Source organism: Rosa rugosa, chromosome 5, assembly GCF_958449725.1.
Source record: "Rosa rugosa chromosome 5, drRosRugo1.1, whole genome shotgun sequence".
Lineage (NCBI taxonomy): Eukaryota > Viridiplantae > Streptophyta > Magnoliopsida > Rosales > Rosaceae > Rosa > Rosa rugosa.
Window position 1 is genome coordinate 39,181,121 of NC_084824.1, and position 142,580 is coordinate 39,323,700.

Here is a 142,580-nt window from a genome sequence, read left to right on the forward strand (position 1 = left end):
AAAGCCGAAAATACTTCTGCACAAAGCAAGAATAAATATGGGGAGAGAGGGTCACCTTGACGTAAACCTCTAGTAGGAGAGAGATAACCACAAGGCTTCCCATTGATCAGAAAAGAATAACGAACTGTGCTAACACACTGCAAAATGATACGAACCCATGAGCCATCAAACCCTAATCGCAGTAGAACTGCCTCCAAAAACACCCATTCCATCCGATCATAGGCTTTACTCATATCTAGTTTCAAAGACATAACTCCCTCTGATTGGGCAGAACTCGTATGAATGAAGTGAGATACCTCATTAGCAATGAGAGAATTATCGGTAATCAAGCGTCCAGGAATGAAGGCGCTCTGAAAGGGTGAGATGATCTGTGAAAGAAACTTTTTTAATCTGTTCGCAATCACTTTAGAGCATATTTTGTACAACACATTGCAGAGTGCAATTGGACGTAAATCAGAGACCTGTGTAGGGTTTTTCACTTTGGGAATCAAGCATACATGAGTATAATTAACAGCTCCCACCAATTGACCTGAGTGGAAAAAGTTTTGAACAGCGGTAAACTTATCGACACAGAGAACGCTCCCCTAGGGTTTGCGTTAGCAACTAAGCAATCTTCAATGGAGATCCTTGCTTGGAATTGTAGGGGATTGAACAATGACCTTGCTGTGCAAGCATTGCAAACCCTGATTCACCAGAAGAGGCCTTCGTTCATCTTCTTGAGTGAGACTAAGATTAACGACTGGGATTATATGAATGGGTTGAGGCTGCAGTTAGGGTTTCTCAATTGTGAGGCTGTTTTCAGCGTTGGGCAATCCGGCGGTATCGCTCTGTTCTGGGAGGAAGGGCTGGATGTGCGATTTAGGTCAAAATCCAAGAATCATATCGATGTTGAGGTCCATGCAGTGGACGGCTCAGGGTTGGTTTGGAGGCTAACTGGCTTTTACGGCCATCCGACCACGTCGGAGAGACACCGATCGTGGTCACTGCTTCAGCACCTCAGTGAGGAATCCGCACTACCGTGGGTAGTAGTTGGAGATTTTAACGAGATCCTCCATGGCTATGAGAAGGATGGAGGTGCTGTAAGGCGAGAAGGGCAAATGCAATTGTTCCGGAATGCATTGAGCTCGTCTGATTTGTTTGATTTGGGTTTTTTTGGGGCGCCGTTTACCTGGCAAGGTGGTGGTGTGCGATGCCGGTTGAACCGAGCTGTAGCGTCGCCTTCATGGTTGGACGTGTTCGCGGCGGCGCGTGTCATGCATCTCCCTCCAATACATGGGGACCATGTGCCTCTGTTAATTGGTGTCTTTCAATCCTCTCCTGCAGCTAGTGCTAGAAGGCGCCGACGATTCAAATTTGAGAGTTTCTGGGCGCTTCATAATGACTGTCAGGAGGTTGTTGCTAGAGGATGGGCTGTGTCCTCTCCTGGTAGGCCTATGCTTCAGGCTATGACGAAGATTACCAGTACTAGATTTGAATTAAATGAATGGCAACGTTCTGTCTTTGGAAATCGTCGCAGAGAGATTGAATTGATACGTGGTAGACTCCAATCTCTGCTTGACTTACCACTTACTCAGGAAAACCAGCAGGAGACCTTTGATTTATCTGCCAGGCTTGATGTGCTCCTAGAAGATGAACATGCTTACTGGAAACAACGTTCTAAGATTGTATGGTTGAATGAAGGTGACCGTAACACCAAGTTTTTCCACCGAAAGGCCTCAAACAGGAGAGCGAAGAATAGGTTGCAAGGGCTGTTTGATAGGAATGGTACATGGCAGTCCTCAGAGGAAGGTTTGGAAAGGGTTGTCTTGCACTATTTTTCAGATATGTTTGGTTCTGTTAATATTGATCAGGCTCATATGCATTCCGTGGTTGATTTACTTGAATCTAGAGTGACAGATGAGATGAATATTGAGCTTTGTGCACCGTATGGTGAGCAGGAAATCAAAGTGGCTCTGTTTCAAATGTACCCTACCAAGGCTCCGGGGCCAGATGGGATGCCTCCTCTATTTTTTCAAAAGTACTGGGATACGGTTGGTCCTGAGGTCGTGAGCGCTGTTCAAAACCTTGAAATGTTAAAAAATGATCACAAGATAATGACCCTTATTTGGTAAGTGAATTGTCAAGAATGCCAATTTTGTTATATATAATGTATGTTGTAATACCTCAAAAATTCGTTATTAATTTCTTGGTATTTCCGGCAATTAATAAAGTATTCGTTAGTACGATTTCGTGGTTCAAGGGTGGAGTGGAAGTGTTTCGGATGAATAATTACTCGAAACGTTTTATTTTCGAGGGGTCAAAGTGTTGACTTTTTATTCGTTGGGTTTCTCTGAAAACTTCCTTCATGAAATTTTTAGAGCGCGTCGATACGAGTTCGTGGACATGCGGAAAGCAAAAATCAGAGTTTGTATGAAGAAGTTATGGCCAACGGAAAAATTTTCTATTTTTGGATAAATAGAAAAAATATAAAAAAAACCCTAGTTTCCAAATCGGGAAACCCGAGCTCCCTTTCTCTCTCCCAGCGCCGACCCGACCCAGTTTTAGTTTTCCAGCGATATCTTCTCCGTCCGGCCACCTTTGGCCGCGCCACCAGTCCCATTCGAATCGTCTCTTCCCCCTCTTCATGTCTATGGTGGTTTGGTGGCACGATTTGAGCTTAGAAGGTGCAGCAAGGTGGAGAAGGAGGTGGCAGCATGACCTCCGACCTATCGTGAGTTCTCACGTTTCCGGCCACCTTCGGCGCCGATTGTTGAGGGCTTTTGAAGCTTGTGAGACGTACATGAATCCCTCTAAGCAGCTTGAAGCAATTTGAAGTGTGGAGGTCGAATCGAGGATTTGAAATTCTAGGGTTTCAATTGGCCCCTCTTTCGAGGTAAATTTCGGCTTCTATAGTTAAAATTGGACTTTGTGATAGTTGAAGAAGTTGTTGGGCTTGTTGTTGCGAACATTTTGGCATTGGTTTCATGACCCAAATTCGGGGGTTTGCCGGCGGCCCGTGGAGCCAACCTGCAGTCACTGCTAGCGGCACGTCGCAGTGCGTTCAGCCAGCTTTTGTGCTTCTATTTCCTTTGTTGTGTCCTACTCGTCGATACGAGCATGTGGATATATTATGTGGTCATATTGTAATCATTGGAAAAATGGTAAGTTTAACGTAATTTCAGTTTTCTCGGTTTTCGATCTGTGAGGATCCGACCGTTGGATCGACTTGTAGTTTTGACATATCGATCCTAGAAGTTTTTTGGAGACCTTGGATGGTCTCAGATGAAGTTTCACCTCGATTGGCGTTACTTTTGGGTTTTAGTTCAAATGAGGGATTCAAACTTTAATCGCTTTGTGATTCGTGTACTAAGTTGGAACATTATTTTACTTAGGTGATCGATGAAGAGTGTTTGGTTCTTTATCTCAGCTGTAAGAGAAGACGCAACAGGATTTAGAGGTGAGTAAATCTCACGAGTTTCATTTATGAACGGAGTTACTTTATTATTCAGAATTATTTGTTAAATTGTGAAATCGTTTTTGAAAATAAATATTTGTTTTAAATTATATGAATTTGATCATTTATGGTTCATGGGTAAGTTAAAATGAAGTTCTGTTATAAAAAATAATTTTTCTCGAGTTTTGTGCTTTATGAACTATAGTTGGTATTAGTGACATTCCTGAGTGAATGACTACGTATATATATATATTTACGTGAAATATATTTCTTGATGGTGTTGTATTGTGGTGTGTACAATAATTGTGATTCTATTCATGATATTGTTTTGAGACTTTATTCTTTACTGGGAGCAATATATCGTGATAATTAATGATGATTTATATTTTGTTTTGGAAGTGCTTGGAGTGTGGAAACTATAGTTGAAATGAGTACATGGTATTATCATCTACGAAGTGTGATGAGTAACATTTTTGGGTCTTGAGTGACTCTTTAAAATGATTTGGTCTTTGTACCAAGAGTCTGAGTACCGAGGATCATAGTAGTGATCGAGGATGAGAAATCGTTTGATGGTTTTGTGAAACCTTTTGGGTCTAGTGTGACCGTTGCGAGTAAATTAGTGACATGTGCGGTGAATTAAAAGGAGTCTCAGAGTATTCTTCCTTTACCGTCCAAGGGACTATGTTGTCCCAAAGGGACTATGAAGTAGGGCAAAATGTGTGATGATTATTGTTGTAAAGTGTGTCAGTTGTAACGTCCCGAACCTAAAGTTACCAGTTTACGAGTCTTTCGATGGGTAAACGACAATTACATTTAATTTTTGGCTCCGTTTTGACATTTTAGGGGGCCCTAAAAGTTGACTTTTTGTTCGGATCAAAATTTGAGAAAATGTTCTTCATGAAAGTTGTAGAGTACGTTAAACCGAGTGCGTGCATATGTGGTACGTAAAATCGAGTTCGTGGACACGTAGTTCGTTTTAATCGGAGTTTTTACATGGAAGTTATGATCAAAAATAGAAATTACTATTCTTAGCATGGTTTTTTTTTTAATGTTTTATTGAAGTAACAGCGAGTTTCTTTCCGAATGTATATATATGCTTGGAATCTAAATATGGTATTGTGGGTTGAGTAGAAGTTAAAGTTTTAATCATGTCCAGGATTGTGAACTTTCGGGTAGCCCATATTTAGGGGAGGTTCTGCCAAATTTTCGGTAGGATTTCACTTAATGTGGGCCCCGCAGGCTCGTATCCAGGACTACGGGGTGTTCTTGGGTCGGGTCCTGTCATCAGTAGTGGTAGAGTTAATTGTTTTCATTGTAATCTCCTGAACTAAATTATATGCAGGGATTACGATCTTTTTAAATTGTTCGATTTCAATGTAATCTCCTGAACTAAACTATATGCAGGGATTACTGTGATTTTGGATTGTGTGCTTTTTGGTGATCTCCTGAACTAAACTATATGTAGGGATTACTGTGATTTTGGATTATGTGTTTTTTGGTGATCTCTTGAACTAAACTATATGCAGTGATTAGTATGATTTTGGATTGTGTGCTTTTTGGTGATCTCCTGAACTAAATTATATGCAGGGATTTCTTTATGTTTATATTGCTTGATTTCGTTTGTGAATTCCAGAACTACATTATATGTAGGAGTTACGAATTTAGTTTTGATTATGAAATTGAAGTAGAATGGTTGTTTGCGATTTTAAGATGAGTTGACATGTCTTTGAGGTGACAATTACATCTTCTACGAGAACAGGAAGGGGATTTGAGTGGTTGTGTTGTGAGAATTCTATGTGATTTCACAATGTCACTGTGAGAATAGATATTTGTTTCCAAGAGAAAAAGGTTATGATTTTAAGTGTAAATACTCGGTTGACTTGGGGTTTGATAGTTTGGGATCGTAAGTTGTGATATCATATGTTGGTGATCTTAATCATGAAGTGGGTTATTGCATATGACGTTGATGTAAAATTGTTGATGAGTGTTTTAATTCTTATTTGATGTTACGTTGAGGTATCTAAAGCATGTGCATGCTATTTATGATTTTTGAGTTTACTCATACAATCTTAAAAAGCTTACCGGGTTTGTTGTTGCAACCCGGTACACTGTTAAATAGTGTAGGGGTTTATCCTGCAAGTTAGGGTGAACGTGGTTGAGGCAGAGAGCTTCCTTGCTGTTGCAGTGGTAGGTTTAGTAACCTAATTTTGTTATGCACTTGTTCGTCTTCCGCTGTGTAATGAGTGTAGGACATGAGCTTACTTATTGAATTGCAGTTTAATTTGTAAACTTGGTATATAAGGTAATATGTGACTCTAAAAAATGAGTTGATATTTACATTGATGAGCTTGGTTTGTTTTGTTGCTTAGTTTAAATGAAAATTTTCAGTATTCTTTTGCTTGTTAAGTTATCGTGTTTCGGATTCGAATTTCTTTATTCGAAATTCGGGGCGTGACATATGTACATTAAAATAAGGGTGCGACTATTGCCACCCTATCATTTTCTTTGTTCACCCTACTTGCTCATTACACCCTACATTTTAATTTCAATTATTAAATTTACTAATCTAACCCATTTTTCTTTTCAGATTTATCCTTATATGACATATCCAATTAAAAAAGAATTTTTTTTAACGAAAATATCTCATTCAATATATACCAATAAAAAAAACTAAAATATATTAAAGTTTCCTCATTTAATCTGATTTATTTCTATTTTTTTTATTATTTTTTCTTTTGGTTTCAAGGTTCGCCTTTTTCAATCCATGTAAAAAAATTAGTAAGTTAGCAACTATGAGCAATGAAGAAGAGATTGATTTTTTTTTTTCGTGTTTCAAATTTTTACTTTCGTTGTTCACAAAAGGTATTGCAAAAATTTTGATGAAGCTAACAGTAATGGGTTTGTGAATTGAATAACGAATGAAAAATAAGGGAGACAAAAAGGCAAAAAAATAGTAATAAATTTAAATTTGGGTGGAGAAGATGAAGATTAGCGTTATCCAATGAGAAATTAAGTAGTCTTTGTATTTAATTAATTGGTTATGTTTTTAATTTTCTTTATAAATTTATATTTTAGAAAATTAGTGTATATATTAGTCATTTTGCACTTGGGTATAGTCTTTTAATAAATCAAATGTTTGTAAGGTGAACAAAGAAAATTGTAGGGTTGCAATAGCCGCACCCTTAAAATAAACAACAACTTAATGCATAGGTTTTGGGTAGTTCTAATTAGACCTCTAAATTTGATATTTGGATCTCTATCTTTTTTCAATTATCAATAGACTTTGTCAACTCATATGAAAAGACAAATAAGGACAAAGAGAAAAAAAAAAACAAATACTCTTCTTACCTCCCTCATTAATATAACATTCAATTTTCTTTTGGACAATCTCATTAATATTACATTCAAACTTCTCTTAGAATTTCCTTATATAACTTTATAATTTACCTAAAATAATTAATTTCTATATTTGACCTTATCATTTAGTACAAAAGTAAATCAAAACAATTTGATTTGAATTTTCCTTTAACAAATATTTTGGTGTAGCTATTACAACCATCCAAATTGCAAAAAAAAAAAAAAAACTTATGATACGGATTAAAAGAAAAATCTTTATAATTGTCTAGTTGTTCGGCCTCTCCAAGAATCACTTTCTGGTTCCGTCACTGAAAGTACACAAAAAATGTAAGCAGCTCCCCTCACAAAATTTTTCTTGGTTGAATTGATAAGAGATTAAAAAAAAAGGATTAAATTCAGTGTACCCCCTTAAGGTTTTGGGGTAATTTCATGTTAGTCCCTGTTCTTTCAATTTAATCAGTTTAACCCCCAAGCTTTCCAATTTCAATCAGCCGTGTCCAATTTCTACTAGTCCGTCCAATTTGGACCGTTAAGTCTGACTTTTGAGGGCTAAAATGGTCATTTTAAGACAAAAAAAAAAAGGAATTTTTTTTTTCTGTTTTTTTTTTATTTTAATTTTTTTTTTCCATCTTTTTTTTTTTTAAATAAATTTTGACTTCAACCTATACACCACAAGTTATAATAGGTTTATAAAAACAAAAAGATACTCTAAGTGGTTGAAATCTCTCGCTGATCTACGATATTTATGATATATCTCCGATAAAGAGAAGAATTTTAGGATATATCCCCAATAAAGTGAAGAAATGTCTGTGTAAAATTATTTTTTACAGATATTTACAGATAAAGTGTAAAATCGTGAAGAAATATCTGTGTAAAATCATTTTTTACAGATATTTATAGATAAAGTGTAAAATCGTTTTTTACAGATATTTCTTCACTTTATTGGGGATATCTTCTAAAATTCTTCACTTTATCGGAGATATATCACAAATATCGTAGATCAGCGAGCGGCTTTCAACCACCTAGAGTATCTTTTTGTTCTTATAAACCTATTATAACTTGTGGTGTATAGGTTGAAGACAAAATAAAAAAAAATAAAAAATGAAAAAACAGAAGAAAAAAATTAAAAAAAGAAAAAACAGAAAAAATAAAAATAAAAAAATATAAAAAAGAAAAAACAGAAGAAAAAAAATATTAAAAAAAAAGAAAAATAAAAAAATTCCTTTTTTTTATAGTTTTTTTTTTATCTTGAAATGACCATTTTAGCCCTCAAAAGTCAAACTTAACGTCCAAATTGGATGGAATGGACACGGTTGAGGAGAATTGACAAGCTTGGGGGTTAAACTGATTAAATCTAAAGGACAGAGACTAACATGAAATTACCCCCAAACCTCAGGGGGGTAAACTGAATTTAATCCTAAAAAAAACTACAAATTGTTGAAAATATAGATTTAATTGTTCGTGGGTGTTTTGATATTTAGAAAAGTGAATTAGAGGTTTAATAAGTATGAGAGGGCTAAATATCAAATTTGGAGGTCCAAATAGAACCACTCATAGGTTTTTGATCCATTCAAAAAAAAATATTCATAGGTTTTGGATAAAAAACAAATAAAAAAAAACATTAATGCATAGGTTTAGGTCCTCATTTGAGTGTTTTTTTGGTAATTAATTTGGCAAATGGAGAGTATAAATTAGAGGTTTTTGAATATAAGTCCAATTTCATTTTGTCATAATGGATGCAATCCATAAGTAATTTTATTATCAATTAAGGTCCATTGGCTTTTGTCATTGTATTTTCATACCCATTTTGCCCCTTGAGTTAAATATAGAAACAAATTAATTGCTTTTATGCATTAATTTATTCATTTTTTTTCAATTTGAAATTTTTTTTTTTTGGTTACAACGAGGCCCAAAGGGCCTAAAGCAAAAAGAAACACTAGCCATGGAGGCTAACGTTCGATCTTCTCCTCCTCAATACACCACAAATATCATCCATAAAAGCACTTGAAGCTTGAGGGGGGGGGGGAGAGTATTGAAAATAACAATCCCAGGATCATGAGAGAGGCTGCTCTTAGCCATGGCATCTGCTGTCATATTGCTTTCTATGAAAATATGCTTAATCTTCACATCTTCAAAACCATTAAGTAAAGACTTGCAGCTGTTCAAAATGTTTCCAAGAGGGTGGGAACTTTCACAGCCTTCAACAATGAGTTTGATGAGAATGGCAGAGTTAGATTCATTTTAAATCTTATTAACCTGTAAATCAGTAGCAAGTTTCAAGCCAGAAAGCAAGCCCCAAGCCTCAACAGTAAGGACCTGCCCTTTACCAACATTAATCATAAAACCTGAAAGCCAATCACCATTATGGTCACGTAATACTCCACCAGCACCAATTTGTCATGATAGACCAGCTCTTGTGCCATCCACATTAAGTTTCACATAACCATCATCAGGCATGGTCCAAGAAAACATATTGAAACAATATTGATACCAAGTTAAGTTTAGCTTGAGCATGAGACCACTCAATCGTAGCATTCAGAATGATGTGAGAGGTATTAAAGGGTCTATGAAAACCAACCTCAAAAATATCCTTATTTCGCCATTTCCACATATACCAACAAATGAAGACAAAGATACTACACCACTGAATATTATTAGAGTAAATTACTTTACTTTGGAGATTTGCAGCAAGCCATCCAATCCAATCAAGGTTGAAAGTGTGTTTCACAGCAGTAGGCCAATTGAAAGTTCTCCAAACAGCCATGGCTTTTGGACAATCCCTGAAAAGATGAAGAAGCGTCTCGGGCATGAGTGCACAAGTATGACATTTATCATCACCAGAAAAGTTTCTTTTAACCCTTTGGACATTTGTGAGAATTTTCCCATGAACAACAGACCATAGAAGCACTTGAAGCTTGAGGGGGGGAGGGGGGGGGGGGGAGTATTGAAAATAACAATCCCAGGATCATGAGAGAGGCTGCTCTTAGCCATGGCATCTGCTGTCATATTGCTTTCTATGAAAATATGCTTAATCTTCACATCTTCAAAACCATTAAGTAAAGACTTGCAGCTGTTCAAAATGTTTCCAAGAGGGTGGGAACTTTCACAGCCTTCAACAATGAGTTTGATGAGAATGGCAGAGTTAGATTCATTTTAAATCTTATTAACCTGTAAATCAGTAGCAAGTTTCAAGCCAGAAAGCAAGCCCCAAGCCTCAACAGTAAGGACCTGCCCTTTACCAACATTAATCATAAAACCTGAAAGCCAATCACCATTATGGTCACGTAATACTCCACCAGCACCAATTTGTCATGATAGACCAGCTCTTGTGCCATCCACATTAAGTTTCACATAACCATCATCAGGCATGGTCCAAGAAAACATATTGAAACAATATTGATACCAAGTTAAGTTTAGCTTGAGCATGAGACCACTCAATCGTAGCATTCAGAATGATGTGAGAGGTATTAAAGGGTCTATGAAAACCAACCTCAAAAATATCCTTATTTCGCCATTTCCACATATACCAACAAATGAAGACAAAGATACTACACCACTGAATATTATTAGAGTAAATTACTTTACTTTGGAGATTTGCAGCAAGCCATCCAATCCAATCAAGGTTGAAAGTGTGTTTCACAGCAGTAGGCCAATTGAAAGTTCTCCAAACAGCCATGGCTTTTGGACAATCCCTGAAAAGATGAAGAAGCGTCTCGGGCATGAGTGCACAAGTATGACATTTATCATCACCAGAAAAGTTTCTTTTAACCCTTTGGACATTTGTGAGAATTTTCCCATGAACAACAGACCATAGAAGCACTTGAAGCTTGAGGGGGGGAGGGGGGGGGGGGGGGAGTATTGAAAATAACAATCCCAGGATCATGAGAGAGGCTGCTCTTAGCCATGGCATCTGCTGTCATATTGCTTTCTATGAAAATATGCTTAATCTTCACATCTTCAAAACCATTAAGTAAAGACTTGCAGCTGTTCAAAATGTTTCCAAGAGGGTGGGAACTTTCACAGCCTTCAACAATGAGTTTGATGAGAATGGCAGAGTTAGATTCATTTTAAATCTTATTAACCTGTAAATCAGTAGCAAGTTTCAAGCCAGAAAGCAAGCCCCAAGCCTCAACAGTAAGGACCTGCCCTTTACCAACATTAATCATAAAACCTGAAAGCCAATCACCATTATGGTCACGTAATACTCCACCAGCACCAATTTGTCATGATAGACCAGCTCTTGTGCCATCCACATTAAGTTTCACATAACCATCATCAGGCATGGTCCAAGAAAACATATTGAAACAATATTGATACCAAGTTAAGTTTAGCTTGAGCATGAGACCACTCAATCGTAGCATTCAGAATGATGTGAGAGGTATTAAAGGGTCTATGAAAACCAACCTCAAAAATATCCTTATTTCGCCATTTCCACATATACCAACAAATGAAGACAAAGATACTACACCACTGAATATTATTAGAGTAAATTACTTTACTTTGGAGATTTGCAGCAAGCCATCCAATCCAATCAAGGTTGAAAGTGTGTTTCACAGCAGTAGGCCAATTGAAAGTTCTCCAAACAGCCATGGCTTTTGGACAATCCCTGAAAAGATGAAGAAGCGTCTCGGGCATGAGTGCACAAGTATGACATTTATCATCACCAGAAAAGTTTCTTTTAACCCTTTGGACATTTGTGAGAATTTTCCCATGAACAACAGACCATAGAAGCACTTGAAGCTTGAGGGGGGGAGGGGGGGGGGGAGTATTGAAAATAACAATCCCAGGATCATGAGAGAGGCTGCTCTTAGCCATGGCATCTGCTGTCATATTGCTTTCTATGAAAATATGCTTAATCTTCACATCTTCAAAACCATTAAGTAAAGACTTGCAGCTGTTCAAAATGTTTCCAAGAGGGTGGGAACTTTCACAGCCTTCAACAATGAGTTTGATGAGAATGGCAGAGTTAGATTCATTTTCAATCTTATTAACCTGTAAATCAGTAGCAAGTTTCAAGCCAGAAAGCAAGCCCCAAGCCTCAACAGTAAGGACCTGCCCTTTACCAACATTAATCATAAAACCTGATTACCAATCACCATTATGGTCACGTAATACTCCACCAGCACCAATTTGTCATGATAGACCAGCTCTTGTGCCATCCACATTAAGTTTCACATAACCATCATCAGGCATGGTCCAAGAAAACATATTGAAACAATATTGATACCAAGTTAAGTTTAGCTTGAGCATGAGACCACTCAATCGTAGCATTCAGAATGATGTGAGAGGTATTAAAGGGTCTATGAAAACCAACATCAAAAATATCCTTATTTCGCCATTTCCACAGATACCAACAAATGAAGACAAAGATACTACACCACTGAATATTATTAGAGTAAATTACTTTACTTTGGAGATTTGCAGCAAGCCATCCAATCCAATCAAGGTTGAAAATGTGTTTCACAGCAGTAGGCCAATTGAAAGTTCTCCAAACAGCCATGGATTTTGGACAATCCCTGAAAAGATGAAGAAGCGTCTCGGGCATGAGGGCACAAGTATGACATTTATCATCACCAGAAAAGGTTCTTTTAACCCTTTGGACATTTGTGAGAATTTTCCCATGAACAACAGACCATAGAAAAGTTTTCAGTGGGAGATATTAAGATACCAGATGAAATTCCACTTGAAAAGATTGGACTCAGACATATCAAAAAGGCTATTGTTGGCCGATTTAACAGTAAAGCGACCATTAGAAGTATATCCCCATATTTGAATATCAGGGCCACATCCCTTAAACCTAAGAGGAATGCTTAAGGTCTGTTGAATAAATGTCTCAGGCAAACAAATTTGTAATTTATCAATGTCCCATCCATTGTTGTTCCAAAAGATACTAATAGTATCATCAATGTTAGCTGAATAACTAGGCAAAGCAACATCAATGAGAGGAAACGTACCCAGCTAGTGATCAGTCCAAAACTTTGCAGTCATGCCATCCCCAATTCTCCATATAAGACCTTGCCTTAGAAGAGAGGCTCCATGAGCAATGCTCCTCCACGTGCTTGAGCTCCCAGAAGGAGGAGAATAGTCAATACTAGTAATATTGGCATTCGCTAGGTATTTATACTTATAAATGGAATTCCAGAGACCATTGTCACCTTGAAAAATTCTCCAACTAGCCTTGGCTAACATGGCCTGGTTCATGTCTTCAGATTTTTTAATGCCAAGTCCACCTAGACATTTAGGTACTCAAACAACATCCCAATTTACAAGATGAACACTCTTTCTGTTTTCAATATCACCCCATAAAAAATCTCTGTTTAATTTATCAATGTTATGGCAAAGCTGCAGGGGGAGCTTGGCTGTTTGCATTGCATAAACAGGTATAGAGGAACAGACAGAATTAATTAAGGTTAATCGACCTGCCATGCTAAGAACATTGCTCTTCCAGCTAGCTAGGCGCCCTTGAACTTTATCAAATATACTTGCGTAGGTGTGTTTGTTTACCCTGCAGTGAACAAGAGGCATACCAAGATATTTTCCAAGATCATTTGTTAATGGAGAGCCACAAATAGAGCTGATACTATTAGCCAGATCATGGTCAATGTTAGGAGAATAGTAAATGAGGGATTTCTCAAAGCTGACAGTTTGACCAGATAAAGAGCAAAATAAGTCCAAGCATCTCTTTAGAGTAGTAGCCTGCAGAGTAGAAGGTTCAGCAAAAAGAAGTAAATCATCAGTGAAAAATAAATGAGAGATCTTAGGGCTAGATTGAGAAGCTCTAACAGGCTTCCACATATTCGCATCAATGGCAGAATAAATAAGATGGGACAACTTTTCCATACACAAGACAAAGATATAATGGGATAACGGGTCACCCTGCCTGATTCCTCTCGAAGCACAGAAAGTCCGAGACAATTCACCATTAAAATTAACCTGAAAGCTTGTAGAAGTTACACAATGCATGATCAACTTAGCAATGGAATGGGGTAATTGGGACTCATACAGGACCAGCTCAATAAAAGACCATTTGAGCCTGTCATAAGCCTTCGACAAGTCAATTTTCCAAGCAAAGAAGCCCTTCACACCTTTTGAACCTTTAAACTTATGAAGAACTTCTTGAGCAATCATTACATTATCAGAAATATGTCTGTTAGGGACATAACTAACTTGATTAGGAGAGATCAGAGATTGCATAAAGGGTCTTATCCTGGCAACCAAAACTTTCGAAATAATCTTGTAGACAGTGGTGCATAAGCTAATAGGCCGAAATTGAGTCATATTCTCAGGGCTCACCATTTTAGGCACAAGTGTTATGAGTGTGTGGTTCAGGCCACTAGGGATGATTCCAGTACGAAAAGCAGTATGCACAATATCAAAAATTTCAGGCTTATAAAGGTACCAGTGTTTTTGAAAGAAAATTGCAGGGAAACCATCATGGCCAGGGGCTTTCAAACCTCCAATAGAAAATAAGGCATGAGATTTAGCTTCATCCATGGATATCTCAGCAGCAGTAGAGTTAAGCATCTCAGTTTCAATGCAAGGAAAGAGAAGAGGAATATTAAAACTCGTATCAAGAACCTCATTGCCAGAAAAAAGCTTCTCAAAAAACTGAACAACAATTTCTTTCATCAGAGCAGGATCAGAGACCTAAGTTCCAGTATCATCCATTAATCTCTCAATTTTATTTTTCCTTCTTCGAATAATAGTGGTCAGGTGGAAGAACCTAGTGTTTCTATCACCATCATTTAACCACTTGTCCCTAGATTTTTGTTTCCAAAATAAAGCTTCTTGGTCACGAATCAACTTGTACTCCTTTATTAACTTGGCCTCCAAATCAATGAGAAAATGATTCACAAATCCATCGCAACACTTTTGAATCCCACCAATTCTAGCCAAAAGCTCTTTCTTCTTTCTAAAGATATTACCAAACACATTGGAATTCCAAGTCTTAAGAGCATACGATAACTGAGAGAGTTTAGAGCAAAACTCACCTGGAGCATCTTTCCAAGTCGAGGACATAAATTGATAGAAGTCTTGATGAGAGAGCCACATCGCCTGGAACCGAAAGGGAGAGTTCCTTGGAGTGTTGCATCGAGTAGAGGTAAGTTGTAGGGCTATTGGACAGTGATCAGATTTCATTATAGGGAGATGCTTAATTATTGCTTCAGGGAAGGCAAGCCTCTAATCACAGGTACAAAAACCCCTATCAAGTCTTTCTTTAATGGTATTATTAGTCTATGTGTACTTAGAACCAATGTAGCCCAAATCAATCAGAGAGTTCCTGTTAATCCAGTCACATAAGCCTCCAAATCTACCATGAAAAGGGCCGATGTTTTTATCCTCAGCAGAAACAAGTTCATTAAAATCTCCCATAAAAACAACAGGAAAAGAGTAATTTTGAATGACAGAATCAAGAAGTCCCCAAAGTTGACTTCGTAAAGTATTTCAAGGCCATGATGTTTTCAATTTGAATTTTGAACATAATTCAAAATATAATTAGTATCATAAAATTAGCAAATAGAGATGGGAAATCAACCTAACTAGAAGGTACAAAAAACAGTTCATCAAAACATTCTACATAAAAGATACGTATAACCTAAGTAAGAGATATAAATTTAAGAATTCTTCTATTATAGCTATACCATAAGTAAGAGATACGTAAAAGAAAAAACCCTAAGCGTGTGTTTGATAGGAGCATAAAATGCGACGTTTATAATGTTTAAACCCTATATTTTGCTAAGTTATTTCCTTTATCTTGATCAATTTAACTTAGTTAGTGTTTTACAGGTGTAAATGGAGTCTCAAAGTCCAAAAATGGCTAAGGAAAGCACAAGTGGCGCAGAAATGGAAAGAAATGAAGAAATGGAAGTTCTCCTAGTTTGACTAGGAAAAGGAATCCCAGTTGGAGTAGGAGTCTGAAGCTGACTTGGACTAGGAGTTCTACTTGGACAAGGAAACCCAATTCTACTCAGATAAGGAATACTAGTGTGACAAGGAGTACCTGTTGGATAAGGATTACTCAAGAAGGTTCCGGAAGAGTGTAGAAGCATCTCGGAAAAGGAAGCAGTATTCAACTAGGAAACCTACTTGCATATGGAGTTCTACTCATACTAGGAGAGCCTTGGAACGTTCATGAAGAATCTAGAAGTCTCAAGAAGATCATATGCCGTGCACATGGAAAAGAAAGCAACAAGGAATTCGGATTTCAAAGCAATGTGTAGTTTGGATTTCTAGTTGAGTATGGATTGGAATTGCCGTGAGATTCTTGAAGGTTCTAGGGGGTTCTTGACGTTTCATTCTTCAACAAGGCGTGGAAGACATGTGAGAGGCATGTGATGTGAAGGAAAACCGAGTTGGACTTAAGTTGTGCTTTAAAAGTCAAATCCATTACAGATTCGGAAAACTCCCTGTGCAGATCAGTCAACTTCAACGGAGTGTCATAAATCTCTCAGAGCTCAGAAAATTATGATCTTTATATGGTTGGAAAGCTACAGATGTCTAGTTTTAAGAAATTTTTACAGCTCAGCGATATCTATTTTCTAGAAGAAGTTATGGTCGTTTTAGTGCACTGAGGTCAAGACTGCCGGAAATCTGTTTTGTGCCAAGCAAGTCCAAGATCAACACAACTTTGGAGAAACCAAGTAGAAACGAATTGGGAGTGCCTTGAGACGTTCTCCTATATATACCTAGTGTATTTGACGTCTCAAGGTTGACACATATTCTCCACAATTTCGATTCTCACCGGTTTTGCTCTTGAGTTTCAGGTTTTCGCATCTTGCAAGTTCTAGCCGTGCCATCCTCCATCCTTTGCCGTGATCTTCACCTTGTGTTTCTGTCTTGGATCTGCTTTGGACCTTGGGACGTAGTCAAGGGTTGTTCATACCATCTTCATCATGTTTTCTTCTTGGTTTTGTAACTTGTTAGATAGAAATTCTGTCTTTGTTTTTCTTTGTGTAAAACCGAAACCATGAGTTAACTTTCTGATTTTTGGATGCGATTTGGATGTTCTTTTCTATGTTTGATGTGTTTATGTGTTCTTGATGCATGTTGATTGCCGAAATATGGAATGATGATCTGATTTTGTTTTATGGAAAACTTTTATGTGTTCTTGTTCTTTGGTTCGAAACTTAGGATGATTGCATGTAATTGGAGCTAGTAATTAGGTGAACGCTTGTTGATCCTGATTCATCATAGTAGTAAAGGCTTTGTACAAAGGTCGAGATCAGATTATGCATGTAATGAAAAGATTCGCTTCGAGTACTTGAATTTGCATGTTTATTGACTAAACTTTCACTTGCTCTTAATGATTTGAATGCACGAGATTATGAGTCGCTTCGATTGTGTGATACTTGCATTTGAAATATGTTGATTTGGCTCTTCGTCGGTCAATTGCGTAAAGGGAAGTCATATAAGGGACATTGGGCGCTTGTAACTTTGTTTCTTGGTCGATATCTTTCCATGGTAATTAACAAGATAAAGGGATGCATGAATATGTTGTTCTTGAATTGTTCTTGATGAATTGTTTTCCAAAAATCCTTCTTTTCCCACCTATGTAAATAAAACGTTTTTAATCTTTTATTTGTTTTCTGAAAATTTATGTTTTCAATTTTCAAAACCCCCCAATCTTTACTTTTTCTTGTTTGTGTAAATAAATAAAATTAACTTAGAATTTTAGGTTGCATATAAATCGTAAATAACATGTTAATAATCTGAAAATTATATTTTAATTCCGTGAATAGTGTTTTTGTGAATAGTATTTTAGGATTTGTGTAGTTAGAGTTTAATTAAGATTTGTTGTTGTGTTTGTGTTGTATTTGTATTTCTAATTCATGTTAGTTTAGAATTTGTTTTCTAATTGGATTTGGTTTTCTAGTTTGTGTATGATTTGTATTCTTTGTTGTATATGGATTTCTAATTTGACTATAACTTGTAAGATGTATTCTAGTAGGAGTATGATTACTAATTTAATTCTAACTTGGATTCTTTGTAATTTTCTAATTGTTGTCTATATATACTTGTTATTTTCATTTGTTTTGTAAATTCTTCTCCTTAATTTCGTTTCACATGTAAGTACCCTCAATCCCCGGTTTAGAACGATCCCTGCTTACTCTATACTAACGCTCGACATTTTTAGGGTTAAATTGGCGATTGCTTTTGCACGTATCAGTGTTCTCTCTCTACACGCACCTAAACCCTAAGAGTGATTGTGGCGGCCTCCGGCTGCTTTTTCATGTGATCTCCTCACCTCCATGGCGTCCATTGAGGATGTCACTGCCTCCTTTGCTGCATCCCTTGCTTTAGCCAGCAATGAAGTTATCGATCTGTCTCGTCGAACTGGGGGTGCACAATGCCGCCCTCGACAATCCTACCTACTGGCCAAACCCTTGGCGAAGCAGCCTGTTGTACTCAACGACATCAGGTGATTCTTCAGAAGAATATGGGTGCTCGATAAAGGATTTAAGATCCAAGAGAGAGAGCAGAACCATTTTGTGCTAGCTTTTGACCTACAACGTGATCGAAACAAGGTGTTGCGGGGTGGTCCATGGCACTTTAACCATGCCCCGATAGTGATGAAAGAATATGATGAAATGTCGCCGATTAGTTCGGTGGAGATGAACTCTTTATTCTTCTGGGTGAGGATCTCCAACATCGCACCTGCTTTTGAGGACCCAGAAACGATCCAGACTATTGCTTCTGTAGCGGGAAAGTTCTTGGAGATGGATGACAAACTTTTCGACACTGTGGGTAAGGTTAGGGTTAGGGTTTCTCATTAAGTGTCCAAACCCTTCTTTTTGCAGAAAACGCTCCGCCTTGCTCCTGGGATAGAAGCGGATATATCCTTATTCTTTGAAAACTTGGTAGGTATGTACAATTCTTACCATTTTCTGATGCATGATGGGAATCGGTGTCCGATGAGTGGGGTGAATACTACGCACACTCGAGTCCAAGCCAAGATTGACAAGAGAGTGGAGATCACAGCTCCATCCTTGAGTTTTAATGCAAGTACATTCATGGACGGCACGTTTCGTTTCTAGGGTGTGCAAACACCAGTCCTTCCACCGGTCAATAGGGCTCTATTTAGTCATGACACTCCTGGACGTAAACCTATCATACTGCGGGAGAAGTTGCTTCCCAAAGAACCGAAAAATGCACTGGCCTTAGTCCCAGTCTCTGACCCACTAGACTACACCGAGTCTTCTCCTAATGATAATGCTGGTGTTGAACCTGCAGTGCCGGTTCCCATTGAAGATGACAAAGACACAGGGCAGTCTGATGAGAAGTCGGAAGGTGACACAAATGTTCCTGCCAAAGTGGAGCCAAGAATTGAGAAGAGGGTATGCCCTCCCACCTCTGAGGCCTCTCCCAAAAAGCTAAAGATTTTGCTCCCGGACTTGTTCAAATATGTGGATGTACATGATGCTCCAACAAAGAAGTTGAAAACCCCATGTTTCCTGACTAAATTTTCAGTAAGGTCTCCAGGACTCCTGGAAGCCCCGGGCAGCATTCTAGTGCCAAAGGAGCCGATAGTGGAAGTTAAAAAGGAGCCAAAAAAGAAGAGAAGAAGGCCACTTGGATCAAAAAATAAAAATCCACCCAAATCAAAGAAGATTGCTGCTGCACAAGCAACTTGTTTTGAGTACCTTACTAAGCCTCCTAGCCCTAGTGAGAAGGGCAAAGAGAAATTTTAAGTTATTTTTTTGTTTTGTGACTTAGCCTATTTACTATACTTTGTGTAGTTTATATGCTCACTTGGAATAAGTGAGCATTGATCTGTATTAGTGAGTGGTGCTAGCATATCGCTCGTCTTACTTGCCTATGAGCAGTGACTGATATGTATCCGTGCCGTTCTGGCTTTAGTGAAATGAAAACGCTATTGTCATTGATTAAAATAATAATAATAATAAGTAAGAGATACGTACATAAGTAAGATATATATGATTAAGGATTAATATTTATTGATTACTAAAATCAAGATATGTACCTAAGTAACAGATATAAATTTAAGGATTAAATTTCTTCTATTGTAGGTATAAATAATTGAGATATTATATACGGATTAGATTTCTTCTATTGTACGTATACCATAAGTAAGAGAGACGTACCCAAATAAGAGATATATGTTTACGGATTAATGTTCTTGGATTACTATAATTGAGAGATGTACCTAAGTGAGAGATATAAATTTACTGATTGTAGATATTATATATATATATATATATATATATATATATATATATATATATATATATATATATATATATATATGGTGAGAAAAACTACCTATATATGAGGTATACTGAAATGCTGAATTTTTGAGCTCTTAATACATCTACCACAAAAATTGCGTAATGTTTACCTTAGAATAAGTTTACAATAGTGATTTGTCAACCTACAATATATATATATATATATATATCTGTGTGTGTGTTCGTTTCTATGTTAAAGGTAAGTTAAGAAGGAAATTAAAAAAAAAATGAAGAAGAAGAAGAAAAGCTACTATCCATGGATGGAAGAAAAAGAAGATCCAACACCAAAAGGATCACAATCGTATAAGGCTGACAAGAAAATATCTTGACCATAGAAAGCTTAATGTTAAAGAAGGAGAACAACGTTCATAAAAAACATGACATAAATTATATACAAAAGCCATAACTGTAGAAACTTTGGTGTTGAAGAAGAAAAACATTATCAAAACTATTGGAGCATAACGATAATTTTTTTTTCTCTCTGTGACCTGGCCGTCTGCGACTAGGGTTTGCCTTCTCACTTGAGAGGGATATACTGCATCCATTCTCATGGATATTCTGAGTTGGAATTGTCGAGGTATTGGTAATCCAACGACGGTGAGGGCGTTGAAGGATTTGGTGGCTCAGAATCGGCCTCAAATCGTGTTTTTGATGGAAACTAAGATTAGTGATTTGCGAGAGTTTCATGCACTTCAGCGTGAGTTGGGTTTTGCCCACTCAAAAGAGGTTCTTAGCGTCGGACAGTCGGGAGGTTTAGGATTGTTTTGGACTGAGGAGGTGGATGTGCAAGTACGGACATCGTCTGCTCATCACATAGATATGGAGATTAGGGCTGGTCTGGGGGAGCCTCGTTGGAGACTGACAGGATTTTATGGTAATGCTAGGACTGCTAAACGTGATCAATCCTGGCAACTAATTCGGGATCTATGTGATCTGGATGAACTCCCTTGGGTTATCATAGGTGACTTCAATGAGATTTTGCATAATAGTGAAAAGACTAATGGTCCTTTGCGGCCGGAGCGGCAGATGAGGGGATTCCGGGATGCACTAGGGTATAGTGATCTGGTTGATTTAGGGTTCCAGGGGGCACAGATGACCTAGTGGAATTCGGAGACACAACTCCGGCTTGACAGTGCGGTTGGGACGGCAACTTGGAGTGATATTTTCGGATTTTCTAGGGTTAAGCATCTTGCTCCTAGTGATTCGGATCATACTCCAATTGTTTTGCAAGCTAGCACAGTCCCATTACCCAAGAGGCCAAGGAGACATCGATTCAAGTTTGAATCGTTCTGGTTACAGTATGCGGAGTGTGACCCATTGGTTTTGTCTCACTGGCAGACTGACTTCAGAGGAGTCCCTATGTATACGTTGACGCAAAATATTATGTGTACTAGAAGAGCTCTTGAAGGATGGCAGCAGAGTACCTTCCGACTTCGTCAACAACAAATGTTTGAAATTCGTGGCAGGCTGGAGTTTTTGATGAATGAATCTCTTACCCCGGAGTTTCATGAAGAGGAAAAAGTCTTGATGGTTTCGCTGCAAGAGCTTATCTCACAGGAAGAAGCATTCTGGAAGCAAAGGGCCAAAGTTACTTGGCTACAAGAAGGTGATCGAAACTCTGGTTTTTTTCATAGGAAGGCTGCAATCGAAAGAGAAAGAATGCTTTGTTGGGGTTATTTGACTCAGAGGGAAGATGGAGGGATGATGATGAGGGTATGGAGACGGTCGTTACTTCTTACTTTTCAAAGATGTTTACGGCCACAAATTTGGATGTGGAGGCTGTTGATTTGACCCTTGATGCCATTCAACCTTGTGTGACTAGTGTTATGAATCAGATGCTTTGTGCTCCATACACGGAAGAAGAAGTGCGTGTTGCTCTTTTTCAAATGTATCCTACGAAATCACCTGGGCCCGATGGGATGCCTCCCATTTTCTTTCAGCACTATTGGGAAACCATTGGGGCTGATGTTACTACAGCGGTACAAAGCTTTTTACATACGGGTTCACTTCTTAAACAAATAAATTTTACCCATATTTGCTTGATTCCTAAGGTGAAGCAGCCGGAAACAATGGGAGATTTGAGGCCCATTGCCCTTTGTAATGTCATTTACAAGTTATGCTCAAAGGTAATTGCCAATAGTTTGAAAGTTATCTTGCCTGACATTATTTCAGCTTTCGAGAGTGCATTTGTGCCAGGACGTCTTATCACTAATAACATATTAGTGGCCAACGAAGTCGCCCATTTTGTTCATAATAAAAGGGAAGGCCAAGATGGCTATATGGCTTTAAAATTGGATCTTAGCAAAGCCTATGATCGTATGGAATGGGAGTTTTTGCGTAAGGTTATGGTACGTTTTGGTTTTGATCAATCCTGGATTGAGATTGTCATGCAATGTGTGAGTTCTGTTCGGTATTCTTTTCTTATCCGTGGAAAGCCTAGGGGCTATGTGATTCCATCTAGAGGACTAAGGCAAGGAGACCCTCTCTCTCCTTACTTATTTTTGCTTGGTGCTGAAGGCTTCTCGGCCTTATTACAAAAGAAGCAACAAATGGGGTTATTACCTGGGATAACTATTTGTCGAAATGCTCCTTCTGTCAATCACTTGTTATTTGCGGACGACAGTATGTTATTTGCTCAGGCTACTCCAGACGCTTGTTTCCATATCCAGGAGATTATTAATGTGTATGGTAGGGCTTCGGGTCAAGTGGTAAATTTCCACAAAAGCTCAGTTGCATTTAGCAAGAATGTTAGCGAGGCGGATCAAGAAGTTGTGGTTAACCTTTTAGGGGTTGTGATAGTTGATTCTCATGAGAGATATTTGGGGCTCCCAACTTACGTGGGACGGAAGAAAACAGCTACTCTTGCATATATCAAAGAGAGGCTAGGGGAAAAATTAAAGCATTGGCAAGGTAAGTTACTTAGTGGGGCAGGAAAAGATATTCTGATCCGAGTGGTAGCACAAGCACTTCCTTATTATGCAATGAGTGTGTTTCAACTCACGAAGAACTTTTGTGAAGATCTTGAGCAAATGTGTGCACGTTTTTGGTGGGGAAGTACCACAGATCAAAAGAAAATTCATTGGAAGAAATGGGATGATTTGTGTCATGCAAAAGAAGTTGGTGGGTTGGGGTTCAGAAGTTTATCTGAGTTTAATATGTCAATGCTTTCTAAACAAGCGTGGCGTGTGGTTACTAATCCTGAAACTTTGATTGCATAACTCTATAAGGCTCGATACTTCCCAGATGGTTCTTTTTGGACTGCTACGGAGCATGCATCTCCTTCCTATTCTTGGCGTAGCATTTTTGCTACTCGAAATCTGCTGAGAGATGGATCACTTTGGCAAATTGGGGATGGGGTTAGTGTTTCTGTCTTGAATGATTCCTGGATTCCTTCATTGCCCTCTCATAAACCGCAGGTTGTTACTGCTAACCAGAATGATGTGGTGCGCGTAAGTGATCTTATTGTGGCACCTAACGTGTGGAATGAAGAGACGGTGCGTAGCTCTTTTGTTGTCACTAAGGCAGAAGCTATACTTTCTATTCCCTTGAGTAATCGTTGCCCTAATGATCGACTGACTTGGCATTTGGAAAAGAGAGGTATGTTCAATGTGAAATCTGCATAACGTTCTGCATTTACTAAAACTGCTTCCTCTCTTCATCCGTCTGTAGTGGTTAATCAAAGAGTATGGAAGAAAATATGGCAGGCCAAGATGCCTAGTTCTGCGAAGATGAATGCTTGGAAGATTGGTTATAATATTCTTCCAACTTTGGATAGACTATCTTCATGACATGTTATGTTGGAATCCCATACTTGTGTGCTCTGTAATGTGGAGGATGAAACTATCATTCATCTTTGTCGAAACTGTCCTTATTCTCGCGAGGTATTGGCTACTAACTCTTACTTAGGTGATCGCTGTTTTGGTGTGGAATCTGATAATCTTGATGTACTGAATTGGCTTACCTTTTGTTCGGACAAGCTTTCTAAGACAGCTTTTGCACAGCTCTTATTCTTCATTTGGGGTATACGGAAGGAGAGAAACACTCGTGTTTGGGAGAACAAGAATACTTCTTCAGCTGATGTTGCTCTTTTGTGCTCAACAAGACTTAGTAATTTTGTATTTTACAATACAAAGGTTCAGAGGGTGCATAATATAAGAAGAGTTCACAAATGGAATGCTCCTACACAAGGCTGGCTGAAAGTTAATTTCGATGGGGCTTTTAATGGTAGCAATGGCAAGGCTGCTGTAGGTGTGTTGATCCGTGATGAATTGGGAGGTTGTTTGGGAGCTTTGGGGCAAGCATTCCCTTCTATTCGATCTGCAGAGCATGCATAATTGATGGCTTGCAGGGTGGCAATGGACTATGTTATTAGTCATCATCTTCATCCGGTCATTTTTGAGACGGACTGCTTGCTGTTAAAGCAGCAGCTATGTCAAAGTGATGGGCATAATTTCTCTATACTTGGTCGGATTTATGATGATGTTAGGGAAGTTCTGGGGGCCTTGCCTAATTTGAGGATTGAGTATGCCCGGAGGGAGACCAACAGAGCTTCACATCTTCTGGCAGCTTATGCATCTGCCAATGACTAGAGTTTCTTCTGGCCTATAGCTCCAGGTTTTATACAAGATGTACTTGAGATTGAGATAATTGTTTCCTGAGTTCTTTTTAATCAATAAAGTCTAACCTCCTTCAACTCAAAAAAAAAAAAAAACATTATCAAAAAATTTCTTTAGAAAGACTCCTAACTTATAGAAGACATGTTTTAAATTAGAATAATTTTGGAAATGATTTACATTAAATATGGTATTCAATGTCATATCAATTCCATAATTTTATGTCGGATAATAAGAATAATTTAAGAAAGATATACATCAAATATAATTTTAAATTAATAATCAGATTGCTAATTTTAATCTTATTAATTCTTGACTTTTATGTGCAAAGACATTCAATAAGGGCATATTAGTCATGTAAAAAAGAAAAATTAATGAGGGTTGAGTCAGCAAGATGGAAAATGAAATATATCCAAGGTGGTAGCTGAGTCATTGAACCGCAATTAACAAGAAAATTGATGCAGACTATAATCAATATAGGGTTTAGCTTTTGGACTTTAATCAAATTAACTCTATAAATTATTTACTAGCTTCTAGAGATTATTAATGAATAAAGTGAAAACACCTCAATTTTTTTTAATTAATAGAGTATTAGGCGATATCAGCCCCTCGTTAGCGGTCATTGCGGGAGGCGCCTACCTTCCTCATAAGAGGAGAGGACTGCTACACCCAGGAACTCACCACTCGTCCCTCCATTTAATATTATTAAAAAAGAAACTGAAAATACAAGAAAGGGAGAGGGGGACCATACCAAAACCTCTCCCGAAAAAGAATAATACAATGACCCAAGTTTTGAGATGAATAAAGTCAATTGAAAACAATAAAGGCCTCCCAAAAAGGAAAACCCAAAAGCAACTGATCTTCTCCAGCAAAAAATATAGCAGCAAAACACCTCAATAAAAAATACAAAAAACCGCTCACGCAACTAGATTAAGCTAGAGTGAGTAGAATGAGAGGATGGGCATCTCCAACAGAGTAGTTAAATTGGATGTTTAGCTATATATAACTATTTTTGAAACAAAATTCAACTCCAACAGACTAGCTATAGCTAAGTTAAATTTAACTTTAGCTAAAATGACAAGCTATTTTTAGCTAGAGAATCCTGCATAGCGAAAGCAGAAGTTATATTTCTCTCTTCTCTTTTATCCATCCACATGTCAGTTTACGATTCGATAAAACATAGTATATCATTTAAAAATAGCTATTATTGCTGGAGCAATATTATTAAATCAATAGCTATATTTCATAAATTTAGCTAAATTTAACTAAAAAATTTAGCTCAATTTAACTAAAAAGTAATTTCTACTGTTGGAGATGCTCAAGATAAAGCTAACTATTAAAATAATATATTTGAGCTTTCTGATATATAAAAGTAACTCCACCATTATGATTGATGAATATTTTGCTGCGGTGACCAAAGTAGTTTGGTGGCTCAAGTTGATTTGGAGGCCCAAATCAGGTGGTGGTTTCTGGGTGTTCAAAACAAGTTTGGGCTTCTCTTGGATTAGGGCTTTAGTGTGGACCAAAATGATGGACTTAGGTTCCCTAGGGTTTCGTATTTCAGATCCCGGATGATTGATCAAACGATCAAACTTGCTATGCTTATGTTACGCATAGGTGATACGAGTTTGCATACTATGGAGCTATTAATGAATTTTCTGGAGTACCACAATTGCGTGCGTTGGCAAAGGAATATTCAAACTATTTTATTTTGTGTACAATGGCTTTATATAGGTTTGTAGGCTCTTGAAATATGCTTCAATGTAATAGTGAATGGTACCATAAATCTTATAGGGATTTATGTATGTACCGTTCTGGCTTTTGGAATTTTGTCTCATTTTTCTTGGTGCTCCTAGCATAGGTAGGCTAGTTGCCTTAAATCTCATATCCAATATCAATCAGATATGGATAGATCAAGCTCTTAACAGTTGTTTGGGATGCTTTACAATTTGATTGTATCCATTTATCTTAAATTAATGAAAGCAATAACCTTTATGCATATAGTTCTCTTGTATGTTGATAATTAAACTATGACAGTGACATAGATTGACATGAGCCCATAATGTAATGCATAGGTACCAAGACTCCCGTTGAGAATTAGAGCAATATTGGAGATGAATTATTTCAATGCCTCCTCTTGATCTCACATTCTCATCAAAAGTCAAAACATATTGTCAAATTTGAATTTATTTCTTTCAATTTCCTTCAATAGCCTAAATTTTTGGAGTTGAATAGACACATTGTAATGTAAATGTATTTTTTGTGCCGTTCTCAGAGATGAGTTTGGTGTGTGTTTAGCTGCAATTGCACGGCCCTTTTCCCATGTTAGCTCGGCTTTCCAGATGGAATTGGAGGCTATGAGAGCGGGTCTTCTACTAATTATTCACCAAGGCATGGATGGTGTGGACATTGAGACTGACTGTGCCGCGGTGGTTACAGCACTTCAAGGAAATATGGAAGATCTTTCAGAGGTAGGTTGTATTGTGGAGGATTGCAAAGATTATATGCGTGCAATTCCCTCCTGCAATTTACGATCTATTTACAGGGAAGCAAATGGTGTCGCTCATAGATTGGCGCACCTTGCTAGTGTTGATTATTTAGATGATTACTGGTTAGATGAGACTCCTGTGATTATCCAGGATGTACTCTATGAGGATTCTTGTATTAGTACTCGAGGTATAGGTATTACGTCCCCCTCGTTGTACAATCATCCTTCTACTATTATTAATAATAACGGGCGTGGGGCTGAGCCTCCCAGTTAGGCTGGGTTCCAAACCACTTTTCAAAAAAAAAAAAAAAAAAAAAAGCTTCTACATAATTTTTTTTTGGGGTGTATTTAAAGTTTTTTATCAGGTTAACTGATTAGATTCATGTTATGAAATTCAAGATAGAATAAGAAATCATGAAATATGTGCGTACAACAAACAAGTTCAGTTTCACATATCGTACATGAAGTTTATGTTTGTCATTCCTAATATACCTTCTGTCTGCATGGTCTTCTTGACCCAATTGTATCTTGTTTCCTGATAGTTTTTCTTTCTATTTGTTTGGGCTGCTGCTCTGCTTTCCTAAATTTTATTGCCCCCTTTCGATGAAAAGGTTGATCTTAAAAAAAAAAAAAAAAAGTGAAACTTAATCAAAATATTGTGCAATATTTGTTCCCATAACACATGATAATTTCGTTATATATTTAATTATATATGTAAATTTATAAAAGAATTGAGTCTCCTACAAAATGAATAATTAAAATTTGTATAACTATAGCATATACAGAAAGAATTGATTGATGACTTCGTATGTCTCTCTATGAAGTGCTGCATTCAACTGGGAGGCCCGGAGGAAATCTGTTGACATCTGTGCAGTAATTGTAGATCATGTAGTTTTTCTGCACCCAACTCAGCTTTTCATAACTAGCAGTGTCCAATTCTTGCGAAAGCCAATCTCCATTAGTCGAAGCAGGGGCACTGCTTGAACCGCAAGAAGATGATCCAGAAGCCCAAATGCAAGCTTCAGCATTGAAATTCCTGTAAGAGGCAGTGAACGGAGCTGCATTCCAATCCGTCTTTACGCGTCCTCCCATTGTTGCCCAATCATCAGCATTCCAGAGGCTCGAGTGTATTCTCATTGCTTGGCTCTTTGGGAATGGAACACCATTTGATTCTTGGTTCTTGAACTCTCTAATGGGAGTACCATCAACAGAGAAACTGAAACAGAGGAAAAAGTAAATTGGTCAATATTAGAGAAATGTAGTAACAATTGTGAAATTAATGCCCTTAATTGTAACAAAATTTGGATATTAATTCGTGGGATACTTACACAATGCGCTGTGGATTCCAGAGAATGGAATAGGTGTGGAAATCAGCAGTTGGGTCGAACCAGAGATGGAATTGCTGTTCTCTGTTTCCCTTGCCTTGGCTGAAGACATTTGTGTGAAGAGTGTAAGGGTTGCCACTCAGGTTTCCCAAGAACTCAAAGTCTATCTCATCCCATGTAGACCCTTCTGATTTTAACTGCACAAGTCAAGGAAACATTATAAATCACTCTGACCATATTAATTAGTTCTCTTAAAATCAGTTACATGCAAGATAATTTGAAGCAAACTGAAATAATATAAGATAAAAACATACATAGTAGGCTGTGACTGTGCCGGCAGAGTTTCCGGCGACAAGCTTGAGCTGCATGTCAATCTTGCCGAAGAGGTATTCGTTTTTGGATTCGAAACCAGAGCCAGAGGCTTTGTCGAGTGAGAGAGTAAGAAGTTGGCCGTCGTTGAGTATGTTGGCTCGACCGTCTCCCCATGTAATCTTAAAGTCTTGGTTGAAGTTACCAGCAGAGGCAACCATAACAGAGCTAATTAGCAGAAATGGAACGAACAGAAGCATTGATGTTGAAGAAGCCATGGATATATATTATCTGTAAGTAGTGTTTTGTGTTGCGTGAAGTCTGGAAATGGAACTATGGAAGGATGGTTATATGAATGAGAGAACTTGGGATGGTATTTATAGGATCCGAAGCTAGCTTTTGAGGAAAGAACTCGGGAAGGTTCAGTCAGCTGTACGTTGACAGTGAATATATAGTTAATAAGGAAATAGCTGTAAAGATTATTGCGAGTAATTATCAAACAGGAACGTACAGAGCCACCTTTACTGAAAAGAGCAGTTTAAATTGATCGAGGTTCGTTGAATAGAATAGGCCCATATCACCGTGTTGAAGAACTGGAGGCAGGTCCAGCTAGCACATATTATATGCCAGCTTCGACTGGTTCCTACCAAAGTTGGGTCCTTTTGGATCATGTTTGCGTGCGCACCGCCATAGTAAAGTAGGCAATAATGACGTATAGTAAAACCATATGTATACATTTAAAACAGAAAGATCCAAGTAGCACGCGTTTCTTTCGCAAAACTCCTTTTGTTGAAAATCGAGAAATTAATTATCTAATAACATATATAGATGCTTCATGCTTATCCTGATTCTCACTAGCAACCTAATTAGTTTTTTTTTATATTTTTAATATTTTTATATTGAAACCTAATTTTAGGGTTTTACGTAAACTAATTTGGTATGTACAGAAGAAATTTAGAGGGACAATATATATTCTTTTTTATATTTTTTTCTCTATTTTAATATGCAATAATTGGTTGAGGATTATTAAGAATTACAAATTTATTTTTCAACACAAACATAAAAAAGGCGCTCTCGGGAGCACAGCACCGTCAAACCCTAATATGAAGGTTTTGGCTTGGAATTGCCGTGGGATTAACAATCCGGCGGCTGTTCAATCGTTGAAACGTCTCATTCAACAGCATCAACCCTCAATCATCTTTATCTCTGAAACGAAAGTGGCTGATTGGGATTACATGAACTCGTTAAGGCTACAATTAGGTTTTCTGAATTGTGAAGCGGTTTTCAGCGAAGGTCAATCCGGTGGAGTGGCACTTTTTTGGGCTGATGGATTGGATATTCGTTTCCGGTCGAAGTTGTCGTCCCATGTGGACGTGGAGGTTAGGGCTTCAGACGGTTCCGGAATTGCATGGAGACTGACGGGACTTTATGGGCATCCGGCTACTGCAAACCGGCATCTTACTTGGACGTTACTTCATGACTTGGCTGCTGATTCCTCGCTGCCTTGGGTGGTTATAGGGGATATGAATGAGCTGCTACATGCTTCGGAGAAGGAAGGTGGAGTTGTGCGTAGGGAGGGGCAGATGCAACCTTTTCGGGACGTGTTGAACCATTGCGACCTGGTGGACTTAGGTTTCCATGGTGCTCTGTTTACCTGGCGTGGGCTGGGTATGAGAAGTCGGCTTGATCGTGCGGTGGCCACGCCATCTTGGTCTGACATATTCCCTGCTGCCCGGGTTACTCATCTGCCACCTATACACGGAGATCACGTCCCAATCCTGCTAGAAGCTAATTGGGTTGTAGTGCCGGTAAGGAAGAAGGGTGTTCGTCGTTTCAGATTTGAAAGTTTCTGGATACACCATCAGGAGTGTCAGAATGTGATTACGGAGGGTTGGGTTCTACCGGTTCTTGGGCGGCCTATGTATCAGGTCTCAAAGCGTATCATGCATACTAGATTTGCTTTGAGTAATTGGCAGAGGAGTGTTTTTGGTTGCAGAAGTCGAGAGATCGATCAACTCCGGGCACGTCTACAAGTTCTTTCTGAATCTCCTTTGACCGGGCACGTCTACAATTGCGTGCATTGGCAAAGGAATGTTCAAACTATTTTATTTTGTGTACAACGGCTTTATATAGGTTTGTAGGCTCTTGAAATATTGAGCTTCAATGTAATAGTGAATGGTACCATAAATCTTATAGGGATTTATGTATGTACCGTTCTGGCTTTTGGAATTTTGTCTAATTTTTCTTGGTGCTCCTAGCATAGGTAGGCTAGTTGCCTTAAATCTCATATCCAATATCAATCAGATATGGATAGATCAAGCTCTTAACAGTTGTTTGGGATGCTTTACAATTTGATTGTATCCATTTATCTTAAATTAATGAAAGCAATAACCTTTATGCATATAGTTCTCTTGTATGTTGATAATTAAACTATGACAGTGACATAGATTGACATGAGCCCATAATGTAATGCATAGGTACCAAGACTCCTGTTGAGAATTAGAGCATTGGAGATGAATTATTTCAATGCCTCCTCTTGATCTCACATTCTCATCAAAAGTCAAAACAAATTGTCAAAGTTGAATTTATTTCTTTCAATTTCCTTCAATAGCCTAAATTTTTGGAGTTGAATAGACACATTATTGTAATGTAAATGTATATACACATAAGCTTCTACATAATTTTTTTTTGGGGTGTATTTAAAGTTTTTTATCACGTTAACTGATTAGATTCATGTTATGAAATTCAAGATAGAATAAGAAATCATGAAATATGTGCGTACAACAAACAAGTTCAGTTTCACATATCGTACATGAAGTTTATGTTTGTCATTAATCCTAATATACCTTCTGTCTGCATGGTCTTCTTGACCCAATTGTATCTTGTTTTCTGATAGTTTTTCTTTCTATTTGTTTGGGCTGCTGCTCTGCTTTCCTAAATTTTATTGCCCCCTTTCGATGAAAAGGTTGATCTTAAAAAAAAAAAAAAAAAAATGAAACTTTTTTTGATCAAAGAAGAACTTCATTAATAATGAACTGCTTACAACGAGTTTTAGGCGACATCTCTGAATCAGAAATGGCCTCTAGACTTCACACTGGAACTCTATACTGACTGACTCTAAACTTGCACTACAACTGTATGACAAAGACAAAAGCGCAGGAGCAGTGAATCCTTGACATCTCACCTCTCGTCCAGCCGGTAAGAACTTCTAAAACTAGACAACTCACTTGTGTCGACACTAAACTCACCAACCAGAGTCCTCCTAACCAGCTTTGGATCGACCAAGCCAACACTCATTGTGACCTAAACTCGACAAAAAAATGAAACTTAATCAAAATATTGTGCAATATTTGTTCCCATAACACATGATAATTTCGTTATATATATTTAATTATATATATATGCAAATTTATAAAAGAATTGAGTCTCCTACAAAATGAATAATTAAAATTTGTATAACTATAGCATATACAGAAAGAATTGATTGATGACTTCGTATGTCTCTCTATGAAGTGCTGCATTCAACTGGGAGGCCCTGAGGAAATCTGTTGACATCTGTGCAGTAATTGTAGATCATGTAGTTTTTCTGCACCCAACTCAGCTTTTCATAACTAGCAGTGTCCAATTCTTGCGAAAGCCAATCTCCATTAGTCGAAGCAGGGGCACTGCTTGAACCGCAAGAAGATGATCCAGAAGCCCAAATGCAAGCTTCAGCATTGAAATTCCTGTAAGAGGCAGTGAACGGAGCTGCATTCCAATCCGTCTTTACACGTCCTCCCATTGTTGCCCAATCATCAGCATTCCAGAGGCTCGAGTGTATTCTCATTGCTTGGCTCTTTGGGAATGGAACACCATTTGATTCTTGGTTCTTGAACTCTCTAATGGGAGTACCATCAACAGAGAAACTGAAACAGAGGAAAAAGTAAATTGGTCAATATTAGAGAAATGTAGTAACAATTGTGAAATTAATGCCCTTAATTGTAACAAAATTTGGATATTAATTAATGGGATACTTACACAATGCGCTGTGGATTCCAGAGAATGGAATAGGTGTGGAAATCAGCAGTTGGATCGAACCAGAGATGGAATTGCTGTTCTCTGTTTCCCTTGCCTTGGCTGAAGACATTTGTGTGAAGAGTGTAAGGGTTGCCACTCAGGTTTCCCAAGAACTCAAAGTCTATCTCATCCCATGTAGACCCTTCTGATTTTAACTGCACAAGTCAAGGAAACATTATAAATCACTCTGACCATATTAATTAGTTCTCTTAAAATCAGTTACATGCAAGATAATTTGAAGCAAACTGAAATAATATAAGATAAAAACATACATAGTAAGCTGTGACTGTGCCGGCAGAGTTTCCGGCGACAAGCTTGAGCTGCATGTCAATCTTGCCGAAGAGGTATTCGTTTTTGGATTCGAAACCAGAGCCAGAGGCTTTGTCGAGTGAGAGAGTAAGAAGTTGGCCGTCGTTGAGTATGTTGGCTCGACCGTCTCCCCATGTAATCTTAAAGTCTTGGTTGAAGTTACCAGCAGAGGCAACCATAACAGAGCTAATTAGCATAAATGGAACGAACAGAAGCATTGATGTTGAAGAAGCCATGGATATATATTATCTGTAAGTAGTGTTTTGTGTTGCGTGAAGTCTGGAAATGGAACTATGGAAGGATGGTTAATTATATGAATGAGAGAAGTTGGGATGGTATTTATAGGATCCGAAGCTCGCTTTTGAGGAAAGAACTCGGGAAGGTTCAGTCAGCTGTACGTTGACGGTGAATATATAGTTAATAAGGAAATAGCTGTAAAGATTATTGCGAGTAATTATCAAACAGGAACGTACAGTGCGACCTTTACTGAAAAGAGCAGTTTAAATTGATCGAGGTTCGTTGAATAGAATAGGCCCATATAGAACTGGAGGCAGGTCCAGCTAGCACATATTATATGCCAGCTTCGACTGGTTCCTACTTCCTACCAAGGTTGGGTCCTTTTGAATAATGTTTGCGTGCGCACCGCCATAATAAAGTATGCAATAATGACGTATAGTAAAATGTATACATTTAAAACAGAAATATCCAAGTAGCACGCGTTTCTTTTGCAAACTCCTTTTGCTGAAAATGGAGAAATTAATTATCTAATAACAAATGTAGCATCTTATCCTGATTCTCACTAGCAACCTAATTAGGTTTTTTTTTTTTTGATTCAAACCTAATTAGGGTTTTAGGTAAACTAATTTGGTATGTACTGAAGAAATTTAGAGGGACAATATATATTCTTTTTTATATATCTTTTTCTATTTTAATACGCAATAATTGGTTGAGGATTATTAAGAATTACAAAATTTTTCACTCTAACGATTTTCTTGGTCTATCTAACCAAAACAATTGTCAAAAATATTTTTTAAGGGAGTGAAATTTGCACTCCCCAAATTGCAAACCACACTCCCCCTTACTTTTATAATAATTTTAATTGATGATATGTTTTCTGTTCTCAAAATTGCCCTCGTCTCTCTCTCTCTCTCTCTCTCTCTCTCTTGGGTGAGGATGGTCTGGGCGATGGCCATGCCGACGTTACCAGCACCGATGACGGAGTCTGGCGGTTGGATGAGGAGGGTGGTGCGGCGCCTTGGATGAGTATGCACCACACAGACACACATATGAATGTCTCATTGCTCTTGATTCCTTTAATTCCATCAAACCCAGTTGGCAACGATGAACTTTCTAGTTGGAATCTTGGAGGAGTTTGGTGTTATTTTGTCCATTATGCAGATTGCAGATGCAGATGCAGTCTCTCTCTCTCTCTCTCTTCTCATACAGAATAGGTTGATTTAAATCTGGTATTGATTGTTTTTTTTTTTTTGATTAACAATCTGGTATTGATTGTTCAAACCACCAGTTGATTCACTACCTCCAGCAACTCACCCGATTCGAACCCAAATCCGCCACTACCAAATTGATGAACACCACCAACAAACTTGATAGCCTTTATTCCTTCAAAGAAACCTTTACTCAACAAAAGAAAAAAAAAATAGAATCCATTCTTTTTTCTAATTCAATCTCCACTTTCATCATGAATTTCGATTTTCTCATATCCATCTCAGAGGTGCCCATGAGACTGTACTGTAGATGATTGATTTAGTTGGTCTGATTAGCATCCTCGGTATGTTGGGTTGAGGAATTTTTCACTTCTAATCGAAAGAAGAAATTAGCTTTCTTTGGGAGAGAATAAATTGATTGGCAGTGGAGAAACTCAAACCAGATCTCAACGAGGATATTTCTGGAATATAGGAATTTCATTGATTATAAATATATTATAAAAATAAAAGGGAGTGTGGTTTTCAATTTAGGGAGTGCAAATTTCACTCCTCATTTTTTATTGTCATTCTCATACTATTCTCAACTCAGTAACCATTTTTTTACCTTCAGCCCCTTGGGATCAAGGAATTGTGTTCTGCTTGTTTGAGTTGGTATTTCAATTTGCCTATCCCGTTCTTTTATCACAATACCAAGTTCTTTCTTTGCTAGTCTTACACATGCATGCTGATTTATTTGACTCTTCTTGAATCTCCTTTATTACAACACCAGATTTTTTCCTCGGCTCATTTATGAGTTCTTCAATCACAACATCACTCAAACCAGCTTGATTGAAGACAAAATCAACTTACCGATCTTAGAAATCGTTGGCATCTTCTTTAAAGTCATCATGGAGATCTAGATGATCTAAGTAGATGATGACCAACCTAATTTCAGGTACACAACAACACATGATGATTGCATCCAAATCAGTATTCACTCCCAATACACATCGTGAGGATTAAACGAAGACCCAAACCCTACAATATTCATAACCATCCTCCATCCCACTCTAATCGAAGACTGGAATCAATATTTTTTAAAACCATAAACTCACCATAGTGAGGGATTCGTCACCTCCTTTGTCATATCGCGATTTCCATTCATCCATCGCTGCCGCTTCAATTTCTGATTTCTTTGTCCTCAGTTATGGGTTCGAAGACTTAATCTGGTTTCCAAGTTTGATTGTTCTGGGTTGCTTGATAACTCGACCATTTTGGAGCCTTTTGGGTGTAGAAAAAAAATAGGTTAATTGAAGTTGTGTTGGGGCGTTGTGAAAATGGGGAGAGCCGTCAAATGGGAAAACAATCCTTAGGGTCATAATAGGAATTTTGACCTTCATGTGGGCCCAATCGACCAGTTGGTCGCTGTCAGGTCATCACTTGACTACTAATTTGGATGGCTCAGTTAAAATTGGACACATTTGATTGAAGTTGAGATCACTTGACAATTTGGATGGCTCAGCAAAAACTTGACACATTTGATTGAAATTGAGAGTACATGAGTGTTGCTAATGAAATTGAGAGTACATGAGTGTTGTTGATGAAATTGAAAGGTGAGAGACTAATATGATGTTGAGTTCAAAGTACAGAGTGGTAAACTGAAATTTGTCTAAAAAAAAAAAAACAGCTGTCACCTTTACCACAGAGTAGAAACTTGAAACCCTTACCCTTAACTTAGTACCCCAACTTCTTAATACCCAGTCTAGAATCAAAATTTGCACTCTCTTTCACTGCCAAATTCTGAATTCTTCTCCTTGTTCTCTTTTCAATCCCTGGTCTCAAAAAAAAAAAAAAAATGGAACTATGGAGTATCGATTCCAGATAAGTTTCTCGATGGGAAAGAAAAGATAAAAATAATTAATGTGAAAGACAAAATGGTAGAAGAGATAAAACTTAAGCTGGGTGGGCTTTTAGGCTTCAAACACATCAAGCACTCACTGATGTTTAATAAATTTAAATAAAGTTAATGTCAATACTAACAAACTCTATCAATAACAATTAATAAAAAACTATTTCATGATAAATAGATATAATACAAAACCAAAAAAACTCTCTGGAGAGGATGAGAGAGCGGCTAGGGTTCCCTGAGTGGGCGTTCTGACAATTTTGGGCGGTGAGATTGGATTTCCCAATCTCCTTGTCCAACCTGTTGACGATAGTGATGGCAGAATACTCTTTAGACGTCGCACGGCGGTGTTCCTCTTCGTTCTTCTGGTTGCTCTTGATGGCAGTGGTTGGTTGTGGTCTTCTTGCGGCGGCGGCCCTGTCTATGCTGCGAGCGAGTTTAGAGGTCCAAATGTGGTCCTTGGCGAACCCTTTGATGTTGGGCCTCCAGATCGAGCAGAGAGTTGTAGCGCTGGTGGAGTTATTCTGGGCCGGGGCTTATCGGCTTATCGATTGGATTTCCGAGCGGCGTGGTTGTCCAAGGTGCTACACATGCAGGGAGTTCCCCTGTTCGTCCTGTCGTCCTCTGGATTTGGCTGGACGGAGGTGTAGTATTTCCAAATGCGTGGTGGTTGGTTGCATGATGGGGTGCGGCAGTTTTTTCCGATGGCAGTTACCCATATGGTAGCGGCGCTTCTGGTAAGGCCTATGTTGTTGGCAGAGGAGATGTGAAGGGCGGCAGTCTAACTCGTGGCCGCGGCGGCTGCTCAGTGACTAGGGTGCCTGGACCCTTGGGTGTCCTTAGTAATTGGGTCTGGGCTCACAGTTGGGTGTTGGTGTCCAACAGTGTTAGGGTTTGGATTTTTGGGTTGGGCTAGAAGACCAAGAGCCGTATGGAGGAAGTGGATGAGGGAAGTGTCATTATGCTCATAGCAAATGCACTTTCCTCATCTATTGCTTGAATTATGATGCCAAGAGCGTTCGGTTCACTTGTGCCTATTTGGTGTCCCATGGGTGAATTAGAATTTTTTTGGATGAGCTTCATTGTTTCTTTAAAAAGTTGAATCGTTTAGGTAATGGTTTTTTTGTCAGTTCCACGTGGGTAAATCGTTATGTATGATTTTGCTGATCAATAAAAGAGTTGTCATCTTTCATAAAAATAATAAAATAAAATAAAATTAATAAAGAGAACAAGGTAAAACTATCCTACTAAACTTGGTAAAACAAGGACTAAAATCCAGTCACCCATAGAATTTCTTCATGTGATTAGGCAAGCAAATTTTGTTGCTCATAGATTGGCTAGCCTTGGTTTTGAATCCTCTATTCAGACCGAGTGGTTCACTTTTGCTCCGACTATTATCTCGGATGCCCTATTGTATAATCTAAATCATATTTGATGAATAAAATCATTGTTCATTGTTCAAAAAAAAAAAAAATCCAGGCACCCATGAAATGAGAAATCATCCCTAAAAACAACCTTAGGTAAAGCAAGGACAAAAGAAAACTGGGGAACAAATGTCGACTTTTCTCTCTGCTAGGGTTTTCTCCCTAACCGAGAATCTGATCGAGAATTATGTTGCGATGGTGGAGGAGGGAGCGGCGGCTACTCCTTCATTGTTGGCTGAGGCCTTGACGAGCCTGATGGGGGGCGGAGAGATTATTGAAGTCCCTTTCTTCTATCTGTATGGCCGGCTGTTGCTGGAGAGGCCTGCAAGGCTTCTGGTGGTATCGGCGGCGATCTCCGATGTGAGGAGTTTGAAGGATCTGATCCGTGAAGGGGAGGGGACGACGATCTTTGCTCTTCATGGAGGATTGTGGGTCGATAAGAATCTAGTGGCGTCGGAGTTAGAGCCGGGCATTGCTGGGATCGGACTGGTATTGGTGGCGGCCTTGCCTCTGTGGGCGGCGTTCGTGGGCTCGAGGTTGAGTTCATCGGCGTTGTCAAGGTTGGCGGCGGCGGCTGGAGATGGTGCGTTGATGGCGGCTGAGGGTGGGTCCTGGTTCATGTTGGGTTCGCCGGCGGGGCTGCTGGATGCTGGGCTTAGCAGGGCGATGGTTGGAGCGGCGGCGAGGATTGCAGCAGGTGCTGTGCTGCTGTCTCAGTGTATCTCGACGGGAAACTCTCTTCTGAGAAACCCTAATAGGTCAGAGGATAGTGGGCCTGGGTCTGGGATGGAGTTGGGTCAAGGGTTTGTGGAGATTGGGTCAGATGCAGCTGATGCTGGGATGGAGAGTGGGCTAGAGGGGCCTGCATTTGGGGGGTTCGCCTCTCATGACATTGCTTAGGTGTTTTGGCAAGGGTTTTAAGCCTGTGTGAGTGTGATTAAGTTTCTATGGGCCTTTCTATGACGTTTCTAGTTTCTTGCTTGTACCACAATTGCGTGATTGGCAAGTGAGAGCTAGTTGAATGATTTTTTTCCGTAGGAGGCGAAGCTTTGTCATGCTTGGATAGGCTTGCTTAATTGTGAGCTTCCCAATGATGTTAATTAGTTTGCTTTAGCTTGGATAGGTTTTACCGGATTTTCTTGCTGGAATTCTTATGTAAGTTTTGTAAGCTATGGCCATTTGGCTGTTGGTTATTGAATAACAATCAACTTCTATTCAAAAAAAAAAAAAAACCTTAGGTAAGAATAAATAAATAAAAGGAAAAGAAAAATCAGTTTTAGGATTTCACATAGATTGACATGAGCCTATAATGTAATGCATAGCTGAACACAACAAAGATTTAAAGCATTTGAAATGGGTTGCTTCAATGCCTCCTCTTGATCTTATTGAAACATATTGTACGTCAAAGTTGATTTTATATTTCTAGTTTCCTTCAACAGCTTAATTTTTCAAAGTTGATGTGACACATTGTAATGTAAATGTATTATACACATAAGTTTTCTAAATGTTTTTTTTTTTTGGCGTGTATTTATAGATTGTTATAATGTTAAATGATTAGATGCACAATGTAGAAAAAGAAAACATAAAATATGCATGTGCCAACAACAAACAAGTTCAATTTCACATCTCGTACATGAAGTTTTTGTTTGTCATTCCTAATATACCTCGTCTTCATGGTTTTCTTGATCTAGTTGTATCTTGTTTCCTGATAGATTATTATTATTATTATTTTTGAAGGGGATAGTTTTTCTTTCTATTTGTTTGGGCTGCTGCTCTGCTTTCCTATTAATTATTTTCCACTTTCAATGAAAAATCTTAGTTTCTAGAGAGAGAGGGTCCTCCTTCTCTCTAGAATTTTTCTCAAATCAGCCATCATTTTGAGAGTCTCACCATCACCTCCATTTCCACCACCACCACTACTTTTATCTCCATCTCCACTCCATCCACCCAGCCTTTTTCTTGACCAGATATGCCCTTTTCCTTCAGTTTCCTTCTCTTTCTCTTCCCTCTATTTCCTTCAAGTTCTCCATCTACCCATCACTTGCTGCTGCCATCATGAGCTTTGCCATGACTGGTCGAGCTCTCTCTCACCAACCACATCACCTCTCTACCTCTTCACTCCATCACCACAACCCAAATCCTATCTCACATCAACTCTTCATCAATTTTTTAGCACAGATCTTCCTCCTCCTTTGTTATTGTTTTTGTTTGACAGGTTTGACCAATTTAGCTTTTAGATCGGCTCCATGCTCCACCACATCTAAACAAACTTTCACCCGTTGGTGGATTTTTGTTATCTCAACAGAGGGTGCCTAGATTACCTCGGTAATCACTCCCTATTCGGTTACTCAGTTTCTATTGGGCGTTCTTGAGCCCGGCGTGTGTCACAACCGGTGGAGAAGGCGGTACGATCTGATGCTGTTGGGTTAAAAATTGCACAAAGTGTAAAATGTCACCCAACGTAATTTCACTCGTATTCATTAACAGAACAGAGTTTTAATTATTTCAGGTTCGACCCATTCAAGACAGAATGTGTCTCTTAATTACAATCCCTTGTTACAAGGGAACACCCTTTGATTCCATTTATAAAGAAACCAGTGTGTGGTTGTTTGTTTTTGCAGCTGCACCCGAATTTTGGAATGGGTTGCCTACGTACCCGGGAAGGGATCAAACCACTCGTAGTTCAAGAGTTCCAATGAGTGAATGACCCATTGGAAGGCTTGGATGTTTGGAATAGGAATAGTGTTTAGGATGCGGTTGCATCTAGATTATTTGATTTCAGATTGCCTACATACCCTGGCGGGATCAAACCACATGTAGTTCCAGCATTTGGGATTTAAATGGGTAGATGACCCATTTATTTTTGGATTTGTGTTTGGGGTATTTGTGAGGGTTTAGAGCCCTTGCATTTGCTTTTGGATAATTTGGGAATGATTTGATTTTTCTGGTGTTTGGGGTGAATTTGACTGGTGGAGTCAGGGATTCGGATTAGCTGAATTTGACTGATGGAGTCAGGGATTCGATTTGAATTTGTGGTTGCATCTAGTGGGTCGCTAGATTGCCTACATACCCTGTGAAGGGATCAAACCATTGTAGTTCTGAAATTTTGTGGAATTTGGGATTTTTCTTGGTTTTGTACCAAAAGGATATTTTTAGGTTCCGGAGCATTTTTTTACGAAACCAAAGCCTGGGTATTTGGAAATGGAACCCATAGCGTCATGCTTTGCTGAATTCTTCCAACGAGCCCAAATTTTGAAATGGGCTTCTTTTGTATCCCTGCGAATCATGTCCCTCGCTCCATGAAGCTTTCTTGGCCCCAAATTTAATACAGGGACTTTCAATGTAACGAGTGGACTCCGAGTCTCAATTTTTCTTGTATAGAATTCGGAGGCATGCTTCAAACATCTATTTCGGGCATCAGAAAGACTTTTCAAAGGCCCAGACACCCATCAAACTTTTCAAAGGCCCAATCTTCCCGGAGTCCCAAATGTGATGAGGACACCCAGCTGTAATTTCATTTTATCCTTTTTTCCTTTACTTTCAATTCTCCTTCTTTCCTGTGCGCTCCGTTTTATACCAAACCAGGTAGAACACGAGCTCAACGCTGATCTCCCGCGAGGTCGAATTGGAGATGGATTTGAAGACACAATCTGACTTGAAGGAGTTGAAATTGGAGGCTGGAAGAGAACACATGTGGAAGACGAGACCGTGGCCGGCTTTACAGGAGAAGAAATTTCGACGTCCTGCCGCAATTGGCTTCTGGGAGAATTTTTGTGTAAGACCCTTCTCCCTTTAGCTCTTACTTAGCTCATTCTGAGACTCCTTTAATCTGTGGGTAAGGCCAAATTTACTTCAATCGCCCAATTAAATTGAGAATTGATGAGTTTTGCGATGTGATCAGCTTTGTCTGCATTTTGAATATTTAGATTGCATTCGTTTTCTTCCTCCATGTTCACAAGCTCACTATGAAAGAACCTTGCTCCTATCAATGTCTTCAGCACTTTGTTAATTAAGCTTTTTGTCTTATTCAAAACTTAATTAATCTAATCTTTTGGTCTGCAACACCACCAGAACGTCCACTTCTTTCTTTTTTTATATACATTGCTTTATGCTTTGTCAATTTCTGGAATGGTTTTGATGATATTGGCCACACTTGGGGATTAAAGTTTCATGCCCAGACAAAAGTGCCACCGCCAAGGACTTCTCTCATTTGGCTTATTATATTGGCACCGCTTTGAAGCTTTTTGGAACACAAATACTCCAAAGCTGCTGCACATAATTGAACTTTGAAGTTTGTTTAGTCAATTCCACCGCAAATTCTCATCTCTCTTTCTTCTCTTGACACGCTGCACCCACAAACACATACTTGTCACCTTTTGAGATCAAGGCCTAGTCTACCTCATTTGATCGTCTTGGCCTTTTGCAAGTATAATAACCTGTGCATCAGATTTGTCTTGGAATTGGCTGCCACAAAGTGTGTGTTTAATTTTGACAACCTGAGACTCGCCTTGCAATTCCACTGCACAGCCTTCCTTCTTGCCTGTCATCTTTTGGTGTTAAAAGCCTCAGACTGCCTTTGACTATTTTGGCTTTCTGCAAACATAAAGACTTGTGCACCAAATTTGTTCTTATTGGATGCTTCAAAGCTTGTCTTCAATTTTAACAAATTTGTTTGCTGTGCAGATTCAAGAAGGACCAGGTGATTATAGTCACAGTAATGTCAAAGTCTTGAAGCTTTATTTTAAGGGTGAGCATCTTCTTCCAAGTGCCAGTTCTGGTTTCATCTCGTTGGCAGACATGAATTTTAGAGTCTGCTGCAGAACTGTATTTATTTTGACAGCCTCTCTCCGTCTCCTTCCTCTGAATCATTAGGTCGGGACTGGCTTATTTTTGGCTATAGCACGTGTAGTGTTTAAGTGAAATTGACAGAGTTCCCTTATTTTTATCATCATTTTTAATTTGAACCAAGACCTCTTATGAAAGCATAGCCTGGATGATGATTCGTGTGAGGTCCTCTGCCAGTCTCGGTGTATTAAACTGCTGAAACATGAGGATAATAACGGCACCCTAAGGCACGCCGTGTCAAAGTTCTGAAACAGTATTGGCACCGTGAGGCACCGCCACCGGAGCTTTGAAAGCAGTTTCGGCACCCTAAGGCACGCCGAGTCGAAGTTCTGAAACAGTATTGGCACCGTGAGGCACCGCCACCGGAGCTTCGAAAGTAGTTTCGGCACCCTAAGGCACGCCGAATGAAGCTCTGAAACAGTATTGGCACCGAAAGGCACCGCCACCGGAGCTTTGAAAGTGGTAAAACCATAAAGAGATGCAGACGGATTCTCCACCTTTGATTCCTGTGGAACAGCTGCGGCTCCTTCTCTGTCTCCTTTGCTTTTCTTCTCCTGCTGCCTCTTTTTTTCCTTTCATGTAGTGCTTTTATATTGCACCGATCTTGAGTTTGGTTTGTATAAAACATAGAGTTTTAGAGTTCAACTTGGAGTGAACTATTTGGGGAACTTGTATTCCGTGAAGACTACAACTCTTGTATTTTGTAATTGCTTTGTAATCTAGATTTTGACAAAACAAGAAGTCTGACGTCTTGTAAAAATCCAATAGACCAGCTTAATGACTCTTGTGCTTTTTCCTTTTGCCTAGAGTTTTAAAAGCTATCAACTTTGTCCATCCTTTTTTTCATGAGAGGCTTTTAATTTTATTTAAATAAAGCACTCATATTTTCCTGCGATGGACGGGCCTCGTTGTAATTGGATGTGCGAATTTTTTCCGTTTCAACAGATGCTGCGGCGGCGAATTGACGTCAAGCAACAACTTGATTACTGCGGCAGGAAGACTATGCGGCTGATGAAGATGTGGTGGCTGTTAGAAAGTTTAGGGTTTTCTTTCTTTTACCTTTGGACTTCTGACTTGTAATTTGGCCACACCCATTATGGGTTGTATTTTGTTTATGCTGGGCCTAAGTGCCTCTATTGCTGGGCCTATGTGCCTCTTATTGCTGGGGCCTATGTGCCTCTTGATGCTGGGGTCTTTTGTACCTTTGGTATTTGGATGTACCAGTTGGACCATCTAATACATATTTTTCATTGACGAAAAAATGAAAAATCTTAGTTGATCCCAAAAAAAAAAAAAAATAATAATAATAATAAAAAAAATTGTTGTGCAATATTTGTTCCCATAACACTTGATAATTTGGTCTAGTGGCATAAGTCTCCCCTTTGTAAGTGGGAGGTTGTGAGTTCGACTCACAAAAAGACTAGTTGTTGATGTGATAAAAAAAAAAAAAAAAAAAAACACTTGATAATTTCATTAGACAAAGTCTCGCTATTGAGTACGCGGATATGCTATTCCTAATTCATGCATCAATATTGAACTATATGTGTCAATTTATAAAAGAATTGAGTCTCCTACAAAATGAATAATAAAATTTGTATGACTAGCATATACAAAAGAATTGATTGATGACTTCGTATGTCTCGATCTCTATGAAGTGCTGCATTCAACTGGGAGACCCTGAGGGAATCTGTTGACATCTGTGCAGTAATTGTAGATCATGTAGTTTTTCTGCACCCAACTCAGCTTTTCATAACTAGCAGCGTCCAATTCTTGCGAAAGCCAATCTCCATTAGTCGAAGCAGGGGCACTGCTTGAACCGCAAGAAGATGATCCAGAAGCCCAAATGCAAGCTTCAGCATTGAAATTCCTGTAAGAGGCAGTGAACGGAGCTGCATTCCAATCCGTCTTTACACGTCCTCCCATTGTTGCCCAATCATCAGCATTCCAGAGGCTCGAGTGTATTCTCATTGCTTGGCTCTTTGGGAATGGAACACCATTTGATTCTTGGTTCTTGAACTCTCTAATGGGGGTACCATCAACAGAGAAACTGAAACAGAGGAAAAAGTAAATTGGTCAATATTAGAGAAATGTAGTAACAATTATGAAATTAATGCCCTTAATTGTAACAAAATTTGGATATTAATTAATGGGATACTTACACAATGCGCTGTGGATTCCAGAGAATGGAATAGGTGTGGAAATCAGCAGTTGGGTCGAACCAGAGATGGAATTGCTGTTCTCTGTTTCCCTTGCCTTGGCTGAAGACATTTGTGTGAAGAGTGTAAGGGTTGCCACTCAAGTTTCCCAAGAACTCAAAGTCTATCTCATCCCATGTAGACCCTTCTGATTTTAACTGCACAGGTTAAGGAAACATTATAAATCACTCTGACCATAATAATTAGTTCCCATAAAATCAGTTTCATGCAAGATAATTTGAAGCAAACTGAAACGGATGAAAACGTACATAATAGGCTGTGACGGTGCCGGCAGAGTTTCCGGCGACAAGCTTGAGCTGCATGTCAATCTTGCCGAAGAGGTATTCGTTTTTGGATTCAAACCCGGAGCCAGAGGCTTTGTCGAGGGAGAGAGTAAGAAGTTGGCCGTCGTTGAGTATGTTAGCTCGACCGTCCCCCCATGTAACCTGAAAGTCTTGGTTGAAGTTACCAGCAGAGGCAACCATAACAGAGCTAATTAGCAGAAATGGAACGAACAGAAGCATTGAAGTTGAAGAAGCCATGGATATATCTGTGAATGTTTTGTGTTGGGTCGTCTGGAAATGGAAGGATGGTTATGAATGAGAGAAGTTGGGATGGTATTTATAGGAACCGAAGCTAGCTTTTGAGGAAGAACTCGGGAAGGTTCAGTCAGCTGTTGACAGTGAGTAGTTAATAAGGGAATAGCTGTAAAGATTTTTGCGAGTAATTATCAAACACGAGGTTGAATAGAATAATAGGCCCAAATGACCGTGTTGAAGTACTTGAGGAAGGTCCAGCTAGCACATATTATATGCCAGCTTCGACTGGCGCTTACCAAGGTTGGGTCCTTTTGGATAATGTTGCATGCGCACCGCCAGATTAAAGAAGGCAATAAAGACATATAGTAAAAGCATATATGTATACATTTAAAACAGAAAGATCCAAGTATCACGCGTTTCTTTTGCAGACTTCTGTTGCTGAAAATGGAGAAATTAATTAGGAACTTATCTAATAACATATATAGATGCTTATCCCTAGCAAACTAAGTAGGGTCTTATTAGGTAACCTAATTAGGTACCTACCGAAGAAATTTAGAGGATATATATAGGGTGTTGCTATTCATACACTCATTTTCTCTATTCACACACCTCCTTTATTTTTCTATTACTTTAATTCAATTTATTGTTACAAATTACCCTAACTACACTCCCTTAAAATTCTGATTTTTTTTTTTTTCTATTTAGCAATTCAATCATGAATCAATTATCATATAAATTGCAAAGTTTGTCCTCATACGAGTAGGAGGGCAAAGTTTTACTCCTTTGTTGTCTGGGGTTCCAATATTGCACCTAACTTATTAAAGTTTCTCGTCTCTTAGATTGGCAATAAGCCATTTTCAAACGTAGTCTGCAAATTTAGAAAATTTCTAGGTACAACAAAAACAAAAAACAAAAATAAAAAATAAAAAATAAAAAAATTGGACAATGGTATGAAACTCTTAATATAATGTATTTTAGATAACTATATTGAAAGAACACTCACCTATAAATAAAAGTTCAACATTAGGCTGAAAAAAACACTAGACTTTGGTACATTATTTCCGGTATGTAACAAGTAGATCCTATGCAATAATATCTCACATGTTGCAAAATTACATCCAAAGAAAATACAATAGCACTCCAGTCAAAAGATTGTTGTTACGTAATGGCACTACGAATCTGCAACAAAACATAAACAGAAAGAGCAGAATGTTAGTTAATGCAGAGTTTTATATATAATGGATATCAGTAGTCACATGAACTTTATTGATTACTTCCTCATTACTCAAAACTTAACTTCTTCATGCAAAAATCTAAAGATCATGGTCAAAATAAGAAGGAATCACAAAGAATTTTGAAGTCCTCGTCTGCGGGAAAATAAGGGTTTAGAACTTGGTGATGATTGACCTGTAAAATAGAAAAAAAGAAAAATAATTAGAATTGCAAGGGATGGTAGTTAGGGTAATTTGTAAAAATAAATTGAATTAAAGTAATAGAAAAATAGAAGGGGGTGTGTGAATAGAGAAAATGGGTGTCTGAATAGCACCACCCTATATATATTTTTTAATTGTTTTTGTTTATTTATTTATTTAATACGCAATGTGTGGTCGAGGATTGTTAAGACTTGCAAATTTTATCACTCTTAACTATTTTTTTGCCCCGAAAAAATATCTATTAAAAAAAATTTTCAAAAGCATTTTGATTCACATTCCTTATTATACTTTATACTAAAAGGCAAACCCCAAAACCTTTTTTTTTTTTTGAAAGGATTTGAATTTATTAGATATCAAAAGCCATGATTAAACAGGCCAGAGTCTAACAGAACTTACATAAGAAGAGCCGAAACAAACCGGATGTCCTATCTAAGTCACACCTAAACTCATTAAAGTCTAAATGGTCACTTGCTGAAACAGCAAGCCAACAAACTAAGCAAGAATAATCTCACTTCCTAAGGCAAAATCATTCGTCTAGTCTAATTTGCCAGCACTTAATTGTGGTACACATATTAACTAGAAACATCTTAGGGAAGCATATAGAAATCACTCCCACTTGAGAAGGCTTGAAGTTCAGAATGTCTTGAAATTTTTGATATCTTAAGCAAGCACCTGCTCTTGCCCCTTAGGGTTAGAGCTAGTACTTACCTCAGACTCATCAGCAGCCAACAACCTCGGCATCAGGTTGGTCTTCTTGCTCTTCGTCTTGTCATATTCTCCATCTTTCTTTGCATTCTTCCCTTTTCCTGCTGTCCCATATGGTAGTTTGTTTACACTGCCAATTGGGCGTCCCCTCTTCCTCTTAAGTTGTTCGATAGTTTTGGAAGGTCCCTCTAGTAATCCCATGGTCATTGCATCCAGATTTTTCTTACCAATGGCAAGACTCAGACGGAGTTTTTTAGGAGAAATTGTTACCTCATCATCGTCCAGAATCCTACGTAGTCCGGTGATTGGGTTCTCATTGAGTCTTAGTTCAGGCAGTTCCCGAATCTGTACCTACCTCTTGTGGCGTCGCATATTCATCACCGATTGAGGAAGAAGAGCTTCTGGTATACTCCGTGGCACTTGAGCTTTGAATATTAGGGTTTGGTTATTGATCACCACCCTATTAGAATTAGGGTTCGGTACAGGTTGTTCCCGCATGACAGCCAAAGCCGTGGGTGGTGCTACTGCCCCCACCGGTGTATCATTGTCTTCAACTAGTTCCGGCCCCGAGCAGGGGAGGCCAACATGAGTAACCAATCCACAAGTGCCCCATCGACCGAAAATCTTGTCATACCTAAACTGCACGATGCACTGGACGTCATCTTCTACCCAGAATCGACGACGGAACAACAGCGGTTTCACGTAATCGATCTCAACCCGAATACGCATGACTCGATTCCTGAACGCCGGACGATCGATTTCCTTGAGGTCGCCAATCGTGCTGCTAATGAGGCGCATAATGGTTGGTACAGTACCCGAATTTTTCCTCCTTATAACTTTTAGTACCTAAACTTAGAAAAATATCAAATCAGTACCTGAGGTTCTTTGTCCGACCGAAGATTGGTACCTAGAGCCGTTAACTCCGTTACGGAGATTGCCAGGTGGCAATTTTAAACTTAAAATGACCAATTTACCCTTTACTCTTTTTTTTCTTCTCATTTATTCTTTTTTATATAATAAAAAAAAACAAAAGAAAGTTTTTGTTTTTACATGAATGCAAAAGACGAATGTTCATCGTCACTTCCTCCTTGCTTGTCAGTTCTTCTTTCATATTTTCAATCATCCTTGAGAGGCAGTAGCAACAACAAGGATTGAACCTCTCTATCTTGCCCCACTTCAACTTTAAACCAGTTCTTCCTCTAAGAATCTAGCTTCTTGTTTTTACATGAACCGATTCCCTCTAGTATCCGAGGCTGACAGAGACTGTAACCTTTGGGTTGTTGGACTCATGCTCACGGATTCAGACCCGTCCAATTGCATCTTATCACAAATCACTAAAAAGATTCTCAGATTAATCTAAGCCCTCAAATTCTCAATCCCAAACCACACCCCAAATTAGTTTTCTTGAATTTTCCAGTTCTGATAAAACCCAGATTTCCACAGGAAGCTGAAATGGGTAACCTGGGATCTCTAGGATTCGTTCTTCTCTGTTTCACAGCCCAATTAAATTACACATGCTTTGAATTCGTGGGTAATTGCCGGAGTCACCTAGTCAAAGCTTCTTTCTCTTCTCCAGTGTTGGTTATTTGTACAAACTAACTCCAAAAATTCCAAAAAAAAAAAAGCTCGAGATCTTTGCCGATGGGGAAGAGATTGAGGTTTTGATCGAAAGGGAAGTAATGGACGCGACTGTCGGAGCTGTTGGCGTCAAAGATGACGGCGTAGGAGGTGGAAGCTGGGGTGTGAAGCTGAATGTGAGAGGAGGAGGGGGTGAGGTCAAGCGGAGAAGAGGGAGGGAGAGGAGGAGGAGGAGGCTGCGGTACTTGTAGAGCTTGTCGGAGAGGGAGCTCCGGCTCCCTCTGGCGAGACGTTTGAGCATTTGAGCGAGATCGGAGGGCGGAGAATTGGTCTCAGACTCGAGGAGTTCGGCGGACGAAGGCGATCTGTAACGGATCTGCTTCCCCTCAGGCTCCAGATTTGGGTCTGAAACGAGGGCTGGGATCAATAACCCCAAATCCCAATCCCAATGCAATCACACACCTTGTTGTTCCAATTTTTGGTATGTGTTTGACCAAATGTGCATAAGAAGAAGAAGAAGGCAACAAGAGGGAGCGATGCAATCACACAACTTGTTGTTCCGATTTTTGGTATGTGTTTGACCAAATGTGCATAAAAAGAAGAAGAAGGCGACAGGAGGGAGGGAGGGAGAGAGGGAGAGAGAGAGAGAGAGAGAGAGAAAGAGAGAGAGAGAGAGAGAGAGAGAGAGAGAGAGAGAGAATTAGAGAGAGAAAATAAAATGAAATAAATAAAAATAAAAAAGAGGCATGGAAAAAAAATCAAAATACCCTTCAAAAATTGCCACCTGGCAACCTCCGTAACGAATCTAACGGCTCTAGGTACCAATCTTCGGTCGGGCCCTCAGGTACCGTATTAATATTTTTTTAAGTTCAGGTACCAAAAGTTATAAGGAGGAAAAGTTCGGGTACCGTACGGATCATTTTCCCTTAAAATAATATATTCATTACGTATATATGAGCTTTCTGATATATAAAATAACTGCACTATTATAATTAATGAATATTTTGCGACCCTTCACTAGCAAAATAAAGGGATATATATAAAATAAAGGACCGTGACTCTATTCTACTGTATTGATGCGTAAAGGAGAAAACATGTAGGAAAACATGAACAAGTTTAAAAGTTACAAGAGGCACACATAAAATTTTGAAACAAAGTTCGGCAAAAGCGTGTTTTGTGATAATAATCATTTTGGGGGGTTTTGGATGTGTTTGGTATTGCGATTCTGGACAGCTAACAATATACCACTTTATGTAAGCAGCCAACAACTGTCCACAGCCGAGTTGGCTGAACCTTCCTTCCAAACTTCCCATCACTCGATCTTCCTCCCAGCTAGCTAAAGCATGCCCAATTGCCCATGCATTCTCATCTATATATACCTACCAAGCTCTTCTCTTCTACTTCAACTCATCCATTCTTCACGTTCTTCTCTTCATCAGTTCTTCAACGAATCCTCACTTTAATACATTTAACTACTTCATGGCTTCTTCCACTTCAGTAGTGTTGCTGATTATTCCTCTTCTTGTTAGCTCTTTCATGCATGGTTGCTTCTGCGGGTAACTTCAACCAAGACTTTAAAATTACATGGGGGGACGGTCGAGCCAAGATACTCAACGACGGTCAACTTCTTACTCTCTCGCTCGACAAAGCCTCTGGCTCTGGTTTTGAATCCCAAAACGAATATCTATTCGGCAAGATTGACATGCAGCTCAAGCTTGTCGCCGGAAACTCTGCTGGAACTGTCACAGCCTATTATGTATGTCTTCATTTTGGAATTTATCTGCTATTCTGCTTCATATTCTCTCATATCTAAATTATTGGGAATTCAGGTGAGACTTGCTTATATGGCATGATTCTGTCATTTTGCAGTTGAAATCAGAAGGGTCTACTTGGGATGAGATAGACTTCGAGTTCTTGGGCAACTTGAGTGGCGACCCTTACATTCTTCACACCAATATCTTCAGCCAAGGCAAAGGAAACCGAGAGCAGCAATTTCACCTCTGGTTCGACCCAACTGCTGATTTCCACACCTATTCCATTCTCTGGAATCCACAGCGCATTGTGTAAGCACCCCATGCCATTAATCCGAGTTTTGTTGCACTAGCTAAATTAACATCTTTCTTTATTATTCATTGTCTAATTACTGTCTGTCACGTGTTTCAGTTTTTCAGTTGATGGCACTCCCATTAGAGAGTTCAAGAATCAAGAGTCGAAAGGTGTTCCATTTTTGAAGAGCCAAGCAATGAGAATACACTCGAGCCTTTGGAACGCCGATGATTGGGCAACAAGAGGTGGACTTGTGAAGACAGATTGGAGTGCAACTCCTTTCACTGCCTCTTACAGGAATTTCAATGCTGAAGCTTGCATTTGGTCTTCTGGAGCATCTTCTTGCAGTTCAACTAGTACTCAAAATGGCGATTGGTTATCACAAGAGCTGGACAGTACAAGTCAAGAAAGGATGAAATGGGTGCAGAACAACTACCTGATCTACAATTACTGCGCAGATGTCAAGCGGTTTGCTCAGGGCCTCCCTGTAGAATGCAACACTTCTTAGAGAAACTTAACAACATACATATACCAATTCTTTAATTTGTTACTGTAATGATCAATCAATAAGAATTTTTCTATTTGAAGTATCAAATCTTCTAGTTAAAATTTTTGCTTTTCTAAAGTGTTACTTAATAGTGACCCAATTTTCTTTCTCACATGCAATACATATTGAGGAAAGGTGGGTATAGTCTCATGTTCATCACACATATATACATATTGGCAAAGCAAAACAAGAACAAAAGAAAATAAGCTATTATTATTATTTTTATTTTTGAGAAAATAATTATTATGAGTTGAACCTTATTGGTTGCCAGTTTTTAGTCGGGTCATATTAAACCAATATGTTGAACTAGTAAATGAATGGCGGGGTTCGATGACATTTAGCATATTTGATTGAAGATTGTTTTGGTGTATAACTACTGGTCCTGACTTTTCAACTTTTGTATCTTTAAAATTCAGTATAATTCATATAAGATTTGTAATTTTAACGTCTCTTCGGTAATGTCAAGTTACTCTAGTTATTTGAGTGTATTGCATCCAAGATATCTCTACTTAGGATTTCTAGTTTTGCTAGGTCTCTAGGTAGTAATTCGATTTTGACAGGCCCAATGCAGGTGGGTTACCGTCTATTGTTTATTCTCACCACCTATTGATTGCATTGACACCCCATTTGATTAAAAAAAAAAAGTGTTTGGACTTCTAATTAATTAAGGAGGGGCGTATCTCTTAAACAATGTTAAACTATTAGAACAACTCCAACAGCTTTCCTATAATTTTTGTATAATAGGGAAGTAAAAGTTAAAGCTTTAGCATCTTTTTCTTCTCCAACTCCAACAGATTTCCTATTTTACAGCAATCTCTAAAATCTCCATATTCTTCCTTAAAATTTTAGAGATTGCTGTAAATATAGGGAATTTGATTTTCTCTTTCCTCACTTTCCCTAAAATAGGGATAGTTATAGGGAATATGTGGGAGCAAAAGATGCTCATTTTTCCCTAAAATGGAGAAAAATCAAAATAGGGGAAAGCTGTTGGAGTTGCTCTTACTAAAGAGATTTTAGAGCAACTCCAACAGATTCCCCATATTTGGATTTTTCTCTATTTTGGGCAAAAATGAGCCTCTTTTGCTCCAATAGATTCCCTATAACTATCCCTATTTTAGAGATAATGAGGAAAGAGAAAATCAAATTCCCTAAATTTACAGCAATCTCTAAAATTTAAGAAAGAATTATGGAGATTTTAGAGATTGCTGTAAAATAGAGAATCTGTTGGAGTTGGAGAAGAAAAAAAGGTTAAAGCTTTGACTTTTGCTTCCCTATAATACAGAAATGATAGGGAAGCTGTTGGAGTTGCTCTTAGATCACCAAAACATAATTAATGAGTCACGGCTACTAGGGTTTCTCTAGCCGTCAACCTCTTTGCACTTATCTCCATCTCACATGGAGACCTATTCTGGCACTTCTAATGTCACACAACTCGAGTATGGGTTTTCACATCTCCCCAATTTCTCCGATCTGCTCCAAGAAGTCATGGTGATGTTATCCTATTGCAGCGGTACTTCGATGATTTCAAGCTTGTGGTCCTGCCATCTCGGGTGGCTCCATTTGAGGTTTTATTGTACATCTCAACTCGATGAAAACTGTCACGACTCATATTTGGGATCCAGGTCGAGTGGGGTTGTCTCTTCCTTATCGATCTGCTTCTCCTAAAGATGGGTAGGCCCATTTTCGATCCCCCATTGGCATTTATCTTGGTAGGTTGAAACAATTGGAGTGGGATAATACCAATATGAATAGTTACTAGCGAATGACAATGGTTTGGATGTCAGCGTGTGGAATTGGATTTTTGGATCATCATGTGACAAGGAAAAGGCGGTATGGTGATCTTCAACACTTGCAGGGTCGTGGTCTAGCTAGTGCGGGTTTATTGAGAGCATGGGAAGGCCACCTTGTCCATGACAGCAGCTTGGTGGTGGTGTACGATAGAATTGCGTCTGAAGCTGGTCTTGGTTGGGTGCCTTTAACAGACTGGTTTGCTATTGGGTTTTGGGTCCAATTTGGTCTGTCGGGCCTGTATCACATTTGGGACCCTAGGGGATTGATTCAAGACATTTTGCTTCTATTTGGAGTGACTTATGCTAACAAACTTCATGCTAGCTTCCTAATCAAGAAGATTGACTTTGTGTTTGATGTTGAAGATAAATTAAATTTTATTTTTTAAAGCTTACTTGTCATGTCATGTTTTATTCCCAATTGAAGAGGTTTCTGGAGCACCACAATTGAGTGCATTGGCAAAAGAGACCTCATTGAATTTTGACTTTGTGTTAGACTGCTAATCATAGTAGTGTAGGCTTGCTAAATAACTGAGCTTCATTGTAATAGCGGATGGTAGTGGTCTTTCCTAACCTGCTTGGCTTATAATAAGTAGAGGAAATCATTGTAAGCGCTGTTCTGGCCTTAGGATGAATGATATATCTATCTTTACTCAAAAAAAAGAAAAAAAGAGAGACTTCAGATCCTAGAACTTCATGAGCTCCTTCTCAATACTTTACGACCAAGACCTTGGGGTATATCCCACTATGTAAAAGATTTTGTTTGTAGAATGGTGGTATTTTGATATGGCAGGGGCTCACCCCAACTGAGATTTAGGGCTGCTAATGTCTCATTCCACAATTTAAGCTTGATTTCAACCAATGCCTAATGTTGAGTTTTGACACTGGACTGAAACAAATTGTGTCTAGATTAGCCTTGTCTTTACGTCTTATTTTATTTTATTTTATTTACAATTTGTTTTTATCCCCAGCCCACTCCATCTTGATGTTAGTGAGATTTGAACATGAAACTTATGAGTGCCATGCATAGCATTTGGAGCTAATATAAGATCAAGATTATATAGTGCAAGAAGATGTTCCAGAGAACCGTATACATGCATTGGCAATGAAGTTCTTCTAGGAAGCAATGAAAGGATCTTTTGTCCAATCTATTTTAACTAGATCAACCCTAATAGTCTAGCCATCTGTATTCGTAAGGCCAAAATATATTCTCATGAGCTGGTTCTTTGGGAATGAAACACCAATTGACTATAAGTTCTTGAACTCGCTTATGGGGGTCACATCAGCATAAAATCTATCATGGAGAAAAGTGAATCATGTAGATAAGCCTTAGCTATTAGAATACCATGATCGACACTCTTCTTATAGGCTACAGCTATGGAGATCCGATTCTAAAACATGATTGTTGTACATACATGTACATTTACAAGCATAATTAGCTATAATGAGCTACGCTCATTGTACCGCCAGAGGTACTAATTCCCGCCAAAGGAATAACATGTAGATACACAGCCAGGCGGGCAACAGCTTGAGCCTCGGATCACCCCCAGATCACCGCCGACGCGCCGCCACACGCCGTGCCAAGACAGCATCAGTAGCTCCCAGAGCTGGGGACTGAAGCACATCAGTCCCACATCGAAAACAAAGAGAAGATCAACCTCTTCCTCACCTATAAAAGGTTCTCTCCTCTCTCCTCATTAATTACGCATTTAATACTTACCTACTGATACTTTGTCAACATAAATACATTGACTAACTTAGGCACCGGAGAGTTGAAGACCGCCCAGCGCGTTCTCCCTCTGACGCCCTCTGTATTTTACATGACAGGTAGCGGAAACTTTAAGAACATCACAAGTATCGATCCGCCCATCGGATCAGCGTTAACAAAGGTTTAGCTACCGCTGAACTTTTAGACATTAACAATTGTGATTGTAGAAAGTGGTCGCCTTTGTCGATGCTAGATTGTGTGAGCAATAATTATTCAAGACTTTAACAAAAAGTGCTCCAATTTTTTGTTTATAATTGAAGTAAATTAAGCAAAACATTTCTCCCGCGTCTATCTTTTGGGGGACGAGCCCTATCCTTGTAATTGAAGCACTGTGAAGGTCTTGTCTCCTCTTAGAATAAACCTATTGCCTCCTACAAATACCATAAGAAGCACGTCATAATGTACTCTCACTAGCATGCACTAAAGCCTTGTGCCAAACCAAAACGATAGTTCTCTGAATCGGAGATGGTTTGAGTTCTAGTTCCTTGATTTTACACATGAAATTCTGGTCGTTGGGTTCTCTCTGTTTAGAACCGCCATTGGACCCTCTAACGATTGCTTGATTTGGTCGGATTGTGTTGTTGCTTGCTCTTTTCTTCACAGCGATGTTGCGATTTCTTCTGGTTCTCTTCATTGTGCGCTGGGTTTCTGTTTGGCTGATCAAGATTGTGGGCTTGCCTAGTTTGGGCCCACTATGTTTTTCTATCTTTTATTTGTTTGGGCCTTTTTCTGGGCCTATGTGGTTGTTTTTCCTTCAGTTTGTGTCTATTCCCCCAACAACTCAGTTAGTTGGGTTTGCTGGTTTCTAATTCTAGTTTGTTGTAATGAAATTTGTTCTTCTTCTTTTTGCCAAAAAAGAAAAACTAAGGCGATAGTAAAAAGTCTCGGCTTCATTAAGTGTAGAGAGTGACGTACCTTTGACCTGTTTTTCACTCAACTTGTGGAAGTCTACTAAATCAAGTTTATAGCTAGCATTTGGTTGGACTTCTTTCTCTTTCTCCACACTTCTATTACACTTCCCATCGGGAGTGATATGACATCACACTTGCTCTTCATGTTCTTCATCTTCAAGAGCCTCACTAACCCTCATTTCCTCATCCACTGTCTTAGATTTGTAGCAGTCTTCACAGTACCCAGAAATTGAAATATATGAACGACATGACTATCAGTCATGTGCGCAGCCTCCTTGTTTTTGTACACAGCCTCAGTAACTGACTTATAATGAATGACACCCAAATTTTACAGATTTATACATTAAAGAGTTGTCTGCTGGTTCTAGGTTGTATACAGAAAAGACAATTGAAAAGAGTAACTGACAAGCGACGAACATCGCTCGTGTATATACTATCAGTGGTCAATCATGTTTACATCCTCAGTGGTAGTATGTGCATCTTAATTTAGTGGTTGTGTATTCATCATCAGCAATCATGAATGCAACCTTAGTAACAGTGTTTTCAATCTCATTAGTTGGTTATGTAGTAGAACTCTCATCTTTAGCCTCACCCATCTTCATGACAAAGACTTTGCTATCAGATTTGTTGATCAAATGTTTGGGAAATACAGTCTGGCTTCAGGGATTATTTGAAAATGGTTGGAGTTTGAGGGAAAAGGAAGTGAAGAGAGCAATACAAATGAAGAGAGGAAGAGAGAATTAGCAATCATATATGCATTGTTACTAGTCAATTGACACAACGATCATGTAATCGGGTAGCATGGTAGCCAGTTTCTATGCATTTGAATTCCTGTTCAATCATAGTCAGACAATATTTTCTTTCCTCATCCAACGATACATATTGCATATTTAACATACTAGTGAGTTAATTCATTGGAGACTTTTCCAAGATTTAAAACCAAAAGTTATCTTTGAGAAGTCAAGTTTGACATGTTTCTCTCTTGCAACCTCCTTTTGCTGAAAGATCGTTGATGAATAAAGTGAATAAAACTTTAAGTTTGTGGACGAAAGATCGTTGATGAATAAAGTGAATAGAACTTAACAAAAAACAAACCTTAAGTAGCTATAAGCTTAGAACGTACGTCTTTAACAGACTCTCTATTTTGGCTCCCTAGCTATTTTAGAAAATATGTTTAGCTTTTTATCTATTTTGGCAGCTGCACCAGACTCATAAGCAGCTCTCCATTATAACTTTTAGCTATCTTGCTTCTAAATATAGAGAACGAGATGAAGCTCTCTATAATTTAAACATTCTTTTGAGTTGCTTTATGTAATTTATAAATACATTTAAACTATTTAATTTTTATTTAAAAAATAATAAAAATTCAAAATTAGCTAAAATAAAAGGCATTGGGGGTGGAATCTCTTATTAAAACGGAGAACAGAAACCTTCTCTCAAAACTTTTCCGTCAATAGTGTATGCCCGGTTCGACGGCACGCCCTTGCGGCGGCGTCGTCGGACGGGCTAGAGTGGACCTCGTGTTCGGTGGTTGGTTTTGTAGTCAGCCCAGTCGGAGTGCAGGTTGCAAGGTGCTGGCTTCGCGGTCCAGGTAGCGTGGAGGCCTTGTCGGGGACGGGCAGAGGTGGGTCAGTGGAAATCTAGCCGCGGCGCTCCATCTCAGATCGGAGCCCGGTTGGTGGGAGAGGTGGTCGTCTGTTGGGAAGGAGCGGATGGCGGTGAGATTGGGTTCTGAGATGTGCAGATCAAGTCGGAGATTTCCGATCTGGTGGGTGCTTTTTGGAGACGATCAGTGGAAAGTGATCGGAGGAGGAGGCGCTCCTTGCCGGCTGGATGGGAATGGTGGAGAGAGGAAGGGACTTCCAGCGTTCTGCACGGAGGATGGCAGCGTTGGCGCTGCAGGCGGCGGGCGGCGAGAATGCTGTGCAGATGGTCGTGGTGCTGCACCTGCAGCCTTCATTACTGGATTGGGCTTGATGAATGTTGGGCTTGGGCTTGGACCCTTGACCCATTTTACTTTTATGTTTTCTTTTATTGTTATTTACTTTTAGTAAAATGTGGCTCCATGCCGGCAATAAGTCCCTACTTTTCTTGGGTAGGGCGATGTGGGCTTTGTTCCGGTATGCACACTCAGTGTGCCTTGTCTGGCCCAGCGAGGCTGCTAGCTATTTGGTTGATCAAATGGACGCAGCCTCCTAGTGGCATGATGAAACAGAGTGTCACCGGATTTATTTCTGTGCGGCAACATAGTGGGAAAGCTGTGTTATTTGTTATGATGATGCTTCTCCTTAATAGAGTTATCTTTCCATTATGTCACCGCTTTGTCAAAGAAAATAGAGTAGCCAATGATGCACTCTTTGCTAACTGGTGCATGTTAGAATACATTACATTTTGCAAATTGGGGTTCAGGCTCTATGTCCCCCTCTTGTATTCTATGGTTTCATTAATCAAGGCTTGAGGGCAGCCGCACCGGCCCTCCTTTCAAAAAAAAAAAAAAAAAGAGCATTGATGCAGACGAATTTCGAAAGTGGCCAGCCAAAATAACTTTTTAGCTATTTTGGTTAAGATTTAACTCAAAAATAACTAGCATCATTAAAGATGTTCTATAAAAAAAAGGTGCAACTATTAAAACTTAGGCGATTTAAAGAATTAAAAAATTGTGGCCCACTCACCATGATGCACACAATACCAACTTTTTTAGTGGTGGCAATACATCCATTATTTATGTAAGAGATTTGTGATGATTTCGATATATATACAATTAATTTTTTTTTTAATGCTATATTTACGCACACACACACAAGTAATTACACAACTATAATTTATGCATATAATTTCGACCCCCTACTTGCAAAACAAAGGACCGTGACTCTATGCTAGTGCATATGTATAGGAAAAATCATGTGTAGAAAAACATGAATAAGTTTAAAACTCAGTGCACACATACCCAATTTTGAAACAATGTGTTCTTCAAAAGCGGAGCGTCTTCAACTAGGTGCCTTGGACAGCAGTAGCTTTTTTGATCGATGACGCAATTTTTCATCCAAATGACGTCACCTATATCAAAATTCAATGTTAGAAATAAGGAGAAAGAGAGAGAGAAAAAAAAAATACTTGCGCGTGAAACTGAGTTAAAAAAAAAAAGTTATATCTTTATAACTGGTACCATAGGCAGGGAGGCCCGACAGGTGCTATTTTAGAATTTCCCCTTCAAAAGCGTGTTTGGTAAAAATAATCATTTTGGGGGTTTGGATGTGTTTGGTAGTGCGATTAGGGACAACTAACAATTTACTAATTCCTGTAAGGCAACAACTGTCCAGCCGAGTTGATTGAATCTTCCTTCCCAATTTCCCATCACTCCATCTTCCTCTCAGCTAGCTAAACCATGCATCGATCCTCATCTATAAATACCCACCAAGCTTCTTCCACTTCATATCCATCCATTGTTAACTTCCTTTTCTTCACTTTACTCAAACACACTTCATTTCACCATTCATGGCTTCATCCACTTCACTAATGTTGCTGACTATTGCTCTTCTTATTAGCTCTTTCATGGTTGCCTCTGCCGGTAACTTCAACCAAGACTTTAAGATTACATGGGGGGACGGTCGTGCCAATATACTCAACGACGGTTAACTTCTTACTCTTTCGCTCGACAAAGCCTCTGGCTCTGGTTTTGAATCCCAAAACGAATACCTATTCGGCAAGATTGACATGCAGCTCAAACTTGTTGGCTGAAACTCTGCTGGAACTGTCACTGCCTATTATGTATGTCTTCATTTGGAATTTATCTACATTACTGCTTCATATTCTCTATTTCAATTTATTGGGAAATCGGGTGAGACTTGCTTATATGACATGATTCTGTTAACGCTTGCAATTAAAATCAGAAGGGTCTACATGGGATGGGATAGACTTTGAGTTCTTGGGAAACTTGAGTGGCGACCTTTACATTCTTCACACCAATATCTTCAGCCAAGGCAAAGGAAACCGAGAGCAGCAATTCTACCTCTGGTTCGACCCAACTGCTGATTTCCACACCTATTCCATTCTCTGGAATCCACAGCGCATTGTGTAAGTACCCCATGAATCGGAGTTTAGTTACACTAGCGAAATAATATTCATATACTATACTTCTCCATTATCATTGATTAATTACGTACGTTTTGTCATGTGTTCAGTTTTTCAGTTGATGGCTCTCCCATTAGAGAATTCAAGAATCAAGAGTCGAAAAGTGTTCCATTCCTGAAGAGCCAAGCGATGAGAATACACTCGAGCCTCTGGAACGTCGATGATTGGGCAACGAGAGGTGGACTTGTGAAGACAGATTGGAGTGCAGCTCCTTTCACTGCCTCTTACAGGAATTTTAATGCTGAAGCTTGCATTTGGTCTTCTGGAGCATCTTCTTGCAGTTCAACTAGTACTAATAATGGCGATTGGCTATCACAAGAGCTGGACAATACAAGTCAAGAAAGGATGAGATGGGTGCAGAAGAACTACATGATCTACAATTACTGCGTAGATGTCAAGCGTTTCCCTCAGGGCCTCCCTGTAGAATGCAGCACTTCCTAGAGAGACTGATCGAACTTGTCAATACATACACCAATTCTTTCATTTGTTACTGTAATCATGCAATTATTAACAATTGTTTTATTTTGAGAGTGATCCAATATAATGTTTAGTTTTTTACAACACAAGTTCATCTTACGTACATTGGCAAAGTAAAGCGCGCATGAGCAAAAGAAAAAATGCATACATATATAATCAATGGTCATGTGCAAACAGCATGATCATATGGAATAAGAAAAAGAGAAAAAAAAAATACAAATAAAAAAACTTTGTTGCAAGGAAACTTGTTGACACAATAGTCTACCATGACACCCCACTTATTTAAATTTTTGAACAAGAGAGATACAGCTGGATTTTTTCTTTTTTTTTGGCATGTAATGGAAACATATTTATATGTATACAAACAATAATACATAAACATGTAATGGAACTCCTAAAAAAAAACATGTAATGGAACATCACAGCAGTAGGAGCATGATCAAAGTTTATCTTCTGATTTTTTAGGACACTCTGCATTCTTGAGGAAAGCCTTGGGGAAACCTCTTTGTGTCTCTGCAGTAATTGTAGATCATAAACTTCTCTTGCACCCGTTTCAATTTTTGCTTACTTGCTAAATCCAACTCTTGTGAGAGCCATCCACCAGACGATGGGGATTTTGAAGTGCAAGAAGATGTTCCAGAGGACCATATACAAGCATTGGCATTGAAGTTCCTATAAGAAGCAACGAAAGGAGCTTTGGTCCAGTCTGTTTTAACTAGACCACCCCTTGTAGCCCAGTCATCAGCACTCCAAAGGCTAGAGTGTAATCTCATGGGCTGGTCCTTTGGGAATGGAACACCAATTGACTCCAAGTTCTTGAACTCTCTTATTGGGGCGCCATCAACATAGAATCTATCGTGGGGAGAAGTGAACCATGTCAATAACCTTAGTTTCAGACCAAAAAAGGTCATTGGACCTTAGCTATTAGAATACCATAATGTTAAGGTTCAAATTTGTTCACAAAGCAATGTTATAAATGAGATTCAGAGTCAAGTCAAGATACTGTCACATTATTTAGTAATTAAATATAGATAATTTTAACTAAAGTACTAACTAAAAGTACTGTTATCTATACTATAATAATAAAAGAACAGAGCTAGCTGGCGAGACATAATCGAAAACTTGAAAACTTGTTTTGTTAAACTAAAATAAAATAAGTAGTAGATATTACTGTAGAAAACTTGTTTTGTTAAGAAACCACCCACTTCATTTCAAAAATAAAAAGAAACCACCCACTTTCTCACAAAAAAATAAAAATAACACCCACATACATGGAGTGTGGCCACGTATATGTATAATAAAAGATGACTAGACTATCGGTTACAAAAAAAATATAGTTGGTCTAAATTTATTGACAAACTAACAACAAAATTTCCATGTATAAAGGATTATATTAATTTTGCGCAAAAGTAACTAAATGACCTAAAACATTTGAAAAAAAAAACAAAAAAGAACTAAAACGGAAACATGTTTGCTTATTTACATCAAGGTGATGACATTTTTGTGTTGAAATTATCAAGATGATGAAAATAATGCAAAATCAAATCGAAAAACTTCGAAACACATGCAAGACCAAAATTGCAAAATTAAAAGAAAAATGGACTGAACTTGCAATTTGAACAAAATAAGGAGCCCAAAACACCATTTTCCTTGAATGATTTGAGTGCAGTTTGATGGCTACTTACACAATGCGTTGAGGGTTCCAAAGAATGGAATATGTGTGAAAGTCGGTGGTTGGGTCAAACCAGAGATGGAACTGTTGCTCTCTATCGCCCTTGCCTTGGCTATACACATTGGTGTGGACGGTGTACGGATCACCACTCAAGTTACCCAAGAACTCGAAATCTATCTCATCCCATGCTGACCCTTTTGAAGACAACTACAAGTTCACACACACACACACAAATAGAATATGTTTTAGCTTACTACATGAAGGTTTCTCGCCGATATCTAACATGTCATGATTCCCAAACTATCGACTTAGAACATATTTTTAAATACGGTTTAGAGTTTAGTATGATGAATAGGATGCTAGCCAGTTAACGATCAAAACACAAAAGCATACTATAATTGGAACAAATTAAAACTTACATAATAGGCGGTGACAGTGCCAGCGGAGTTTCCTGGGACAAGCTTGAGTTGCATATCAATCTTACCAAATAGATACTCATTCTTGGACTGGAATCCTGACCCTGAGATTCTGTCGAGGGTAAGTATAAGAAGCTGGTTGTTGTTTAGTATCTTAGCTCGGCCCTCACCCCATGTAATATCAAAATCTTGATTGAAATTATTAGCAGAAGAGATAATAACCATCAAAGAACCAATGATAATAGTGAGCAAAAATACCAGGCAGTATCTGTTAGCCATTGCTGCTGTTTTGTAAAGAAACTTTGGAATTGACACATACGAGTCGGTAAGGAGATGAAGGGAAGGGGTGAATGGGTATTTACACGTGGGCATTGATATATGGATAAACACACAGGTGGCAAAAAAAGGAAAAAAGGGAAAAAAGAAGAAATGGGTTGTCAAAATGCAGTAGCTAGCTAAGCAGGACCAAGCTATATAGGACAAAGTTTTATTCTGAAATACAGGATCTAAGAGCTTACTGATGTCTGCCCAGTTATATCACAATTCATCGTCTTTATTATATCATAATATCAGAAACACCGCCAAAAGGAAAATGTTTAACAATTTGATTTGGGGTGTGGGGAGGCGGGGAGTGTTTGTTTGCCAAAGAATCCCAGTTAATTGGGACATGCAAGGATATGGACTTGGATTGTTAACAGTTGGCACTGCCTTGTGTGTGTTTGATGTCAAGAGGGTTACATAGGTTTCAAAATGTTCAAAAAACAGCGGGATGACTAATTATCAAATGTGAGAGGTATGAATAGAACCATCTTTTTATTAATATTGAAAGTTAAGTTAATCGATTGAAGTTGATCTTCGCAAAAATTCTAGAACAATACATATATTATAATTCGATATCCTAGTACAAGTATTTTGACCCAAAGACTCACATTGAGCAACTGTACAATTTAATTAAAGACAACTAAGCTTGCCTATTCAAAACATTCTCTTAAGTTAATGAAAACTCTTATTATTCTTTAGAATACTAGACTATTTTACTTGCCTAAACATGTATTTGTGGTAGAACAATATAATTCTAAAAAAAAAATATATATATATATAGAGAATAGTTGCTAACGCTCGAAAATTAAATTGATCAAGAATGGCAAAACACATGACCAATTTGAACAATCAAACCAACTAACCCATGATCTTCCCAGGCCCAAAAGTGACCCAAGCTTAGAAGCCGAGGGGTGCAACAAATAGTAGCCAACGCCCAAAGCTCTCATAGATATTACTTTTTACTATTTACTTATAGAGACGATCTTAGGTGACATGCTTCGTGATCATATAATATTTGGATCACCAATAGCATTACAAAGAAGGAAATTTTTCACATTGAATTATAATAAATATTACGGTGCTAGTGCGGCCCATTTAATGGGAGTACTATTTTTCTTTTTCTTTTTCTTTGTTTTATTGTTGCAGAATAAAGTCAACAAACTAATCATTGCCCAGCAAAAAATTGGTTTACCGTCAAAAGGTGAATAAAATTTACTATCAAAACGTACATTTAATTTTTTGAACACTACCAAGCCTGGAGACCTCATGTCTTGGGATAGATTATGTATCCTAAGATAGATGGTGGAATGGGTTTTAAGAATCTCCATTGGTTCAATATTGCAATGCTTGCTAAGCAATGATGAACGATTTAACAAAACCCTAATTCACTTATTGCTAGATTGTAAAAGGCTATTTATTTTCCATATGGTGACTTTAGTACTGCAGAAGCGGGTGCTAGCCCCTCATTTCCTTGGCGTAGCATTTAGGAAGTTAGTGTAGTGTCAGTACTGGAATTAGGATGACAGATAAGCAATGCTAAATCTGTTGATATTTGGCATGATTGTTGGCTTCCGGATTCCTTATGTTAGAATTTGTGGCTTTGATACCACTATAGTAATTTGTTGCGGAAGCTTTTGATAGTAGTGGGCTAGGACATTGTGTTTAGAACAAAATATTTAGGACCTAAAAGTTGGGAGAAGATGTTATTAGAACAATTATGTTAGGAGGATATGATTTGGAGGAGAAGCAATTGTTGTTATAGAGGAGGAAATGATAGCAATACTTTGAAACTTTCAATTGTATTGCTTAACTCGTTTCTTGTTCTTATATTCCTTAATTGCTTGATTACATTACATATTTATATACCTTTATGGATCATTCTAGACCTTGCTAGACTTGTTAGATGCTTCTAGATCTAAATTACACTTGCATGATTAATCTAGAGCCTTATCATTCTAACATGATAGTTCTAGAGACTTCCTACACTTACTTACATGATAAGTGTAGAAACTTCTTGCACTAGCTAACATGATCATTCTAGATTACTCTAACAGCTCTTAGACTTCTCTTGATTGCTCTAGACTTCTCTAGATTGATGTAGATTATCTTAGATGATCAATGTGCATTAATTTTCAATACTCCTTCTTAATGCACTGTACATACATGTACATTTACAAGTGACGAAGTCTCCGCTGAGCGAAACCCCGCCAGCGGAACTTCTCCCTTGTCACCTTCCAAGTGACGAAGTCTCCGCTGAGCGAAACCCCGCCAGCGGAACTTCTCACTTGTCCCCTTCCAAGTGACGAAGTCTCCGCTGAGCGAAACTCCGCCAGCGGAACTTCTCCCTTGTCACCTTCCAAGTGACGAAGTCTCCACTGAGCGAAACCCGCCTGCGGAACTTCTCCCTTGTCACCTTCCAAGTGACGAAGTCTCCGCTAGGCGAAACTCCGCCAGTGGAACTTCTCCCTTGTCATCCTGCAAGCGGGGCATCTTCCGCTACACATCTCTAGCGGAACCCCCTTTCCTCTTGCAAGCTGCATACTTTGTTCAGCGCAATATCGCTCAATAAAATACCGCCAGGCACGTCTGCTGGACGTTGCTTCCTGCTACAGTCAGCGAGGGGATATCCGCCAGCGGCGGATCCCGAGGCCACGCCTCACTCTGACAACGACCGCCACGCTGCGTTACGGTCAAACCGTCCCTACGGGACACGGGGACTTGTCAACAGTCTACGACGGCCCTGATCAGGCACGTTGACCCCCGTCACTTGGGTACTAAAGATTGGGCTCGCTACCCAACACCCTCTGCTCCGTGCAGCTCCCCCTCAACAAACAATTTGCCGACCATCCGGAGGTCTATCTTCGCCGGGGAGTGGGGGACTCCCTGGGGGGCCTAGCAGGGGCCCACCCGAAAGGGTATAAAGCGTTTGCTCAGTAAATCCATGGTTGACAACGCACTGACGCTAATTATGTTGTTGCAAGTCTAGCGGAAGATAACGCTTCAAACCGCTGAACAACTCCCCAACCAAGATTGCCCTCCTTGACTGGGGACTTGGGGGACTTGTACATACATGTACATTTACAAGCATAATTAGCTATAATGGGCTACGCTCATTGTACCGCCAGAGGTACTAATTCCCGCCAAAGGAATAACATACAGATACACCGCCAGGCGAGCTACAGCCTGAGCCTCGAATCACCCCCAGATCACCACCGACGCGCCGCCACGCTCCGTGCCAAGATAGCATCAGAAGCTCCTGAAGCTGGGGACTGAAGCACATCAGTCCCACATCGAAAACAAGGAGAAGATCAGCCTCTTCCTCACCTATAAAAGGTTCTCTCCTCTATCCTCATGAATTACGCATTTAATACTTACCTACTGTTACTTTGTCAACATAAATACATTTACTAATTTAGGCATTGGAGAGTTGAAGACCGCCCGGCGCGGTCTCCCTCTGACGCCCTCTGTATTTTACTTGACAGGTAGCGGAAACTTTGAGAACATCACGGGTATCGATCCGCCTATCGGATCAGCGTTAACAAAAGTTTAGCTACCGCTGAACTTTTAGACATTAACATGCACATTGATAATACTCTGAACAATTTCATAGTAATTCAAATCTCGATCTTGAAAGTGTCTTGGCGAAGATGTACTGGCTCTTACTTTCTTCTTCCACAGATTTTCTTCAACTTTCTTCTTCCATGGCTTTTCTCCGGCTTTCTTCTTCATTGCAGCTTCACAACTTTTAGACTTCGAAGGATTTGAACTTCCTTCTTTATTTGATTGATGTGGTGCAGTCCTTGGCTACTTTTTCTGTAGGCCAATATTTTCCTTCTTAAATTCTACTTTCATGGCCATTTGTTGCCATTGAATTGAATTTTTTTTTTAATTTCTCATCCTTATTTTGAATATTAGCCTTTTTTTCTTATCAAATATTTTTGCAGAAGTCTCCATGAAATAATAAAGCATATCCATTTTTCATCATTTGTCCGACACTTAGGAGATTATGCTCCAAGAGGGGAATTAATAGAACATCATTAATATATTTAGTTCCTAAATTAGTCGGGATGGAAATCATACATTTTCCTTTAGACTTCACCATTTCTCTATTTTCCAATTTTACTTGAGACTTTTGTGAAGTATCAAGATTGGAGAAAATGGATTTGTCTCCTGACATGTAATTGCTGCATCCGCTGTTGACGTACCACTTCTTGTTTTTCTCTTCAATTGTTGAGTGACATGTATAGAAGAGCTTCTCGTCTTGCTCATTTTCTTCTGAAAAGTCTACTAGGTGATTTTTCTTGAGGAAATAGTTTTCCTCAATATGACTGTTTGTTGCAGTTTCGACATTTTGGTTTTCCCCGAAACCAACAGTTTATTTCTCAATGATTATTTTTGCGGCAAATTCCACATGGAGAATAATTTCTTTTCTCCTTTATATTTTTTTTATTGTCCAATATTTGGGTCTATCTCCTCCTCTAGAAAATTCTTCAAACTTCTTATCTTCTTCATATTTCTGAGATCGAATATTTAGTTTAGATCGGAATGAACTTTCTATAGGACTTTCATTCCGACTACTCAATCTTTAATTCCTCATAAGCTTCTAAGGAGCCTATCAATTCTGTCACGAAAAGATTCGATATGTCTTTCGAATGTTCGATGGCAGTTACTATTTTCAGTGAGGCTAATAAGTATTTTTTCTACTACGTACTCTAATCTCACTAATATTTTCACCATAGGCGCTTAATTGATTTACTAGCTATTTCATTTAGAATAGTAATATTTTACGATCTCATAATCTTTCATTTTCAAATTTTCTAAATCGCTTCCTAGTTTGTAATTTGACGGACCGTACCTTTATAGTTCCTTGAAACTCCTCCTTTAGTAGATCCCATGCTTCTTTTGATGTAGTAGCTTCCATGATTCTTAGAAAATTTGTATCGTCCACCTCTTGTTGAATGATAAAAGGAGCACTAGCATCTCTTAGTTTTTCTTTCTTTTCTTGTCTCAAGTGGTTCACCATCGAATTTTCTGGATTTGACAATCTTTTCTCTACTATGTCCCATAGATCTTCAGAGAGGAAGAAGGTCCTTATCTTAATACTCCAAAAGTCATAATTTTTTCCTTTGAAGATGGGAAGAGGAATTGATGTTTGGTTGGAGGTGGAGGTAGACATGGTGGAAGACACTAATCAACGCCCCAAAATTTTATTGAAGCAAGCTCTGATACCACTGTTAGAATTTGTGGCTTTGATACCATTGTTGTAATTTTGTGCAGAAGCTTTTGATAGTAGTGGGCTAGGATAGTGTGTTTAGAACAAAATATTTAGGACCTAGAAGTTGGGAGAAGATGTTATTAGAACAATTATGTTAGGAGGATATGATTTGGAGGAGAAGCAATAGTTGTTATAGAGGAGAAGGGAGTGATAGCAATACTTTGAAACTTTCAATTGCATTGCTTAACTCGCTTCTTGTTCTTACATTCCTTAATTGCTTGATTACATTACATATTTATATACCTTTATGGATCATTCTAGACCTTGCTAGACTAGCTTGTTAGATGCTTCTAGATCTAAATTACACTTGCATGATTAATCTAGAGCCGTACCATTCTTACATGATAATTCTAGAGACTTCCTACACTTACTTACATGATAAGTATAGAAACTTCTTGCACTAGCTAGCATGATCATCATATTCTAGATTATTCTAGCAACTCTTAGACTTCTCTAGACTGATGTAGATTATCTTAGATGATCAATGTATATTAACTTTAAACACTTTCCCAATATGTCATTCTTCTCCTCCACTAAGAGATGCTCCCGGCCAAAACTGATTAAATCGATACCCTAGGTCAGGGAAAAAAGCTCCAAAAAAGTCGTAGCGATTCCGAAACCTAAACCTAGGTTTCGTGAGTGCGGCAGCGTTCCTGGGCTCCGATTTGCAGCAGGGCGCTCCGGCGTCGTTTTCCAGACAAGGAGGACGAGACTTCGATCTCGGGTTAGACGGCGGTCGAGTCCGGTTTTGGTTCTTTCGGGTTGAGTTGTGGTCGACGGCCGTGGTCAGCATCAAGCTTGTGGGGGAGGCTCTTCCTGCATAACCGGTTTTCCACTTAGAGTGAATCGGCGCTGATCTTTGGGCGGCAGGCGTCCGGCTTCGGACGTTGAAGCGGGTCGTCCGGCTTCGGACTTTGAAGCGGGTCGTGTTTTAGCGGCGGTGTCTCTTTAGCCGGCTTAGACCAAAGGCAAGGCGTTTTCCAACTCTCATGATGGGGGAGGGTTGCTGGCGGCCGCCTAAGCGGTGATGGGCGGAGGCTGCCGCTCGGAAAGGTCAACTCCCGGTCAACTTGGGTGTGGGAGACGATGGGTTGGGCAGTGGGCTTTTGGGCCTCTGCCGATCTGGGCTGCTATGCAGTTTGGAGAACTGGGCCTGTGGTTCAGTTCCCTTTTTCTTTTACACTTGGGTTGGGCTCGGGTTTGGACTTTTTGGGAGGTGGCATGTCTTGCTCTTTTACCCCGTACTTGTTCCTACGATGTTGCTATGGCTGGGTTGAGTGTTGCGACGTACACCAAAAGGGTCTTAGGCGTCAAGATGTTCAGACCAGTGGTTCCATCCTAGGATAGTGTAGGGTTAGAGAGTTTTTTTAATTATGTATTTGTTTTCAGCAGTTCCTTTAGGATTTTAGTTTTTTTGGATTTTCTGTTTTGTTTTTTAGTACTCTATGAGCTTGCATTGTAATATGAGGGGTGTTTGTACCCTTCATGCTTGACCGAGCGAGGTTGTCATGATTTCTATCAATGGATTAGTCTTCCGTTGCCCTAAAAAAAAAAAAAAAGATGCTCCCAAAAAAAAAAAAGTTTATGAACTAATTAATTCATGTACAAGAAAGTGGTGCGAAGAAGGTCGATAAATATATATGTGGTTCAATCTGGCTAGTAGAGATTTAATTTTGAGCATACCACTGAGTTGCATGGCTCCAAATGAGAGGGTTTTTTTTTTTCTCTTCTATATATATTTCTTTAATATTGACTATTCTCGCAAGGCACAAATATTTAAATAATAAAAATTATGATCAAATAATAAAAATTTTCAAGATAAATTTATTAGTTTTTATTGGACAGGGGTACTAATAAGTCAAAGGCATCGTTCTATAGACAATCATCAATATGCTTTTGATTGTAGAAGTTAAAGCTCGGTTCCTTTAAAGTTATACAATACATTCGCATAAAAAAAAAATAAAAAAAAGTTATACAATACATTATTCTAAATTTTCTTTGTCTTTTTGTCGTTGGTATTTAGTAAATGCCAAATACTCAATGTAGTAGACAAATATTGTCAATTTCCATCGTAAACTTGCAATCGATGAAATTGACATCCTGACAAAACACCACTTTAGTATGCCTATAGAGCAAGTCTTTACACACATGATAATGGCTCCCAGATTATCCACAATTCTACATACAGTAGGCAGCCACTTGAGTAGTATTTCGTAATGTAAAACTAATCCAAGGCACATTTAGGATAGAAAGGTCGATGATAATAAAATTGCACAATTTTTCATTTTATAGCCTTATAGGTCGCTATATATACATGATGACATTGTCATCGGAACTCTTTAGTTAAAAATTAAAATTTACAGCTTTCATCAAATTATGCGGTAACATGGATAGTAGGCCCACCTTTTGTTGAGTACTTGAGTACAAATCCAATCTCAAGCATTTTTGGCACGAGGGATTACATAGATTAATTATATGATCACATGAAAATTAAAGATGGCAGTAAGTTTGATGAGATTAGTCTTTTCTTGTGTTGGTGCTGTTATTTCATGCAATTCATATACTTGAATTGATTTCACCAAAAAAAAATAAAAAGTCAAACTTTAATTGAAAGATCTATTTTGTAAACTTTTATTTTACTGTTTGTTTTCTTATATGACCGGTGAAATATGGTAAAATTCTGAAATTGAGTCGCTTAACATGGTAGATGACAAGTTGGCTAAGTGTGGTGATGACCCCCCCAAATTTTATTGCAGATCTTGGTTTGAAGTACTCTTATTTTCTGTTTTTTCTATTAATGTATTTGTTAACTATTCAAGTTGTTATGTCTTTCAGGAAAATTCTTTTCTATACACAAACGGTGTAAGTGAATCAACAAATTCAGCAATTCTCAGCCGTTGATATTTATAGACAATTTTTTTTAATAATAAAAATATATACTTGATGTTATTCAACCAGCTATTTCAATTGATGCAAGTGCACGTTGGTGCACTGAATACTCTCTATTTTTCATGGGAGTGGTTTTGGCCTAGCTCCTTTTTTTTTTTTTTTTTTTTGAAGAAAGGGTGGTGCGGCTGCCCTCAAGCCTTGATTAATGAAACTGTCGAATACAAGGGGGGGACATTGAGCCTAAACCCCTGATTACAATACGCACTGAGAGAACATCCTGAAATACTATCATGAGTCTCCACTAAACAACTGTATTCAACTAAGCACCAACTAGCAAAGATCGCTCTACTGGCGACTCTATTTGCTTTGACACAGGTCACACAGCGGTGACACAATGGAAAGATAACTCGATCTGCAACTCGATTACAGCATAGCATAATTTCCATACGCACAGCTTTCCCATCATGTTGCCACTAGAAAATACATCCAGTGACACTAAGTTTCACCCTGCCACTAGGAGGCAGCGACCATTTGACCAAGCAAGGAACTTGTCGCCTACTTAGAGCAGACACGTTACTGCCACTAAGAGGGTGCGACCATTTGCTAATGCAAGGAACTCGCAGCCTACCTAGAGCAGACACGGCACATAGAGTGCATAAACCGGCACGAAGCCCATTCCTTCCTACCAAACTACTGCAGAAACTTATTAGAAACAACAAACATACGATCAAAAAACAACTATTAATTAAACAACTAACAGCAACAGCCCACCAGCAAGGGCCCAAATCCCTGGGCCTGGCCCAACCTCCATTCTCCCCACAGGATTCCAGGGCTGCAGTCATCCAATCCGGCCACCAACTCCGCCTCCAACGAGCTCTAGGCGTCCAACCCCGCCACCAAATCCTCCGCCAACGAACCGACACCATCAACCCTGCATAATCACGCCGCCGCCCATTGATCTCGGCCAACATCTGAGGCCAAACCTCAAGGCGTGACAGATCCCTTTCGGGATCGCCTCTGCCCGGAGATCGAAGCCCCGATCTGCCCAACCCAATAACCTCAGGCAGCAACCCGATCACCGCAGGAGACAGTGACCCCTGATCTCGCCATCGACCAACAACACCCCCATGCCGCTCAACCCCTGTGATCGCCCATGATCGGAGAAAGTCAGACCAGAACAGATCCGCCCAACCCACCCTCCACCTCTCATCCACCTTTCCCGGGCCACGCCGAAGACAGAAACCGCCGCCGGAGTGCCCAGAACCATCACAGACCCGTCCGACGACGACGCCCCGAGGACGCGCCGCCGGACAGAGCATCACTCTCTCTCAAAGACACCAGGCGCGTGAGGCGCGTTCTAAAAGAGAATATTTTCCTTTGGCCTAGCTCCTTTTGTACCTTCTCTTTTATCAATAAAATTTCGAATAAGAGCGAGGATGTAGACATTATTTCGCTTCTATAAAAAAAGAAGAAGTGAAATATGGTAAAATGAGTTTTTAGGAAGGAAGGAAGACTTTAAGAAGGAAGAAGAAGACTATGTTTAGGACAACCAGTAAATCCATGTATACGGCTAAAAAAATTAACAATAAAACCATTAGGAAGCTAAAATCACTCGCACAAACAATAAAGTACTAATAATAAATGTCACAAGTTTGTTTTTTTGGTCTGATTATAAATTAATAGCAATCATATGTTTGTATAGAAATGAGATCCACTAGAGTTAGAGCTTTTGATGCTGATCCTGTCCTCGATCATCACAACAGTTCGTTTTAGGGTTTCAATCATCAGTTCTTGTTGTGGGTGGCTAGAGCTTAATTAAAACTAAAATTTAAAATTTATATTTTTGTTACGCTGCTTTTTCACTATGTTGGATTAACTGTTAGGCATGCAACACCTTGCATATGAAATATTTAATTATATTAAAATGTATAATGTATAGATACAAAATAACTTGAGTAACTGAGTAGTTTACAGCAGAAGCATAGATCAAAGAATTCATCGTACATTCAAGTGATCATTTTACGACTTGCATTCAGTAGGGAGTCCCTGGGGAAATCTCTTAATGTCAGAGCAGTAATTATAGATCATGTAGTTCTTCTGCACCCATCTCAGCCTCTCCTGCTTCGTTGTGTCGAGATCTTCTGTGAGCCATTCATTACCAGGTATTTTAGAACTTGACGATGACGATGACGAGCTGCACGAAGATGTTTTTTTAGTCCTTGACCAAATACAAGCCTTGTCGGCATTGAAGTTCCTGTAGGAAGCAGTGAAAGGAGCTTTGCTCCAATCTGTCTTCACAAGCCCTCCCCTTGTTGCCCAATCATCAGCATTCCAGAGACTAGAGGTTAATCTCATTGGCTGGTTCTTTGGGAATGGAATGCCAATTGATTCCATGTTCTTGAACTCTCTAATGGGAGTTCCATCCACAGAGAAACTGAAACAGAGCAAATACAAAAGTTAATCTATATTCGAGAATCATATGCAGTATGAAGTTTATTTCGTTCATCGAACACAAAATATGAATTAATGGGTTACTTACACAATGCGCTGTGGATTCCAGAGAATGGAATAGGTGTGGAAATCAGCGGTTGGGTCGAACCAGAGATAGAATTGTTGCTCTCTGTTTCCTTTGCCTTGGGTGAACACATTGGTGTGAAGAATGTAAGGGTCACCACTCAGGTTTCCCAAGAACTCAAAGTCTATTTCATCCCATAATGATCCTTCTGAGCGTAACTGCAAATATCACCAGAAATTTTGTCATATAACTCGGTCAGAAAATAAATAAGCAAATCAAAGTGAAGGTCAAATTCAAATTCAAGATGAAAATCATACATAGTAGGCGGTGACAGTTCCAGCAGAGTTTCCAGCAACAAGCTTGAGCTGCATATCGATTTTGCCGAAGAGATATTCATTTTTGGATTCGAAACCAGAGCCAGAGGCTTTGTCGAGCGTGAGAGTAAGAAGTTGGCCATTGTTGAGTATCTTGGCTCGGCCATCTCCCCATGTAATTTGAAAGTCCTGGTTGAAGTTACCCGCAGAGGCAACCATAACAAGAAGAGGTACAGCAAGCAGCATCAGTGAAAGAGCAGATTTGAAAGAAGCCATGCTTGTTTTGGAAGTTGTTGTGGGATTAATGTAAATGGCATGTGGTATATATAGTAGTGGAGGCGGAGATGAATTGACTGGGGAATTGTGAAAAGTAATGAAATATCTGAGTAAGCTGCTTAGCTGTGCACAGGTAGCAACAAACTCATAAATTATAGGCAGGCGAATTGGAATTTGGAGCCCAATATTGTTGCAGGACGCGTTTTTGAATAGAAATAGAAGTGTTTTCCCGGGTAGGTGATGTCCCAATTAATCTTTAGGCCTCCACCAGCTTTTACCAAAACTCTTTCACCAGTTCAAGTTTTAAACCACCCCACCACCAACCTTAGTGAGCCAAAGGCTATCACAAAGAGTGGTCAAATCAAACACGCAAGAACGAACCAGGTACCAAAGAATGTCCCGATCGATATGATTTTCTTTTTCATGATGGTTTCCAGATAGCTGAAGTAAACAACCGCGTGATATGATATCGATCACTCAACTAAAAATGCCTTCAAGGCAAGCCCAAATGCAGAATCTCCTTTTGACTTATCTCCTCAGGTTCTCAAAATTGCCACCTTACCAGACCATTCTCGAATGATTTTTCGCCATTAGTCATTTATATCGTATGTCACCATCAAAATAATGACATTGTATTTGACGAGGCATACTAAATCATTCTAGCATATTTGATTAATTCAATTTTTGAAATTTTCAAACTAGCATTTACTCTAGTACGTTCCAACTAAATGACTAGGTGCTATGTTTAGTTAAGGTGCTATGTTTATGTTTAAATTAGCCAGTTTTGGTGTTGGTCCAAGTGATGAGGGAGGATGAGAAATTATTAGAATTAGAATAGGACACTAATTTAGTAATTTTATTTTTTTTACAAGAAAAAAAAATTTGTTAATCTCAAAGCCAGAATGACACATACAATAAATTTATATACTAGTACTCAAAACCAGTGGCCAAGTAGGGAAGGGAAATCAATACCGTCCTTAGTATAATGTTGCTCACTTATTCGAAGTGAGCATATAAAGGCCAAAAAGTCTCTAATCATCTAAACAAATAAATGAATCATCCGCCGCCAATGCAATTGTGGTACGACTGAAAAATTCTTCGATTACATGATTATACAAAAAATTTTCGTATTTGCAATCTCAAAAGGGTGATTCTAGTTGGACCTCCAAATTTGATATTTGGACCTCCAACTTTTTTTAATTATTAATAGACTTTGTCAAGTCATATGAAAAGCCAAATAAGGACAAAGAGAAAAAAATGAAAAAAAAAAAAATACTCTTCTTACCTCCCCCAAATATAACATTCAATTAAATTATTATTTTTTTCCAGAATTTCCTTATATTGCCTATATAGTTTTATAATTTACCTAAAACAATTAACTAAAAATAATAATTTCTACAGATGGTCCATCATTTAATACAAAAGTAAATTCAAAACAATTTGATTTGGAATTTCCTTAAACTAAATTCATTGAATATTATCGTATAGTTATTACTCGATCTTCCAACCAAAACCCTATTCTTTTAGCATATTCAAAGGGATTCTAGCAACAAATTAAGATCGAGAACCTACCCTCTGATTAATTTTGGTGGATGAGAGACCTACTCATAAGAGAGCAGTATCATGTGATTTTGATTCATTCTTATTCTCGTGGTTGAAGATACAGAAAAAAAGTAGAGTAACAGATTGTTGAATTCATGTTCAAGGGTGTTTTGGTAAAAATAAGGAGGTCTACTTAGTTTTTCAAGTATTCTAAAAAGTAAATTAGAGGTATACTAAGTATGGGAAGTCCAAATAGTAAATTTAGAAGTCCAACTAGAACCACCCATCTCAAAAACTAAGCACATCTAGGTCAAAGGAGAGAGTGCAAAAACACCCACCCTTAGGAAATTTCTTTGATCCACCTCAGTTGAGGCCAAGATGAGACCCAGACCTCACCCCCATCCAAAGAGAAGCGGGCCAAACCCACCAGGCCCAATATTGGCTGAAGGCAACGCCGACCAACATGGAGGATCCGGCGGCCTATATCGCCACCAAACCTTCGCTGCCACTACTAGGAACAAAACTGTCGCTGACACACTGCTACTAGAATGTTGTTGCTGGGATCAATGCCGGTAGATTAATTCACAGAGCTGCCATAGTGCCATTGAGAATGACAGACAAATTGCTGCTCGAACGAGGATTGCTGTTGCATTGGGCTACGCTGCAGGAATCCACACACAAGCTGTTAGGATACCAACCTCAATGAAATTATACCAAATACCAAAACAAAACAAAAAGACTGCCCAAAATATAACGAAATACCAAAACAAAATACCAAACAAAAAAAAAATTACTGCCCACAAGGCACAATATAATGGAGCACCAACCTTCTGGATTCAATTGTATAGCCTAGATCAAAGAAAAATTCCCACGCCTAGATCAAAGAAATTTCCCATGCCCACGACATAGTAAAATACAAAAGGCGCGGAGAAAAACAAAATGAAAAAAATAGAAATTATGATCAAAACTCAGAAACTTTTTTTTTTTTTTAATCGAGATCACACTGCATCATCAAAGACTTTTTAGGCCCAGAGAATAATCCATGAGGGCAGGTCATGTCAAAACCCTTCATTTGTCCTTGCCACTAATAATAAATTGAGATTTAAACTCCAATCAGCGTCGGTGTGATTCAAACCCAAGTGTGTTGGAGGCTCTTACCAACTCGACCATCTGTGGTGGTTGAAACCCAGAAACTTTTATTATTGTCTCTAGATTTTTTGTACTCAAATCATGTGCATTTTATATTAGATTCTAGGTTTTAAAAAAATTGAATCAAGGTTTGAATAATAGGTCATCAATCTCCTAAAATGATAGTGATTTGTTAATTAATATGATCATTTGAATTGAGTGTTTGTATTGAACGAAGAGAGACCTACTTAAGATGGTGACCATTGGAAGACTTTCCCTTTCCCATCTATCTCCTACCAACCCAAGGTTTCCTGTCGTGTAATTGGGTTCGAGCGATTTAGGCATATTTTTTGGTTAATCTACTTAATTGGGACAGCTGTTTGAGTCCAAAAATAATATTTGGAGCAGCCCAAACCCACTTTTGTTCGATCAAAACTTAATCAAAAAAGAATTTCCAAATCAGAAGTGACCCATGGTCCAGGTTCCGCAAGATTTAGTGTTTGTGAGGCAATATTGTCTCCTCGTAAAACTGGGAAAAGGGGTTTCCTTTGCCTTTAATAGGGGTGGGTTCGGTTCCAATCGGTTCGGTTTTGGGCCAAAACTGAAAACCGAACCGAAGTTGGGCTCGGTTCGGTTCGGTTTTGCGTTTTTCAGAAGTTGAAACCGAAAACCGAACCGACCCAAACGGTTCGGTTCAGTTCGGCTCAATTTCGGTTTTTTTTTTTTTTTTTTTTTGAAAAACACATTTTTACCACTTCTATTTCTATCTCTCTGGTATTGCAACTCGAGTAGTTTTTTGTTTCTTCAAATCTATAATAATAATCCATAACAATGAATTTACATGTTTACCAATGGCATTGGAGCCATCCTCTCACAAAAAAGGCCATTGGAGCCTTATTTAATATAAAATAAAAAATAGAAGACCAACTGATTAACCATATACAGAACTGAAATAGCTACCAAAAAGGGAAGGAGCAAATCACTCTTCTACCATGTAACCACAAATTGCACTACTTAAGCTCGTGGATCTTTCACAGGGCGACTTCACTTGATCCTTATGTGTAGCGATACTTATGTGTAGCGATACTGAGCAATATTACTGACAAGGTCAACAAAGTAAAAGATAATTAGATTGAAACCGAGAACGTGAAGAAAAGATAATTACTATTGTTCATGATTCTACATCGTAATACATTTAACAGTATATTTCTGTGCACCTTGAAAAATAATATTGCAAAGAACTATAGTCATTCTCATTTCATTGCAGAAAACCTTTATTCCATAAAAGTTCACGGGTAGTGCAACTTACCATATGCCAAAGCGGCAGCATTATGTTCTCCATACCAAGACCTGCTTGCAGCAATTGATTAATTTGAGCCACAAAAAAATAAAATAATAAAAGATGGAAGGATACAATGTACCATATTTGCAATTTAGACAACATTGCTACCAGAACCAAGCAAATGAAAAGAAAGTTAAGTAACATTTTGCGATCAATGAAGCAATTATGTATACAATTTACACACAGCACTCATCTATCATTCTATCCCATTCCAACAACATTGCTTCCAAAATAAATAAATAAATTACAGAAGAACCCCAAATTAGCAGAGATGTGTTTTGCTTCAGATTCAATAAAGCATAAGCCACAATTTAACATAAACAAATGCAATGCAACTAGATAAGAGAATGATTAATTCTAACCTCGATCGAATTTCATAACTAGAAAAACGAAGAATACAATGACCATGAATAGTTACATATGACCATGAATACAAAATAGCATATATCATTATCCAAGAACCAAACATTTCAAAATATTCAATTGGAAAACTGGACGAATACTTTAGTGAAGTATAACAAAGTAACTTACAGCATGGTAAGCACAAGGCCCTTTCCCTTGACGCTCAAACAAATGTCTCATGATATGTGCAAGCTGAATAAACAAATGCACATACGATGTTGGTGGCACTCCCATCACAGATTTAAAAAAAACATTGGACATATTTTAATAGAACTTATACAGAGTCTCTGCATCCCAAGAACACTGCAGATCTGATAAAAGCATGCAAGACAAGATACTCACTATGTACAGATTAATTTGGAAACATGTGAGGAGGGAATCTAATCCATTATACTGAGATGAATATGCATGATATATAAGGGGAAAAGAAGAAGAAGAAAGGATCGATTACATACCGAGTCAGATCTGAACAGCCTCGGGCCATTTGATGAATCTGGTCAGATCTTTCTTCGGAGGCCAATCTTGAGCTGCTTCAAACGCTTCTCGAACAGTGGGTTCACCACCTTCTCCTATCAAGCCACCACCATAATCAGTAAAAACAATCAACGATAATCATCCAAACGTACGATTTAAAGAACCACAACAAAAGATTTGGAAGGACCAGAGAGTTACCAGCTTCTTCTTAGAAGCTGCAACTGGAAGCTTTCCACCTTTCTTTGGACCTTGAAACGATTAGATTAACAACATGAATTAGGTGAATAGAGAAGTGAGAAGTAAAGATAGTTGAAAAGAAATTTTCACCTCCTCCATCTTTGAGAGCCCTAGATGGCGATCGATGAATCAGACCACCACCTTGGCCGCCGGATTACTGAAACAAGCACCGACTACCTAGTCGATCGACACCGCCATCAAGTCCAGGACCCATCGCGAGGCGGCTAGCAAGAGATGAAGTCAGTCGCTGAAGAGGAGAGTTCGAGAGAGGAAATGAGAAACTGAAGGAATTGAGGCTATTTATATGACGACACATTAGGGTTACTGACTTATAACCAAAAACGACGTCGTTTTGCCTTAGTTCGGTTCGGTTCGGTTGACTTCGGTTTTTGACACCCAGAAACCGAAAACCGAACCGAACCGGTTCGGTTCAGTTCGGTTTTTGACAGTTCGGTGCGGTTTTCTTCGGCTCGGTTTTTTTCGGCTTCGGTTCGGCTTTCGGCTCGGTTTTTTTCGGTTTTCGGTTTCGCGAACCCACCCCTAGCCTTTAAGCAGGAGCACTTGCAAACAAAAAAGATAACATCAACCTTTATGGATCATCCTTGAAAAATTTGTTAGTTAAATCGCTGCCCACCAACTCATTCACGCAAAGTAAGACCGGAAAAAGTATATCCCCAAAAAGTCTCAAAAATACCATTTACTAATAAAAGGGTCATGTTGCAACCAAAATAAAATAAAATAATAATAATAATAATAAAAGGGTCATGCATATAGTGAATGCTATGGAAAACTGAAAATTAGTATAGTAAAATAGGTTGAGGTTCATCTGGTCAAGTAGTTTACTGGTCTTACCATTATCCTTAAAACTGTTGTCTGATTTGAAGTACTGCAATATTTGTGCCATACTATTCTTAATAAGCTAGGATAATTCTATAATTTCATTTGCCTTTAATTGAAATACCAAATTATAGTTCAAAGATAAATTATGCATGTCAACTCTACTAATTGGCCAGTCCTTGTCAAAAAGATGAATCATGTAAGAGAGAATGTTGGTATCTGAAAGGGCATTAATTGTTTGCTTATATTAGCAGCCTCCCATGGTAGGTAACATGTCCAACTCGAAGATCTTCGCAGTGGAATATAATAACAAAGTTGTTCATAAGAAAAAATTAGGAGCATATTTGAAAAAAAAAATTGACAGTTAGATTTGACAATATTTTTTTTTTTTTTTTGAGGGGAAACGAAATCAAGTTTCATTAATATAACGACCTCTCACGGCCAAGCTAGAGGAATTCGAAAATCCCTCATATTACATTTCGATGACCAAATCAGACTGCATATTGCAGATCTACTAAAAAAAGCCTAAAAAAAAAAAAAGCAAATTAAAGACTCCTACACCTTACCAACCCTAAATCAGAGCCACTGACTTGATAAACATTGATGCCTAAGACCTTCATGGTGTACATCTCCACTCATCAACCAGCAAATAGCTATAATCGAGGGCAGATTAGGTAAGGAAATTATTCAAAGCAAAAGAAAGCAAAAAAATGAAGGCTCTGCTACCCCCAAAAACCACCACAAGCCCGATCCAAAAGGAAAGAAGGAGAAAAGGGCCCATAAGGCAACCAGCAGGCCCACAGTCCCAGGCCCAGCCCAAAACCCCAGTTTGAAACTAGGGTTACCACTGAGAAACCCGGAGATGCAGACCGGCCGAGTCCGGCACCTCTACCGAAGCTTGGGCCAAAATTTGATAATATTAAAATAATAGTTTTGAGTAAAATAAGAGGACACGTGGCAACTAAGTGAAAAATGTAAAACGAAAAGATAGATGGGGAAGGTTGCTAGCATTCCTCTTATATATTGCAGTACAATAGGTAATGACAAAGAGAGAATATAGGTAATGACAAAAAGAGAATATAGGTAATGACAAAAAGAGAATATAGGTAATGACAATAGCCAATATGATGTAAATGCAATCAATCATTTGCTTTTATGTTGTAAATGCAATTAATGACTAAAGACATTTAATAATTTATTTTTGACTACCCGATCAAAAATAAAGATTTATAATTTGTATAAGATGCTGATGACGGTAGCTACTTGAGAGAAGCAAAAAAATATTTAGCCTCCTCCCTCTTTTCTGTCCATTCAGCGACACTTTCTTTGCATTGTTAGACAGACTATCCCTTTGAGATGTGGTATCATCAGTTTGATGCAATTGTTGTCAGAGGTGATTTGCAAATAGAGAGGGGGATGTCAGACAAGAAACTGTTGCAAGTGCAGTTTACGATTTGTATGAAGCACTTCGAGATATCTGTGGTGATCAGTGGATCAGCTAGTGCAGATCGTGAATCGTGTGGTGTAAATCAACTTGGCATGGGGTAGTTCAACCTACAAATCATTATTGATCGGCAGCGTGTGTGAATCTAATGGCAAGCATAATAAGGTGGTAGCGTCTTTTCATTTCATAGTTAATTATCGTTTGTGTGAGGTTTTTAGTTGTCTTTAGTTTTTGGATTAATGTTCAGATCTCAAATAAGTTCATACTCTTTCAAGTTAGGGTTATCATCATGGATTTCGGTGGATGTCTGGATTTGGGTAGTTGGTCTAATTTCAATAGAACCCAGTTTTAAGACCGTGCGTTTCATTACCAGCTTGCGTTGATGTGATTGGGAGACCTTGGGATGGCCGACGTGATTGTCTTTATTGTGGTCATATGTCCCAGATATTGTTAAATATTTTGGTCAATTTTGCTCAGTTAGTTGCAATGTTGTCCTCGTCGTTGGACCTAATGACATGTTACTCTATCCTCTTTTGAGTGACGATATTAATTTTAGTTTATTGATGTCTATCGTTGATTATAATCTCTTAGTGGGTGCCTTGATTGTGGTCAATTTATAATTGCAGTTTATTGGAATGAAATTTCTTTCCATAAAAAAAACAAAAGATTTATTCAAATATAGCAAAATTTTTAAGTAATATTTGTTAGCCAAATAACCACCCTCAAGTATAAGTGCCAAGTTATAATGTAGGGGATTATGAGTAGGGGATATTGTACCCAAGGGATTGGAAAACCCACTCTAGCTAGGGAAAACCTAAAGGGTTCTAGATGAATATGCAAATGTACAAATCACAAACAAGGGCTCACAAATGAACCAAAGTTAATGGTAAATATATGCAAGATGGAGTACTGGTTTGATTTTGGCTTTGGAGACGGTTTCAACTCAAATTAACACAAGATAAAAACTTGAAATGTAAACTAGGCTATGCTAAACTAGATGTGATAGAATGGATGGAAGTTAGAGCTTTAGGTTGTTCACCATAGCCTCCCTTGCATTCATTGATGTTCAAACTATAGGTAATGCAATCCCAAATATCCAATTACCCTCTAATTAGTATCCAGATAAGACTATTAAGGCCTAAACTTCTTTGATTTTATCAATTTTCACCCGATAAGTGTGAATGTCACGCCCCTGATTTTTAACACAAATAAAAATCGATATATAACCCCATAATTATACATGCGTGAACGTTCAGCCATCAATACTAAATACCTGGAAACTTTTTCCCTTATACAGCATACATATTGATGCCCTGAACCCACTATATCAATATTGACCCGCCCACAGAGTCATATATTACATAAGCTTACGAATTAAATTGTCAACAACAAGATAAAACGTAATACTCCTCAGAGTTAACTATACAACGGAAGTCCTTATCAACGGTAAAGTCACAAAATGGCTTCCTACCGTAAAGCTGCAAAGGCGCTACCTCAGCTTCAGCCCCGATTATCCTAACCTGCAGGATTAACCCCTACACTGTTTGAATAGTGTACCGGGTTGCCACACAACAAACCCGGTAAGCTTTTGCAAGCCCGTATGAGTAACTCAAAACAACTCACACAAAATCGCGGGATAAAAGCCCGCACAAATCACGAGATAAACTCACACAAATCACGTTTAAATCAATAAACAAATCACGGGATAAACCCATACAAATCACGTTTAAATCAATAAACAAATCACGGGATAAACCCACACAAATCACGTTTAAATCAATAAACAAATCACGTTTCAATCAAGAAACAATGCACGGCGGACAGACTAGAGCTCTAACTGATCGTATCCACTAACCCGGCCAAAGGCGTGAATTCCCGATTTCCCACCCACGACCACATTTCGTGATCCACGACCCTTAACTCGTAAGTCTTTGGATCCACGGTATAAATACCAAAACATTTAAAAGAGTCGCACTGGACCCAAAATGTTACACGAATCTAAAATGAAAGATTCCCCGTAATTGATCCCTATCAATTACTCCCGGTACAAGACCCACATTTAAATAAACCACCCGTGAACTAAAATGTTCCACAATACACAACACTTTTCAAAACAATAGAAATCAACCCTTTCACAATATTGTTTCACGAAAAGTCACACCCAAAACAATAAAATGAACGCACCCATAATTATTGTTTTATCACACAAATCCACCTACACATATATATTTCAGATAAATATATATATACGTAGTCATCCGCTCAGGAATGCCTACTAATACCAACTATAGTTTGTAGTTAACTAAATAACTAACAAAACGATAAGGTAAGCGCGTTCGTAAATGAACATTGTGAGATTACTCACCTCGAATTCCCGCTACGTCTTCAACAAAGAACAAAGCGGCCAATCCGCCAAATAACCGTCCAAATACTTCTTCAAGTACCTAAACACAAACAGTTTCCACTTAGTAACGATTCACATTTGATTTAAGTCCGAAACCCCTGTTTAGAACTAAAATCCCCAAAGTGGCGCCAATCGAGACAAAACCACATCCGAGACCTCCCAAAGTCTCCGGAATACATCCACGATCGATACGTCCCAACCACAAGTCGATCGAACGCTCGGATCCTCACGGATCGAATAAATTCACCGATATGAAACGGTTAAAATCATAACAAATCCATACGAACTCCAAAATTTGCATATTATATATCGAAACGCTGGTATCAACGAGTAGAACATATATAATACTAGAAACAGTCCCTTACATGGCCGGAACACCACCGGAACGCCGCCACAGGCGGTGGCGCACCGCCGCCGGCCAAAACTCATTATTTCACAAAACTCCCAACATCAAAAAGCTTCATCTAAGCATGCTTATGAATTTTCATAACTAGCTCGAAGTCAGAAAACAAGCATAAAGGGTCGAAAACTACCTCACAAGCCGTGAACAGTAATCCCAACTGAGTTGAACCGATTTCCACGTAAACCGATCCAAACAAACACCATAGATCGACTCAGACGACCCCCACGAAGCCAAGGAAGGAAGCTTGAAGCCGTGCCGTCACCGGAGCTGCGTTTTCCGGTCGGGTCCGAAATCAACAAACTGCACTGCCTTGCTGCGCCCCACACACGGTGGATATCGCCGCTAGAGAACACCACAGGGATGACCAGACGGAGGAGGCGAACCTGTCTGGAAAGTTTCGTCACCGGAGACCGCCGCAGTCCGCCGGAAAAGTCGGGTCGGGTTTCCGGGTTCAGGTCGGGTCAGACGGAAATCTTTGTTTCTGAAGGAGTCGACCGAGAGAGAAAAGAGAGAGAAAAGATGGTTTCCGGAAATGGAAATGAGGAAAAATGAAAATATTTTCTGATTTTCTCTATTTATACCAAAATGGAAACTTCTTCCAATGGCCATAACTTTCTCATACGAACTCCGATTTATGCGTACCACCTGTCCACGAACTCGTATCGACGCGCTCTACAACTCTCGTGAAGGCAGTTTTCGGAGAATCTCAACGTATCAAAAGTCAACCTTTACGCCACCCCTAAAGTCATAATTTCCGAATAAAAATTCGTCCGAAACACTTCCGCTCCATCCACGAGCCACGAAACCATCCAATAACCACTAATTAGATTCCGGAAAATTCTCGGAAAATAAATACGAATTTCCGGGGCATTACAGTGAAACTAACTACCCATGAACAAGTTATATTACCGGATAAGTATCTTTTCTTTGCTCCTAGATGCATAAAGGTTTGAGTTTAGATAATCAAGCAAGAAAACCAATCATAGGTCTAGGTGATTTTAACTCACTACCCTCACATACACACCTAGTGTGCTATCATGCTATTAATGTTCAAAGCTAGCTACTCTCTAAACATTGTTCATGTAATGACAAATGAAAGGTATTCAAATTAGCTAGATTCAAATACAAGCATTCACTTCTTGAATTATCATATGAAGATGATCACAGAAATTGCATCAAATAAGATTCAAACATCAATTCATTACAAGTTTGGCTAGGGCTTTCAACCCTGGCCCCAACAATATACTACTCACACATATCTACATAAGCTAGCATCAACATAATGGAAAACATTAAGCTATCAAAGAATAAAGTTTAGAAATGACTAGGGATGATCACAAGTGAAGGACGATGAAGTGGTTGATCATGGAAACTTTGTCATGGAGATGATGTGGTGGATCTTCTTGTGCTCTAGCTTCTTCGTTGAACTCCTTCTTCAAGATTTGAGATGATGATGATGCTTGGTATATATATGTAAGATTCTATGAGTAGGGATGTACTTGGAAAATGAAGTGGTGGAGATGGAGGTTTTGTGAAGGAGATGGTAGTGGATTGTGTAGAGAAAAGAGAGAGAAAAAGATGTCATGGCTAAGTATGAGTGATGCCTTCTTCCTTGAGAGAATGAGTGCTTAAATAGATGGGGAGAGAGGTGTGAAATGGTGTTGAGAAGCAAAAGGGAGCAGTTCAAGCTTTGTAAGAAGCATGAAGGTGGATTATATGAGTGGTAACAGATCCCAAAATTAAGGGAAAATGGCATGGGAGTAATGGTGTAGGTTGGAGTAGGAGATGATGAGTGAAGGGATCGTGATTAAGCCTAAAACATGATAGATATTGAAGTGTTGATGATGATGGACTTTTGGGTAATAGGGAGTGTTTGGTTTTATTGGAACCAAAAGGTTTTGGAATTTGGTTAAGATAGAATGATGGTGAATGGATGTAATGTAATAGATGCTATGGTACTCCTCCTCCTTGCACCTCCATGAATGTGGCCGGAAAATACATGGCACCACCGTGAGTAGTGGTGCGCCGCCTCTTGTGCCGCCAAAAGTGGTGGTGCACGGAAAATTTGCCTGAATTTCACTTTTTTCTCCTCTTGTTAAGATTTTTTACAAAACATGGAATTGGATTAGTCAAAATTAAATTGGACTTTAGAACAAGTACTTTCCATGTTTTAGGGCACAAATATGTATATGAATTATGATCCAACAATATTATTAGAACAAATTTTCAAAAATGTTTTCTAAAATAACTTCGAGCTATATTTTTAAACAAAACAAGAAAATTTTAGGTAATGTTTCTGAACAATTCTTAGGTTCACCCCTAGGGTGAATGAGCATATTCACCCCCGTTGTCGATTAACATATTTTCACTTAATAAATTTATAATCCAACGGTCTATATCTTAAATTATCCTTTAAAGATCATCTCTGTAAAAACTCTATCGAATCGGAAATCGTTTAATTATCTAATTGAATCAAACAAATGGATGGTTCTAACAATACTTACTACTACTATAATGAACCGTCCATGTATTTCATAGTAATGAATAACTAAAAGGTCTTCAATTTGATTGATTTTTTACAGAGCTAATCTTTATATTATGTTATACAACATGAATGGTTGGATTAGAAAATTATAAAGTTATTATGCATTAATCGCAAGAGATAGTGAATTTGCTCATTCACCCTCAAATTCACCCTAGGGGTGAACCTAAGAATTGTTCTTCTAGAAATGCTCTAAACCATCCATAAGTACGTAATATACATGATTTCTCTCCCAAAATCATAAACTTTTCAAATGTTTGAATGTGCTTCAACATTGTTTGAATTCAAATTTGAATTTTGTCAACTATACTCATTGAGTCATTTAGTTATGCATTGTGATGCATGAATTGAGTACATATTGTGAGCTTTAAGCTCTTCGGGTTTTTCATGAAATTGATTTATATTCGACGTAATTCATATCAGGTTTAGAGTTTTCTGGAGAGAGAGAATGGAGAAAAACTTTCCGAAAATAGAAAGTTAGAAAAAAAAAACTTACCGAAAATAGAAAGTTTGGATTTTTTTGAAGTTTTTTGGAATTTATTCTATTTATAGGAAAATTTTCGAAAATAGAAAATCTTCTGCTGATCATAGCTTCTTCATATGATCTCAGAAAAATGCGTGAAGTGTGTCCACGAACTTGTATCGGCGTGCTCTACGATATTCGTGAAGAAAGTTTTCTGAGAAAGTCAATGAATAAAAAGTCAACTCTTGATCCCTCGAAAATAAAACGTTTTTGAGAAAATAAATAACTGCAATACATTTACTTCTCCAACGATTTCTGAAAAGGCATATCAACAAGAATAAACACACAAACCAGCTCCTCGCTAATTTCAATAAAACAATAACAATTCTAAAAATGAATTTTTGGGGTATTGCATTATTACTGCAATGATAGTGAAGGAGCAATTGTCAATGAACATGGTATTTGTAATATTCATGTCCATAGTAAATCAATATCTAGCCATGAGTCTTATATTTTGTCTTTTTTTTTTTAATTCATTTGTTTCCTATATAATAGGCTATGATGATGGTCTTTTTGATGTGGAACCATTGTCATGGTTTCAGTTCCAGAATCCTCATTTGTTTAATAGATATTAATAAGGCGAAGGCTTTGGCGATTCACCATCAAAATTTTATAATGCTAACTACAATTAATGGCTTATCGACTCAATGTTCCTACTAACTTAACTTATCGTAGGTATTATGTCATGTCATCAGTATTTGTGGGAACATGCAATGATTCCAAAATAACTTTTGAAAAAAATAAACTTTTGGTTTAGATTGAGTTTCTTGTTTAAAATTTTAAAAATATAGGACAGTAAATTTTCTACTTTTTATTTTTGTTTTAAGGTTTGTTTGTCGTGGCAATAGATATCCAAAGCCTGTTTACTAGTTCAATAAGCTCCGCATATCTTTCTTTTTTCTTTAGTTTTTTTTTTTTTAATCAAAGAAATAACTCTTATATCAAATGCCCTTAACTGGGCAGGTTACAATCGTAAGCAAGGAGCTCCAGAATGCTCTCTGGAGCCCTGTCAAACCAGACCATATTTGGCCTGTCTTCGTAAGCTATATTGGCTAGTCTATGAGCCACATGATTACATGTTCTAGGAGCAAAAACAATGGATATAGTAGGCATATTCCGTAGACTAACCTTTATGTCATCAATTAAGCCTCCTTCTGCTATGAAAGCATGATTGGAATTAAGTATATCATTTGTTGCCGCTTGACAATCAGTTTCGACTATTACATGTTCTAGCTGAAGGGTTCGTACCAGCTTTAGGCCTTCCTTAAGAGCTAAGAGCTCCACATGTTTGGCTGATGCAGTATTTGACGTCTGCAGCGCGAAGGCTGCCTTGAACTGTCCAGTCGCATCACGAAGGACACCTCCCAGGCCTCCAACTGTACTACTAGGTAGGAAACTTCCATCGACATTTAATTTCCACTTACCATGAGGTGCTGGCTTCCAGGTTTGCTTCGTCCTGGCTTGCTTAGGCTTTGTCTCAAACTGTCTTGCACTTTGAAACTCCTTTAACCAAGTGGTTGAACTCAAAAGGATGTCCGATGCAGTTTGACATGTATCGTTCCACAGCTTATTATTTCTGTTTTTCCATAACGCCCACAACACCATGAGAAGATGCTCAAACCGATCTTGTGGGAGATGTATAGCATGGTCTAGCATCCATTCCTTGAAATTAATAGATGGAAGTAGACTGCGCTCCAAGTTAAGCGGTGCAGCACTCAATATGTTCTTTGCAATCAGACATTGATAGAAGACATGTGCATGGTCTTCGAAGCTACATTGACATAGAAGACAACTTAGCTCCTTGAAAGGGTCCCCTGAAGATGTGGAAACTAGAACATTTTGAAGAACACTAGTTCTAGCCACCCAATATGCAGACTTAACAGAATAGAAGCCTCTCTTTTCTGGCCCCCAACACACGGTGTCCTGCAGCACCCTATGACTTAAGGGAATACATAGAATCAGCGTTGCCACCTCCGGGTGAAAAATGCTCTCAATGAGTGCGGTCATCCATTGCCTTGACCCAGCGTCAATGAGATATGATACCAACCGTTGGGTACATGCCGTAGGCTTTTGAATGAGGTACTGAGGACAGTTAGGCACCCAACGGTCTTGCCATATATTAACCTGTTTGCCATCCCCAATTCTCCAGTGAACACCGGCCTTAAGTGTAGGTCTGCCCTTAATAATACTTCGCCAAGAAAATGAGGGAGAGTCCCCCAACTCAGCCTCCCAAAAGGAACATTGTGGAAAATATTTTGCCTTGTATAATTTAGCAATTAAAGAATCTGGATTTGTGATTAATCTCCATCCCTGCTTTGCAAGCATAGCTAAGTTATAAGCATAAATATTTTTAAAGCCCATACCTCCTTCCTGCTTTGTAAGACAAAGTCTTTCCCAGCTCCTCCAGTGAATCTTCTTCCGATCATCTGTGTCTCCCCAAAAGAAAGAGGCACATAGTTGGTGTATGTCATCACATAATCCCTTAGGCAATATGTAGCAATTCATGGCGTATAGAGGCATAGTTTGTGCCACTGCCTTGATGAGGATTTCCTTGCCGGCCGAACTAAGAATTTTAGTTTTCCAGCTCACTAACTTCTTGGTGAGTCTCTCCTTGATGTATGCAAAGACAACTGTCTTGGATTTTCCAACGCGCATGGGAAGACCTAAGTATCTGTCATGTTCTTTCACACATTTAACTCCCAATAGAGAAGCAAATTCTAGTTGAGTGTCCGGATCAATATTATTACTGAAGACAACACTGCTTTTCTTAAAGTTTACTTTCTGCCCTGATGCTTTCTCATATGTGTCAAGAATCCTCTTGTATTGGGAACATTCCTCCCTAGTAGCCGTCCCAAATAAAATACTGTCATCTGCAAAGAAAAGATGATGAAGTGTAGGAGCTTGTGGACACATGGTAAATCCCTAAATGACATTATTGCTCACTGCTTTGGAAATTAAAGCAGATAATCCCTCACTACAAATGATGAATAGATATCATGATAACGGATCCCCCTGTCTGATACCCCGAGAGGGAACAATTTGTGAAGTAGGTTCTCCATGCACCAAAATCGAGTATTTTGCAGATGTGACACAAGTCATGACCATCTGAATCCATTGCGGAGCAAAACCCAATTTTGTAAGCATAGTTGATAAAAAGGACCATTCCAACCTGTCATAGGTTTTACTGATATCCAACTTTAAAGAAAAGAAACCTGTCTGTTGTTGTCTGAGCTTATGCATAAAATGAGCAGCCTCTGTAGCCACTAGAGTGTTATCTGAAATGAGCCTTCCCGGAACATAAGCACTTTGTAAAGGGGAAATAATCTCCGGGAGTATCTGCTTCAGTCTATTAGCCACCACCTTCGAACAAATTCTGCAAATGACATTGCAGAGTGCAATTGGTCTAAAATGAGCAACCACCTTCGGGTCTTTGATTTTGGGAATTAAACATAGATGTGTAAAATTCGATTCAGGCCACATTTCTCCTTGCTCCAGTAAAGATCTAACTGTAGTACACACATCATGGCTAACAATATTCCAATATTTTTGGAAGAAAAATGGGGACATACCATCAGGACCCGGGTTTTTGGATGGGTGCATCTGGAAAAGGGCTTGTTTAATTTCATCATCAGAGTAGGACTTAGTAAGTTCATCATTCATTGAGGTGGTTACCTTGCTGGAAGTGGCGTTGATAATCTCGTCAAGGGCTACACTATCAGTGCTCTCAGTGGAGAAAACCTCCTTGTAATACTGCCCAAGCAATTGCTGGATTTCCGTAGGAGTAGTCTGCCACTGTCCTAGCTCATCCGTAAGGCCCTTTATGGTATTCTTACTCTTTCTATTGGTAGCACGGCGATGGAAGAACGCCGAATTTTTGTCGTCGTCCTTGAGCCATAAAACCCTAGATCTTTGACGCCAGTATTTTTCTTGCAGGGTAAGCAATCTACTGTAACGAACATGGAGTTGCCTCTGTTCCTCAAACTGCTCAGTAGAGAAAGGCTGTTTCGTAATATCATGCAATTTCTCCTGGATAATGCGCATCTCGACTTTCTGCTTATCAAAATCAGTCCTATGCCAAGCCATTAATCTCCATCCTGCATTCTTGATTTTATGCCCTAATTGCCTTAGTGCATTTCCCGTAGTTGGCCTTGCTCATTCCTAATGAATAATGGAAGAACACTCTTCTCTGCCATACCATGCCTCCTCAAAACGAAACCACCAAACCCATTTATAGTTAGGAAGCCTCGCTGTGTGAGCCCCCGAAAATTTTGTTTAATTTTTAGAATGTAATTTTCGCCAATAAGATTTTTTCACAAGGTCACTCAAGTGAAGGAGTTGAGTTCGAAGATTTCTTTGGTGACAAGATTCTTTAATTTGGGCCATGTGATTTAAGTTTGGGCCAATGTTCTTTTATTTGGGCCTAAATTGTTACTCGAATTTATCGAGACAAATTGTCGAAGTAAATTGGAATAGGATACAATTTGGGTTGTAGCAAATTTGAACATTGAGTCCGTTAGAGAAATCGTTGGTGAAAAACGAATAAAAGTTACGAGCCAGAAAACCCGAAAGCGATCAACAGGGAGTATTACGTAATTTGACGCGAGGGCAAATTTGACATTTCTCACGCGCTAGTATAAATAGGAATAGAAAACCCTAAAATCTCATTCTCTCCCTTTCTCCTCTCTCGGCCGCATCCTCACTCTCTCTCTCTCTCCCGACCTCTCTTTCTCGTCCTCCCATTTCCAGCGCCGGAAAACGCCATCTCCGGCCACCACCTCGCAAAACTGCCACCACCCATCAATGCAGCACCTAGATGCGACCCAAACCCAAGAGAAATCGAAACCATGCATCGACCCCGACCTCTCTCTTCCGCTCTCCTTCTCTCTGCCATCGCCGGGAAATCCAACTTCCGGTCACCATCTCACCACACCGTCACCACCAATCGAACCAGCACCAAAATCTGACCAAAGCCCAACTGTAATCACCACCAAGCATCGCCGTTAACCTCCACATGCAACCACCATAGCTGTCGCCACATTGCCCAGCCAAAACATCCATTTCCGGCCATCATCTCAACTCACCACCGCCACCAACGAGTTCAGGGCAAGCAGTTTATCACCTTCCCAAAGCCTCGTCGCTAACCCAAAGCTGGAGAACTCCGTGCGTGCCTTCGCCGGCGATCTGGGCTTCTGCAAAGCCAGGATTACCACCTCCGGCCACGATTGGGCGAAGCCATCACCTTGAAGAAGCTTAGGGCTGCACAAATTACCTTAACCCCTTAATCCCGGCTTTTGACTCTGACCAGAGCCACCGTACGTGCTACACACGCCGACGGCAGACGTGAGCCACCTAGCGCCGCCGTGAATGCCACCAATTTATCCACTTCCGTCTGGTAAGCTAGCTTTGTCACCCCTTCTTGAATGAAGCCTCCGATTCGATATAGATTGAAAACCCTAATCCTATCGTTGAAATTTGTTTCTATGAGGTTCGTGGAAATCTGGAATCTTAAAGCTTCGGAGGAGAGTTTGTGCAGATGGGTCAATTTTGAATAACATTAATCAAGGTAAGGATTAGGTACAAATTCTCTTTTGAATAAGGATTGGTTGAAGGTTGATATTAATTGCGATGTGCCTGCTAGGGAATTCGAGAAGTTGATGGTGATGGAGTACAATACGTTGAATCGTGACAATCATCAGAAAAAGAAAAGGAAATGGTAAGGGTCTGGTGTAGTGAGCTTATTGTTGTAGTTACTGCAGAATGGAATGAAGTGGGCTGTTACTATTGCTTTGGTTGATTTTAATTTTGGTTGAATTATTTGGTTGGTGGAAAATTGTGAAAAATAGAGATTTGGAGATGGTTTAATTAGTAGGATTTTATTGGTCTAATTTTCAAAGGATTGGAAATTGGTGTTGAAGATTTGGTGTTTGTTGTTGTGTTATTTTGGCCAAAAGAAAAAGAAAAGAAATGGCTTTATTTTTGAAAGAAAATAAAGAAAATGAAGAAAAGAGTAAAAGTTGGATTAAATTGAGGTTTTACTGTGGTAAAGTGGTAAAAAGTGAAGAAGGTGAAAGTAAAGGTAAATTCGGTAAAAAGGAGGTAAAAGGTAAAAGTGAAAGTGTGGAGGTAAAAGTCTTGGTAAAAGTAAAAAGGTGAAAAAGAAGAAGTAATTGGGTAAAAGGGCAAGTAAAACTTTATTTATAATTATTTACTTATTTATTTTTAATAAATAAGAAATAATGGTAAATAAGGGAATACTTGGTCAAAAGTCAGAAGTCAAAGTCAATGGTCAAAAGTCAACTCCGAGAGTTGACCAGGGTTGACCGACCTCGTAAAGTGTGAGGATCGGCTCGACTTTGGTCGCTCGGATTGGCGATAGTTTAGCGGAGCGATAAGGACGTTTTTCCTTTTTAAGAAAGAAGTTAGTTTCCCAAATTGGTAAAGGTTAAAAGAAGTAATTAATGGCCTCATTGAAATAAAAGGGATTTAGTGTGCGCGATTACTTAAAGTTGATCATGACGTTTACCTGGATAATTACTTACAAACTAAGTAATGGTTTAGGAAACACGATCGTTAAGGAAGCTTAAGCGGAAAGCGTCAGAGCGTGGAATACGCCGGCATATCCAGGTAGGGTGAGTTGTCCCTTCCTTGTTAGAGGCTTTTCAGTATATGTGGAATGCTATACTATGATAGTATGTTGCCTGCAAGAACGTTTTTGGTTGTTCATCAGTCGATGCCTCGTGATACATGTGTTTTCAGAACTGATAATTGTTGATTGCTAAAACCGAGGCTAGACTTGCATGTTGAGATACTGTACCCTTTGTATGTTTGTGACCTGAAAGTGAATGGGACCTAGACGCGCTGATTCCTAGGGATCCCACGGTGTCGATAACCGTGAACCTCCGGAGGGGGCTGTGCTCCTATGTTTGTCGGGGAAAGGTAAGTACAGACAGTGAACCAGTCATAGGAGACTCAGAGCCAGGAAATGGACACTTTCGCTACTTGTAGTCACAAGGACTACAGAGTAGTTGGCTGGTTCTCTTACTCAGGACGAACCAGATCGGTCACTGATTTATTTTACTTTAGCCGGCAGGTAAGTATCTCGGAGCTCCAAGTGTGTGAAGCATACTGCATATGTTTTATGAAAGAAAACAAATGTTTGTGGTTGCCACTTTTCTTAAAGCATTTTTCGATAAACGTGCACAATATTATGTAGTAATATTTTCAAGTATATTATTTTTCAAACCTAGCATGGTTGGGTCGGCCCCTACTGGGCATGCGAGGACGAAAGCTCACCCCTACTATAGTGTGCAGGTTTCGAGCATGTGGTCGGGAAGTGTACAGGGGAGGCACATGACCCGGCTTGGCGCATTTCTCTTTAGCTTTATCAAGAGATGGTTTTGGTCCCTTATCGGATTTTGAAGTAACTTACCTATTTACTTCTTATTTAATTGTTTGTTTTCTACTCACTTATTTACAAAACTTTGGGAGACCCGTAACCCTGGGGCGCGTCTCTCATACTTGTATTTACTTAGTGATTTGTTATTTTCCAAATTGGGCTTCTATTATAAGCCCAAATCCTTTAGCCCACTTTGAATTCCGCCTCTAAAAATATGTTGTTAGGTTGCTAGAATGATTTGTCCAAGAAAGTGTTTTGTGAACCAACAGTCCAAACCCAAAAGGCCTTGCGTTTTCGGGTTAATGAGTTATCGGGATGCCATTCGTGACATGTCGGTTTCTCATTGGCTCGGAATCGCGGCGCTGTGGGACCCCCCTCTCGGGTCACTACACGCTGCACTAACCTCTATCAGCAAAGGACTATGGTCCGACTCAGATGGAGGTAAGGTGATTACCCGACTAAAAGGGAATCTGCTCTGCCAATGGGATGTTTGAAATCCCCGATCGAGTCTTTCTTTCGTAAACCTGTTAGACCAAGTAAACCGGGCTCCGACGAAACCCATATCAATAAAACTACAAGCTGACATGGTTCGCTGGAATCTGGCCATAGCTGCAGCAGATCTATGAGGTCCTCCTGACTTATCTGCCTGGGACATAACTTCATTAAAATCCCCTGCCATCAACCATGGTAATGCGCAAGAGTGCGAATAAGAGACCAAGTGCGATCCCTCCCTCCTCGTGCCGCAACTCCATAGATACCTGTAAATCTCCAGAGATCCGTTCCCGGCTTCCCAATCTCTGCATCAATATGATTTGGAGAGTACGTACGTATGTCCACATGTGTATCTTCACTCCAGAATAGAGCAAGCCCCTGGGATTCCTTCTCATGGGGAACACAGAAACCCCCTTTGAAACCAAGTTTGCTGGTGAGCGAGTCGATGAGATTCTTTCTGGCTAAGGTTTCCGACAGGAAAATTAGACTAGGTTTTCTAGCCTGCACCATATCAATGAGTGCACGTTGTGTCTCTGTATTTACTATTCCTCAGCAGTTCCAAACGAGGACACTGCCCTGATGCATTTTGTTGGGAGGAGGTGTCGGAAAAAGATCCGGCTTTGATGATTGCACACAGGTGACGGCGACCTTAGGTTGAACATGTAGGCCGCACATAGCACAAGCAAAACAAGGTGGAATTAAAGCTTCTTTTTTCTTTAGTTGCAGCCGCACAAGACTACACTAATGTTTTAGATTATAAATTATATATTGTCACCAAAGATGGGATAGACATGTGTTCCTGTGATTTTGTTGATCAACTTTCATTTATCTTTTTTATTAGTTTGGAAAATAAGGTCATATACGAATTGGTTTTCCCTTTATCTCTTTGTGCTATGGGTGGTTCTAGCTGGACCTCCAAATTTGATATTTAGATCTCCAACGTTTTTCAATTATTAATAAACTTTATCAAGTCGTATGAAAAGACAAATAAGGATAAAGAGAGCAAAACGAAAAAAAAAAAAAAAAAAACTCTTTTTACCTCCCCAAATATAACATTCAATTAAATTGTTTTTTTTTTCCTGAATTTCCTTATATTACCGTATAGTTTTATAATTTACCTAAAATAATTAAGTAAAAATAATAATTTCTATACATGGTCGATAATTTAATACAAAAATAAATTCAAAACAATCTGATTTGGTATTTCCTGAAACTAAATTCATTGAATAATATGATATAGTTATTACTCGATCTTCCAACCCAAAACCCTTGATATCCTTCTTTTAGCAAATTCAGAGGGATTCCAGTAACATATCGAGATCGATAACCAACCCTCTGATTAATTTCGGTGGAGAAGAGAACAATATCATGTGATTTTGATTCGTTATTATTCTCATGGTTGAAAATAGAGATAAAAAGTAGAGTAACTGACTGTTGTATCTCATGTTCAAGGGTGTTTTGGTAAAAATAAGGAGGTCTACTTAGCTTTTCAAGTATTCTAAAAAGTAAACTAGAGGTATACTAAGTATGAGAGGTCCAAATAACAAATTTGGAGGTCCAACTAGAACACCTATTCACAAATTTGGAGGTCTAAATATCCTTGTCCTATTCACACCTTTGTATTTTTTTTTAATCAAATAGAAACTTCATTTATAGACGAAGATTACAATAAGAATTAGGACTAAATTCTGCTTACTACCTTGTACTTTCAAGGGTTCATCAGTTCAGTCCCTACACTTCTAATTTAATCAAAAAAGTCCTTGCACTCTCCAATTTTATCAAATCGATCCAATCCGTCACCACTCCGTCAATTTTTGGGGAAAATTTCCAAACTACTTATCTGCATGCACAACACTGTGTAGGTGAAAGAGAAGCTCAGAGGAGATTACAAGAAGTACATGAGGCCACTTGTGGGGTTGAACAGGTGGTCAGCTTATACCGGAGGTTGCAACGCAGAGGTTATTACTAGCCAGACATGAAGAAACAAGCAGCAGAGACACAACTTTCATGTCCCAAATGCTCCTCGATCCCGTCATAGCAGGAGGGATTTACATCAGTAATCACTGAAGATTGGAGATCACCATACTTGGTATACCTCATAAGTAAGACACTGCCGAAAGATCGTAAACATGCATACAAGGGCAAGAAGATAGTAAAAAGGTTTTTTGTAGATGGGAGCACGCTGTAGTGAAAGGGATTCAATGGTGAGCCATTAAGATGCCTTGAGACTACTGAATGTTAGCAAGTCCTGCAAGAGTGCACGCTGGAGAGTGTGGAGAGCATCAAGGAAGAAAGAAGCTTTACCGGTAGCTGTTAGACTTAGGATACTACTAGCCTAACATGCATGAAGATGCCCACAACATAGACAAGAAGTGTCACACATGCTAAGCACACAGAAACCTAAGTCACAAGCCACCGAAGTTGTTATAAGACATGAAGACACCTTGGCCATTCCACACTTGGTGGTTGGACTTGGTAAGAACCATTCACCTACCCTCTGGGGGCTTCATTTGGATTCTTACAGCAATTGAGTCCTTCACCAAATGGGTGGAGGCATTTCCACTTCGTAAGGCAACGAGAGCTGCAATTTCAAATATCATAAGGGAAAACATTGTTTGCAGATTCGGCATTCCTTACAAAATTGTGTCTGATAATGGAACACCATTCGCCAATCAAGAAGTAAGCAAAACACTCAAGGGATACGGGATCAAGCACAGGAGATCAACACCTTATTATCCCCAAGGGAATGGCCAAGCTGAAGCTACAAACAAGACGCTCATTCAGATCTTGAGCAAGATGGTACATGAATACAAGGGAGGATGGAGCATTCACCTACCGGATGTCGTGTGGGCTTATCGCACCTTACCTAGGAGTGCCACCGAGTTCTCTCCATATTCCTTGGTTTATGGATCCAAAGCAGTTTTTCCAGTGGAGCTCATGATCCTGACAGCTAGAGTGCTAGCTGTTAACGATCTGGAATGGGATGATGAATCTTGTGCAAAGTGGAGGATGATGGACCTTGAAGCGGCAGATGAGAGAAGAAGACAAGCAGAGGCAAAGACATAAGCATATCGGCAAAGAGTGACCAAAGCTTACAATAGAACAGACAAATAGAGAAGCTTCAAAGAAGGGGATTTAGTTCTTAGAACCGTTGACTAGGTAAGAAGACAGATGCCTAGCCCTTCTAAGTTCACAGCTCAGTGGGAGGGAACATTTGTCATTAAGGAGTCCCACAACAGTGGTTATTACTGACTTGTTCATGCTAACAGCAGTGAACTAACTGACCCCATCAATGGCAAATGGCTCAAGCTGTACTACTGCTAGACGTTAATACATGAAGGTCCCTATCTTTTCATTTAGTTTCCTTTTTAAGAAAATACCTCTATCAATCTCTGTAGTCACTTGCAAAGACACATCTTCTGTTTTAACATTCAGAAGCTTTTGTAAGGTACATCACCATGATGATACCTAAATCTGTACTAAGAAATTTGTAACATGAAATGAAGGGGTGTTTCTGAATATATTCACCATTGCCTTACTCCATTTGCTAAATCATCAGAATAAACCAAGATGCTTTAACTGAAGATTTCGTGAATCTATACAAGAGGGCTAGCGTGAGCAAAAAAAAGGGGGGTCTACGCCAGTTTGAAATCCCAGCAGCAAGATTCAAGGCAATAATACAATTCCGGCAACAAACAAAATACTATTCGAGATTTATCCCCCAGCCTTCCTAAAAAAAAGAAGAAGAAAAGAAAAGAAAAAGCAGCAGGTGAGCAACAAGGATGATACGCACTTGGTTATCACCGCCGCTCATGCCTTCGTCTTCAATGACCTATTAAAGAGAATCAGTTTTAGATTCCTCCAAAAAAAAGAAGGGGGAAAAGTCATTGCAAAAAAAAAAGGGGAAGAAGAAGAAACAACCTGATCGTCACTATCTTGATTAATTACATCCTTAAGAGGAACCTAAGGCATATGATTAGAAACCTCTTTTGAAAAATTAGTATGGTCCTCTTTAGAAGAATCAGTCGGACCCTTTTGAGAATCCTCTATGTGATCGGACTCTGTATCAGGCAACTCAACATAAACTGGAGGACCATGAGGAGAAAGAGAACTCATAGACTTCACACGATTGCTTTGACGAAGAGGGACACTAAAATCTACACCAGCCTTCCTCTTTGTTCCTTTTTTTGCTTCAAAACTTGTAGCACTCGCTTGCTTTACATGAGAAGCACCACTTGTTTTTCACCCCCTTGTTCTTTTGAAGCAATGTACTTGGGGGAATCATCAACTTGACTCCATGACGTGTCGTATGCATGAATTTATCAAAAGCCGCTTTAGGCTTGAAGCGCTAAATACGCTTTTGGGAGTTTTATTCCTTCACATTACCCTTATCACTTGCCTTCTTGCCATGCTTTTTTCCTTCCTTCTTCACACTCTTAGCTTAAAAACCTTTTAAATAGCCGACGATCTTTCTAGTACTATCGTTGTACACCTCAGTATAGGTGAGGTTATGCTTTTAAGCATAAGTCAGTACGGTCTTGGGACTAGCCAACCTACTGCTAGAAATAGGTCTCAACTCTAGCTGAGGGCTCCTAGCTTCCACAAAGAGCCTGAACCTGCATAACACTCCCCTCTAATAGCAACTATAAGCATGGGAAACGTTAGCATTTACAGCATTTCCTAGCGACTGAGATGGGAGGTCCACAATTCTACCAGCAAAATAAAAAGCACATCCAACCTCCACAGGAGAGCGATTCCTAATCTTCGAGTTAAGAGAGCGAGGGGGAGGCGAGGGAACCTCTTGAAGATAACCAAGTTGCCTCATCACTCTATCAGGAGAATAAACAATAGCAAAATGATCCAAGTCCTCCTTATCCTCATTGATGGACGGAATAAAATTTGGGCGAATAGTCAAATAGAGTTCAACACAACCAAGAGCCATAGCGCACTGCTCTTCTCTACCAGAAAATGAAAAGGTCTCAAACTCAAAAGGCTGGAGATACGGCTGCCAAATGAAATTATGACGAGCTCAAAGTGAGTTTTCAAAATTAACCCTGTTGACAATTGTTAGTATATAGCAAGTAGGGATCGTTCTATCCGGTGATTGAGGGTGCTTCTGTCATTTAAACGTCAAGAAAAGAATATTAATTAGAAGTATACAATATTTACGAAAATTACAAACAATTAAAAGGGGGTTTCGAAAATTGTTTATTTACTAAACTAATTAACTAATTACATTGACCAATCAACCAACAATCAAGGATATAATGGACCGCTAAGATGTATGATGAAGTTAACAACCTCTAACACGAATTCAAGATCACAAATCATAATTCACGAATCAAAACACATACTTAAACGAAATCAATCAAGAACAAACCATGAACACATGCATAAGTTTTTTTTACTTTCCTTAGTTAAATTAACTAGATGAACGCACCATAGTTAACCCTATTAACACATGCACTGCTAGTGAGTGATCAATCCAATAACAAACATGTTCAACGCATTAGACACTTAGAAAATTTGATTCATTTAAGAAAAACACACGAGTTAGAACGCTAATCAGGCATGCAATTCTCTTTGTTGATTTACCTAGGTAATTATAGGTTTTCCACTTTAATTAACAAGACCTAGAACGGTCTTGTTAATGAGTGATCAATCCAATAACAAACATGTTCAACGCATTAGACACTTAGAAAATTTGATTCATTTAAGAAAAACAAACGAGTTAGAACGCTAATCAGGCATGCAATTCTCTTTGTTGATTTACCTAGGTAATTATAGGTTTTCCACTTTAATTAACAAGACCTAGAACGGTAGCATCTTATTATGGATTCAATCATGCAATTCGAAACCTAAGTTGGCCATCAAAGAAATCGAAAACATGAAAGATGGGATTGAAGAACAAAATCAAAAAACATTCAAAAACATATAAAGAATTCGAAAACTATAAATCTGAAAATCTTAAAACGAATTCATGCTTCAAAGCTATTGGAAACTAAACATCAAAACATATACTTTAATCTCACAAGAAATCACAACATCCAATAAAACCAAAAATAGAGAACGCTACACAATCTGATTTTTAAAGTACAAAACATCAAAACCGAAAACAAGAGATTAAAGCTCATGGTTACACTTTTAAAGATGCTTCAAGAACGCAAGAAGATCTTCAAAGGTGGTGGACAGCAAGGATGGAGAATGGAGCATGAACTTGTTTCACGGCTTCAAAGTCTTGAATAATTGGAGAGGCTGAAACTTTGAGAGAATAAAGGGAGGAATTTGCGATTTTGATTCAGGGTTTCTTGATGATTTTTCACGGCAAAAATCCCTCCTTTATATAGTGCACGGCCTAGGTTAGGGTTTCCTAGGAATTCTCCTCTTGTGACATCATTCGATCAATGAGAAAATTCCTTGAAATTTGGAGAACAAGTCATCTTCTTTTTGCCGAAAATTCTCAATGTACCTAGCCATGATTCGGTCACCATGCATGTAGAATACAACCAAGAAACCTAAAATGATTTTTATTTTCTTTTCCTTATTGCACACGAAGTAGATTTTCTCTCAAACTCTCTATACCTACATGTACGTTGCAAAGCATAATTAGCTATAATCAGACACACTCATCGTACCGCCAGAGGTACCAACTATCATCAAAGGAGTAACCCACAGATAGGCAGCCAGGCGGGCCACGGCCGGAGCACAAGAGTTCCCCAGGATCACCGCTGACGCGCCGCCACGCACTCTGCCAAGACGGCATCAGAAGCTACTGAAACTGGGAACTGAAGCACATCAGTCCCACATCGAAAACAAGGAGAAGATCAGACCTCTCCTCACCTATAAAAGGTCCTCTCTTCTCCCTTCATTAAATTACGCATTAACTCTCATTTATTACTGTGCTACCTATATATCAACTGACTTAGGCATCGGAGAAGTGAAGACCGCCCAACGCGGTCTCCTTCTGACGCCTTGTCTTTCATTTGGCAGCTAGCAGGAATCACCAAGCATAAAGAGTAGCGGTCCGCCCGCCGGACCCGCGTTAAACGAAGGTTTGGCTACCGCCAGACTTTGAGCATTAACATTGGCGCCGTCTGTGGGAATCCTTGAACAAGAGGTCATCCCATCACAACTACCATGACTAGCGGTAGCGGGGGAAACGCCCATGAGCAGGCAGACCAGTCCGCCATCCCCCAACCATCCAATCCAGCGGTAGGTGTTAACCGCGCACTATTCAACACCCCAACTAACCCTGGCGGTGAGACGGATCCAGGCAGCAGCCGCCCACCAGGCCAGGACCTCGCCGCCATGTACGAGTTGGCACTGGCAGACCTTCACAAGGCAAACAGAGAACGTGAAGAGGAGCGCAGAGAGAAGACCGAGGCCCAAAAGCAGGTGGCTGCGCTGATGTCACGTTTTGATGACCTGAAAAGGACGTTAGAAAGAACCGCCAACCCGGTACAAAGCGAGCATTCGCATAGTACAAGGCGTAGTCATCCCAACGCTGGTGCATTGGGACAGGAACCAGTTGTACAGATGCAGGTCCCGCTGGACCCCCCTGAACTACTGGGGATGGGACCACCGCCCATTCCCCAACTCATGTTGGAGCAGGAAGCAGAGTCGGTACCACGCACCAACCGCTCGGAAATTAGGGCAAGAACTGAGGGTGGTCCGCCTGCGCCAAGGCATAGGCAGACCCAGCGGAGTACATGTACCGGACCCGCTGGCGACGCAACAGCCCAAATTCTGGAGAGAATGCAGCAGTTGGAACAAAGGCTGGTCCGGGCGGAGTCGGGCGCCGCGCCATCAACTCAAAGTCCACTTTTCACGTCCAGACCAGGGCCCTTCACCGCTGCAATCCTACAGGCTATCAGGCCTGCGTACGCAAAAACTCCGAAAATGTCGCATTACAGCGGTACAACCGACCCCTTCGTCCATATGGACACCTTCAAGAAGGTCACCAACAACAAGGGATTTGACGACCCCTCTCTGTGCCACTTGTTCAGCGAAACACTGGACGGGGAGGCAATGAATTGGTTCTTCGAATGTCCGCCAGGATCCATCGACTCATTCAACGCACTGTCACATACCTTCCTCTCCCGGTTCATCTTACTGTCCGCCGGACATCATAACACGAGTCAGCTGTTCAGCGTCAAACAGGGAGAGAATGAGTCACTCAAGGCATTCGTCACAAGGTGGCGAGCGGCGGCATCTCAGTGCCGCGATCGGGACAAATCGATGGCATCGGCGGCCTTCAAGCAAGGACTCCTCAAAGGGCCGTTCCTCTATCACCTCAACTACAATCATCCAAATGCGGCGTATGACCATATCATGAGTGAGGCGGTCATTCACGCCCAGGCGGAATTCATTACATATGGAGAAGTCCCACCGCCACCGGTAACGCCAGCAAAGGCTACACAGCCTACCTCCATTCATGAAACCGTTAATAAGGCACCCGCCGCATCACCAACTGACAAGAAGAGGGAATGGCCACAGGGTCACTACCAGAACAAGCGGCAGAAGGATCAATACCACAAGGGAAACCGCCCAACCCAGGAAGATAACCGCAACAGGCAAACGGAGTCTTCTCAACGGTATGCAGTGTTCACGGTCCTCACAACCTCGTACGAGGAAATATACAATCAGTGCAAGGATCAGATCCCGCCACCTCCTCCAGCAAAATACCCAAAGACGGGCAAACCCAAAAACACCGGCAGATGGTGCAAATACCACGAGGACAGCGGCCACAATACCAACAGCTGCAACGCACTCAAGACGGCAATTGAGACCTTGTACCGTGAAGGCAAGATGGAACAGTTCAAGGTGCGCCAACCGCCACCAGTGATCGCCAACGTAGAGACATTGGGCCGCATCAACACAATCGACGGCTGTGCTCCAATCACGGGCTTGTCTCACAGAGCCAGGAAGCGTTACGCACGCGTTAATCACCCAAAGGAAGTCTGCAATATCCGTTACGAGAGATCCGCCAAGGTCCCAAAGGTTGGTTGGGAACCTATCACATTCTCTGAGGAGGAAGAGCGCGGGGTGCACCTACCCCATGATGACCCCTTCTTGGTCGACGCCATTCTTGGTAGGTTCTCAGTGGGGAGAATATTGGTAGATAGCGGGTCCGCTGTCAACGTCATATTCAGCGGTTGCTACAGCCATCTCAAGCGGAATAACAAGTTGCTCCAGGATCATGAGCCACTGCTCAGCTTCTCTGGTGACGTCACACAGCCGCTTGGTTCTGACTACATGCGGTTGACTATTGGCACTAGTCCGTGTATGGCGGAGGTACATACAGAATTTATAATCGTTGATTGTCTCAGCTCATATAATGCCATCCTCGGACGACCGGCGCTCAACAAGCTTAAGTGCATTATCGCCGGGTACATGCTCCTCCTGAAGTTCCCCACACCTAACGGCACTGGCAGTGCGAGGGGAAGCCAGCAGTTGGCACGCGAGTGTTATTCAACGACTATGGCACGGTCAACACGCCGCCATGATATCCTAACGGTAGGAAACCAGGCATCGCCACCAAATATCTTCGAGGACCCTAGGGATGAGGAGAAGAAGTATGTAAGGAAGGAGCCGGTCAACCCGGACACATCCTTGAAGGTTGTCTGTATCTCGGACGAGCACCCTGAGCGGACGGTCCGTATAGGCGCCCAACTAGATCCAGAAGTAGAGGCAGAACTCATTCAATTCCTACGTCATAACGCCTCCGTCTTTGCATGGTCCTACTCGGACATACCAGGTATCCCCCCTGAGATTATCACTCATAAACTGACCATCAAACCCTCTTTTTATCCCATCAAGCAGAAGCGGAGGGCCTTCGATGAAGAAAAATACCAGGCAATCGGAGAAGAGGTCGCCAAACTCCAGGACATTGGATTCATCCGCCAAGTCATCTATCCCCAGTGGATCTCAAATTTGGTGATGGTCAAAAAGCCCAGCGGCAAGTGGCGGATGTGTGTTGACTTCAAAAACCTCAACAAGGCATGCCCAAAGGATAGTTTCCCGCTACCCCGTATCGATCAGCTGGTCGATTCCACCGCCTGACATGAGCTCCTCAGCATGATGGACGCTTTCTCCGGATACAATCAGATCAAAATGCACCCCAGCGACCAGGAATGCACAACCTTCACCACCGACAAAGGCCTCTACTGCTACAATGTCATGCCTTTCGGTCTGAAGAACGCCGGTGCCACTTACCAGCGGTTGATGAACGCCATGTTCGCGGAGCATCTGGGAAAAATCATCGAGGTCTACGTGGACGACATGCTAGTTAAGAGCATAAAGGCCGGCGGACATGTGGCAAACCTCAGGATCATAGTAACCATTCTCTTGGCCTATGGTATGCGCCTCAACCCGGAAAAATGTTTCTTTGCAGTCACCGCTAGCAAATTCCTGGGATACATTGTCAGCGAGCGGGGCATCGAGGCTAACCCAGACAAGGTCCAGGCCATCCTTGACTTGGCGGACCCAGAGTACAAGGTGCACGTCCAATGTCTCCAGGGCAAGTTAACCGCCCTTTCTCGATTCATCTCTCGACTCACTGACAAGTGTGCCCCATTCTTCAAACTCCTCAAAACAACGCACAAGAAGGTCATCGACTGGAATCCGGAATGTCAGGCGGCGTTCCAGGGCCTGAAGGAATATCTGGCGGCAGTCCCTCTCCCCTCTGTCCCTGTCCAAGGAGAAACCCTATTCATATATCTAGCGGTATCTGCATCAGCGATAAGTTGCGCAATTGTCCGAAGGGAAGGCCAAGATGAGCTCCCGGTTTTCTACGCCGGCAGAGGCATGAACGGAGCGGAGACAAGGTATCCTCCCTTGGAACAACTGGCCCTTGCACTTATCGTTGCCGCCAGGCGCCTCCGCCAGTACTTCCAGGCCCACACGATCCATGTGTTAACAAATCAACCGCTGAGACAAGTAATGCAGAACCCTGAACACTCGGGGCGCCTCAGCAAGTGGGCCATCGAGCTAAGCGAGTTCGACATAGAATACAAACCAAGAACCGCCATGAAGGGCCAGGCAGTGGCGGACTTCATCGCTGAACTCACCGAACGTCAACCTGAACCCGGTGTAGAGATGGTACCTGGAGCGGAGGTGGTAACCGTCGGGGAGGCAGGTCCCCTCCAGTCGGATTGGAACCTACATGTGGACGGATCCGCCAGCACCAAGGCCAGCGGCGCCGGAGTCATCCTAACAGGACCAGGGGGACTGAACGCGGAGTACGCGTTGAAATTCAACTTCAAAGCTTCAAACAATGTGGCGGAGTACGAGGCACTGATCGCCGGCCTACTCCTCGCCATTGACTCAGGGGCTGACAGTGTCAACATATTCAGCGACTCTCAGTTAGTCGTTAACCAGGTCAACGACAGCTTCCAAGCCAAAGACCAGCAGTTGGCGGCATACTTGGGATATGTCAAAACGTTGCTCAAAAAGTTCAACTTTCACACCATCACACAAATTCCCAGGGAAAAGAACGCCAAGGCTGATTCCCTGGCAAGACTGGCAACCGCCCAGCCACATCAAAGTCCAGCTGACACAAAGGTGGAATGCCTTGACAAACCAAGCATCACGAAAACCCTAGCGGAGATCTTCAACATTGAAATCAACCCCAGCTGGATGGACGAGATCACTGCATACAAGCGCAGCGGCACACTACCAGAGGATAAGGTCAAGGCACGCCAAATTCAGCGGAGAGCAACCCGCTACAATATCCAGAATGGCAAGCTTTACCGACAGGGGTTCACTCACCCCAACCTCCGCTGTTTAACCCCGGAGGAAGGAAAGGTCGTGTTGGCAGGAATCCACGGCGGGGAGTGCGGAAACCACTCGGGCGCCAGATCCCTGGCCAATCGTACAATGCGACAGGGCTACTTTTGGCCTACGCTTGGTGAGGACGCCCGGCAGGTGTCAAGATCTTGCCACAAATGCCAGCAGTTCGCCGATCTCCCACATGTGCCGGCGGAACCACTTTCAGTCATCATCGGTCCATGGGTCCACTCTACATGGGGCCTCGACTTGATGGGAAAATTCCCAACCACCAAAGGACAGTTCAAGTACATCATTGTCGCTATCGACTACAACAGCAAGTGGATAGAGGCAGAGCCACTGACGGCCATCACTACCGCCAAAGTCATTCACTTCCTCTGGAAAAACATTTACTGCCGCTATGGTGTCCCACACACAATCATTACAGACAACGGCACACAGTTCAACAATGAGGAACTCATTTCATTCACCGCCAATCTGGGCACCAAGATGAGCTTTGCCTCTGTCGCCCACCCCCAAACCAACGGCCAGGTCGAAGCGGCAAACAAGATAATCAAGAAGCTGCTAAAAAAGAAACTCGACACTGCCAAGGGCTTGTGGGCGGAAAAGCTTCCAGAAGTGCTATGGGCCATCAGGACGACTCCATCCTCCGCCACTGGTGAAACCCCCTTTTGTATGACGTTCGGAACTGAGGCCGTTCTGCCTGTCGAGGTGGCTCAACCCACCGCTCGGGTCGAATGCTACCACCCAGAGACCAACGGCGATGGCATCAGCCTGGATTTGGACCTCCTAGAGGAAAAACGGCACAAGGCTCATGTGCAAAACTTGCAAAACAAGCAACGAGTATCGCGTTTCTACAACGCCAGAGTCAAGGCCCGGAACCTCCAACTGGGGGACTGGGTAATGAAGGAAGTCATTCCAGCACCAACAAAACTCCGCCCAACTTGGGAAGGTCCATATAAAATAGTAGAAGTCGTTAGCCCAGGCACCTTCTACTTAATGGACAAGGATGGAGTCACTACGACCCACCCTTGGAATACCGAACACCTTCGGTATTACTACAAATAGTCATGTCGCTACCCAGGAGCATCTTGACTTAGCTAAATTTTTGTTCAATATTTAGCTAAGGGAAGCTACCCAACGGGTACATCCCCACTTTTGTTAACACTGACCAGTCAGTTATCAATGAAACGAGGAATTATTCAAACCATTGTTACCAAGTCTAGCACTGAGGGCAGCTGGCAACGCCGGCAATCGTCAGCGGACCTCGTCCGCTACGTTGTGCACTTGGACCAATCTTAATTCCTTTAATTTTTCATTGATTGCAAAAGAAAATCCTAAGTCAAAACTCTAGCGGTATAGCCATGTCATCACACAAACGTCAAAAAATCCATCATATATTCAGGGCTGGGACTCCCCACCCAAAAATTGTTCATTACATTCAAAAAAAAAAACAACGAAAGTACATATATTTTCAGCCTCAGCGGCTACACAGTCAAAACAGGGCACGTCCGGCATGTCAGGGGTTGGCCTGGGCGTCGCCTACTTCAGCCTGCGACGGCTGTTCACAGCTTGCTTGGTCAGTCCCTCGAGCGGTAGGACTTGGCGTCTCAATGGTCCCATCCGGCGGAGTCTGATACCCACTGCCTGAGCTGCCACCTCCTGCTGGGGGACTGGGTACTGGCGGGGGTCTCTTCGTCGGCGCTGCATTTTTTGCTTGCGACGCCTTGGGCAGGGACGCCTTGGCCCAGTCAATGGCACCCTTCGCTTGCAACATCTCGACATTCGCCAGGGCGCCGGCCTTCGCCGCTTCATTCAGCGCGTTTTTGTATTCCGCCGACTGCTTGAAATTCTCCACGGCGGCGGCGGCGGCTCGGCTTCCATCATCCCTCAGCCGGGTCAACTCACCCTCCAGTCTCTTCACTTCCCCTTGCCTGGCGGCAGACTCCCACTGCAGGATGTCAATTTTCTTCTCCTTGGCGGTCACACGCTCTTGCAGCAAGGCCTTGTCTTGCTCCAGCTGGGAGACTTGATCATTTCGTTCTATGTCCCGCTGGATGGCGACGTCTAGCTTGCCTCGAGCGTCCGCCGCGTCACAGTCTGCCTTCATCAGGCGTCGCTCCACATCTGCCAGCCTGTCCTTGGCCTCCGCCAGCTCCCTCTCAAGCCTCTTAACCTCCTCCCGGAGCTGTCCCTCAATCCGGGGTTGCTTGGAGGCCGCCAAGAACATTTCGTTCAGCCCGACCGCCAGGTGCCCAAAGGCTGAGCTAAAGGGCGACCGCTCGATCGCCGTTGGCCGCGTCATCCCTGCCAGGCCGCCAAACCCCAACCGCTCGCACAGGTGATATAGGAACTCCCTCTCACTGTCGGTCATGAACTCGGTGAAGGCAGCGAAGGAGTCCAGATCGCTCACGGGCATCTCCCTCTCGGCCGTCACAGGGGCCTTCGACGGGCCTTGTCGGCTCTTCTTTTGCCTGTGGACCTCTAGGGTCTCGTCATCATCCTCCTCCCCGCCTGAGTCACACTGGCGCCGCTTCCGCAGAATCCCCCGTGCATCTCCAGTGGGCGCCGCCCTGGACCCCGTCGGCGGTTGTCTCCCCACCGCAGTCGCGGCAGCCCCCGCCGGCGCCAGAACTCTTTCTTTCTGCGGCCCACGTCGAGTGCCAACCGCTCTTTCCTTCTGCGGCACGGTAGAGGATCCCTTTTTTCCCCCGCCCGCATTCCCATCCCCCTGCACGCTGGGCAGACCGTCGGCACCTAGGTGCGAGTGGTGCGGCATGGGCAGCGTCACCGCAACCTCGGATGCGCTCACCTCCAGCGTCTCCGGGTTCACGACTGTCATCTGGGCCGCCTCACCTGAAGCATACATTGTCTCCAGGAAGTTGTCTATCTCCGCGCGATCCATGGCTTTGTCAAAGGCGTCACGGCTCGCTTTGTTGCCTGGCGGAGTCTCTGAGAACATGCAAACACTTGTCAGCTTTAACCAAGTTATCAAAAGATACAATGTGGCGGAGGCCTCTTACCAATGGCACGCGTTAGCTGCTGATCGACCAACAGCTCCCAGCCGGTGAGGAGACGGAAGTCCAGCAAATTGCGGTTCTTCCAACAACCTTTGATACGCGCAACCCGGCACTCTTCCTCCCGCGTCAGATTGTAGCGCAGGCCCGCTGTAAAACAACAGTGTCAGTCAAACGATTGCAACATGTATAACATAAACCGCCAGCTATGTTTAGCGGAGATCGACGGACAACCTCGGATTGGCTGAAACTCCGACTTAATCCTAAATGTCGGCTCCCCCTGGTTGGACTCCGCTTGATACTCCCACCCCGTCGTTGCCACGCAAAACGTCCCCCGCCAGTAGGACATCGAATCCCTCAAATTCTCTATCAACTTGGGCGCTCCCTGCCGGCGGCTCAAATTTACTTGCCCCCTACACCCTTGGCGATTAATGTACACCAGTTCGTAGAAGTGCAAAACCTCCGCCACCGTCGGCCCCTCGCACCCGGATAGCCGTCACAAGGAGTTCATCGCCAGCATCAACCGCCACATGTTGGGACAGATCTGCCCAAAAGCGACGCCGAACTCACACACCAGGATCTGAAGGTTGGGCACTAGCGGCAACGTCACTCCTTGGCGGAATATTGCCTCGTGAACGGCGGCGAACCCCGCTGGAAGAATTGAGGCCTTTTCGTCCGCAGTCGGTTGGCGCAGCTTCACACCACTCCCGGCAGCCGGTATGTCCGTTTCATCCGGTTGACCACGGCGGCAGTCATCCGCCCTCCCGCCTCGTCGACGGGGGTCCCATCCGGGAGCACCCACGCCGACTCTGTTTCCTCCCCCGTCACGTTTCCCCCGTCAGCAGAACCACTGGCGGCACTATTACTTGCTAGCCGCTCCTCACTCCTCTCCCGCGCAGCAGCTTCCTCACCCGCCCTAGAACTCTCCGGACGCGACGTACGGCCCATGACAACTTCCCAGGGTATGGTTTGCAGCGGCTCGATGTCTAACGGCTCTGGCAGTGAGGTTCCTGCACGGGCAGACGGACGCAACGAGTCAATAAAAACCCTATCCGCCGCACTGATTGACACGTCAGACCCGGAGTCCTCACTGCTCGAGATCTCTACGACGTTGGCCATCCCAAAAACCCAAATCAGTTAGCCCACAGAAGGATCTACCCTATCCCTATATCAGCCATAGCAAAGCACCACGAACAGCTACCCAGAAAATACCAAAACATGAACAAACCCCCCCCCCCCCTCAACCCAGATTCAACCATCTAGCAAAACCCTAACTGTCAACTCTCTGTCAAAGCATCGTAACCTACCTCAAATCTCATCTTACACCCCCGACGAGCATCAAGAAACCCAGTTCACACACCAATCCCAGACACAAATACCAAACCCACAATTCGACAACAACACAAAACCGAAGAGAAGGATAACCAGAACACTAACCTGTCGTTAACTCGCTGGCGTACTGATGCTCGCTATGCCCCGACGACGGAACTTTTCGTCTCTTCGACCACGAGAACTCCACCAACTCACGGCACTCTCTCTGCAAATCTCGGCTGGGCAGAGCTTGAAGACGACAAACAGTTCGAATGGATTTTCTGATCTCCTTTCTCAATACGTTCCCCCCCTTTTATGTCAACATCAGCGGCTTTTGGGCCGTCCGCTAGAAAACGACATCACACCCCAGCCGTCCACGTGTCCCCTGTCCGCACTAACCCTCCGGGTTAACCGAGGCGTCGCCTCGGTTACGAAATCCATCATTACTCGCATTAATGACGAGAAGACGGCCGGACTGAGGAGACGCGTCTCCACACGCTAACCCTCTAGTTACTTGCCACGTGTCAAGGCGTATCACGAAAGCAATCCAGGGTACACCCCTCTCCAAGTGAGTCTCCGCTGAGCGAAACCCCGCCAGCGGAACTTCTCACTTGTCCTCTCCAAGTGAGTCTCCGCTGAGCGAAACCCCGCCAGCGAAACTTCTCACTTGTCCTCTCCAAGTGAGTCTCCGCTGAGCGAAACCCCGCCAGCGAAACTTCTCACTTATCCTCTCCTAGTGACGTTCTCCGCTGAGCGAAACCCCGCCAGCGAAACTTCTCACTTATCCTCTCCTAGTGACGTTCTCCGCTGGGCGGAACCCCGCCAGCAGAACTTTTCACTAGCTGTTATTTACGAAGTCTCCTAAAAGCGACACTTCTCCCTTGTCATCATACAAACGGGGCACCTTCCGCTACGCACCTCTAGCGGAAACCTCTTTTATCTGGCAAATCGCGTACTTTATTCAGCGCGGTACCGCTCAATAAATTAACGCCAAGCACGTCCACTGGACGCTGTTTACTGCTATAAACCAGCGGGGGGACTCCCGCCAGCGGCGGATCCCGAGGCCACGCCTCATTCTGACAAATGACCGCCACGCGTCATTACAGTCAGATTGTCCCTACGGGACACGGGGACTAGTCAACAGTCTACGACGACCCTGATCAGGTACGTTGACCCCCGTCACTCGGGTCCTAAAGATTGGGTTCGCTACCCAACACCCTCTGCTCCGTGCAGCTCCCCCTCACCAAACAAATTTCGCGACCATCCGGAGGTCCATCTTAGCCGGGGAGTGGGGGACTCCCTGGGGGGCCTAGCAGGGGCCCACCCGAAAGGGTATAAAGCGTTTGCTCAGTAATATCCATGGTTGACAACGCACTGACGCTAATTATGCTTTTGCAAAAGTCTAGCGGAAGAAAACGCTTCACACCGCCGTTCAACTCCCCAACCAAGATTGCCCTCCTTGACTGGGGACTTGGGGGACTTGTACCTACATGTACGTTGCAAAGCATAATTAGCTATAATCAGACACACTCATCGTACCGCCAGAGGTACCAACTATCATCAAAGGAGTAACCCACAGATAGGCAGCCAGGCGGGCCACGGCCGGAGCACAAGAGTTCCCCAGGATCACCGCTGACGCGCCGCCACGCACTCTGCCAAGACGGCATCAGAAGCTACTGAAACTGGGAACTGAAGCACATCAGTCCCACATCGAAAACAAGGAGAAGATCAGACCTCTCCTCACCTATAAAAGGTCCTCTCTTCTCCCTTCATTAAATTACGCATTAACTCTCATTTATTACTGTGCTGCCTATATATCAACTGACTTAGGCATCGGAGAAGTGAAGACCGCCCAACGCGGTCTCCTTCTGACGCCTTGTCTTTCATTTGGCAGCTAGCAGGAATCACCAAGCATAAAGAGTAGCGGTCCGCCCGCCGGACCCGCGTTAAACGAAGGTTTGGCTACCGCCAGACTTTGAGCATTAACACTCTCCATAATTGCTCTTGCCGAATTCTTCTTGAATCTTCTATATATTTTTGGCAAAAATCAATAATAATTGATTTAGGATTCTTCCAAGACATCAAGAAGGGTCTAGAAACTTATGTGCAAGTCACATGCTTCAATCTTTGGGCCAGACTTCTCAATTGGACAATTTCAAAGCCCATTCCTTTGTTGCCGAAATTCCTTGTGCATTCTAGAACATTCTTGAACAACCTTGAGTCATCTTGAAGCCACAGCATCTCCTAGCACCAGCAGGACTCCTAGTGTCATCAGGTTTCCTAGTCCAACTAGGACTCGGTCATTTCTCATTTCCGAACATCTTTTTTCCGAGTTCGCTCCTAGTTGCATTAGGATTCCTACTTCAACTGGGATTCCTTTTTCTGATAGGATTAGGAAAGCTTCATTTCTCCATTTCTTTCCCATTTCTATGCCACATTGCCTCCTTGCCTTCATTTCTTTCATTTCTAGCTCTTCTTAGCTCACTTCCTGCGTTTGAAGCTCATTTGTACCTAAATACAACAACGTAAGTTAGAAATGATATTGTTAAGAGAATAACTAAGTAAAATGTATGAGAAATGATATTAAAAACATAGGAAATATTAGTCTGATCAAATTACTTATGTCATCCAGCATACTTGGAACAAACACTGTCTTATCTTGCTTTCTTTTGAACCAGCGACACAACAGAGGAAGTACCGGCGGTAGGTATTCAGTCCGTGCTTGCTTGCTGCCTTCCCTATAGTTGTTGTACAATTCCAAAGATAGACTCATGGTTAGGGGTTCTACCTTTAGCCCTTTGAACCATTCTCAGATGAATACTTGTAGAAAAGTGGTAGAGACCAAGGTAGTAACTCCACACGGAGCAACAATCTCTAACTCATCAATAATGATGTAGTCCAGCAGACGATAAACATGTCCAAGAAACATCAGTCCTAACGGAAACCTATTGCCGGCTGCTATTGTAATGGCCAAGGGGAACACGCGCTCTTCAACATACTCATAGGAGAACTCAATGAAGACAAATTTTGTTAACCATAGAGATAGCATTGCTTCCAAACGGTAGCCAGAATTGTAGCCTTTGTCTGGAACGAACACCCCATTCTCAGTAACTCCCTAAAAATGCTTCACCCAATTTGCAAAGCAGCGCTTACATCTTTTAACATTGGAGGCCCCTTCCGTAAGAACTTGCAACTTCTTTTCAGAATCTGAGTCAAAACTAAAGTTGAAAGGGTTCACCATACCAATGATTGGAAGCCTCATAATGTTGAAGACGTCCTCCAAAGTGGGAGTAAACTCTCCCCACTCGCAAATGAAGATATGCGTGTGAGGATTTCACCTCCACACCACATGACGAAGAGACTCCACATCCCTGTTAATGTCACAACGAGCAGAGAAGAATACAGAAGATAGGACAACAGCTTCTGAAAGTCTAACTCTCGTGGCCTCATCTTTTAGCTCATTGTCAACTCACTACAGCCACCCTGTAACTAAACCACAAGGATACTCAAAGTTTATGGGGGCTGCCTGATAATCCCCCCTCTAATCAGCAACCTAGAAATCTTCTCAAGACTGACATCTCTAGAGGTTTCAAAATTGCCTCTAAATTGACCCTTTTTAAGACAGTCTTCAAGCACAAAGTGATGATCAACTAAACTAGATACTGACTTGACACACATTTACGCAAGCGTACGTATCATTGTCAAGATAGGGAAATATTATGCCTAAAGTTATCGTACCACGGGGATTAGCGGCTAACCCACAATCCTTGGGTAATCGGAAACAAAGACACTTAGCAAAGAAAAAGAAAAAGAAAACAAATAAAAATGCTACTCTAAGGCACCAAGTCTTAGCAATGCTCGGCTTTAGTTTGCACTGAAGCCTAATCAAAACTAAGACCTAGTGATGACTATTTACAATGAGATAGAAATTGTTACCGAAAATAGTCATTTGAATTTCTAATAACTAAAGTGCAAGAATTTAAATAGAAACTTTTAATTAACAACTAAATTAAATAAAGGAAAGAAAACTAAAAAAATGAATATAAATATGGGATTGGTAGTTAGGGATGAATCCTAACCCTAATTCAATGCTCTAGATGCTAATTTAATTTACGTGCAATTTACTAACGATGGTAGAGGCCGTACCCAAGGCTTTTCAAGGATCAAGGGCCGAAATTCCCTTTCATGGTATTCCTACTCCGGTTCAAGGGCCGTAGGAACTCACTTGGCATGAATTAGAGCCGGTTCAAGGGTTACTAATTCACATCAAGAGACCTAGAGATCGAGGAATGAGGCAACTAAGCTCACCATAACCGCGATCAAGCTAATCATGTAGTGAACCATGCTTGTATTTCCCACGATTATTAAATCGTGGTTCTAGCTCTAAAATTTAAGGATGTTATCCCCTAAATTTTAATCTAGAAATATTAAAACACATACCCAAGAGTTGACGATTCCTAAATATGCATTCTAACCAATTATCACAAAATACAAGCATCCAATGATTAACAAATTCCACATATAAATTCAATTAAGCATCTATTACATCAAATTTGGGTCGTTAGGACACACAACCCTAACACCCAACAAAATTTCTACTCACTACCCATAAATATATACATCATCAATTCCATCAATTTCATACAGATAAAAGAGGGAAAGGTATAGAAGAGGGAGAACAACCAAGACAAGCTACCAATGCTAAAAAGCATACATAACAAGTCTTGGGATTATACTTTCTCCCTTTCACCCAAGTGGTGATTAAACCCCTTATGCTTGAAGTGCTTCCCCTTGAATTTTGTGAAATTGATGAGAAGATGGAATTTTGGTGAGGTGGATCTTGGTGAGGAGAAGAAATTGGTGAGGAGAGGGAATTTTGGTAGGGATGGCAATGGGTAAGGGTTTAGGGGATTAAATTATCATACCCGTACCCGACTTCATTCCTCATCCCCTTATCCACCCCAATCCCCGTAATAAGATATTGGGGATTCCCCATCCCCGTCCCTATTGGGGATTAGGTCCCTGTACCCGCCCCAATCCCCGTTAACAATATTATTAATTTATTATATAAAAATTCATACAAATAATTATGAATTGTAAAATATGAAGTTAAAATCAAACATCAAAATAAAATAAATTTCTTATTTCAATCAAGGAAAATTGACATGGTGATAGAGAACTTTTATTAAAAGAATCTTCCTTTTTTTGAACATATTTATTAACAGAATTTAAATATTAACAAAAAGATGAAGTTTACATAAATATTTATTTATAAATAATATCAAAAATATATATTATTTCAGATAATTCTTATTGGATGGGTATGGGGATGGGGATCAAAATACCATCCCCGCCCCGTACCCGATTTCACCCGAATTTCTCCCTGTTAGGGTCGAATACCCGATGGATACCCTACCCGATGGGGATTTTTGCCATCCCTAAATTTTGGTGAGGTGGTGTGGATCTTGATGAGGAGAAGAAAAGATGGTAAGAAGGAATCTTCGTGAGGTGGTGTGGATCTTGGTAAGAAGAAGAAATTGGAGAGGAGAAGAAAAGATGAGAATAATGAATTTTGGAGAGGAGGTGTGGAACTTGGTGAGGAGGTATGGATCTTGGTGAGGAGAAAAAATAAAGAAGGATTTGTGGTGAGGAGAAGAAAAGATGAGAAGAAGGGAAGACAAAAGTGGGATGGGAGCAGCCCAAAGGCTGCCCTCCTTTTGGTGGTGCGGCGGTGTTGTTGGGTGATAAGAATAGAATGAATAGGGTTGGTGCTATATATACATATATGGGGTCGTGGTTACTACTGGAGAGAGAGAGAGAGAGACTTAGGTTATGTTTGTTTCACAGGACTATTATGCCCCACCTGAATTTCGATAACAGTCCAGGACTCCTCTAACCTGGCTTATGCTATAGTAATACTAGACCCATGTTTGGTATTACGTAGGACTAAAGAGCAGAATAATCACAATAGTGATATCCCATGTTTGATAGCGTACTGGACTAAATTAATTTTGAATACCACAATATTTATGAGCAAAATATTATCTATTAATCAGAGATAATATTTTTAATGTACTAAAAGATCATTTTCATTGAATATTTTAACATACATTGATAGTTTGGTGACTGAACTTTACAAAATACAAAACTAACAGCAAAATGTTCCTATCTCCAAAAGGCAAGGCTCATGTTCTTCCTCTTCCCTTTGAACTTAAATGGTGAGACCTAAGTTTCTTTTTTTACGCTTCGGTTACAGTATGGCATTCCCATTAGAGCCACAAGTGTCTGAGCTTATTTTATCTGTTTTAACTGTTGTTTTGATGCAGACATCCATTCCCCTGCCCTTACCAAGATCAAACTTCATCCATAATTTCGATTTGGCCGATCAAGGAATGCATACATCACCTGCAAAAATTAACAGTTGCCGCATGAGATTTCATGCAATTGGAATTATTAGGTGACACATACATTATCAACTGATCTGATCAAGCACGCAAATAAAGATTGAAAGAAAAAGAAGATTTATCATATCCATTATTGCTCTCTTTCTTTCTAACAACCATACATATAATCATATCCATATTGTGTAAGATTGAAAACACATATATGCAGTAACCAATACATATAAGCAAACATCTCATAACCAAGATCACACAGAAACATTAAATACATTTAAGTGTTTGTTCATTAGTTCCAGTATAAAACATAAACAAGGTATATATTACCAACTTGGAACAGCGATGGATGATGATGGGGATGAAAACTTCAGTAGTATTCATATATGCATAGATATGACCATCGAGTTAAATTAATTAATTGCCAACTTCATCGATACTAGAAACCTACTGCAGCTTTTATTGGAGACCCTGGTGCTATTATAAATTACGACTACAGCTTTTATTGGAGGCAAAGTTAATGAAATCATTCTTGCAGTACATAAGGGCTGTTTTGTTCTCTTCGATCTAGAGCTCGCTACACTGCAAAGACAACTGATATATATGTTTCGAGGCTCATTGATGACATGATGAGCAAGAAGATGTATCTGGAGAAAGGGTTATTAGCATATCTATGCAGTGACTACTGACTACAATTAAATGCAACCCACACCATCTGACCCTCATACACGTAGCATTCATATATAGCAAGACAGTATAATACCAAGTATCAAATTGAAACTTCAGTTATCCTATCAGAACTAGAAATTGTTATAAGCATAAGGCCATTAGTTTTTGCTGTCTAGAGAATGGGATCAGAGGTTCAGTAAATTAAAGTGTTTCCAGAAATGAGAGCTCTATCAATAAGAAATTGGCAACATAACAAACTTCCTAAGCAACAATACAACCAAAGAATTATTCAAGGAGGACTCTGAATAGTAATTAGTATATAGCAATCAGTTGAAAATATATAGCAAATCTAACTCAATGACATACCGCAATTCTAACATCCAAATCAATGAACAACAAAAAGAGAGAAGCACAAACGTGTTTATAAGGAAATAAAAAACCCAACATGAAATTGATCAAAATTCTTAGCAGATCAAGCTACCCAGACACCAAATCCTTAATCAATCCGTAAAATAATCATAACTCATACACAAATTACAATAGATAATCAATCCATAGTCTTTAATAAAACAAATTACGGTGGATAGAGAAAGAAGAGAGAGAGCAATGATCAACGCAGAGAAAGAACATGAGAAAGGAGAGAAATTGAACCTGAACAAGAGCAATCGAAGGAGACTGAAGCTTGAAAAAATGAGTGAGAGACGAGGCTGAAGTGAAGAACGATAGAGAAAAGATTTGGCGTTGTATAAGACCTGCTTCAAGAGTCCGATGGATTTCGGCGTCTCTGTGTAAGAAGGTGTGGAGGTGGTTTCGGGGACTACATAGTCTCATTTAATTGAGTCCTTATTTCAGCCAAACATGGGATAACTCTTGTTTTAAGAAATAAGACAGTCCAATCCCATGCAATTAATTGGATTATGTGCCACGTGTCAAGCTTGGATTGGTGCCTAACAATTAAACCAATCTGCACGTGCATGGTTTTATTAATTAACCAATAGTTAGGTTAATTAATATAGGCAATTAAACCAATTAAGCCACTTGATTAATAAACTAAGCTCCCTTTCCTTCCATATTTGATTAACCATGGTTGACTGATGCTCTACTATTTTATTCTTTTATCGGAACACTCCCATTGGTTCATTTTCGAGTCATTTTCCCTTGATTTCCGCAACTCCGCTTATTACCTACAAATTAAATAAAAGTTGATTAATTACATAATAATTGACTTGAGGGTTAACTTATTTATAGTGTTTTAGATACAATTACATGCATAGAAATGCGTGTAATCGATACCTCGGGAGCCATGATCTGTTGGGAAGATATAAGGGCCAAGCAACTGAACTGCAAAACGCTGTTCACAAACGTTGAATCAATTAACTATTACATGCCAAGCAAGAAACTGAGCAAAATTAAAACCATAAAACCAACATAGTCAATCCAAGCTAACAGGCACAATTTACATGATGAACTGAACTAAATAATACCAAGCTGCATCATGTTTCATTGCAATCACAGCAGAAAAAACTCCACGCTTAACACAAAAAAAATAAAAAATAAAAAATAAAAATCTAAGCCACTCCATGCTTAAACATTTCATTATCACACGCCAAGCAAAGAACTAAGGGGGGTGTATTCATTTCAGAGTCTCTACAAATTTTTTTTGTATTTTAAAAGTTCATAGGTATTCAATTGAGATTTTAAATGACTATTTAAAATCTTGGTGTATTCAATTAAGATTTAAAATTATCCATTCAAATCTAGCGATATTCAAAAGTATACGGATTTTTTAGAATTTTATTAAATGCTGGATTTTTGAGGATTTTATAGTGCTTTTTATATATATCTAAACTGAAAAACAATCCAGCCACTTCCTAAGAGATTTTGATGGATTCTTTCTCACTCAAAAAATGAAGAAGCTCTTCCCAAAAAAAAGAAGAAGGAAGAAGCAGCCCTCAATAGATGACACTCATCCATTTTGTCCTTGACCCATTTTCCCACTATCCTCCTCTACCTCTGCTCCCATATAGTAATTTTTTTAGTTTTATCAATATAGCTGTAGAAGCCTTTCCTTCTAGGTAATAGGTAATGATTGTAACTTTTAGTGATATTGTTAAGATGATACATCCACACATGTTTCTTTTCTTCTTTAAATTAGATATGTGTAAAAGTAAAAAGAGAATTGGAATTGGTCTACTCATTTCATTTCATAGTCCCTTTATATATGGAGAGAATTACAACGGAAATATCAATTACAATAATGACATTAAATGCTGATTGATCCGTAATTCCTGCTGATTGATGGTAATCGCTAATTCCTTGATTCCCTCTCCATCAGTCACTTTGACGAAGGCACATAATGTGCTTTTCCTTTAACAATATGAAGTAAATTATGTCATTAGTTTACTACTTTATTTTTTGTGTAATATTTTGGCTGATGTAATATTATAAAAAGATGGAAAAATCGATGCCTAAGGTCGAGGTAATGAATACTTGAAAATCAAGCATGCTTTACAAATGTGAAAGACTTTGAAGGAGATATGAGTTAAGATTGCAAAGACCAAACTAAGGAAATCCTATTTTTACTACCTCTAATGTTATTTCTCCTTTTCTGGTTTCTAATTAGATCAACTCGATAGTTGAATTTAATTTAAATTTATTTAAATGTGCAAGGGATATGCAAGTATGAAACTAGAAAATCACATATTTGTTGATGTGTTTTCTAATTGTCATAGTTAGTTGCCTATGACATTGTAGAGGATTTTATACCTTTGTTTATATAAAACTTTTTTGTTTCAAGTAGTGATTTTTTTTTAGGGGCATGAATATTCGCACAACTTTATATAGTCACCCTTAAGATCCTCCATACAGCAGAGCCTAAGCTCCCAAAGCACATAAACGTTGTTTTTGCCTTTTCGGCCTAACCGGGAGACAAATCCCTAACAAAGAAAATCCAGCCTAGAGCTGCCTGCACATATAAGAAAATGACGACTAGCTATACGACCTAAACCTTGACTAAACTGAAGCTACAAAAATATCATAAGGACTTGTAAAATCTAAACAAATACTAGTAAATCAATCCATTAGAATCAATCAAAGTCCATATGGAACTTAAACAATCCGTGGATTAAGTAAATCCATGGATTATAAAAACTCAAACAGAATCTTTTAGAATATGAATAGAATACACCCCCCTAAGTTAAAAATTGAAACTATTAAATCCACATAGCCGAGCCAAGCTAATAGACACAACTTACATGATGAACCTAACAGACTGACAGCAAGCTCCATCATGTTTAATCATAATTACAGCAATTAAAAAAAACTCCACACATAACGCAGAGAAGAAATAATCCAAGCCACTCATGCTGAATCAATCTATTATTACACATCAAGTCAAGAACTAAGCAAAAAAAATTAAGGTCATTGAGCCCCAGCTGAGAAAACACAATTTACATAGCCAATAATACCCTATTGCACCAACCCCATTGCTCTCACGGCAGTCCAAAAAATTGGGATACGTTATGAGGCTAGGGAATGGGAAGAAATTCTTACAGGTTGGGTACCTTCCAAAACACGTGGTAGCAAATCAATCACGACAACATAATTGAATACAGCAGCAGGTTAGTCACAACAACGAATCAGTATGGCTGAAGCGATAAGAAATTACAGCAGCAAAATTGATAACACCAGAACAGAGCATGCGATATGCAATGAATTAGTCACGGCAGCAAATCTGCAATATCACTAAGCAACAAGCAATCGCGCTGGAAAGTTGATATTACATGAACCAATATAAGGCTACAATAACAGCAGATACCGAATCAAGAAAAAGGAAGGAGAAGAGAAAGAGAGAAGAAAAAGACACAGATAACAGAGGATGGAGATTATTGCACCGAGCAAAAGAGGATGTAGTCGGCCAAACTTACCAAGCGCAGAAGAAATCACAAATTGGCTCTACAATGAGTCCGATGCACTCGCTCTGTTTTGTAAGAGAGTAAGGGAGTGGGAATGGAGTCTCTCAAGCCAAAGAAATTTGAAAGGAGACGAGCATTCTTTCCTTAGATCGAGGGTTTGACTCTTAAGAAGAAAGGTGTCTTGTGCAAATCAAAATATGGAAGGAAAAGAAGAGAAAAGAAAAAGACTACACGCCAATGCCGTTTTCCTAGAAGGAAAGTAACTGAAAAGTAGGACTCCTCTCTTCTGACTAGGAGTCCAATGATGATGAGAATCTGTTGTCACGTGGGAAGCTTGATAAGCCATAGTTCGTATCAGTAAGATACGCAAGCCAACGCAAAAAAAAATATATATATATATATATGTATGTATGTAACCATGCAGTAAGTCTCTGGATTTTTGATTATGTAGCTTGAGGCACGGTCACACGACCTACATAATCAAGGGGGCTAATGTTGACACCCAAATTTTCACGAGTTCAAATTTAATGAGTGACTAGCAGAAGATTTCAGCCTCGTCTTGATCCTTGTTCTTGCAGTTGCATCAATGGCTTCAACTATGGACATCAATGGTATGTTTGTTCTTCCAAGGATAATGTTGAACATCTAATTGTGTGAGATTGTTTGTCTTTTGGTTTTACAATTGGTATCAGAGCTTAGGCTCATAAAATTGTTCTTCAAATTTTGTTTTCGACTTTCAAAAAAAAAAAAAAAATTCTTTGCAATAAACAGGCCACGTTTTGGCCACCTTAAGAAAACCCTTTTCGGCCCAAGAAGCAACATAAGCTGATCCGAGGCCCAGACCCGACTCCTTTAGAAACTAAAGGAAGTGACCGTTATTACAATGGTCGCATGAACCGGGGTTGTTTCTGGGTATTCAGAATCGGAGATGCACAAGATGAATTCATCTTGTAGGGATTCAAGACCCCTATGTTGCTCAATTAAGATGCCAAGAAGGATGTTTTGCTGTTTTCGATCTATTTTTGAATTCATGCTTTCGCGAAAGATTTTTTGCAGCAAAATTGAGAAAATTGCAAAGGTTAGATTTTCAGAAAAATTTAGTTTTGATTCAATTTTGTTTTGTCGATTGATGAGCACAAGAACCCTAGCAGCATTCCCGGCGTGCGCATAGGCTAGAGTAGATGGTGATCGGAGGAAATTTAATTTTCTTGAATGCTTTTGTGTTTGTGGAATCGAAATTGTGCTTGCATATCTGTGTTGTTTGAGTTTGTGATTTGATATGCATGTTCTAAAATAAATTCTTGAGTTTTGTATCTGTGATTTATGATATGACAATGCGTGCAAAAAACTCCCAAAATCTTTAGGCATTGTTAGAATCTAACAAGTACAAAAAGCTTAGTTTCTTATAAAGATCATTGATCCGGATAAAAAATCAAGTTTTCAAGCTCAATTTGGTTTGTGTTTTTCTGTAGTTTTGAGTGAACATATTGCACAAAGCCTTCTTCATTAATTCTTGCAGAAAAACCTTGAGTTAAAAATTGTATCTTGTGTTTTAAAATTATGCATATAATTTTGCTTCCAAAGAAGTAGTACAGTGTGATTTTAGAATGCAAATAGCAATATGCATGTCTGTTCTTTTCAAATATGGATACTTAGAATTCAAATTTCTGTCTAAAGATGTGATTTGTGTTCTTTGGATAACTTGGATTGAACAAATGTGGCATATTGATTTGAAACCTTCAGAATATTATGCCTTCTGCTCAAAAGTACTGTTGCATGATATTAATTTTGGATAAAAGGGTCATTGTTTGAAATATGGCATTGCTTGTGTTTTTGTTTTATGTGTTATAGTTTTCTTTGTTTTGTAATTGCTCAAGTCACAGAAAGCATCAAACTTAAGATAATAAGAACTTTTGGATTGAAAACTTACAAAGCTTTATTTTGTTTTGCTCTTTAGAAATCCCTACTGTGACCTTGAACACCATTCAACTCCTAACTGGCTATAACTACAAGAAGTGGAGAAACCAAGTAGACTTTTACCTAGCCATGAACCAGAACATGGATCTTTGCTTAACTGAGGATGAACCTGAGTTGCTTACAAGTGAAAGCACAGATAAAGAAAAGAAATATTTTAAGGAGTGGCATAAGGCTAATAAGATGGCAAAGAATGTTATTAGGACTACCATGTCAGACACAGTTAGAGGTAGTATAGAAGAACTTGATCTATCCATGGATTTCTTGTATGTCATCCATGATTGCCTGGGTTTATGTTTGATTTCTGCTAAACCAACTCTCTCTCTCTCTCTCTCTCTCTCTCTCTCTCTCTCTCTCTCTCTCTCTCTCTCTCTCTCTCTCTCTCTCTCTCTCTCTCTCTCTCAGATCAAACATATCAATCGCCCTGCCCGGTTCAGATATTGTAAGAGATATAGTACTATGGAAGAAGAAGAAACAGAGTGTGCTTGTTCTATTGATAGCAACAACAATATGGGTTTTGCTCAAAGTTTATCGTTTCAACTTCCTTACTGTAATTTCGTGGGTGGCCATGTTTATTGTTACTTCTTTGTTCCTTTGGGGAAATATGCTTAGGTCCTTTTCAAAGAAACTCCAAATTTATATGAAACGTTTGAGGTAATAGAGAAGACGGCTTTGGAGACTACGAATACAATTCGAGCATGGACTGAAGAAGGATTTCGATGGATGTTTTGGGTGGCTGTGGAGAGAGAGTGGTTTGTATTTGTTGGGACTGTCGCTGGTTTATGGTTACTATCTCGTGTAGGGAGATACTTTGATCTGCTCACCCTTCTTTACACAGGTGCTGTTATGGGCATGACTATTCATGTGATATATGTGAGGTACAAGGAAAATCTCAAGAGGAATGAGGAGTGGGTGAAGGCAGAGGCAAGAAGGTACTATGACATGCTAGATGAAAAGGTAGTCAAGAATATGAAGAACAAGGTGCAGTCACCACTGAGAATTATAAGGACAAGAAAGTTGAGTAGCTCGCTGCAGTATCTACATGTAGTTTCTCGACTGTGGACCTTACCGATCGATCACCTAGCTAGTGACCTGTAAAGTGATCTCTCCTGTACCATATATATTCTTCACTATCGTCTTTCTTATATAGTGTTTATATCCAAGTTAGATTGATGCATACGAAGAAGAAGAACAGTGTGTACTGAAAATATGAAGAAAAAAAAAACATGAGATTGTAGAAAAATATGAGAGAGCTTTGGAGAAGATGAACAGTGAAAGGACGACTCTACTCTTGAAAAGTTAACGAGGTTAGCGGCGAAAGTGATTCTAGGTATGTATGTTGGGTCGGGCTTAAAAATCCATGTACCAAATTGATATTTGTGAAAATTGAGGTATGAAAGTTATTAATAGGTCATAGTTCAGACACTGTTTGTGATTTTTTTCCCAAAAAATAATGTGGAACATGCAAAATAGTGGCAAAGCCCCAAAGTTTCTTCCTTTTTCACCAATAGGACTTAGAAAAGGAAGAACAATCTCGTGGACCATCTTCTCCATGCACAGCCTTTGTGAAAGGCTGTGATTCAATGGGCGAGCTGATTTTTTCTTCAACGGGCTGGTCGAGACGAAGGTTTTCGTCCTTAGATTGATCGCCTCCTATAGGCAATTCAGTCTCAGAAACGACCTCTTCACGTGCAGGTTCTTGACGTTCCAATTTGCCTTGATGCGAACTTACTTGAGTAGCCAAGCTAGAACCTTCCTCACGCAAGGTCGCGAACTCCGATTAGGTCTGCTTGTGCTGGGTCGCAACGACATTCACAAGCTGCTAGTGGTTTTCTTGGGTTTGTCCCTATGTCTGTCGTGACCCTATCTTAAGCTTTTGAACTGAAATCGAAATCTCGTCAAGCCTTCGACGCTCTTTCGCAAGGGCTTTTTCCATCTTTTCATTGTATGCGGCATTATTCTGTTGAAAGATAGCAAGTCTCTCCTCTATGCTCGCATTCTCTGGGACGGGAATGGGCACGAAGACATGCATGATTTCAGGAATTTCTTTTGGTAAAGATTTTCCTTTGGCATCCCAATGATGGCGAATACAAAAAGACTCTGGTGCAAGTCCCACTGGGCGTGCCAAAATGTTTGGCTCCAAAAATCAATCTGGTTGCAAACAGTCTCTTTTGAGCGTGTGTGCAGACATGCCAGCACCGTGGGGTGCAGTCGTCGGGGAGTCCCTTGACCTGACTTCTTGATCAAACGATGTGGACGAGGAGAGCACCAACCTTGTCACAAGGTTCTTTTCTCTGCCTTTCAAAAAATGACTTCTTGCCTTACGGGTAAGGGCTTTGGTTGTGATCTCTTGCGTTCACCGAATCGATATTTAGTGTTGTAGACTAAGCAGAGCAATCACTGGGAAGTTGGGAGAAAGCACAGGGTTTGCTAAAGCATGACTTTAGCTTCGCTGGGTTGCGAGGGCGTTACCCTTACTTCGCTGGGTTGCAACTAGGTTGCAGGTAGGTTTGCTCCCGAGAGGCTTTGATAATCTGAGAGATTGATTGATTGAAGAGTTGTTGTCTTCTATATCGTCTTTAGCCTCTATATATAGGCTACTGCAGATTCTCTTTCCTAATAGGAATGAAATACTATATTTTAGGCCACAGTTATTCACATTTGAATCAAATCAAAACTCTTAATAGTTTTGATAACTATCGTAGGCAATAATTAATCATTATCCGCCTCTGTCACTGCTAGAATGTAGGCAAGGTTAATTGCCTCTTAGACTCTTTTGGATATGCACGGATTCCCTTCGCGAGCATTCTGTAACTTAGTGGCACACTTAATGCAATGAGATTATATATCCCTTGTTTGTTGCAATTAAGGATAATTGCATCCTTCCATATACTGACTATTTACATGGCTCACGTCCATTATATATAGTTAATTGTCATACATGGCTACCTTGATTCCTTGCATATATAGGACAATGGATAATTGAATCCTTCCTGAATTGTTCCACGTCCACCTTAACTCCTTGATTGCATGGGAATCTTGGTTGTTGGCATGTATATTGGCACTGAAGTATGATAACTTCCTTAATTGATTAAAGCCCTGAGAATCCTAACCAAAAGCATGCACATAACCATGACTCCAATCTTAATGCAATATCTTTTGCCAAATATGCTCTGTCTTCGTAGCCAAGTAAACCACCATTGATAATTACTAGTAAATCCATAAATATCACGATTCGCCCCAAAATTGTTTGGTCTCTAAGTAGGCTTTATTTAGCCTCTAAATAATATATTTCGAACTTGTCGAAAATATATAGCTTGGGCTACGGATCTTGGCCCGGTTTTCTTCGAGTCCTGCTTGTCGGGAAAAAATGTTAAGTTTGAATTCAAACACAAATTTTATTTAATTGATGAATCTACGTTAAACTGATTTCAGAAGTTGATGCAAAATGTGCTCCTTTTCATTATGCGGAAGAAGATTCCCTTCCAAAAGCACTGAGAGGAGGAAGAGGCCAAGAAAATGGTACTGTACTGCCATTGATTAATCTCAGCCTCAATTCAACTGGTGCGATTGATTCTCATTCTATTTAGGACTTTGCTGACTATTTTTATATTGTTCCTTTATGTTGGGCACGATCTAGACGCGGTCAAGCCGGAGAAGGTTCACTGTATTCGAGGCATGCCTACTACAATCCCTGCAGAATGTGTTATTGCTCCGATTACGATAGGCTCTCGAGCGAGAAGGTTTGTGTTTCGGCTCCTTGCCCCCACCTATTGTGTCTCTGTTATCTTAGCCCCACCTATTGTCTCTGTAATCATTGTAATTATACAGGTAATTAATGTACTAGCCTTTGAGCAGAACTTTAAATTTGCAATGCATAACTATATTGGTATTTGTTTCTACGATCCTTGGAATTTTATGGCTACTTGGTTAGATTGCTTTTACATGCTCAACTATTTGGTTACAGTACGGAGGTGCTTACTTGCCATTTGAACTAGGACCCTGAGCCATTAGATTGTCGCGCTTTTGTACTACTGTATGTGTTTTGTTCTTGTTATTCATTCCTCATACCAAACACAGTGTTAATTTGCTACTGAAATCGACCTTTCCATTTGGCAATTAGTGATTGAAATAGTACATTATGCAAGGGGATACTATTTTCTGCTTCTTTTCGCATGATGAATATGATTTTCTCTCATGTAGGGTTGTTGAATGTGTCAATGTGTCACTGAGGTTCAAAGACTAGTCAAGTTGACTTTTACCTAGACCAAAAAGATAAAGGCTTGTCATTTTACCATAAAAATAGATACTAATACTATTTGAAAATGTTACTAGCATATTTTTGAAAAACTACTATCAATGCCAAGTAAACCTACTGTGCATTTTTATTAGTTACTCTGTGTTTTTATTCATGTCAAAACTAGAAGTTAATAATCTAGTTGATCGAGTTTTAGATTCATGTGTTTTCATTCATGCATGTCCTACTAATCATTCTCATATCTCTGTTAACAGAAATTCTTTCATTTTTTGTGGCAGTCGGTAGCTTTCTATATCTGTTGTAGTGGCATGTCCTACTAATCATTCTCATATCTCTGTTAACAGAAATTCTTTCATTTTTTGTGGCAGTCAGTAGCTTTCTATCCATATATTAGCATATTTTTAATATGAAGTCAGTAGCTGTTCTGTTTTCATTTTGATTAATTTCAAGTGATCTTTTGTCAATAGCTTATCAAATTGGTAAAGTATGATTCTGAATGAAATTCAATTTTCTTTTCTTCTTGTTGTGATTTCGTATCTCTATCATTTCTTGTTTGGAATTTGTGTTACACTATCAGCATGTATAATCAGTTGGTTTTGTGCAATCAGTATCTATGTCAGTAGCTTTTTATTATTGGTCTAGTTGCTTTGTACATGTTTCATAGTAGTTTTCTGTACCTATGTAAGTAGGTTTTTATCAGTAGCTTTTTGTTATTGGTCCAGTAGCTTTGTAAATGTTTTATAGTAGCTTTCTGTACTTATGTCAGTAGATTTTTATTATTGGTCCAGTAGCTTTGTACGTGTGTTATAGTAGCTTTCTGTACTTATGTCAGTAGCTTTGTAGATTGCTTATTTTTTATTATCAAGTTGATAAAGAATACCATGTTTGCAGCACAGCAATATATTGTTGTTTTTAGTTTTTATTTCAAATACTAATATTTTGTTGTATCTTTGTTTTTGTAGAATTCTCTCTTTGCATTTGTAGTGGTAGATTTCGAAACTCATGTGATTTTGGATATTGAAGTCTCCATTGGCCAAGAGATCATTCGGCTAACCAAGAAATGTGGAAATGAAGTTGCGTACTGAAGGTGGCAAAATTATGCCTATGGGATTAGGGCGTTACGGTACCATTGAAAAATGACAGTAGCTTTATACAACTATTGTAATAGATTTTCACAACTATGTTAGTGGCTTTGTACAACTATGGAAGTAGCTTTTTACATAGTTATATCATTGATTCATTGTTGAACCCTGGATACTTTTTGTATCATTGAATATGATTTCTTTTCTCGATTGTAGTAGCATTTTTATTTTGATTGTATCTTTTACATTTTCATAGTTTTGTTAGTATCTGAGAATAGCTTTTTCAGTCTCTGGGAGTAGCTTTTGTTCTGCTTGGTAGTAGTTTTTGTTCTGCTTGGTTATGGCTTTTGGCATTGATGAGAGTAACTTTAGGTGATGGTGAGAGTAGGTTTGTTACTGATGAGAGTAGCTTTCTGGTATTGTTGACAGTAGCGTTTGTTGCTAATGAGAGTAGTTTTTGGTATTGCTGACAGTAACTTTTGTTGGTGGGGATAGTAGCTTTTGGTTTTGGGGAGCGTAGCTTTTGTTGGTGACAGTAGCTTTTGTTGCTAGTGACAATAGCTTTTTTGACCTTGCCAGAGGTTGTCGGAAATCTCACCTGAGTAGTTTTTATTGCTAGTGATAGTAGTTTTTGTGATCGTCGGAGACCCACAGGAGTTGTCCGGAATTTGTCGGAGGTCGGCTGAAGACCTTGACGGAGAGAGGAGAGATAAATAGTGATCGTTGACTTTTTACTCTAGTGATATTTAGGTAAATATGTTGGTTTTCATATCTAAAACTTAATATAATATTTAATTTAGTGGCCTTAAGAGAAAAAAAAATTGTTGGTGGCCTTATAGCTAAAAAAACATATATGTAATTAACCCAAGTTTTATTTTCAACTTCACCGGTTTTATAAAAAATATTTAACATGGGATATTGATTTCTCAAAACCGTTGAATTCCAATTCAAAACTTGAGGTAATGGCTTCAATTTATTTTAATTTAGGGATGTTGTAGGAAGCTTAAGTTCTTTGTTCACCTTTTAAAGTGGTCATTTTACGGTTCGGCTACTCTTCTTTTTGGTCGATAGAGCCGTTTTCTTCATTTTACTCGTCTAACCTTCTTCACAAACATGTATAATTGGTGTCACACATTTTTACTTCTTGTAATTTTTATTTTGCTACGACCAATATCGAAATGTAATTACTTAAATAATGAATCCAATACTCTGACCTAAATGCCGTTCATTATAGGTGGTATCGTTTGCATATGAATAAACTGACGTCCACTCAAACAAAAAAGCCAAAATAAAATATAGAAAAAAGTTAAAAATAAAGACAAGCCAACCATGAACTAGTTGAATGCATGCACGTGTCGAGGTACGGTTACTTAAACCAGTATCAAACAACTGTCTAATAGTGATGGTTAGCTGGTTAAGCTAGGTGGAACCTGTCTTCCCTTCAAACCGTGGGTGGACCTCACGTTCAGATATATCAGTGTTTGTAGAAGAGCTTACCAGCAGTAGTGACATGAACTAATTATCAAAGTCAAGTACTAATTTTTTTTTTCCGTTGACATGGTTATAAACATAAACATTTTAAATCACCACGAAACTCAATGTTTGTGGTTGTCACACAAGTCCAATATGACCTCCACCAACTATGGAATAACCCAGAAAATCCTTGCACATCTTCAGGTTTATAAATAACGAGTCTCCCAAAAATTCACATCAAAATTCATTTTCTTCATATTCTACTTACCAACCATCAAACACCGAGCCATGGTTTCTGCTTATTTTTCTTCTTCCAATGTTTCAGCCTTGCTCGTTTTCCTCTTCATGATGAGCACTTCCATGGTAGCCTTTGGTGGCAAATTTTACGATGATTTCTACATAACATGGGGACCGGAGAAAGCTAAAATGCTCGATTATGGGCAGCTCTTGACTCTATCCCTCAATAATGTCAGTGGCTCGGCATTTGAGTCCTACAATCAATATCTATATGTAAAGATAGACATGCAAATCAAACTTGTTGCCGGAAACTCTGCCGGTACCGTCACTACATTCTACGTAAGTATCCTGCAAACCGACAATAGAGTACTAATGAATTAAACCAGAGATGTCATATTTTTTCCTACCACATTAACTTACTGTATGATGTTACAATTAAAATATGTTTCTTTCCATAACAATTATATATATGTGCCTCGTTTTACATATTTCTGATGCTAATGGTAAGATCTGTTATGTCTATATGCCTTCAGTTATCCTCAACAGGAAATCATCATGATGAGATAGACTTTGAATTCTTGGGAAATGTTACTGGTCAGCCTTACATTCTTCATACAAATGTCTTTTGCCAAGGAAAGGGCAACAAAGAGCAGCAATTCTACCTTTGGTTTGATCCTACTGCCGATTTCCACACATATTCTATCCTTTGGAATCCCCTAAACATTGTGTAAGTACTATACTTAAAATTCACAACTGTAATGCAAAGGGCACCAAATTCACAGCTCCATTATTCGTACTTGGAGAAAATCCTGATGCACTCTTAAAGATGATGATAAAAACTAAATCCGGAGTGCATAATGACTTGGTAAATTACAGTTGCCCTAATTTTTCATAAAATGATGTTTAAATACATTGATGATCCCAAGTGTAATCATATTTGAACTGAAACATTGACGTGTCATTTAGTGAAGTAATCTGTAATTTAAATAAAAATAATAATTAAAACACTGCAATATTCTTATGGAGCTTGTTTTAGTTGCATTGGTTTTGTACTGATGTGATTTCAAATTCTTTCATATATAGCTTCTTGGTAGATGGCATTCCCATTAGACAGTTCAAGAACCTGGAGTCCTTTGGCATTCCATTTCCCAAATACCAGCCTATGAGGTTATACTCCAGTCTCTGGAATGCGGATAACTGGGCTACAAGAGGTGGACTGGAGAAAATAGATTGGACGCAAGCACCCTTTACTGCATCTTACAGGAACTTCAATGCCAATTCTGATTCCCATGGAGCATGGTACTGGAAGAAGGTGGATTATTCGGGTAAAGGGCAGATACAATGGGTGCAAAATAACTATATGATCTACAACTACTGCACAGACTCGAAGCGATTCCCCCTAGGGTTTGCTCCTGAATGTTATTTGACTAATCTGTCCTAGACACAACTCGGCTGATTTTTACAATAAACCTATGTTGATGAGACTGGCTTGTAAAAGCACGTCTCGCCTTGATGATGTGCTGTGGAACAATATCATACACCACAATTATTGTTACAAATTTTGGTTTTTATGTATTTTGTGTTTTATGTAATGTCGTTTTGTGTATGAGATACAGGTGGGTACTGTAGCCTGTCTCCTTGTTCAAATGATCAAAATTAAAAATAAAATAAAGAAAAGACTCGAAAAAGCTTAACCAGTCCCTTCCGCTCGCACCCATCGGAAAGTTCTACAATGTGTTAACGTATGACATGCATACAATTGCCTTAAAAGTGGTAAAATGAGTCCTCAAAATAGTAATATTAGTCCTCAAAGTGGTAACATGAGTCCTTAAAGTGGTAAATTTTTTTAGTTACCACATGAGTCCTCAAAATAGTAATATTAGTTCTCAAAGTGGTAACATGAGTCCTTAAAGTGGTAAAAATAGTTGATGTATGAGAAATGTTAACATACCATAGCTTTACCCCGCACCCATCAGTGTTTCGTGATTAACTTCATCCATGGTAGATAATTAATACTTGGTCAAGCTTAGCTGTGGCATTGACAAATTTGGTTGAAGAACGAATCTACATAACAAAACGACCCAAATCTTCATGTGAACCTGTACGCGTGCTTGCCAAAACTATTTTTTCTTCAAGTTATTCAACCAGGCCTTAGGTCACAATGCAAGTCTTCTAAAAGAAAAGAAAAGAAAACCCTCTCTACACAATTAAAATGAAGGAATTAAGTTGAGAAAAATGATATAACTAACAAATCAAGGAAGCTGATCATCAAAATACTTGAGCAGAGCATGGCAATGACATGTAGGGAAAGAAGACGTTATTGGAACAGATCAAGAACTCGACACCTTCCAATAGAACCAAAATCCGATCCTTATGGAATTGACCCAATTTTCTGCTTTAAGGATCTTAATCTTCAATATCCATATAGTTACTAATAAGAAGCATCCAACCAATGACATGTAGATCATAGGACTATTTCCTTCCGTCCCATTTTCTTAGCTGGTTAATTATAATACAGACTAATTCGGATGGAGTAAGCTTCTAACTTCAAAGTGAAGCCAACCGCGGTTACCATGCACTCGTCATAAGGATTTTTCCACAAAACTAAGCGACTGTGTCCATTTCCAGCACCCCAAATTTCCTTATCGTCTACAACAGGCATACACAAGTCACCTAATTATATCAATATCTCATACAAAAAGGAGTGTTCAATTTAAGCAATTTTCTGTCGCAGATTAACCGTATTAATCCCTCTAAACCCCAGAGCACGGAGGTGTGAATGTGACTTAACACCCACTTTCTTGCAATTGGCCATCATCGTCTTTGTAGGCCGGGCTGTAATTTCAGGCTCCCTTCCCTAGTTGCTTTCAACACTCTAGTCAGTCAATCAGTCAACTATGAGATGAAATTAATAAGCAAATTTTAGTGAGAAAAGCAATCTTAACAAAACTCGTGGTCTCATTTCCTTGGTTATGGATAGATAGGAGTAGACTTCAAAGTCAAGCCAATTAACGACAATTAGGCCTCTTCCAATTCCAGCACAGTAAAGCCACAAAATCCAATATTAACCAGACTACCGGAGTGCTCTTCACTTTTTCCCTCAATCATCAGTTCATATCGATCTCTACAAAATTTCCGAAATGAAATCTTTGCTGTATCTTTTCTTATTCTCAATCACCATCTGTTTTTATATAATCCCTGCAATCCACAGCCAGTGTGAGGAAAACCAGCAACTATCATTGCTCCATCTGAAGAAAAGCCTTGTATTTGATTCTTCTGTATCCTCCAAGCTTATATTCTGGAATTCAAGTGTTGACTGTTGTTCCTGGGTTGGTGTAACTTGCAGTACCAAGGGCCATGTGGTTGGACTTGACATCAGCGGTGAATTTATCTCATCTAGCATTGACAGTTCAAGCAGTCTCTTCCATCTTCAACATCTTCAAAGCCTAAATTTGGCCTGGAATGACTTCAATGGCTCTCAAATTCCAGCCGCAATCGGAAAGCTTACAAACTTGAAGTATCTAAATTTGTCGTCTGCGGAATTCTTCGGCCAAATTCCCATTGAGATCTCAAAATTGACAAGGTTGGTTATCCTTGACATATCTGAAAATTTCTCTATTAGAGGTCCATTAACACTTCAGAAACCAAATTTAAGCATGTTGGTCAGAACCTCACACAGCTTACAGAGTTATATCTTGATGTCGTTCAAATATTAGCTGAGGGAATTGACTGGTGCCAAGCCATAGCCTCCTCATTGCCAAACCTGAGGGTGTTGAGCTTATCTGATTGTGCGCTTTCAGGCCCTTTCCATGAGTCTCTTGCTGAGCTTCAGTCTCTATCTGTTGTTCGTTTGGACAATAACAGATTCTTTGCTCCTGTTCCAGGATTCTTTGCCAATTTTCCAAACTTGACTTCCTTGACTCTCTGTAATTCTCAGCTGCAGGGAACATTTCCGGATGAGATTCTTCAGGTACCTTCTCTTCAAGCTATTGATATAACCAATAATCTAGAACTTCATGGTTCTTTGCCACAGTTTTCCAAGAACAATTCTCTTTGGTCCCTAGTTGTAAGAGAAACGAATTTTTCTGGACTTTTGCCAGAGTCAATTGGAAATCTCAGGCAGCTGTCAACGATAGACATTTCTGGTTGTGATTTCACTGGATCAATCCCAAGGTCAGTTGGGAACCTAACACAATTAGTTCAGTTGAAAATGTCAGGAAACAAATTTGATGGTCCAATTGATTCTATTCACTGGGAAAGCCTTATTAATCTGCTATATCTTGCTTTGGACTCTAATTTACTCAATGGGAGAATTCCAACATCTATCTTTTCTCCTCCCTTGTTGGAAGAACTACTACTTTCCCACAATCAATTCTCAGGTCAAGTTCCAAAAATTTCCAATATCTCTTCGAAATCCCTGAACAACCTTGATTTGAGTAGCAACAATTTGGAAGGACCAATATCTGCTTCTCTCCTATATTTGCGAGGGCTTCGACAACTTAATCTTTCTTCAAACAATTTCAGTGGTTTTCCTTTCATTGGCCCTCAACAGCTCGAAAATGTTAAAGAAATTGATCTTTCGCACAATAGCTTATTGATTTGTTCAAATGTCAGCAATTCCTCATCTTCCACATTTCCTCAAATTGAAATATTGAACTTGTCTTCTAACAAGCTGAGAACATTCCCACATATGTTGAGAAATCTCTCCAGATTGTACCATATGGACCTTTCGGAAAACCAAATGCAAGGCAAGATTCCCAAATGGATATGGGGAGTCAGTTCTCTTCAACACCTAAATGTTTCTTGTAACTCCTTAGTGACTGTAGAAGCTCCTTCACTCAATTCTACTTCATTTGTCTCTGAGCTTGACCTTCATTTGAACCAATTTCAGGGACAGATCCCAATTTTCCTACCATTTGCTACTTATCTGGATTACTCAGGGAATCATTTCAGCTCTAGCATACCAATTGACATTGGTACTTCCATTAATTCCATTTCTTTCATCTCTCTTTCAAGAAATAAGTTATACGGGACAATTCCAGAATCAATATGCAACATCTCGTCATATCTTGAGGTTCTTGATGTATCCCATAATTCTCTAAGTGGCTTAGTTCCCAAATGCTTGACTACAATGGTTATTTCCAGTGTACTTAATTTAAGGGGAAACAACCTCACTGGCACTATTCCTGATACATTTCTTGAAGATTGTAGTCTAAAAACGCTGGAGCTAAGTGAAAATCAGATGGAAGGCCAGGTTCCAAAATCTCTAGCCAGCTGCACAAGTTTAGAGTTTTTAAACCTTAGAAGCAATCAGATTAGCGATACCTTTCCATGCTTATTGATGAAAATATCCACCTTGAGTGTGCTTGTTTTGCGGTCCAACAAATTTCATGGAAGCATTGAATGTTCAGAGATCTATGGCACCTGGCAGAGGCTTCAAGTGATAGACCTAGCACACAACTTCTTCAGTGGTGGAATATCAGGAACATCTTTACCAAGTTTGCCGACAACAAAAAAACAAAGATTGCCGACAAAATTCATATATAGGTCCGAATTTCGGCAACTCAACGATTTGCCACCAGAAACTATTGGTCAAATGTATGCTGGCAAGTATTTCGAGGAAGCAATAACAGTTACCAGCAAAGGTATAGACATGAAGCTGGTGAAAATTATGGCTGCCTTCACCTTGATTGACTTTTCATACAACAAATTCAACGGGTCAATCCCAGAGTACAGTGAAATATACGAATCATTACAGGTGTTCAACTTGTCCAATAATGATTTCACAGGTGAAATCCCATCTTCATTTGGTGATATGCTTCAACTAGAATCCTTAGACCTCTCACAAAACCACTTGAGTGGGAAAATTCCACAAGAGCTTGCTGAACTTACTTTCCTTTCATTCCTGAATCTCTCCAATAATCAACTGGTCGGCAAGATCCCAACCGGTCCGCAGTTTTCAACATTTTCAAAAGCCTCATTTTTAGGTAACAAAGGATTATGGGGTTTTCCTTTGGACAACATGGTAGTATTGTCTCCACCAAGATCACATGGAATCCCTCCAAAATCTGCACATAAGATTGACTGGGATCTTATCGATATTGAAATTGGATTTGTATTTGGGCTCGGAATTGCCATCGGGTCACTTTTCTTTTGCAAGAGATGGAGGAAATGGTATTACAGAGTTATGTATAACATTGTGCTTATGATATTCCCTCAGCTGGATCAAAGAATTGGTAATCATAGAAGACATGTTTACATTGCTCCAAGATGGAGACGTTGAACAGATCATGAAGAGCAGTGGAAGTTCCAGGTATTTTTTTTACTGTGTATTTATTAAATTTTCATTACTCAATTATTAAAATTCACATATTACAGATGCAGTATCTGGGGCTCCATACGTACTGTGTATTTATTAAATTTTCATTACTCAATTATTAAAATTTAGATTAAAGGGTTTAGGGTTTAGGATCTAATTTTGCTAGGTATTGGGAGTAAGCAACTGCATGACATAGACAGGTAGTGATACTAACGTTTTGTTTTCAGTAGAATGCTTATTATAGAGAACCAATGTGTAGGAAGAGATAGGCATCTTACGAATCTGGATAAGTTAGAGGAAGAGCTGGATACTTTAGATCTATACCATCTTGTTAGGTACATCTAGAAGAGAAATTGGTGGCCATTGGAGAAATGCATGAATATGACCAATAAACCATACGCGTACTTGCCACATACTACTTTTTTCTTCATCCAAGACTCCGGACTAGCTGGTGTTAAAATTCTTAAAGTTCATAAACATTCTAATGTTATTGAAGAATTTTGCTCCAGCAAAAATCTACAGAAATGTTTCTGACAAAAATTGCTCAAGAGAATATTTTACAGAAATAATTCGGATGAGTTTTGTTGCCTGGGCAGAAAACTGAAATGATCATAAAAACATACTGAACCGAACTGATTTTTCCGGTTCGGTAATGAACTGATGAGAACCGATTTGGCATCGGTTTTTGTTTTCTGAACCAATCACTTTACACCGACCCAAACTGAAAATATATATTATATTTTCTTTATATGTGTCTTAGTTATATTGGTAGAACAGAACCTTATTGTAGACCTTTCTGCACTAGAACACACACCAGAGAGAATTCGATCATTTCTGCCTCTTTCTCAAAAAACACAGCCTCACTACCTCAGAGCCTCTCACCCTCTTTGCGCCTCTCTCTCACATCTTCGAAAATTTGAGAGTGAGATTGCCTCTCGCTCTCTTGCTAGCTAGTAATTCTTGCTCTCTCCTTATCAATTCTAGATCGATTCGGTGAGTTGAAAAAATTTGTGGTTTTTTACTTTTCAAACACAAAGTTTTCTAGGTTTTGATTTTAGGGATTTATGGTTCTATTGTAGGGATTTCAAAGAGCATCTTGTTTTGGGTTTTATATTTATGATTTTTGGACTAGGGTTTGACCGGTTTGCATTGTGGGTTACTGGGTTTTGATTTAGGGCTTTTGGGATTAGGGTTTATGTTATGTGTTTTGATTTAGTCTTTCGAACCCAGTTTAGTGTTTTGTTTTGGGAATTTCAAACTGAATTTATGGTTAGGGTTTTCAATTCCTGGGTTTTAAGTTCTGGGATTAGGGTCTAGGTGTTCATGCTTTGCGCTGGGTTTGGGTTTTAAGCTTTGGCTTTCATTCTTATAATTTTTTTTATTATTTGTTCATCAACTGATGAAATTTTGTTTGATAATGTAGATGATGGATTCCAATTAAGGGGCTCAAACACCAAGAGCTGGGACTGAGATCACTGAGAGCAGCATTGGAACTATTGTTACTGCCATCCCTACTTCGGAGCTTCCCGTTTAGTGTGCTTCGAAGAAAAAAAAAATGAGTGTGGCATGGGAGCACTATCTTTTATTTGCTGATGGTTATGGATTTGATCTTTCAAGTTTCGTATGTAACTACGTGTGGTACAGATGGATTTGATCATTGCTGCACTTTTATCTATTTCAAGTTTGAACGTTTGATTGCTTAAATAGTTAAACGTTCAAGTGGTGGGATGAAAAAAAAAAACTTAAAATTGGGTCTTGAGAATGGGCCCAAAACAGGGTCATACAAAAGCAGGTGAAACTAACAAGAAAGCTATGTCAAACGTGAAGATTGATTCCAAAGTAACTTGTAATATAAGAAACAGCTATATTCATATAAACTAGTACTATAATTTAAGGGATATAGGAAACTAAGGGCAAGTTCACCGGGCATCCTATTGCCCGGGCACCACGTCAAAAGCAGGAAAAAACTTGACCCAGCTCACTATTCACCTTTCCACCGGGCTTGGGGCAAAACAACAGTGGGAGGCCCAGGTCACGAACTCGGGTAGGAGGGTGACCGAGCCCGTGACCCAGGATGCCAGCGTGGCCCAAAAAACTGACGCTCGGGGAGACGCGCCGCGGGGGGAAAGTGAAGCGCAGTTTCTTGTCGTCTAGCGGGGACAACGCCTGCAGGCGCGTAGCGCCGTTTTTTTGTCGTCTTCTGGCGTGCTGCGGCGACGTGGCGTGTAGCCGTTGGGCTACTTTGCAGATTTGAATGCAACGGTCCACAGATCTGGACCGTTGCTTATGAAACTGAAATGCATCTGACGGCTGACATTCCAAAATCGATTTGCAGGGGTTAAAAAAAAAAAAATACCGTTAGATTTCAACGGTAACAAAAAAAAATATAACCACAATTTCCTATAAATACCTCACCTCCTATTTTACTTCTCACACCAAAAAAATCATCTTTCTTCCTCAAAATTTTTTGTTCCTTCTCCTCATAGCTTTCATACTCTACAATTTTTTGATTCCAATATGAGTGTACGAGGCAATACGATTGTCCAACCCGTAGGAAATCCAAGTATTGACGGGACACGTTGGCAGACTATTGAAGACATTCAATTGTGCAAGTCTTGGAAGGCTGTTAGCCAAGATCCGGCAATCGGTACGGATCGAAGAAAAGATGATCTATGGATAGAGGTACGCCAACACTATGCCGAACATTGGGATGGATATGTCCGAACATTGCAAGCTTTTCAAGGGAGGTGGAAAACCTTGAAAGTCGAACTTTATGCTTGGCATTGTGCGTTAAGGCAAGCGAAATTGTGGTACAAGAGTGGTGCGAATATGATTGATGAGGTATGAATTTGTAGTGTAACACGAATATTAATTTTTATGATTCTTTTAGTGTATATTAAAATTTAATTAGTTGATACATCTTACTTTAAATTATTAGTTGAAATATTTTGTTGATAATTATACTTTAAATTATTAGTTGATATATTAAAATTTAGTTGATAATTATACTTCAAATTAGTACTTCATAATCATACTTTAGACTTCATTTTATTTAAATTATACATTATAGTCACCTTATATTTAAATAGTTGATACATTGTACCTCGTTTATATTTGTACTAATAGATTTATACTTTTTTTTTTAAATTAAATAGGTACGTCAAGCACAAGATTTGTGGAGAGCTGCGATGACCAAATCGAAAGGAAAACCAAAAAAAGGTGATTTCATTAGTTTAGAATGTTACGAGATTGTTAAGGGGTTTCAACAATTTGATGACATTCCAAACCATTCCTCTTCGGCTGGAGGAACCTCCAGGGGAGGAACTGAACCGATGCACACACAACAATCCGTTCCTGATTCTCATGTCCAGTTGGACATAGATGCAGATGAGGTAAACGCCGATGCAACTCCCAATCCTTCGGTGAGGCCTCAAGGAAAGAAGGCTGCCAAAGAAGCTCTTCGGAAAGGAAAGAAAGCATCTAATGATTCCAGTCCTCTGACAGCCGCTGTGGAGACTATAGCAACCAACCAAACATCAATGCTGTCTGCCAAGGAGAAACGTGATGAGGAATATGCTCGACATCTCCGTGACCAACAACAACGAGATTATATACGCTTGCAATTGGATATTCAAGATCAACAATTCAAAAATCAAGAGAGGGAAGAGCGTATTATGGAGATGGACACAAGTAAGATGACGCCAACCAAAAAGAATTACTGGCAAAGAAAACAAAAAAAAATTGCGGAGAAAGAAGCTGAAGATGCAACCCGTGGATCTGGCTTCCCACAACCACCATTCACCGGTGGATATTATCCACAACCTCCTTTCCCCGGTGGCTATCCACAACCTCCTTTCCCCGGTGCATATCCACAACCTCCTTTCCCCGGTGGGTATTATCCACAATCTCCTTTCCCCGGTGGCTTCCCACAACCACCATTCACCGGTGGTGTCCCTTCCCCACCTTTCTCTTCGGGTGAATCCACCAACCCCAACCATATGGATGACCCCACAAACACAAATTGGATTCCTAATGAAGATGAGGATTAGGAAAATTAGGGAGTTATATATTTTAAATAATTGTATTGTTATGATTTCAATGCTTGGTTTTTCACTTATGTAATATTAGATTGATGAAATGAAAATTTATTTGTCCATTGCCAATACAAATGAAAAGCTAAATGAAACCACACAAACATAATTAAAAACATAAAAACTAAAGTAGAAACCACACAAACATAATTAAAAACATAAAAACTAAAGTAGAAACCACACAAACATAATTAAAAACATAAAAACTAAAGTAGAAACCACACAAACATAATTAAAAACATAAAAACTAATAGAAAACACACACAAATAGCAGATCTAGATACTCCTATTGCCTTGAAATTCCCAAAAGTGTTGAATGATGTCTTCCTGAAGGTTGGAGTGACTGTGCTCAGATC

At 39.8% G+C, this 142,580-nt stretch overlaps 10 protein-coding genes, 3 long non-coding RNA genes and 3 pseudogenes across 14 annotated transcripts in view; 8 read left to right on the forward strand and 8 right to left on the reverse strand.

Annotated features, from left to right (window-relative positions):
• Positions 1-27,876: 27,876 nt before the first annotated feature.
• Positions 27,877-29,131, reverse strand: LOC133712138 (probable xyloglucan endotransglucosylase/hydrolase protein 23). Its single transcript, XM_062138227.1, has 3 exons — positions 28,778-29,131; positions 28,467-28,660; positions 27,877-28,354 (listed from the first exon to the last, which is right to left on the reverse strand). The coding sequence occupies exons 1-3, from the start codon at positions 29,048-29,050 to the stop codon at positions 27,955-27,957; spliced, it is 867 nt and encodes a 288-aa protein (XP_061994211.1). The 5' UTR covers positions 29,051-29,131; the 3' UTR covers positions 27,877-27,954.
• Positions 29,132-32,136: 3,005 nt separating this feature from the next.
• On the reverse strand, positions 32,137-33,451 carry LOC133710842 (probable xyloglucan endotransglucosylase/hydrolase protein 23). Its single transcript, XM_062136983.1, has 3 exons — positions 33,101-33,451; positions 32,790-32,983; positions 32,137-32,677 (listed from the first exon to the last, which is right to left on the reverse strand). The coding sequence occupies exons 1-3, from the start codon at positions 33,371-33,373 to the stop codon at positions 32,278-32,280; spliced, it is 867 nt and encodes a 288-aa protein (XP_061992967.1). The 5' UTR covers positions 33,374-33,451; the 3' UTR covers positions 32,137-32,277.
• A 7,675-nt stretch (positions 33,452-41,126) lies between these two features.
• On the forward strand, positions 41,127-43,528 carry LOC133708326 (uncharacterized). Its single transcript, XR_009845755.1, has 2 exons — positions 41,127-41,666; positions 42,575-43,528. It is a non-coding gene; the product is annotated as an uncharacterized LOC133708326 (long non-coding RNA).
• Positions 43,529-44,266: 738 nt separating this feature from the next.
• Positions 44,267-45,534, reverse strand: LOC133708324 (probable xyloglucan endotransglucosylase/hydrolase protein 23). The gene is made up of 3 exons (XM_062133793.1): positions 45,201-45,534; positions 44,896-45,089; positions 44,267-44,783 (listed from the first exon to the last, which is right to left on the reverse strand). Exons 1-3 carry the CDS (start codon positions 45,471-45,473, stop codon positions 44,384-44,386), a joined length of 867 nt encoding a protein of 288 aa, XP_061989777.1. The 5' UTR covers positions 45,474-45,534; the 3' UTR covers positions 44,267-44,383.
• A 5,131-nt stretch (positions 45,535-50,665) lies between these two features.
• Positions 50,666-51,755, forward strand: LOC133708325 (probable xyloglucan endotransglucosylase/hydrolase protein 23; annotated as a pseudogene).
• A 7,917-nt stretch (positions 51,756-59,672) lies between these two features.
• On the forward strand, positions 59,673-60,904 carry LOC133709897 (probable xyloglucan endotransglucosylase/hydrolase protein 23; annotated as a pseudogene).
• A 146-nt stretch (positions 60,905-61,050) lies between these two features.
• LOC133709896 (probable xyloglucan endotransglucosylase/hydrolase protein 25) lies at positions 61,051-63,259 on the reverse strand. The gene is made up of 3 exons (XM_062135840.1): positions 62,945-63,259; positions 62,539-62,732; positions 61,051-61,705 (listed from the first exon to the last, which is right to left on the reverse strand). The coding sequence occupies exons 1-3, from the start codon at positions 63,218-63,220 to the stop codon at positions 61,315-61,317; spliced, it is 861 nt and encodes a 286-aa protein (XP_061991824.1). The 5' UTR covers positions 63,221-63,259; the 3' UTR covers positions 61,051-61,314.
• Positions 63,260-73,326: 10,067 nt separating this feature from the next.
• Positions 73,327-74,598, reverse strand: LOC133709306 (probable xyloglucan endotransglucosylase/hydrolase protein 23). Its single transcript, XM_062135007.1, has 3 exons — positions 74,259-74,598; positions 73,966-74,159; positions 73,327-73,860 (listed from the first exon to the last, which is right to left on the reverse strand). Exons 1-3 carry the CDS (start codon positions 74,529-74,531, stop codon positions 73,446-73,448), a joined length of 882 nt encoding a protein of 293 aa, XP_061990991.1. The 5' UTR covers positions 74,532-74,598; the 3' UTR covers positions 73,327-73,445.
• A 3,378-nt stretch (positions 74,599-77,976) lies between these two features.
• Positions 77,977-79,940, reverse strand: LOC133709307 (uncharacterized). Of its 2 annotated transcripts, XR_009846207.1 has the most exons (6): positions 79,747-79,940; positions 79,618-79,667; positions 79,401-79,514; positions 79,075-79,137; positions 78,511-78,551; positions 77,977-78,300 (listed from the first exon to the last, which is right to left on the reverse strand). It is a non-coding gene; the product is annotated as an uncharacterized LOC133709307 (long non-coding RNA). The 2 variants fall into 2 exon arrangements; XR_009846206.1 differs by having other exon boundaries at positions 79,618-79,940.
• A 37,945-nt stretch (positions 79,941-117,885) lies between these two features.
• Positions 117,886-119,746, reverse strand: LOC133708483 (uncharacterized). Its single transcript, XR_009845847.1, has 2 exons — positions 119,528-119,746; positions 117,886-118,217 (listed from the first exon to the last, which is right to left on the reverse strand). It is a non-coding gene; the product is annotated as an uncharacterized LOC133708483 (long non-coding RNA).
• A 5,090-nt stretch (positions 119,747-124,836) lies between these two features.
• Positions 124,837-125,789, forward strand: LOC133711633 (reticulon-like protein B13; annotated as a pseudogene).
• A 6,054-nt stretch (positions 125,790-131,843) lies between these two features.
• On the forward strand, positions 131,844-133,498 carry LOC133710286 (xyloglucan endotransglucosylase protein 1-like). Its single transcript, XM_062136322.1, has 3 exons — positions 131,844-132,153; positions 132,348-132,541; positions 132,898-133,498. Exons 1-3 carry the CDS (start codon positions 131,866-131,868, stop codon positions 133,253-133,255), a joined length of 840 nt encoding a protein of 279 aa, XP_061992306.1. The 5' UTR covers positions 131,844-131,865; the 3' UTR covers positions 133,256-133,498.
• Positions 133,499-134,828: 1,330 nt separating this feature from the next.
• LOC133710285 (receptor like protein 22-like) lies at positions 134,829-139,837 on the forward strand. The gene is made up of 2 exons (XM_062136321.1): positions 134,829-138,127; positions 139,557-139,837. The coding sequence occupies exon 1, from the start codon at positions 136,025-136,027 to the stop codon at positions 138,095-138,097; it is 2,073 nt and encodes a 690-aa protein (XP_061992305.1). The 5' UTR covers positions 134,829-136,024; the 3' UTR covers positions 138,098-138,127; positions 139,557-139,837.
• On the forward strand, positions 134,955-135,966 carry LOC133711634 (receptor-like protein 7). The gene is made up of 3 exons (XM_062137740.1): positions 134,955-135,438; positions 135,531-135,880; positions 135,934-135,966. Exons 1-3 carry the CDS (start codon positions 134,955-134,957, stop codon positions 135,964-135,966), a joined length of 867 nt encoding a protein of 288 aa, XP_061993724.1.
• A 735-nt stretch (positions 139,838-140,572) lies between the features above and the next one.
• On the forward strand, positions 140,573-142,214 carry LOC133711336 (uncharacterized). The gene is made up of 2 exons (XM_062137470.1): positions 140,573-140,974; positions 141,289-142,214. The coding sequence occupies exons 1-2, from the start codon at positions 140,651-140,653 to the stop codon at positions 142,180-142,182; spliced, it is 1,218 nt and encodes a 405-aa protein (XP_061993454.1). The 5' UTR covers positions 140,573-140,650; the 3' UTR covers positions 142,183-142,214.
• A 286-nt stretch (positions 142,215-142,500) lies between these two features.
• LOC133711636 (uncharacterized) overlaps positions 142,501-142,580 on the reverse strand; it is a 1,338-nt gene continuing 1,258 nt past the window's right edge. Inside the window, exon 2 of the mRNA XM_062137741.1 lies at positions 142,501-142,580. This exon is cut by the window's right edge and continues 254 nt beyond it. Within this exon, the coding sequence (XP_061993725.1) occupies positions 142,501-142,580 (80 nt within the window).

Excerpts from the sequence above, each read along its gene's own strand:
- LOC133712138 (XM_062138227.1), bottom strand. The coding sequence starts at position 29,050 with ATGGCTTCTTCAACATCAATGCTTCTGTTCGTTCCATTTCTGCTAATT. Across the intron at positions 28,661-28,777 it reads GCACAGTCACAGCCTACTAT|TTAAAATCAGAAGGGTCTAC; the intron begins GTATGTTTTTAT and ends TGACTTGTGCAG. Across the intron at positions 28,355-28,466 it reads TGGAATCCACAGCGCATTGT|TTTCTCTGTTGATGGTACTC; the intron begins GTAAGTATCCCA and ends CCTCTGTTTCAG.
- LOC133710842 (XM_062136983.1), bottom strand. The coding sequence starts at position 33,373 with ATGGCTTCTTCAACATCAATGCTTCTGTTCGTTCCATTTATGCTAATT. Across the intron at positions 32,984-33,100 it reads GCACAGTCACAGCTTACTAT|TTAAAATCAGAAGGGTCTAC; the intron begins GTATGTTTTTAT and ends TGACTTGTGCAG. Across the intron at positions 32,678-32,789 it reads TGGAATCCACAGCGCATTGT|TTTCTCTGTTGATGGTACTC; the intron begins GTAAGTATCCCA and ends CCTCTGTTTCAG.
- LOC133708324 (XM_062133793.1), bottom strand. The coding sequence starts at position 45,473 with ATGGCTTCTTCAACTTCAATGCTTCTGTTCGTTCCATTTCTGCTAATT. Across the intron at positions 45,090-45,200 it reads GCACCGTCACAGCCTATTAT|TTAAAATCAGAAGGGTCTAC; the intron begins GTACGTTTTCAT and ends TAACCTGTGCAG. Across the intron at positions 44,784-44,895 it reads TGGAATCCACAGCGCATTGT|TTTCTCTGTTGATGGTACCC; the intron begins GTAAGTATCCCA and ends CCTCTGTTTCAG.
- LOC133709896 (XM_062135840.1), bottom strand. The coding sequence starts at position 63,220 with ATGGCTAACAGATACTGCCTGGTATTTTTGCTCACTATTATCATTGGT. Across the intron at positions 62,733-62,944 it reads GCACTGTCACCGCCTATTAT|TTGTCTTCAAAAGGGTCAGC; the intron begins GTAAGTTTTAAT and ends GTGAACTTGTAG. Across the intron at positions 61,706-62,538 it reads TGGAACCCTCAACGCATTGT|ATTCTATGTTGATGGCGCCC; the intron begins GTAAGTAGCCAT and ends TCCCCACGATAG.
- LOC133709306 (XM_062135007.1), bottom strand. The coding sequence starts at position 74,531 with ATGGCTTCTTTCAAATCTGCTCTTTCACTGATGCTGCTTGCTGTACCT. Across the intron at positions 74,160-74,258 it reads GAACTGTCACCGCCTACTAT|TTACGCTCAGAAGGATCATT; the intron begins GTATGATTTTCA and ends TGATATTTGCAG. Across the intron at positions 73,861-73,965 it reads TGGAATCCACAGCGCATTGT|TTTCTCTGTGGATGGAACTC; the intron begins GTAAGTAACCCA and ends GCTCTGTTTCAG.
- LOC133710286 (XM_062136322.1), top strand. The coding sequence starts at position 131,866 with ATGGTTTCTGCTTATTTTTCTTCTTCCAATGTTTCAGCCTTGCTCGTT. Across the intron at positions 132,154-132,347 it reads GTACCGTCACTACATTCTAC|TTATCCTCAACAGGAAATCA; the intron begins GTAAGTATCCTG and ends ATATGCCTTCAG. Across the intron at positions 132,542-132,897 it reads TGGAATCCCCTAAACATTGT|CTTCTTGGTAGATGGCATTC; the intron begins GTAAGTACTATA and ends TTTCATATATAG.
- LOC133711634 (XM_062137740.1), top strand. The coding sequence starts at position 134,955 with ATGAAATCTTTGCTGTATCTTTTCTTATTCTCAATCACCATCTGTTTT. Across the intron at positions 135,439-135,530 it reads TGAAAATTTCTCTATTAGAG|CTGAGGGAATTGACTGGTGC; the intron begins GTCCATTAACAC and ends TTCAAATATTAG. Across the intron at positions 135,881-135,933 it reads ATTCTCTTTGGTCCCTAGTT|GCAGCTGTCAACGATAGACA; the intron begins GTAAGAGAAACG and ends TGGAAATCTCAG.
- LOC133710285 (XM_062136321.1), top strand. The coding sequence starts at position 136,025 with ATGTCAGGAAACAAATTTGATGGTCCAATTGATTCTATTCACTGGGAA.
- LOC133711336 (XM_062137470.1), top strand. The coding sequence starts at position 140,651 with ATGAGTGTACGAGGCAATACGATTGTCCAACCCGTAGGAAATCCAAGT. Across the intron at positions 140,975-141,288 it reads GTGCGAATATGATTGATGAG|GTACGTCAAGCACAAGATTT; the intron begins GTATGAATTTGT and ends TAAATTAAATAG.